The 144,179-nt window shown below is 41.2% G+C and overlaps 1 protein-coding gene and 1 long non-coding RNA gene across 3 annotated transcripts; one reads left to right on the plus strand and one right to left on the minus strand.

The window, feature by feature from the left end:
- Nucleotides 1-26,648: 26,648 nt before the first annotated feature.
- LOC146064778 (uncharacterized) lies at nt 26,649-72,532 on the minus strand. 2 transcript variants are annotated; one of them, XR_014471849.1, is made up of 2 exons: nt 72,316-72,532; nt 26,649-27,323 (listed from the first exon to the last, which is right to left on the minus strand). It is a non-coding gene; the product is annotated as an uncharacterized LOC146064778 (long non-coding RNA). The 2 variants fall into 2 exon arrangements; XR_014471850.1 differs by lacking the exon at nt 72,316-72,532 and adding an exon at nt 71,986-72,050.
- Nucleotides 26,879-116,194, plus strand: DKK2 (dickkopf Wnt signaling pathway inhibitor 2). Its single transcript, XM_083178626.1, has 4 exons — nt 26,879-28,133; nt 106,462-106,612; nt 111,822-111,968; nt 114,903-116,194. Exons 1-4 carry the CDS (start codon nt 27,909-27,911, stop codon nt 115,151-115,153), a joined length of 774 nt encoding a protein of 257 aa, XP_083034752.1. The 5' UTR covers nt 26,879-27,908; the 3' UTR covers nt 115,154-116,194.
- Nucleotides 116,195-144,179: the final 27,985 nt, after the last annotated feature.

Below are 144,179 nucleotides of genomic sequence, written 5' to 3' on the forward strand. Positions count from 1 at the left end.
ACCCCTACTATCCAAGTGGGCATGGAGTTGGATATAAACCTGTGGCGAGCGTAGCGAGCCACCGAGCCCGAAGCGTGGCGAGCGAAGCGAGCCCCGCGAGGGGACGGTATTCGTCCCCTCGCGGGGCTCGCTTCGCTCGCCACGCTTCGGGCTCGGTGGCTCGCTACGCTCGCCACAGGTTTATATCCAACTCCATGCCCACTTGGATAGTAGGGGTATGAAAAGGACCCATTTTTCCCATTGAATTCCATGTTAAAATGGACTCAGTCCATTTTAACATTGATTCCTATGGAAAAATCGGGTCATCGCATCGCATCGCATTGCATCGAATCGCATGGTCGCATGCGATGCGATGCGATCTCCCGATCCGACCCGATTTAGAAATCGGCAGCCCAGATACTACATAAGTACCTTAAGATCTTTTAGTCTTTCCTGGTACGTTTTGTGATGTAGGCCATGCACCATTTTAGTTGCCCTTCTTTGTACAGTCTCTAATGTATTTATATCCTTCTGGAGATATGGCCTCCAGAACTGAACACAGTACTCTAGATGAGTTGGTACCAATGACCTATACAGTGGCATTATTACTTCTTTCTTTCTACTGCTGATACCTCTCCCTATGCAACCAAGCATCTGACTTGCCTTCTTCATTGCTTTGTTACATTACCTACCTGCCTGTAAGTCCCCTGAAATAGTGACACCTAGATCCCTCTCTTCCTCAGTTGTTTCCATTATAGTGCCATTTATACTATATTTAGTCTTTGGATTTTTGAGACCCAAGTGCATGATTTTGCATTTTTTGGCAATAAACTGTAGTTGCCATGCTCTTGACCATTCCTCTAATCTACCTAGATCATCAATCATTTGTTTTACCCCTCCTGGTGTGTCTACCCTGTTGCATACGTTTGTGTCATCTGCAAAAAGGCACATTTTACCCTCAATTCCATTTGCAATATCACCAAAAAAGATATTAAAAAGCACTGGTCCAAGTACAGATCCCTGGGGTACCCCACTTGTAACCTTTCCCTCCTTTCACTGTACTCCGTTAACTACGACTCTCTGTTTTCTGTCCTGCAACCACACTCTTATCTATTCAACTATCTTAAAATCCAATCACAAGCTTTCAAGTTTATTTAACAGTCTGCGATGTGGGACAGTGTCAAAAGCCTTACTAAAGTCTAGATAAGCTACATCTACAGCCCTGCCTTGATCTATTACTTTAGTCACCCAGTCAAAAAAGTCAATAAGATTTGTTTGACATGATCTTCAACCAGTAAACCCATGCTTTTTCAGATCCTGTAAATTGCTGGTTTTGAGATATTCTACAACTCTTTGTTTTAAGAGTGTTTCCATCAATTTCCCTACTACTGATGTAAGGCTCACTGGTCGATAGTTGCTTACCTCTTTCTTTCTTCCACTTTTGTGCAGTGGGACTACATTCACTGTTTTCCAATCCTCTGGGATTACTCCAGTAGCTAGTGACTGGTTAAATAATTCTGTTATTGGTTTTACCAGCTCCCCTTTAAGCTCTTTTAGTATCCTTGAATGTGTACCATCTAGCCCCACTGATTTATCCACTTTCAGTTTTGAGAGTTCTGTGAGGAATTTCTCCTCTGTAAATGTACTTATTGCAGCCTCAGTTTTCTGATTATACTTGCAACTTAACTGTGGCCTCTCCCCCTCTCTTTCAGCAGTGAATACTGAGCAGAAATAATTATTAATATGATCTGCTATTACATTGTCCCCCCTCAAGAAGTCTTCCACTCTCTGTCTTTAGTCTTATTATTCCACTTTTTGTTTTTCTCCTTTCACTTATATACCTAAAAAAAAGTTTTCCCCCCTTTACCCACTGACTGGGCCATTTTCTGATTACCTTCTTAGCCTCCTTCTGTCTAACAATATGTCCTCATTATTCTGAGTCAGCTTAAATTTCTTAAAGGCCAACTTTTTTGCTTTCACAATACTTGCTACATCTTTCGCAAACCACAATGGCTTCCTTTTCCTTGTGTTTTTCCTAACTCTTTTGACACAAAGTTCTGTTGGTTTCAGTATTGCACTTTTTAATTTTTCCCACTTCTCCTGCACTCCTTCCAAGGTCCTCCACTCTGCCAAAGAATCCCTTACAGAGTTTCCCATCTCTACTAAAATCTAACACCTTTGTTTTTGTGTGCGATGAGTCGGTCTCTGTCTTTATTTTGAACCATACTGCTTGATGGTCACTGGATCCCAGGTTTTCACTCACATTTACATCAGATATTCTGTCACAATTTGTAATTATTAAGTCTAATATTGCGTCCCTACAAGTGGGCTCTCTCACCAATTGCTGGAGGAATGCTCCTTGCAAGGAATTCAGAATGTCCCTACTTCTGGTGGAACTTGCAACAGGCAGCTCCCAGTTTACATCAGGTAGATTAAAGTCTCCCATGATTATCACCTCTCCTTTTAATGCCATTTTATTGATGTCCTGCAATAGGCTCTTGTCAAGTTTCTCTTCCTGACCTGGTGGTCTGTAGATCACCCCTATATGAAGAATCGCCTTCTCCCCTGTTTCTATGGTCACCCAAAGGGCCTTAGTTTTTTCTTCAATACTTTGTATTAAGGTAGTCTTTATGCTTTTTTACACATATATTGCAACCCCTCCTCCGATTCTTCCCATTCTGTCCTTCCTAAATAAAGTATGTCCTGGTATAGCTATGTCCCAGTCATGATTTTCATTGCACCATGTCTCTGTAATAGCCACAATATCCAGTTCGAGAAATTCACAGGTCCTCATTTCCTTTATGGACAGACGAATTGAAGTTTGAGGTGTTTGGATCCCACAGAAAAACATTTGTTAGATGCAGAACAAGTGAAAAGATGCAATCTGTCAAGCATGGTGTAGGTAATTTGATGGTCTGGGGCTGCTTTGGTGCTGGTAAAGTGAGAGATGTGCACAAGTTAAAATGAATTTTAAATAAGGAAGGCTATCACTCCATTTTGCAATGCCATGCCACACCCTGTGGACAGTGCTTGACTGGAGCCAATTTCCTCCTACAACAGGACAATGACTTCCTACAACATGACATCTCCAAATTATGAAATAACTATTTAGGGAAGAAGCAGGCAGCTGGTATTATGTCTGTAATGGGGTGGCCAGCGCAGTCACTAGATCTGATTCCCATTGAACTGTTGTGGGAGCAGCTTGACCATATGGTACACAAGAAGTGCCCATCAAACCAATCCAACTTGTGGGAGGTGCTCCAGCAAACATGGGGTACATTTTTTTCAGATTACCTAAGCAAATTAACAGCTAGAATGCCAAAGGTCTGCAATGCTGTAATTGCTGCAAAAGGAGCATTCTTTGACAAAAGCAAAATTTAAAGGACACAATTATTATTTCAAATAAAAATCATTATTTCTAACTTTGCCAATGTCTTTACTATATGTTCTATTCATTTAGCAACTCATTTGATAAATAAAAATCAGTTTTCATATAAAACACAAAATTGTCTGGGTGACCCTAAACATTTGAACGGTAGTTTAAAAGGAATGTGAGCAAATATAGTGCTATGACCATAAAAACATGTCATTACATAAGTAGGAATCTAGCTGTGGCAAGAAGTGGACCATGAACACCTCGGCAAAAGGGGTTAGGGTTGATAGGTTGACAGTAATTAGGTAGGCAGTCAAAAGGTTGACCACTATTGGGCAACAGGTAAAAGGTCGACATTTTCAAAAGGTCAGCACAAGATATGGTCAACATGGCAATGGTCGACACATAAAAAGGTAGACATGCATTTTAATTAAATTACGCAGTTTCAATTCAATAATTACGTGAACCCATAGCGTCTCTATTCCCAGATTGTAATTCCACGCGCTTCCCTTTGTGGGAGATGTTTGGCATGAACAATAGATATAATAGATTGAAGTAGCTAGATACCTAGATACACAGATACTGTAGATGATAGATAAATACATAGGGCCTTATTTTGGTTCATTCTTTCTGACAAAATCCTTCTTAGATGGGCAAGACCATGTGCACTGCAGGTGGGGCAGATGTTACTTGTGCAGAGAGAATTAGATTTGGGTGGGGTTTTACTTCAAAGTGAGATCTATATTGATCTTGTCAGGATCAATATAGGATTTTGTCAGAAAGAATGAACCAAAATAAGGCCCCTAGTTATTGTGGCCTCAGTTGCACCAAATAGCCCCTCTTAGCAAGCCAGGTACTGGGCAATTTAGATGCACTGAACATTTTTCTCCCTCAAAATGCACAATCAATTGGGAGTACAAAACTATTACTTAGCTAAATTGCACTGATCAGTCTGATGTGATACATTTGTCCATCTGTGTGCAAATGAGTCTGAAAGTGGGGTTCCTCCTGTGATCAGGTCTGAATTAGACCCATCAACTCCAGGATTTGCTGTGAGAAATACTCTAACAGCTTTATTAGGCAAAAACATAAACTTTCTCCATACACATATGGTATGTGTGCATCTAATTATTTGATTGAGCTTACTGTGGAAGTCTGTATTTACAGCACTTGGAAGCCCTTTTATCTGTCACTATTATTTTCAGATTTATAGCCCTTGTGAATCACTGTATTTATTTATAACCATTTATTTACATGACCTCAGTGCTGTGAGGCGGTAATGCTAACCATTACACCATCCGTGACTATTATGCTGCCACTGAATATAATGGGGAGTGTTCTACCTAAAAAGGATGATTTTCTAAAATGACCTTTTTTCTTTTGCCTTTTTGGTTTATTATTTAAATATATATACATATGATTTATTTTATTTTTTTTAACACTGACCACCGGCATTATGGGGGACTATGTCATTCTTGACATGGCTCATATATTTGTAGTCAGGGCCGGCTCTACCACTAGGCAGCTTTAGGCATCTAGGATCTAGGGGGGCGCCACCAAGTCTGCCTATCAAAAAAATCAAGGATATCTGTGAGGATCCTTGTTGTACTTAATGCTGTGGAACCTCTACAAACTCACCTCCATAATTTATCTTGAGGCATACTTCCCTATTTTGCTGCTCTCTTTTCCTGCCCTCTCTTACTGTTGCGGGTGGCAAAGGGGAGGGTTCTAGGGCCTCCAGGCAAATCAGGGGTCTTTTCCACCTATTATTATTATTATTATTATTATACACAGTATTTTCCAAGAAAGTTAACTATTTTTATGTATTTATCCTGGTGATTTGGGCATTACTTTGGCATCCTATTCACCATTCAGCTTGGCCAAAGTTAGCAGAAATCTAATATTTCAATTGTCAATTGTTAGGGTATACAGGAAATTATAACAACTTTCTATGCAGCATTTATCTCTTTTTATATATCCTCAAAAATTAATTATCCCTCATTCTAAAGTTGAATCTCATTTCAATTCTGCTGATCATTACATATTGCCAAAGTACTATAATATCAAAATGATGTTTGTTGGAAAATCAATATAACTGTTTTGATAAATTGTCCTGGCCAAAGGAAAGATTCATAATAAAAATAAAACTTATGCTTTCTTTGAGATAAACAACTTTGATCAGAGACTCCCTCCTGCAGTAAATCTCTGTGTAAGTCTTGGAGTTTGCAAGAAATACATAATTTCAGTTATCATAAAACAGCTATATTTTAGGAAGGATTTATAATGACTTATTATTTATCCTCATACAATGATACTACTCCAGCTGAACCACATGCCACTATTCCCTGTAAGTTTCTTGCTCTTAAAAGCTTAGCCTTGTGAACTCAAGAAGATCAACATTTCAGTTTAGTACCTCTTTGATAGTCTTTGGCAAAATCTATTAAATAAGGGTGTTTAGAATATAATGTTTGTTTTAGCGCATTTTGGCATCACAATTTTTCTTTATTATGGCACAATTAAAGAAGGCCTGGGAACAAATGTGTAGATGGAACATGACTGGATGAAACATGACTGAGCAATATAATAAATAGTAAATTCATGCCATTTTGTATGGTTAGAGGGATTTAATGTACATTCACACCTTAAACATAAACTAGCCAATGAATGCCACAAGGGCATCCCAGATCTTCACCTCCCAGTGATGCCTTTTGAAGCCCTCTGGGATGCAGTGGCAGTGTAGAGCATGGGATGTATAACAGATCCAAGAAGAACCCAGTCAACTGGAAACAGCAAGAAGTTCTAGGATTACCTTAATCGGGGGTTCAAGAGAGGATGGTCAGAAGAAATTCAGGAAGAAGGGGGGAAAGGAGTATCGGTAGCATGCACTAGCCAAAATAACAGTCTCATTGAAAGGACCAGCGGCTGCAGATGGTTGTTGCATGGCTCGTCTAGTCCTACAAATGGCCCTAAATATACATAATCTTGATTATTAACATGCAGTTGATAGTATTGATTCAATACATCCATAATGAGTAGACTAAATATACAGATTCTGGGAACGAATACCAGTACTACGAATACAGTTCACATCCCATGGCCAACCTACCTGATTTAATATCAGAGATGTCAGGGTGGTGTTGAATATTAGCAGCAAATCATTCTATGAATCTAGCAAATATGAGAGGTGAAAGAGGGCAATCTCATTTGAGATATTTTAAAGAGGGAATAGGTGATGTCACTGCCTGGCATAAACACTGGTGACAGTGATATAAAGCCAAGAACCCCATGAGGCATTTCCCAATATAAATCAGTTGAGATTTTTGATATACACATTTAAAAGGGAGATCAGCCTGTGATTAGTACAGGAGCTATGCCCAACTTGGGAATAATCTTTTTTTGACCTATGTCATTGCTCACTCAAAGAGGATCTCATCCAACAAATGTTAACAAAAAATCATCAGGAATGGGGGGCAGAAAATCAGAGTATTTTTTATAAACATGGTAATAAATGTTCACATTCTTAATCGCTGTCAAGAGATATCAGTGTTTAATTGTTCTCTATGTATATCACATAGTGTAGGATTTAGGCTTGGGGAAAGATAAGTTTTGGCTAATAGAGCAAGGTGCCTAATAAGGGAAAATAGGTACTTGTTTCCTAGCACGGCGCCCACTAAGCAAATAGCTTAGTGGGCTATTCTGCGTAGGAAAATCACATCGCATCGCGATGCAATGCAATGTCCATATTACGTGCATAGGATTGCTTATACAATTAAATATCCCATGGGATTGCATGGCACCAAATGCGATATTTCATTGTACAAGCACCCATGCCACGAGATGTTATGGGTGCTTACAATTAGATGTGATGGTATGAGATGTGATGTGTGCATAGTATGAGATGTGATGGGTGCTTACAATTGTAAGCACCTGCACCTATGCCATTGTTTACCGTCAACTCCAGTATCAATGCCACCCCGAAGCGTGGCGAGTGCAGAGAGCCCCGCGAGGGGAGGCGGAATGCTTCCTCCGACCTTTTGATACCCCCACTATCCACGTCGACGTGTAGTTGATTTTATATAGTGTGGCGAGCCCAGCAAGTCACCGAGCCCGAAGCATAGCGAGCGTAGCGAGCCCCGCGAGTGGCCGCGGATTACTCTACATGTATTCCGCGTCCCCTCGTGGGGCTCACTGCGCTCGCCACGCTTCGGGCTCGGTGGCTCGTTGCGCTCGACACACTATATAAAATCAACTCCACGCCAATGTGGATAGTGGGGGTATGAAAAGGTCGGAGGACACGTTCCGACGCCGCTCGCCACGCTTCGGGGTGCTGTGGATAGTGGAGGTGTTTTAGGAACACTTACACACCTGCATTATCATATATCTGACAAAGTAATGACAACATGTGTTAACGTTAAACTAATATTTACTTAAAGAATCTCATTAAATAATCATAAATAATTAATAACATCGATTACAAGAATGATTGGTCATTGATTAGAACAAGAAAAGATAACATTAAGAAAACATTAACTATTAAAAAGACAATATTAATGGACACTTTCACACACAGTTAATCGTCCTTTGGGAGCAGTTTAAGTGCTTCCAGAATCCTTTTGAAAGGATCCTTAGCTCCCAGTGTCTTTTGCCACATGCATTCTGTGAGGTAAGCTTTGAGCTCATGCCTGACTGTTCCTCTTTGGCGCTTGTTGCGCCATTTGCATTGGCCCCACAACCTCTTGATATTTTGTGTGTGAACACCTGTTGCGGGATCAAAGAAGTTATATCTGTGATTTACAGTTAAATAGTGGTAGCCAGTCTGTTCTAATTGTTGAATGCTATATGCCCTCCAGCAGTCGGTATACGCATTTGTGCCTGCCTCTACACTCTGGATGATGCAGTTCATCAATGTGGCCGCATGCCGGGTGGCCACCTTCTCCAAGAAACATTGTCCAGTTTCCTGGCATATTCCGCCAAAGATCCACTGTTGTGGCAAAATGCATCCTGCATTATTTTTTCTTTTCACAAACAATGTCTCATCGCATTCCACGATCATTCCTGGCCCACTGATGTGGCTGCGCCATTAAATCTAGGGCACATGCCTCCCTGACCCAGCAGTTGTACAGCACTGTGGTCTTCTTTGAGATGTGAAGCTGCTGCGCACAATACTCCAGAGACGTCATCTCCTGTGCCCACGAGTACAGGAACCGTACCAATGTGAGAAATGGTAAGCGGCAGCCAGGAAACCATTGCGCCGCTCGCAAACTGACCTTCAGTCGGCACCCCTTCACGTGGCACCAGCACATCGCCTCCTTAACTGCAAGGCGTGTGACCATTTGCACAATTCTGCATGACTGGGAGAAGTCCACGGTCCTGAAATCATTAGGCTTGTTTTTTTTAAAATGTGACCTTCAGACAGTCAGATTGACTCTTTCAAAGGCCAGCTCTCGTGTAAGGCTGCTAATTTGTTTCTGTGATACATCAGATAAAGCTGACTCCATGCTGACAAAAACGAGCTCTTAATATGATCGTTTTCCTCAAATGTTTCTGCTCTGACAGCTCACATTTGTTTACTGACAAAATGACATGTAAGTTTCACTATAGGTCTTTATATATTTTCCGGTACTTGTTTCCTAGCACGACGCCCACATTTTCTATGTACGGTACCGTACAGATATCGCATTGCACGCATCGCATGTCACTATAACGCGGCATGCAATGCGATATCTGTATGGTACCGTACGTAGAAAATGTGGGTGTCGTGCTAGTAAACAAGTAAACAATAAAGGTTACTTCACTTCACTGATCACACATGTTGCGGCCATTCTGTGGTAACTTGCTGGGGTCCTGTAATAATTTTTATTGTCTAACGGGGTCCCAGAGCAAAATAGTTTGAGAACCCCTGCCATAGGGTGAACTGATAAATACAATACAATTTTTAACCAAAATATTTCTTGACTTAGATAGATAGATAGATAGATAGATAGCTAAGAATGGTAGTGCTATAGATGGTAAACCTTAAACAATTATATTGTGTACTGTACTGAACACTTACTGGGCAGTTCTCATTACTGTGGCAACATTGTGGATCTTCTTTTGCATTTCGAATCAGTAAACTGCATTGATTGTTTTTGCATTTAGTTAGACAAACTACTCTAGAGCTTTTGTCGTTAATGCTAAACATTTAACTAATTATCCAGAGGGACTGGTTTCTATGTTATTGCTGCAGTACCCCTCTATTTTGAGCTGTTGTAATGGTGAAGAATAGTGTGCAATTACTAAAGGTCCCAATGTAAGCAGGATTAGCAAATCATTGTCAACCAATATTCGAATACAACATTTATATTAATTTGTGAAGTACTGAAGAAATAAGAGTGTTTTTCTTATATTTGTTAAGTATTTAGTTATATCCATTCCTGGGGTCCAGGCTTTACTGTTTTATACAGATGATTCTAACATTGTGTAGTCTCTGTTTTACAGGGCTGGACTGGCCATCTGGCCCTTCTGGCAAATGCCAGAAGGGTCGATGGCCTTGTGGGCTGATTCTGTGCAGCCAGTTCAGCCAGGGTAGCAGCGGCTGCTCCTGGTGCGGTCTATTGCTCACCTATGTGTGCACGGACCAGAGCCAGCCTTAGCCTAAATGACGCCCTAGGCAATATTTTGGCTGGTGCCCCCTATCACTGCCACTAGTTCTGCCTCTGACCCTGCTCCCCTTTCCCAGCACCATCAACCCTCATCATAGCAGTCATCATTTTTGGTGCTCCTACCCGCAATATTTTAAATAGAAACAGTGTACACATTCGGTGCGGAGCCCAAACAGGGGTGTGTTCTTATACACCCACAAAAAGAAGTATCTTATTGGGTGCACTGAGAATCAAATATTTATTATAAAATGTAACTTTTAATAGTTCCTATAAAAAGGTCTCTTAATCAGACGGAGACCACATGACCTTGTCTCAGAGTGAAATATTAAAAGATAGAACAATGTGATAAAGATTGAAAAATGTGTAAGAATTAAAAAATGAGAAGAAAAGGATGAACGTGTGTGTGTCAGTTACTTATATATTTCTTGGCTTAGATTGCCTTTATAATAAGTTGCTGCTCGCTGCTGCTATTATGTTGCAGCTAAGCAAACAGTAGTGTTGCCACCAGGGTTTATAGAGTTATATATTTAATGAGGGGGCACTGTATTATATTGCAATGTCAATTTTTCCTCATACGAGTAACATTTTATGCTGTTCAGTAATATGTGATTTTTCTCCCAACTGAGTAGTGATTTTATACACGTCTGCACTGTAGAGGTGCGGGGGGGGGGGGGGGGGGGGGGGGGAACCTTTGTAGATCAGGTTGATAATGACATGTCCCTTCAATATTTATTGTCCAATTCTGCATATCCCTGTATCCGTATTTGAGCGGACTAACCGCCAGATCGGGTGCAGTCGGACCGTATAGTTTTATTGTCACACCTCTCCTTAAGATGGAGTTGGCTAATATAATACAGCCTATATGTATCAATATGATCTCTATTACCCGAAATTAAGCGATGTCCTCGCTGGGTTTAGGATAGCTGTATAAGTATGTGACAGTCGTGGACAGTCTGATAGTTAAGTAATCCTTCTTGGTCCTAGGGTGGTTTATACTAGCACCCATTATGATACTCCCCACCTCTTCTCAATCCCGGTACTAAGCGGTTTACCGCCGGGAAGTGCAGTGACAAGTCTGTTTAATTAAATGTTTAACATGTACTCAGTTTAAAACTGAGTACATGTTAAACATTTAATTAAACAGACTTGTCACTGCACTTCCCCGGGGGTAAACCGCTTAGTACCGGGATTGAGAAGAGGTGGGGAGTATCATAAGGGGTGCTAGTATAAACACCCTAGGACCAAGAAGGATTACTTAGCTATCAGACTGTCCACGACTGTCACATACTTATACAGCCATCCTAAACCCAGCGAGGACATCGCTTAATTTCGGGTAATAGAGATCATATTGATACATATAGGCTGTATTATATTAGCCAACTCCATCTTAAGGTTGTGACAATAAAACTATACGGTCCGACTGCACCCGATCTGGCGGTTAGTCCGCTCAAATACGGATACAGGGATATGCAGATTGGACAATAAATATTGAAGGGACATGTCATTATCAACCTGATCTACAAAGGTTCCCCCCCCCCCCCCCCCCCCCCCGCACCTCTACAGTGCAGACGTGTATAAAATCACTACTCAGTTGGGAGAAAAATCACATATTACTGAACAGCATAAAATGTTACTCGTATGAGGAAAAATTGACATTGCAATATAATACAGTGCCCCCTCATTAAATATATAACTCTATAAACCCTGGTGGCAACACTACTGTTTGCTTAGCTGCAACATAATAGCAGCAGCGAGCAGCAACTTATTATAAAGGCAATCTAAGCCAAGAAATATATAAGTAACTGACACACACACGTTCATCCTTTTCTTCTCATTTTTTAATTCTTACACATTTTTTCAATCTTTATCACATTGTTCTATCTTTTAATATTTCACTCTGAGACAAGGTCATGTGGTCTCCGTCTGATTAAGAGACCTTTTTATAGGAACTATTAAAAGTTACATTTTATAATAAATATTTGATTCTCAGTGCACCCAATAAGATACTTCTTTTTTTGTGGGTGTATAGGTTTAACTTTAAGTAGTGGGCAGCACCCCCCGGACATTTTTAGAGGAAGATTTAATCTCCACTAAATCTTGAGAATAACTGGGGAGGAGAATCCAAACAAAAGATACTGGTGCGGGAATTCCTTCTTTTTTTAGGGGTGTGTTCTTGCTGGGAAGGGGCATGGCCACCCAATAGTACCCCCAATTCAAATTATGCCACACAGTAGTGCCACTTTATTCACATTATATCATGTGATGGTGTCCCTTATTCACGTTACATCACACAGTAGTACCACTTTACCTTATGTACATTACTCCTCAAATTATTCACATTATACCTTAGAAAAAAATCCTGAGAAAATATTGTATTTTAAGCAACTCCATGGCCACACTGCAACCCAGCACAAAGCAGTGTGTGCTAAGCAGAGGAGAAGAGCTGCAGCTGCTGCTGTCACTTAAGGGGAGGGGGTCCAGGGCCCCCACTGGGCCCTTCCATCAGACTTTGGCCTGGGTAATTTGTACCACTACCCCTTTCTCTCGGCACCCCTGATAATACCACACAGTAATGCCCTTTACACATGACACACATTATTAATGTCCTTATAACCATAATGCCCCTTACACATTATGCCAACCTTTATTAATGCCCTTCATACACATAATGACACACATAATGCCCCTTACACATATGTTGCACATTATTAATGCCCTTATACACATGACGCACATAATGCCCATTACACATTTGTTGCACATTATTAATGCCCTTATACACATGACACACATAATGCCTGTTACACATATGTCGCACATTATTAATGCATTTATACATGACACACATAATGCCCCTTACACATATGCCGAACACTATTGCACAACCAACCCTCCCACAGACAGAACTCGCACAGCCGCTAAGAGTGACCTCTGCCTCTGCTTGGATACAGATGTTTCCTCATACATCTTGACTCAATAGGCCATGCAGCTCCTGGCCAGTTCTGCTAACGTTGGGTGCATTTTTTGCTGAAAATTCATCTTATTTGCATTGTTATGACCAGCACACACAAGGAGCTTCTGATTATTAAAATGATATGCGGCATGCCTATATTCTGTGTGGGACTGTGGCTGTACCTGCATACGGAATGCTGTGTTACAGTGATTTCCATAATTACACTATTTCATATGCAGATCCAGCCTCACACACACAGAATATAGGCATGCTGCATATCATTTTAATCAGCAGAAGCTGCTTGTGCCCCTAGGCATTCCAAATGCCCTAGGCAATTGCCTAGTTTGCCTATGCCTAAGGCCGGCTCTGGGATGGACGACTGCGGTCCACCCCCTTCCCCTCTTCTCCCCATCCGGAGACCCGGTGCAGTGACCCCTGAAGTCCCGGCGATGTGTCCCCGAGACCAGGCCCTGAGGCCACCGATATCCGGCGCTGTTTTGCGGGAGACACGTCTGAGTGCGTAAAAGTGCAAAGACCTGGTGCTGTGTGCAGGAGATGCGCAACCACTCAAGGTAGTTGTGCTGAATGGGAATCTGGGAGTAGAGCAAGGTTATTTAGTGCTACCTCTACTGGGACAAGGGGTATGGGCTTATCAAGCACAAAATGATGCCTGTCAGGCTGTCACAGTCCTTTTAAACCCCTTGATCCCCCTCCACCCTCTCTCACTCCCTCCACTCTCTCATTCCCTCTATATTTCCCCTTCCCTCCTGTGATGCCTGTCATGCTGTCACATCCGAAAAACCCTTCAAACCCTTTCCCCCTCCCTCCCTAATCATACACATCCCCTAGCATGCAAATATGGGGATCCACGTAGTGGGGGGTGGGGGGTAATTCTGTCTGGGGGGGTTGAACCTATTTGCTAGGCTGCAAACATATGCAGCCTAGCGAACAGGTCTGAATCAGGCCCTTGATTTCAACATAAAAGTGAACCTGATTATTGTCACATAATAGAAACCTCTGGATCTCGATTTCACCCACAATTGCAACAGATAATTTGGCTATAGGTTCTCATTAAATTATCTTCTTTGAAAACTTAGCCAAAAATTCAAATTAAAATAAATGTATACTTAAAGGAGCACAGTCCTTTATAATAAAAGGCTAACGCTGCTCCTCACCTCTACGGAGGGGGGGGGATATAACTAGTACTGTTCTAAAATACAAATAAGTTAATTTCTCACTCACAGCTAACATACTGGATTATATACAGTTCTCATACAACCAAACATATTCATTTCCAGTACTGTGGTTTCAATAATGAAAAGTATTCTTAAATTGAAAACTGATATGAGTACTTCGTACCTGTACAGTGTTTCCTGCTGAACTGGTAAAAACAGTTGCTGAACTGAGCTTTGAAGACAGAATAAGAACATATAATGAATCCTATATATACATTGTACAGTTCTTTCAGAATCGTATAGAGTATATTATTAGCTTAGAAATTGTGTAAGAATAACATCCCATATGTTTGCAATACTTTAGTGGGCATTTCAAATATATTTAGCATATGGTTCTTTCTTTTGGTACTCTGTGACTAATACATATTACTCAATAGTTAGAGGAAATATATTTACAGTAAGAAACCCTTGATCTGTATAGACATAACATAATTAGATATACAGCAGAATTAGGTTACCATAATGCTACATCCTATATCTGATGAAGATTTACAGTTTTGAAACAGGAAAAAGTACAGCAAATAAATGCATTTTAATGTAAATGGATAGAAAATATGTATATATCTAATTTAAATTAGTTTAGTGATCAATTTATGAAATGAAAGTGCCTTTAGGCAGTAATCTTTAAGCAACTGTGGAGTTGGATGCTCTTCATGTAGGTTAAATGTATTAGATGTTGATAAAACAACTGCAAATTTCCTCCTACATGTTAAACATACTGGGGGAACTGTGTACATTGCCAGACAGCCCAGTTCTCTGTTATCGGCACTCGACACCCGGGTGGGCGCTGCAAAATGCCGGCACAGCGTGTGGTCCAATTCACCCTCTACTCTCCAGCCTCCCCGCGGCAATACGGCCAAGTGGATGATGTGGCGCCGCACACAAATTCGGAGGACTCCCTCTCCTGCCCCAGGAAACCAAGCTCCAGCAGCTACAGGTTCGATCTTGCGTCAGTGCCTAGACAGGCAGTGTGGGTTCTGATTTTGCCGTAGTGATATGCCTCACTTTGATTGTGTGTGGGCGTATGGGTGCTGATGCGGCAGTCGTGTCCTGGGCTGGGGGCATATGCCCTTAGATGGAAGATAGATGATTTGAATTTGCCGGCAATGGCAGATGGTGTCACAGTTTCAGGTTCTCCTCAAAGCTTCCTAGCTGCCTAGGCACTGACGCAAGATCGTACCTGGGCCCTTATTCTGATCGGTGCGGATATTCCCGAATTCTTACGGTGCGGTCCGCACGCCACGGTGTGCTGCCGCGTGCGGCCATCGTCCGTAGAAACGCCCACGTGTCCTCCGCATTCGGACGGACTCACTCTTTAAGAACAGGGCGTGTTTACGGACGACATACAAACCATACGTGTGCGGGGGAAACACTCCGATTCTGCACGGTATTACAGAGTATGCACGGGAATCCCGCATCCAAACGGGTGGCAAGCGGTGCTTCCGCACGGAAGCGGTGTATTTACGCCAAACTACCAACTATTATGTCTATTCTGCAATACATCACATGACCCACTTATTCAATTACCTATCCTCATACAAAAATGCTTATTTGGAATTGGAATCAATTAGATGCCAATATATCCTTACAACCATGCCTAACACATGCATTGCACACATTAACCCTTACAGCAATTGAAGTGCAATGGTTTCAATTAAAGCACTGACAAGCGTCCTATTAGTTAGTAATGAGTAAAGGAGTCGATTGTATTGGGTTCAGGTGTTAATGCTTGTAGTCATTAGGCGGCCCGTTCGCCTACCGCAGGAACGAGTGGTGTCCGCTAAGCAATACTAGCCTTTTGGACACCGCACATTTCTTCCCTTTTTGTTCGCGTGCATTCGGAGTGGTATCCGAATGCACGCCCCCCAACATAAGTGTACTCCCCCGTGTCCGCCCATGTTTCCTCCCAGTTTTGCCCACTTTGAAACTACGCCCATGTGTCATTCCGCATGACGCCCATAATACGCCCATATTTGCCGACTGATTGCGGTGAACAGTTTTGTACGGGATTTGCCCGAACAGGTACGGAGTCAAGGCGTGGCACATGCGCGTTGCGTTCTCCACGCATGCGCAGACGCCGTAAAGACGCGATCCGAAAGTATTCGGAAAAGTACGCGTCAATCAGAATAAGGGCCCTGGAGCTGCTGGACACCTGTCGGCTGTGTCCCGCTTGGTTGCCTGGGGCAGGAGAGGGAGTCCTCCGAATTTGTGTGCGGCATCGCAGGATCCACTGGCCCGTATCGCCGCGGGGAGGCTGGAGAGTAGAGGGTGAATTGGACCACATGCTGTGCCGGCATTTTGCAGCGCCCGCCCGGCTGTCGAGTGCCGATAACGGAGAACTGGGCTGTCTGGCAATGTACACAGTTCCCCCAGCTTAATTGGGAAGACCGGGTCAGATGAGCTCACCTTAAAACATACACACTATTCTTATTCCCTGCTCCTTCATCAATTCTTCTGTGAGACTAGGGACGCCAAGTTAAGCAGAAACTTAAACCAAGAAGAAGCACTGACTTGAATAGGGAATCTTCAATTAACTAGCATAAAAGCATTTTTTTATATAATGGTCCAATATATCATACTTGTATAAATACATGTATGTAATTTTTTTTTAATCATGATTCAACAAGTAAAAACCTTTTTATTTTGTATATATATATGTATTCATTTCATCAATTATATCTTACCAGCATAGGCGAATCTAGAAATATGGTAATGGGTGGTCCCAGATCGAAATACTGAAGCAAGCCGGACTTTTGCACGGCAAAGCCGCGCAGCAAAAAAAATGGGCGTGGTCTCATGGAAAGGAGGCGTGTCATCATGAACAGCGGGCGTCGTATTACACATTAGACCACACACCATAATGCCCAGGGGCTGGCTGGCAACTTTTAGCCTAGGGGGCAAGTCCAGAGCACTGGCCCATAATCAGCCAACTCACTGGTAGAAGGAATGCTTTTGCGCGCCGAAGGCGCGCCAAAAAATTAGGGGCGTGGCCTATCATAAGGGGCGTTGCCTGTACCATGATTGTATTGTGTACCTGCAGATTGCACATTTTTGCGAACCTTGTAATACCCATTACACATAAAGCCACATGCCGTAATGCCAATTACACATTATGCTGAACACCATGATGCCAGTTACACATTACGCCCAACACTGCGATGCTAATTACTCAATACACCGCACACTGTGATGCTAATTACACATTATGCCGCACACCTTGATGCCCATTACACCCCATACTGTAATGGCAATTACCCAATGCTCCCCACACCGTAATGTCCATTACGCCCCATACCATGATGCCCATTACACCGCACAATGTGATGTCCACAGTGCCAGATATGACCCCACAGTGCAAGATATTCCGCCACAGTGCCAAATACACATATGCCCCCACAGTGCCAACAACAAATGCCGCCACAGTGCCAGATATTCTGCCACAGTGCCAAATACGCATATTCCTCCACAGTGCCAGATATGCCCCCACAGTGCCAGAGACACATATGCCCCCACAGTGCCAGAGACACATATTCCCCCACAGTGCCAAAGACACATATGCCCCCACAGTGCCAGATATGCCCCCACAGTGCCAGAGACACATATGCCCCCACAGTGCCAGAGACACATATGCCCCCACAGTGCCAGAGACACATATGCCTCCACAGTGCCAGAGACACATATGCCCCCACAGTGCCAGAGACACATATGCCCCCCAAGTGCCAGAGACACATATGCCCCCCACAGTGTCAGAGACACATATGCCCCCACAGTGCCAGAGCCACATATGCCCCCACAGTGCCAGAGACACATATGCCCCCACAGTGCCAGAGACACATATGCCCCCACAGTGCCAAATACACATATGCCCCCACAGTGCCAGAGACACATATGCCCCCACAGTGCCAAATACACATATGCCCCCACAGTGCCAAATACACATATGCCCCCACAGTGCCAAATACACATATGCCCCCAGAGTGCCAAATACACATATGCCCCCAGAGTGCCAAATACACATATGCCCCCACAGTGCCAAATACACATATGCCCCCACAGTGCCAGACACATATGCCCCCACAGTGCCAGATATGCCCCCACAGTGCCAGATACACATGCCCCCACAGTGCCAAATACACATACTGTATGCCCCACAGTGCCAGATACACATATGCCCCCACAGTGCCAAATACACATATGCCCCACTGTGCCAGATACACATATGCCCCCACAGTGCCAAATACATATATGCCCCCACAGTGCCAGATATGCCCCCCACAGTGCCAGATACACATATGCCCCCACACAGTGCCAGATATGCCCCCACAGTGACAGAAACACATATGCTGGGGGGAGGGAGGGGGGGAGAGCGCTTACCCACTCACTAGCTGCGGGCCGTGCTGCGGCTGGATCAGCTTCTCCACTCTCCAGCCATCCTGCGCTGGCCGCGGCTTCCAGAACATGCCCGCGGCTACAGGAAAATGGCCGCCGGCCTCCTGCACTGAGAACATGTCCTCAGTGCAGGGGGCCGGCGGCCATTTTCCTGTAGCCGCGGCCGTGTTCTGGAAGCCGCGGCTAGTGCAGGAGGGCTGGAGAAGCTGATCCAGCCGCAGCACGGCCCGCAGCCAGTGAGTGGGTAAGCGGCCCGGGGGGCATATGGCACTCTGCCCCCCGGCCCAGCCCGCCCCTGATAATGCCCATTACACATTTTAGCAAACTCCGTAATACCCATTACAAATAAATCCACACGCGGTAATGCCAATTACACATAAGGCCACACACCATAATGCCCATTACATACTATATAACAAACCATAATGCTCATTACACATTTGACACATAAGTGCTGCTTACCTACATGCTCAATGCTAGGGGTTTCTTGCTTGATGCCAGGGACTTCATGCTTGATGACAGGGGCTTCATGCTCGATGCCAAGATGGCTTCATGCTCCTTGCCAAGGGGGAATACTTGCTCGTTGCCAAGAGGGAGTTGTTAAATGCTCATTGCAAAGGGGGAGTGAAATTACTCGTTGTCAAGGGGGGGGATTACTCGTTGCTAAGGGGAATAACATGCTTGTTGCCAAGAGGGAGTGAATTGTTCGTAGCCATGGGGGAGGTAAATGGTCAATACAAAGGGGGAGTGAATTTGCTCATCGTGGGGGGGGGGAATTGCTCGTTGCCAGAGGGGAGTGAAATTGCCAGTTGCCAAGGGGGGGGGGGAATGGCTCGTTGCCAAGGGAGAGGGAATTGCTCGTTGCTAAGGGGGAGTGACCCTGACACCGGGCGCACACAATTTAAATAAATGACAGCCGGGCAGAAAGAGCTGGTGTGGCTGGGGTTATAAAGCACATAGGGTATAAGTAGGGTATAAGTAGCAGTAAATTGTGTACGTGGTGCCAAGTATGTGGCTGCATGCAGCTATGTGTGGGCACTGGGCACCTACCTACTGCAATGGGTGCGCCCGTCTGTGCTGGCCAGACTCTGTTGCTAAGGGATTTCTGAAAACGGGGGGGGGGGGGGGGGGGGTGGAACAGAAGGGCTCCATGGAGTGACGGGCAGCGCTGGACACTCTGCCGCTGCTCAGGAGTGGGAGAGGAGATGGGGCAGCCACTGTAGCCCTGCTCATGAGAAGGATTGGGGGTCGGGCAGTGCTGCCGCTGGTCTGGAGAGGGAGACGCGGAGTCACTGGCCGGGGGGGATCACATTTGCGGGTGGGCATGGCTGCTGCTCTTGAGGGGGGAAACCAGGAGTCAGGCAGCGCTGCCGGTGGTCTTGTCGAGCCCCTAAGCAAAGCAGCAGTGCTGCTCCATCGATACCTTCAATGCTTGCGCTGCTCGCGGGGCAGCCAATCAGGAGCAGCATTGCTAGTATTGGTGGCCGCTCCTGATTGACTGCTGCGGTCCAGTGGGCAGTGACTATACAGCCGGGCAGCACACAGCTCTTGGCCCACAATCTGATTTGTTTCTATGGGCAAAATCTCATCTTTAATAGAACTCCCAAAGTAACCAATCAGATTCTGTCTATCAATTTCTAGGATGCAATAGATAAATGATAGCTAAAATCTGATTGAGGGTCCCATGGGGCAACATCCCCAATTTTAATATTTAGAAGCTGTAGTAGATTTAACGTATATACTTGAGTATAAGTCGACCCGAATATAAGCCGACGCACCTAATTTTACATTAAAAAAACTGGGAAAACTTATTGACTCAAGTGGAACCCTCACTCGAGTATAAGCCGAGGGGGCTTTTTCAGCATAAAAAATGTTCTGAAAAAGTATGCTTATACTCAAGTATATATGGTACTCCTAACACCACTACTTTTTAAATACTATCAAATATAAATAGAGCTTTCAATTGATGCCTTTTTCCCGCAGCTTTTGAATGACACCAAAATCGCAGCTAAGAAAATTTTGCCCTCTGTGTTTAAGAATGCTTCCTTGAGCTGTGGTTTTATACTGTAGGTTCCCGTGACAAGATGGTGTGCACAGCATCTATGTAAATGATTACACATATGTTCACTTGCTTATAAGCACTCATCTATCTTGCAGCTGAGTGATCATAGGGGGTACTTAATCTAAAAATATTTAAAATGCAGAGTTTCATTTTATATGAAGGAAATCTATATTATTATATTATAAAAGTCAAGTTTTATTTTACTAGAACACTGGAAAAAATTATGTTGCAGACTATCAGATGTGAAGTTAAAGAACATGTGCTTTTAGTTCCTAAGCGTCAAGCAGTGTAAACCTAAACAATGATTACACGACAACTTTCCACATATGATTTTAAATTGGCTTGTATCTTAAATCACAGACATATTGGGCGAGATGTAATAGGGTGTGATTATTTGATGTGCGATTTTCCGGTAAACAAACGGGCAGAATCACACAATTTCCAAATTGCATTAAAATTTTCACATTTTGACCAGTCTAAAAAAATCACACTTTTTAAACCGAATCCAGATGTTTTCTAATAGAAAACATCAAAATCGCAAATGTGATAGAGTGAATTTTCAATTCACATCTTTAAAATAACTAAAAATCGAAAAACAAATAGACCAGGTCCAGCCTGGTTAGTTTGACAGAACCATGCACTGATTAGTGTATGGTCCAAGAGCCGAGTGCTGGTTTCTGAAATATGGGGGAGCCCCACAATTTTTTTCCTCGTATTTGGAGACCCAGGACCAGCTCAATGAGCCTGGGGCTGGTTATGCTCAGATAGGGGACCCCGCGCCATTTTTTTTTTTTTCATTTTTACAGAATTCCTCACCCTCCCATAACTACAAAATCACACATACACGTTACTAAAAAACGCACTTTGGGCCAGATTCTCTAAACTTCAAAAGTGATAAAATGGAGAGTGATAAACAGCCAGCCAATCAGCTCCTGTCTGAAATTTTTCAAACACAGCCTGTGACATGGCAGGTAAGAGCTGATTGGCTAGCTGTTTATCACTCTCCATTTTATCACTTTTGAAGCTTAGAGAATCTGGCCCACAGTCTTAAAAAAAAACGCACATTTCCTTTACTAAAAAATCACCAGAAGTCACAAGTGAACTCTGTCTTTGTCTAAGAAATCGCACCCTATTACATTTACATCGGCCGAAAAATACCAAATCTGCCATGTGCAATATGGTGCGATTTTTTAGCTGTCTAAAATATCGCACCCTACTACATCTCCCCGATAATGGGCCTTATTCTAGTTCACTCTTTCTGACAAAATCCTTCTTAGATGGACAAAACCATGGGCCTTATTCTGATCGGTGCGGCCCGATCAGAATATGCGGCCGCAACCGTGCAGGCGAATCCCCGCCTTCCATATGGATCGCCACCTGCCGTCCGTACGCGGATATGTGGCGATCCGCATGAAATTGGACGGGGATACGCCTCCTCCGTCTTGGGAGCAGCCCCTGCATTCGATGGTCGCCGAACATCTAATGCAGGGCCGCACGCTCCACCAGGTCCCGCAACACAAGACCACACGGACACTTGTCCGTGTGAAATCATGTATGGGGGCGGGCAGCTGACATCCGGCGATGTCAGATGCCCGCCCCGTACCCACGCGTCACGGCCTCATTACCATGCATACGCCCCGCATTTGCATGGGAACGCCCATGAAACGCGGGGCGTATGCATAGGGTAATGAGGCTAAGTAGCCCCTCACGCCCCTCTACACCCCCTGTGCGGCGTATAAAGAATCCGTGCGGCGAAATCGCCTGCACATGCGCAGAGTGACCTCTGCACATGCGCAGACGATCAACATCGGCGGTCCGTCCGCATGCGGGAATATCCGCACCGATCAGAATAAGGCCCCATGTGCACTGCAGGTGGGGCAGATGTTACTTGTGTACAGAGAATTAGATTTGGGTGGGGTTTTACTTCAAAGTGAGATCTATATTGCAGTGTAAAAATAAAGCAGCCAGTATTTACCCTGCACAAAAACAAAATAACTCACCCAAATCTAATTCTCTCTGCACATTTTACATCTGCCCCCCTGCAGTGCACATGATTTTGTCCATCTAAGAAGGATTTTGTCAGAAAGGGTTAAATAGAATAAGGCCCAATATGTTTAGCCATAGAAAATGGGAGTATTTATTAAGCCAAACATTATATACTATATCATCTGAAGTAGGTGCAAAAATCTTTAACTCTTTTTTTTTTTTAATTATATAATACATGAAAGATATAATATTTAATTGTTTGTACCATACTATAAATCCACAGAACTTGGAAATTAATCAACTACATCACTAAACTATTTCTTGATTATACGTCAGAGCCTGACTAAAGAATACACAGCCCAAAAGACAAATCCCACAAGTGTCTGTTATTGAGGTTTGAAGTTTATAAATGCAGTATTTTTTTTGAACTCTTATTCATTGTGTAGCTTGTTTGTTTCCTTGGAAAATGCAGAAAGATATACAACAGAATTGTGTCATTTCATAGATTTGCCAACATTTTAGGGCTGATTCAGAGTTGGGAGAAGAGCAAAAAAAAAAAAAAATAGTAGCTCCTGCTCCACATGCAGATTCTGGATTACACTGAATCTGCAGCTGTGCAGGTTCCATTCTGGCTTTGTGATCGCACCGTTGAGGGGGTGGGGAGAGAGCAGGTGGAAGACCTGCATTCTCAGGGTTCTGCATGCCACCATGAAGATTTTCTAGCCTAGGCAGCCCCCGCTTCCATTGGTTTGAGCTTGAGGAAAAATCTGTGTTAAATGCAGATCTTTTCCTGTAAAATAAAAACTGGGGGTAATTTAATCTGAATTTTACAGTTCAATCTCAAAATCTTATACATTTTATATGTACCCTACCTGCAGTGCAACATGCTTTGACAAGAAGCAAATTTTCTTCCTTTTTTGCATTGGTCCCAAATCTGACAGATTTTTATCGACCAGTTGAAAATTTTTAAATTGCTGCCGGTTTTTAGGTCAAATTGGATTCACCCATGGTCTAAAAACATGCAAATCCGTAAGTTTTCAAGCATTATTGGTAGAAATGTGCTGGTGGTTTAACAACTTTTGGGTCCGTTTTTGCCCATGCAGATTTGCCCCCCCCCCCTCAAAAAATAAAATGAAAAAGCATGGGCGAAAATGTACAGCAATTGAATACTGAGTGGCCAAATTAGTGAAGTTTGTGTGGCTAGCCAGAAAAACAGAGTAATTGAATACCCCAATTGTGTAACGGCTGTGCATATAGATGAATATATGAAGCATCCCCAACTAAAATGAAGTGCCACACAATTGAACCCTAGGTAATACCTCAGCTGACTGCCTCACCACCACCAATGCTCACTTCTCATCTCCTCAGGTGAAAGCATGAAGGTGGCATAATAAATTCCACAGCTGCCATATACAGTACTGTACATTAATACAAGGTTGTTTCTTACAGACCCCATAATCCCAGCACTCTAGGCAGCTACATATAGCTGATGGTAGAGTCAGCCATGATGGATGCAAGATACATTCCTAACTCCCAGGGAATAACTAGACGTGAGTTCCATAGAAACATTGTACGAGACAGACAATTTCTAACATCCTAAATCCTACTGATGCACCCTCTACTTGTCAGTCTATGGCTGCTTGTGTTGGATCCAACAGGAATTGTTAACCAATCACTGACTTCCTTTTAGTAACTGCTGCTTTAGAGAGAAGAATGCATTTATGACTAGAGCTCTCTCTTCTTCGGAAGCAAGTACTGTATTTATGCCTTCTCTTGTGATTTATTTATTTTTCACTTAAATAATTCCCTGTCATTTGCATTGCAAATATATTTTAAGAACTTGTGCAGAGTTCACTGGTGGATAAACATTTTGACAAAGCTGTACCTGGCTACAGCGAAACATTAAGCACAGAGTCTCTGAACATGTGCCCAGCACCTTCTGCACCTTATCCAGATCCAAACCAGCCGCTCACCCAAAGACACCATCATCAATACTCCATTCCATCTTTACCACCTTCAAACATCACATAGAGGATACGGCTGCAATGCTTTCCAAACTGGAATAATTCCTCAAGTGGTCAAATTGTGGTATACAGTATACCAACTTTCTACATTGAGAGACTATCTTTTGGAGTCAACTAAACGGGGACTTTATTGGCGGCAATATAGGAACGGATCCCAAGCAAATATTTATTTGGTCAGAGGTGCTCATTGTTTTTAAGTTTGATTTCATGTTCTTGTTTATTAATATTAAATGTATTCCTACATTACTCATTGGTGTACAGCGCTATTTTCCCCCCTTTTTTGTGTTTCTACAGAGCGAGTACTGTGCCCTCCCCAGTAGCTGCTCTTGCACCACATCCCACGTCAGCGCTTGGTTAGTTGCCCTGACAACTAACCCCATCTTGGTGGATAAACATTGTAGGTGTTCTGCTACAACCACTTCAAATAATATAAACAAATACGTGAAAAACGTGATGTAATCTGGGAGTAAGTCAGTGGTTCACAAACTTGGTCCTCAAGGTACCCTAACAGTCCAGGCTTTAAGGATATCCATGCTTAAGTGAGGTGACTCAATTAGTACCTCAGTCAATTTGATTGTGCAGTACCATATGTGCACAAACATGGATATCCTTAAAACCTAGACTGAGGACCGTTTAGGAAACTAATGGGTCAGAACGACCATGTTTTCTAGCTTATAGCCACCAATTACATTTTACTGCTAAATCTATAGAAGCAGCTGTTCCCAATGCGGTTTATCTCTTTGTGTTGTGACACAGTAGTGATCTGTCTGTTTTGTTTATGTACAGTTCGTAGTTTACATTTAATTAAGTTCTGTAGTGAAATGAATTGTGAATTGCGAGTTACCTGCAGTAGAGAGGCTCCTGCAATCTGCGAATTGCTTATATAGAGCCCTAAGGGGGTAATTCAGACTCAGTATTCAGTGATCACATGACCGCAAATTCACATAGCCAGCATTCACTTAAGCCATCGCCCCACCAGTGTGAAATCCCACCTTGCGAATCACTGTGATCGCTGTGTGAATGGATCAGGGCCAGTGCAAGGCACCGGAGCGCCCCAGGCGAGGGGGGGTGGGGCGCCCCGGTGCCTGCGGCGCTGTGTGATCTGGCGGCGGGGTCCCTGCAGTGATGCGCGCTATCCGGCAGCCAGGTGGCGGCGCGGGAAGCACTGATGGGTTTGAAAACTCGCCGCACACTGATTGGCTGAATCGCAGCCAATCAGCATGCGGAATGTTTTCAAACCCAGCAGCGCTTCCCGCGCCACTGACTGGCTGACGGATAGCGCGCATTACTGCAGGGACCCCGCCGCCAGATCACACAGTGCCGCAGGTAACCGGCACGGACACCCCTGCAGCCTCCATGCCAGAGGCGAGGGGCGAAGTGCCGCCCTCCAGTGGCTGGCGCCCTAGGCAAATGCCTAGATTTGCCTAGTGGTGGCGCCGGCCCTGGAATGGATGTGTATGGAACCACATCCATTCACAGCCGAGCACATATGTCCAAAACCAATTGTAACAGGCTCACCATCTAATGCTTCTCACAGAAGTCACAAGTCATCGCGGGCTCAGAGTAGCCAGAGACTTACTCGGCGGTGTGATGGAAAAAGGAATATCCAGGCTGTAGCTGATGTCACCCAACATCCCTAAAAAACACTCACACCGGTTTCCCGGATATTCCCAGAGTTTTTCCTGGCACGCCTGCATTTTTCTTAGCACCCCCCTAGACATCCGATTTCCACCTCCAGACGCCTACTTCCTGTCAGTCACCTTGCGAATGGCGTATGAATAGAAAAAATAGAAGGTTTTCATTGAAGGATGGTCTCACGTATGTGTGCTACGGGACGTACGCATGAGCAGTGTATCAATATTCAGCCACTGTGAATTGTCAGCCGTGCAATCAGGTCTGAATTACCCCTCAGTTTGTACATACTGTAGCTGTGACATCCTGCAGTTGCTGTACAGTCCTGGTGTTCAGCAACTTCTGGAAGTGAAAAAATGTAGCACAGAGGAAACTGATCTGATTAACATTTATCACTTACTCATGTAGAACAGACGTACATTATTTACCAGGAATTCCAAAATCAGAGGGAGCATATAAAATGCCTGTGTACCTGCACCCAATTACCCATCTGTGGGGAGCTGGGATCCCGTCCAAGTGTATTGGAGCCTGCATATTTAGTGGATAACCATATGGTGAAGTATATTTGCCATAACATTATTAGACATCATTCTGTATTAGAAACATACTGCATGGGCTGCTCTGGGCATCTCATGCTGAATGTATGTCTGAACATCGGAAGGAGAGAAAAGGCTTCCTGCTGAACATCTGCACAGTGCTGGCTGTAGTTGTTTGTAGTGCAGGAAAAAGAGAACAACAGGACATGTCTGAGTATTACTGTATATGTGTCTGCTAATCCCATGCAGAGCTGCCTACCAGGCAAGTCATCAGAGGAGTCCTGATGTAGTACTGTGCTAGGTGAGAGGGGTCCATTGTTCCAATCCCCCATACGCAGACAGTAGAAAGATGCAGTAGCTGCTTGTCAGGACAGCAAGTGGATACAGTTCTCAGTAGGGCATCTCTCTCCCTCTCTTGTCTTCTTCAGTCCAACTGCTGGAAGTAGCTGGGGATCAGTTTCATGCTTTGTCACTCCTGGATGTGGGCGGGGGAAATAAACCCATTGTGGAAACCTATAAAAAGAAAGAAGCTGAGGTCATTAAAGACCAAAGAGAAAGGGGAAGCCAGGGAGACTGAGAACACATGAATTGTTCCTATGTGTGTTACTGCACAGTGAGCTCTGAGCTGCAAGCATCCTGTCCATGATCTGCGCTGGCTCTGTGCTGCCTCTCACACTGATAGGGACAGGGGGATCTGCTTCCCACTCTCCAGCATCTTATCACACATCTGCTCACCTGGCTGCCTGGCTCAGCACACGCTGGATGCTGCTGGAATCCCACTCACAGCACAAGCAGCCTATTATCCGGATTCCCTTTATGGACTCTAAAAACAAACACCCATCTGATACACCTGGTTGTGCTGCAGAACTGCTCTGACTGCTGGCGCTACTGTAAAGTTTTACATCAGAGTTACATCTTCCTGGAAGTTTCATACACTTTTGCATGTATCACATCCATGCATGCAAACATCCCTGCATCCTGCTTCCCCAGTCACTGCCTGCCATAAGTTCTTGTGTTTGGCTCTCCGCTAGACAGGACAGACCCCACAGATCACCCTGTCTGTGACATCTGGAGAACTGGGTCACTAAGTGGAGAAGGATGAGCATGTATCTGCCCGGTGGGAATGGAGAGTGCTACTGCCTGCTACCCCTGCTGGCTACAGTGCTGCTGATGGTGGTGGAGGGCACCCAGATAGACATCTCCAGGTCCAAGGCTAACTCTATCAAATCCATTCTGGTGGTTCAGGCTCCAACCCTGGCGACCAACAGGTCTCTGAGTGTCCAGTATGGAGTGTCGCACAAGAAAGGAAAAAGCCTTGGACAGGTAAGAGGCACAATTGCTGCTGGGTGATTTTATGACATTATTGATTACTTTGATGTACAGTAAGGGGAACAATCTATTATTGTATAGTTTAATGACATTGCTATATACAACGATAATCGGTGGACAAGTTCTGTAGACTGCACTAATAGGTGCAGCGGCGTGACTCGCAACTGGTCCTCACCTGAGAATGAGGAACTCTCAGTACTGGGCTTATACTGTAGTTATACATCGCCGCATCACTAGGTGACACTGGTGACACTCAAACCTCATGGGAAACTATAGCTTAACATATGCGCTCATTTATCAATATGTCATGTTAATATTATTACAAGAAGGTCCTATTGCAACATTGTATTTTACATCTTCAGATACAGATTATTTATAGACTGTTTATTTTCTTTATGTCCTGATGCCCTACTAATATATCACAGTCATTAGGAAACTAGAACTATGAACTGAAATTCTTACTATTGTTTCTGTCTAGTATTAGAATCTAACAAGAACTAATCCATAAACCTTATACACACAGTTATGGGTCTGGGAACTTTGCAGTAGTGAAGCTACAAGTCCCAGCATGCCCTGCCACCAGGAGAGTAAAAGAGCATCCTGGTACCTGTAGTTCCACAACTAATGGAATGTTACATGGGGACTATGTGTTTGATGTATAGATGTCAGTAGCTTGTGACCTTCCAGGGTTACCCTCAATTTGTTAAATCCATTTCTAGTTTTCTGGCTATAATGTAAAGGAGCAGATTGTGCCAGGTGCGGTGTTATGTAATATCCCGCTGCTGAGATACATGGAGAACCCTGCACTGTATTATCTTGTGGTTGCAGTGTGATCTCTGTGGGTATATACAGTACTGGCGTCTGTCTATGGTGACTACTGTAATACACAAGAGTGCTAGGTAATGATACCATAGGAAATAGTATTTGATATTGGTAGAAGTAATCAGGTGTCAGTAAAATGAGCACCATTGCTGGAATAGTATGTTGAGTGCATTGTGCAGGGTATGGTTTGTCCAATATTTGGTCAACATACATTGAGTCGATCACTGAAGCTTGATATGGCTTATGTCGACGTGTGAAATAGTTGGACATACGCTAAGGTCGACACGGTTGTAATGTTGACACAAGCATTAGGATGACAATGGCTAGGTCGTCAGTCAAAAGGTCTTTTATTTCCCCAGAATGCCGACATGGTCAACATGGACACCATCAAAGTGTACCGCGTCCCCTCGCATGGCTTGCTCTGCTCGCAATGCTTCGGGCACGGTGCCTTGCTGCGCTCTGCACACTCTATTCTCCCTCCATGCCCTAGTGGATGGTAGGGCGTGAAATACAGCCTGTCGGCACATGTCATCTCAAAATAACTGAAAATCCCATGTTGACTTTTTGACTGTCGACCTACCCATTGTCGACCTAATGCTTGTGTCAACCTTCCAACCATGTCGACCTTAGCCATGTCGACCTATTTCATGTGTCGAACTAAGCCATGGTGACCTTCAGTGGAAAACCCAATGCATGTAGACCATACATGTGTTGACCTAACGACCGTATACCAATGTGCAGTAATGCTATTCTCACAATTACCGATTCTATTAAAGTTGAAATAACTCTGTTATCCTATATGTAATATAAAAGAGTGCATTGGTGGGTAGACTGGACTTGATTGATGTCCTGTTTAAATAGAATGTTCTTTAAACTTCAGGTAAAGAGAATGAACCCAAAGAGATGGAGTGTGTTGGTTAGATACAAGCATTAAGATTAATATAAGTTTACTCCAATCAATTTACCAAAGTGTGATAACAAGTTGTCATGTTCCAGCAGTGGCGCTATAGTAGCTTAAAACAATAGTAAGCATGCTGCACATGTTCATTGGCATCTGGATGATGCTGCACAAGCTTAGTGACTTACTGTATTATATAGCAGGGCATTCAAAGAGCCATATGGGCAGCATGGATGGTGTAATGGTTAGCATCACTGCCTCACAGCACTGAGGTCATGGGTTCCCACCATAGCCCTAACTGTGTGGAGTTTGTACATTCTCAAGGTGCTTGCGTGGGTTTCCTCCAGGTACTCCAGTTTCCTCCCACATTCCAAAAATATACTGGTAGGTCTGTGTGTGCATGTACATGTGGTAGGGAATATAGATTGTAAGCTCTACTGGGGCAGGGACTGATGTGAGTGTTTAACTATTCTCTGTACAGCGCTGTGGAGTATGTTTGCACTATATATATATATAACTGGTTATAAATAAATATACAGTAATGCAACGCTTACACCAGTCCTGTGTGGTTCTCAAGTACTCTTGGCATGATGGTATGTAGACTTAATTGTTACTTAATCATTATGTAAAATAAATTCTCTTACAATGCTAGGGACAAGTATTAAAAAGGCAGAACATGCTTTGAAAATTGTATCAATTCCCTCACAACAATGTTGCTTTATTTTGTTATACATAGCTAATTGCTGTACGCTATTAAATGCATGTTCCAGCTGTGCTGTAATATGGTCATACAGTACTGACCCCAAATGTGTTTGGTTTTGCTACATGTCCTTATTCCCTGTGTGCAGCCTTCTGTTCCTCTGCAGACAGGGAATCCATCCCTTCAGCCCTGGACGTTCAAGACAGATATTCCCAGCACCCCATCTTATCACACTGGCCATCTGGCTTCTATTAGTTTGCTTCCAGCACATATTTCCCCTCAAAATGAGCTAACATGAGCTACACATCATAAGATAAGTGACATGTAATATCTCCGAGAAAAGAGAACATTATAATTTTAACTGAAATTACACATTGGACAGGTTACCTGATATGGCAGCTCAAGATAAACATTTGTTATTTACCTAAATAAATCAACACTAATGAGATACATGTGTTTGAAGAATGGGGAAGAGAAAGAACCTACAAGATGGTCCCAGTCTTCCCTTCATTCTGTATGCACATTACAGAGACATACGGATGTATACAATTTGTCCTGTGCATCATTACATTTGTAATTTGTAACTTTCATTGCTTCTGCCACCAGTATTAGGTCACACAATGTCTCCTCTCCAACCCTAAGGCAAGAATTCCATTTATTATACTTGATGAAATAAGAGCAAAGAATCTGTAAATCTGTAATAGAGTCTATATTGTGTAATGGCTTCATGTCATACAGTCCCTCTTTGTTGAAGAAGTTCTAGTTAAATGATCACAAGCACTAAATGTAGTATTCTATCTGAACACTCGAACGTTTCTATATGCTTAACCCTTTCAGTGCCAACATCTCTGTGAGAGAGGTTTAAATTATCCGCAAAAAATGCCAGCGTCGGTTAACATTTGTTATACAAATTCAAATTAAAAAAATGTGTAAAAAAAAAAAAGATTATATTTCCTATATAAGGTAAACATTACTGGTCATTATGATGAATAAAAATGTTTGCTTGGCAATTTTCAGACCTATATTGACATATTCACATTTTTATTCTGCATGCATGAAGTTTCCTGTACTGTTTTTTAGTAAGGTACAGTTCAAAATACAACTTTATGTGATTTATACTAACAAGAATTGTTATCAAATAACTCAGTGATTTATACGAATCATTAGAGTTTTGAGGATGCTAATGTATTGTATTATAGTTTTTTTTTATGTTTACTTTTACTAACTTGGTTATTTATTTAAAGTGCAGTCTCAGCCTTAATTGTGTAAAACAGATTTAGGAAATCTGAAGCATAACTTAATCCAAAAATGTCTCACAGATGGGGATAGTTACATATAAAAAAACATCCTGTGTTAATCAGGATTTTGTAAGATGTTAAGTTCTGTATTTTGATTTATTTATCTTAAATGTACAACTTCTTGTTGTCCAAGTTCAAAATAAATATTTTCCAGATATTTTAATGCTTTTTTTTTTATGATGCTATTTAAGAATTTATGTATGTTGGTAAATGTAAGGCCATGCAAGAACTGTCAGGAAGCCTTCATTATTAGTTTATTTGCGTGATTAACACAGTGAGAGGATATGCAGAGATTTTTTTATGACATATGTTAAATCATACAACAAGGTGTATTACTAAAACTAGTTGTGAGAGATTTATTTCCCTTAATAATGGCAATACTTACACAGGGTGCATGGAAAACGTTTCTTTTTTTATGCAATTCTACTGATTCAAAGTAATCAAAGGGAGAACTTAACAGTAGAAAATGGGCAAAGGATTTCAGTGGACCAACATTTTTTATCATGACACATGACTACCATAGGACAATGGTTTGGTTCTCCTGGGGGTACACTACAGTATTTACAAATGTAAGACATTTTGCCCATTTGTTTTCAGCAGCTCATATATACTGTAGCACAGTTTTCCTGTGCACATGTTTTTAGAAATGTAACCCATCATGTCTGCTAGAAAAGTATTTTGGACTGGGTCCAACTTTATGGTACTCCAACTCATTTGTGTAATACATTAAAGGGAATCTGTCAGTGTAATTGTGCGTGCTCATATGTCTGTTTAAAAAGAGCTCTCAGAAATGTACACTACTTATCCGTTTTGCGCACTGTGAATGTTCATTTACATAATCAGATTGGGCAAGGAAAGAGTAAAGAAAGTTCATGCTGTGTTTCAGGCACTCAGGAAGGACCCATTTAATGTTGCAAAAAGGATTTTTAAGCATTTCTTGACAATTCACATTCACAGGTCCTGACAGTCAAATACGCTGATGTATTTTTTTTGCTATGCATATGCTACTTTAATTAATGTTCACCAATGAGCAGAGTTCAAACTACTGCATGTACTATAGATCAGGGGTTCTCAAACTATTTTGCTCTGGGACACCGTCAGAAAATAAAAATTATTACAGGACCCCAGCGAGTTACTTCTGAATGGCCGCCACATGTGTGGTCAGTGAAGTTAAGTGACCGCTTTTGTGACAGGGAGGCAGTGGGTGGATGGAAAAGGGTGACAGGAGGATGGAAGAAGGAAGCAGTGGGTGTTTACTTAAAAAATTATACCCTGTCCCCCTTCCACAGACACATTAGCTTGATATTCAGCAACATAGAGTCATGACCCCAGGCTGAGGTGGTCGGGACCCACTTTGGGGCCAGGACCCACAGTTTGAGAACCGCTGCTATAGATTGTAAGCTTGCGAGCAGGGCCCTCCTATCTCTATGTCGGTTTGTATCTACCCAGTTTGTTTAATTACTGTTGTTTCCAATTGTAAAGCACAACAGAATATGCTGCACTATATAAGAAACTGTAAATAAATAAATGTATTCATTTATTTGTATAGATTGTACACAGACAAAACAAGATTGAGCACTTTACGGTACTGTTTCAAGACCATATACCCATTTTCTAAACTAGAAATCGTGGGTGTTGATTTTTTTTTGTATTAATATAAAATTAATGATTTTATATAACCTTTGTATCATCAATTGTATAAATGTGTTCATGCTGCAGAATAATGGAAAACAAATGAAGCTCATGTCTAGTGTAAGGATTTAAATAGAAAACATGAAAAATACACTTTAAAAAGTGATCGATCAACTTTACCTTAGTTTTTTTAGGTAAAATGATACTTTACAGCAGGGGTTCCCAATCTTTTTTTAATCAAGGCACCCTAGATTATCAGATTTTTTTCACGGCACCCCTAGGCCCAATTTTTTTTTTATTGGATTGGGTTTATATGCGATTCTTAGGGTCATTTATGTGGTAAATGGCAGGATTTGCTTCTGTTTGTACACATTTTATGATTGGCAGCCACCAGCACTGGTTTTTCTCATAAATAATGAACCATTAATAATTTTAGTTGGTCCTGGACCACCAACCTGCAATTGTCCTGAGGCACCCCAGGGAGCCACGCCACAGAGTTTGGGAACCACTGCTTTACAGTATTCCGTACCCATATCTCCTGACTTTGCAGAACATTTGACTTTAGTTTAGTCCCAAAATGTATGATCCTATTGAACCCAAATTAACAGTACATATTGGTTATTGTTCATTTGTTTGTTTAACCATGTAATGGACCTAATTATTTTTTTGTTTATGAACCGTTTCTTATATAGCGCACACATATTCCGCAGCGCTTTACAGAGTATAGTTGAACATTCACATCAGTCTCTGCCCCAGTGGAGCTTACAATCTATATTCCCTACCACATGTACACGCACACACTGACATTCTAGGGCTAATTTGTTAGGAGCCAACCAGTTTATTTTCGGATTGTGGGAGGAAACCGAAGTACCTGGAGGAAACCCACGCAAGTACGGGGAGAATCTACAAACTCTGCACAATTGGAGCGAACCCATGACCTCAGTACTGTGAGGCAATAATGCTAACCATTACACCATCCTTACTGCCAACAATCTGTAATTGTAAGTACATGTAGGTTCTTGGACCTCAAGGTCAGGCTCTCTCAGATTTGCTCAGTTGTCTCCGGGTCAGACTGCTGAGTTTAAACTGAACAGTTGCCCCTGCACATGTAGGTGTATTAGTGCATCTAATAAGTAGTTGAAGAGCATTTGATACAAGTGTAGTAGCGCAGTACAAGCCCAGTACAAGTGTAGTAGTGAATTGCAAGCATATTTTTTTCTGGGAATGGACACCAGATTATTTCTTATATTCCAAAATCCAGTGTTCAGTAATACCGATTTTTTTTGGAGCATGACTTATAGGCCCTTATTCTGATCGGTGCGGATTTTTCCGCATGCGGTCGTACCGCCGATGGTTTTCGACTGCGCATGTGCAGAGGTCACTCTGCGCATGTGGAAGCGGTTTCGCCGTACGTATTCTTTAGACGCCGCACAGGGGGCGGAGAGGGGCGTGAAGGGCTACTTAGCCTCATTACCCTATGCATACGCCCCGCGTTTCATGGGCGTTCCCATGCAAACGCAGGGCGTATGCATGGTAATGAAGCCGTGACGCATGTGTAGGGGGCGGGCATCTGACATCGCCGGATGTCAGCTGCCCGCCCCCATACATGATTTCATACGGACAAGTGTCCGTGTGGTCTAGGGTGGCGGGCGCTGGTGGAGCGTGCGGCCCTGCATTCGATGTTCGGCGACCATCGAATGCAGGGGCTGCTCCCAAGATGGAGGAGGCGTATCCCCGTTCACTTTCATGCGGACCGCCACATATCCGCGTACGGACGGAGGTGGCGATCCGTATGGAAGGCGGGGATTCGCTTGCACGGTCCTGGCCGCATATTTATGATCTGGCCGCACCGATCAGAATAAGGGCCATAGAGTGAAACCTATGTATTCTGATTACTTTTGTTTAATGCACAAAATTATTAACTATATTGTATAAAATTACCTTTAAACTATGTGTATGTGCTATGTGTATGTATGAAACATAAATGCATTCAGAATTACACTTGGGTCCAATCTATAAGATATCTCCTTATGGTATTCAAGGTATTCAAATATTTCTATACTATATATGGAATTCTGGTCCAAAGCATTTTGAATGTGGGAAACTCAACCTGCCCAATACACATGAAGGTGGTGGCTGAGTCTGGTGGTTTCATTCTATACAGTTCAGTACCATGATTCTGCATCTCACATGTGTGCACTGTCATCCTCTGTATGTTCCTCTTGCTCTCACTGAGCATAAGTGGCTTGTCTGGTATAACATGATATAGACTTTCTGGCTAGCAGATCCTTTATCAGGTTTCACTGGTTTCTGGAACCTCCCTACCAAGAGGTATATATTGCACTCCAAAGTATTATCTTAGTTCTTACAGACGGGATGCAGTCAAAATTTCGATGGTCAGAATACCGGCAGTCAAAATTCCGACAACCATTGCCCAACGGTCAAAATCCCGATAAGGTCAAAATACTGACATTTAAAATCCTGACATGGTCAAAATCCTGACAAGGTCAAAATACCAACATATAGAATGTAGACAGGTGAAAAATTCAACATGACTTTCGGTCACTGTTTTTTGACCCGACATGTGCCGACAGGCGATATTTCATGCTCTACCATCCACTAGGGCGTGGTGGGAGAATAAAATAGTGTGCCTAGCGCAGCGAGGCACCGCGCCCAAAGCATTGTGAGTGATGCAAGGGGCTGCGGTTGACTTCCAACTGTGTCCATGTCGACTGTGTCAACATTAGGGTAAAATAACTGTGAAAAAACCCATGTTGACCTCGCGACCTGTCGACCGAAAGTCAAGTTGACTTTTCACCTGTCTACATTCTATATGTCGGTATTTTGACCTTGTTGGGATTTTTTTTTTTTTTTATACCCTAAAGTTCTAACATGAAGAGGTAAATTTAAGTTTAAGATGGGAGTTTTAATGAAGATGGGTTGTTGCCCATAGCAACCAATAAGGTTCTATTTATTATCTTCAAGAAGGTGATAAATAAATTAAATGCAGGATTTGATTCGTTGCTATGGGCAACATGCCATCTTTATTAGAACTCTTAGTAAATGTACCCCTAAATGTCTGGAATTTCACAAGGTCTATATCTGAAATGACAGTAGATCCATTCCCTAATGCATTAAAGAGGTATGATATATGGGGATGATTGTACAGCCCAAGCAATTTCATCACATTGATTTTTTGTTTCAAAAATTTGAAAGGCCAAATATTGTCATAGATGGCTAATAGTCGCCTTCTGTATAACTCTCATCCAATTCACTGAAAATCACTGAACACTAAAAAATATTGCATTGGAAACATACTGACTGACAATATGTAGCAATTTAGCACATTAATCTGATATATACACAGTAATTTTATTCTCATTATTTTCCAAATCATAACACCTGGATGCATTGGATATAAAGCCAAAGTATGTTTGTACTTTAAAAAATATTTTGCCACTGGTTCAGAATATAATAGCCTCATGGACTACTATGGCTGTAATTACACTAATGAAGTCCTCCACTTCTGATAGTGTGACACATGCGACGCAAAAGAATCTCATGGTTGGTCAGTGCATCGTTCAATATACTGTAGTACCTTGGCTTTGGAACTAGGATAGAATAATGAAGTGCTAGTAGCCCCTTTCTGGCAAGACTTCCCAAGATGCCTCAGAAAAGGTCAAAGATGGGTCAAGACTTACCACCGGTCTCGGTAGATATCCATTTCGGGGCTACTTAGGCTTGGGAAAGAGTTTTTTCTCATACTGTAAGTACCAGTTTGGTACCAACTTTTTTTTTTTATTGTTCTTACAGATTAGATTAATATAATGAATTTATAACACTGAGGGTGCTGTCAGAGGAAAATAAAGACTTTAATTTAAAAAAAAGGATGGACTGGCCTTTTGTCTCAATATCTTACTGGAGCCATGTTTTATTACAGGTAATAACTTTGAAATAAATGTGTTCCAATTGAATTGGGGCAAAAATGTTTTCAATTTGTTTTTGATTTTCTTTCTGCTCAGCAATGAAGCCTGTGAACCATCTTAGTACGAACCTTTGTCATACTAAAATATTGATGCTAAATTTATAGTTTCTTTGTTGTTCTATTTCTGTTAACATTGGGATGCTGCGTTAATTGTCAAATCAAAAAATGTTCTCAATTTTTTCCACATTTGCTTTTAATGTTCAAGGGTTTCCAGTACTTTCATCATCTTAGCCACTCAAACACAAGTTTACATGACATACAATCTGCCCTGTAATCCTTGGTTAGCATAGGAAAATATTTGGTGGGAATTTTGTTCAGTATAACAAACACTTTGGGACTGATTCAGCATGGATGAAAAAAGTTAAATCTTTCTCTAATGGGCAAAACCATGTGCACTTCAGGTGTGAAAGGTAACATGTGCAGAGAGAGTTAGATTTGTGTGAGTTGTATTGTTTCTGCGCAGGGTAAATACTGGCTGCTTTATTTTTACACTGCAATTTAGATTTCCATATGAGCTCACTTCACCCAAATATAACTCTCTCTGCACATGTTACATTTGCCCCACCTGCAGTGCACATGGTTTTGCCCATGTGAGAAAGATTTTGCTTTTGAAAATCATTCTTAATCAGGAGCTTAACACAGTGTTCTACTTTTGAACTAACTATGTTTAAGACGCAGGGGAAAAAGCCATGCATTTTGACAGGAAACTATCTGTGCGAGAGGGGTGAAACTTACAAAACTGTTTTAAGATAGTTTGAGATCAATGTTCTCCTCACTCCCTTTAACTAACACAGTATGTTTTATTAAGTATGATCGTTAGTTTCTTAAACTTAATAATGTTTTATTTGCTAATACGGTACCAACAGTTATTTAAAAATTATTCTGCCACCACAATTACTAATGCAGCTCCCACCAAAGGAGGTGCATTTGAAACCTTTTCCACTTCTTCATTGTTAAAACATCCCAATGTTTTGTATGTTTCTTCTTTGAGGTATAGAACTAGTGTTTTTCAAGATTAGTAAACCTGTAGCTTTTTTCACCCATTACCATATACAGATGGAGCACTTACCATTCAGCGGGGTTATGGCAGTCGGATCGCCAACTGCCAGTCCGCGTTAGCTGCCGGAAGGGGACCCACGCGAACGAGTTGCGCACGCGTCCCCTTACAACGGAGCTCCCCACTGGTCCCTGCTGCCATCCTGCTGGTCTCCCCCACCTCTCCGGTTCCCCCTAACCTTGCCCATCTCCCTGAAGCGGAGACAGGCAGGGTTCGCGTCCCCTGCCGCCCAGGAACTGGAACGCGCATCCCAATGGGGGGCATTCTGGCAAGCCCCAGTGCTGGCTGAGAGGCGCTACATCTGTACATTGAATCTGAACCACAGAATCTACAAAAAGTCCTTTCATAAAATATTTAGCTTCTACAGAATTGGCATAGGCTTACTCTGTTAGGCTTAATGACAGCTTTATAGAAAATACCTTTTATGCTGAGAAATTCCTAAACTATTTAAATATATTTGATTATTCCTAGCAACTCTTTCATTAAATGCTTATTTAGAAGTGGAAAAATAGAACTCTGGTATTTGAACACTCCCAAAAACTGGAATTTAACGTTTAAATTCACTGGAGGAAAAAGAAGCCAACACTAACTGAGGCTTAATAGTGACACCCAGGAAAATGTCAAAGGGTGAAAAAGGAAATGCTTTGCCAAAAAATGTTGAACAATGCCTGGAAAGTTTTCAAAATATCTTCTTTAAGTAATAGAATGCACCAGTCAAAAACATGATATCTAACAGAATTGTAGGAGGTCTAGTCTCTCTCCTCAATGCGTGTGGGGTGGGGAATTCCAGCAAGAGGGTGGGGCTGGCAATGAAGGGGGCTGGGCCATGCTTATATAACCTCCATGGTTCATGTACAGTAACATGACTTCTCAGTTTTTAGGTTTATTGTCCTTTACTCTGAGACACAATTTTATGCTAATTCGACAGGGGTAGTACTAGCTGTGTAAACTATGGGCAAAATTACTGATATTTCATAACTGTTGCATCAACATGAATGGTTGTACTTTACTAACTGAATCTCATAATATATATATATATATATATATATATATATATATATATATATATATATATATATATAGTAGCTAAGGGGCTGAAGTGACTGAAGAGGACGTCATGTGAGTGGAGCTGATCATAAAATGCAATTCAGCTAGATGTGTCCTTGCTCTTTTTACACTTATATTATTTTACACTTGGGATATATATGCATATTATTATTTAATATGATATGCATATTAATACTGATTTTAAAATGGACCCCAGAACACAGTCCTGGCAATAAATGAAGCAGCATAGGCCAGATTCAGAGAAATATGCTAAATTCACAGCAGCTGCTGCTGCTGTGATAAAATATGTAAAGCAGCAGGAGGTGGCTGTAGAAGAAATACACCCATAGCGTTGTTGTGTAATCTGCTGCTGTGTCTGAAGATGCAGCATCAGATTATCTGCATAAACATCAGTTATCTCACTAATCCCCAGGTTAGTCAGACAGGAAGGTGGGGTGATTCACTCTTATAATGAATCTGCATCAAATGCCCATACTGCAGTGCTTGCTTCACCATATACCCTGCATTTTCCACTTATGGATAGATGTATGATTTTTTTTTAATGCAGCAACACTGTGTGTGCAGTCTATAGTAATAGTCACAACAAGCAAAAGTGATAATTTACTCAGAGAAAACAGGAAAACAAGCCGGATTGCCATACGCCAGTCTAATTAGTAAGCCTTAAAACTAATTAATGTCATTTATGTATATATATGTGCGTGTGTGTGGGTATATAAAAACACACAGTGTATATATATATATATATAGATCTATATATATATATATATATATATATATATATATATATATATATATATATATATATAAATATATATATATATCTGTTGTCCTATTATACGTGCATGTTTATTGTGTTTGGGAATGATAGGATTTCATATTCCATTGATGACAGAAAATGCATCCAGTGTGAAAAAAAAAGAAAGAAAAAAGTGAAAGTCAGATTACTGGCTCATTCTTGCTGCTCTCATTGCAGCTGCTGACTATTATTATGTGGGGAAGAAATAGTATATTAACTGTTTTACTTCTTCAAATGTCACAGCAGTTAAGGCACATTCCCACGAGAGACCTTTCTCCAGTACACAGTGCAGTGTCATTCTCCCTCATATAATAATCAGTGAGAACTAAATGGAGAAGTGACATTTAAAACGATCAAGATCAGGTATTTTCCTTCAGGGCTAACAGGAAAAAAATACGTCTTTTGGAAAAAAAGAGGAAATCTAAGAGGTGTTCAGGTCTAAAACATGATTTTGTAAATGATGAAAGGGCAAAGGGATAGATTACGTACAGGCAGACATTATTAGCACCTTCTATGCATTCTTCTCCTGAGAACTGCGAACACTGAGACACATTGCAAATGTTTCAATAGGAGACCTTGATTGGAATCCAGTAGGCACTGGTAAGCTCCCTGCGGCGGGAGACCATCAGATAATTTTAACTAATCCTCCACAATACAATTCTCATTTATTATAAAGAAAGGAATACTGTAGGTTGCTTTTTTTAAATGAAAAATATAATTCTGTATTTTTAAGTACTTTATATTACATACTTTAAAATTCATCTATTTTGAAAACTGGCTAATTGTTCTGAAAAGAAACTGTTCTCCACACTACATACATTTTATGTGTAGGAACACATACTGTTCTCTCAGTTTGAAGCTATAGCCCAAAGATCAGCAGATTGCTAAAGTTAGGAATTGTGTAGTTTAACAAAACTCTGGTTTAACAGAATTGTGAGAAAGTAATTCATGGGTTAAACAAATAGCCAGATTTTTTTATGATACAGTAGTGCAGGTTTCCAAAATTATCACAGTGTTTCTGTTTGGTAGCTGTAACAAAGGCCCTTATTCAGATCTGATAGCAGTACAAATTTGTTCTCAAAATGGGCGAAACCATGTGCAGGGCCGGTGCAAGGCTTCTCAGCACCCTAGGCAAAACTTCAACCTATTCCCCCCCCCCCCCCCCCCCCCCACAATTTTTGTTTAGATCATGTGGTCATCCAATCCCCGTCCCCCGTACTTTTCCTGGAGGTCCTCTGCACCCTCCCCTTTGCCACCCACAACAGAGTACAAGGAGGAGAGGGCAGCAATATAGGAAGTATGACTCAAGAGAAAGTATAAAGGTGAGGTCTTAGAAGTTCCACAGCCGCCATACAACAAGGATCCTCATAGACATCCTTGATTTTTTGATTTGCAGACTTGGTGGCGCCCCCCAGATCCAAGCGCCCTAGGCAGCTGCCTAAAGCTGCCTAGTGGTAGAGCCGGCCCTGACCATATGGACTGCAGGTGGGGCAGATGTAACATGTGCAGAGAGAGTTAAATTTGGGTGGCTTGTGTTGAAACTGAAATCTAAATTGCAGTGTAAAAATAAAACAGCCGGTAATTACCCTGCACAGAAACAAAATAACTCACCCAAATCTAACTCTCTCTGCACATGTTACAACTGCCCCACCTGCAGTGCACATGGTTTTGCCCATTTTGAGAACAAATTTGTACTGTGATCAGATCTGAATAAGGGCCAAAGTGACATGTTGCAAATAGTTAGTTATCATTATGATGATGATGATGATGATGATGATGATGATGGTAATGATAATGTTCAGTAGTAGTAGTAGAAGTAGAACAGCAGTAATACTATTAATATTATTATTATTAGTAGCAGTAGTAGCAGCAATAGTTGTTGAACAAGTACTGATAGGTTAATTGGCTCCCAACAAATTAACCCTAGAATGTCGGTGTGTGCGTGTACATGTAGTAGGGAATATAGATTGTAAGCTCCACTCCACTTCTCTGTAAAGCGCTGCGGAATATGTGTGTGCTATATAAGAATCTTAATAAATAATTAGCAGTAGTAATAGTATTGACCTAATGATTTTTTACCTCTTCAACTAAATAGATGGCAAATGAGACACCTGTTGTTGTTATCTGTCTATATGTATTATTTATCTATAAGACGTTTTAGATATTTTTAAAGCAGCTCATACGTAAAAAAAAAAAAAAAAGTATTAGCTACACATACGTTTATACAGTAGAAAGTATATATTTTATGGAAGCTTATTTACTTAAGAAAAACAAACAACCATGAATAGTAATTTCTAGTGGTTGCTGAATAGGCTGCTACTATAAGAGTTTTTACTTTTTTGAGACCATTTTTATTCATTTTTTTGTTGTTGATGAAACAGCTATCTGTAAAGATGCACATAAACAGTGCATGGCGTTCTCTAGTGAGCTGTGCTCTGTTTTAAAAACTGTAGGAGTCTGCTATTGTTGACATACAGATTTTGGGGAAACTATGAACACCTGTTTGACGTGTGCAGCTGAACTCATGTAAGATTTATTATCCCCTCAATTGCTCATAAGATCATAAAAATAAAATTGTGTAACAATCACACATCTGTGAGGAAGCAAAGGAGGGGACACAGCATAAGGGATTTTAGAGGCTACACTATAGTCACAGTTGATTCATTGCTTTAGAGAGTGGCTGAAGAAAGTATTTTAAGGTTCTGCGTAAAGACAATCGGTAAATTCCATAGTGTAAACTGAATATTCACTACCGCCAGATGACCCATAATTAAAGAGTGATGTATGCAACAGCACTTAGATGCAGGACACATTCCTGTTTGCAAACAACAGCAGGAGACTAGCGACTTTTCGTATTCATTGTATATGGTGCAAGTGCTCAGGAAGAGTCCTGCATATGGAACACATTACATGCATCATTATAACAATTATTTCATTTGGGGGGGGGGGGGGATTATTGGTGCCATATTGAATTTATAGTATATCAGGAAACTGACATTTTGGTAAGGTGCATATTTTTTAATCTCAATTTATAATATGCTCTAAAGGTTTTTGTGTAATTTTGGGAAAAAGCTATATTGCTATCATAAAAAGTCATATTTTTTCTGGATAACTTTAAGAACTGTGATAATTTAAAGGATGTATTGAGGTTATAGAGACAATTAGAGTATAAACATCATTTTAAAGTACAGTATGTTTTCCTCAATGTTCCATCAAAGATGTTGTATAGGAATTTTAAATGACTTCATCTCTGGTCAGGTTGTAGAACTCATCATGAATACAATATATTTGGCTTATGCTCAGTACAAAGTCTAGGTGTTTTTTTAATGCCTAACACAATTATATTTATAAGCTCAACTTAGATAGTGGAATTTTATGATTCTGCTAATTGTAGATAGTAGGTAACATAATCTAGATTAAGAAGACATGGTTTCCGCACTATGGGGGTTATTCTGGTTGATTGCTAATTCTTAGCCTTGCAAGTCCACCAAATGGTCGCCGACCATCGAAAGATGTGGAAGGTGCACACATATAAAAGTGACTCTCAAGTCACTTACATATGCGTACACACTGGGAAGGAAATGGGCGGGCAGTTGACATCCGGTGATGTCAGCTGCCCGCCCCATGCACCCATGTCATGGCCTTATTAGCATGAGAACACCCAGCATTCTCATGAAATTCCAGGTGTTCCCATATGTTAATGAGGCCGCCCGCCATCCCAGTCTGTTCACCGTGGGTACACGCACCCTGCGCATGCGCATTACAAAAACATCAGACCCTGTGCAAATGGACCAGAATAAGGGCCTATGTTCCTAAAGACCAAGTTTTAAGAATATCTGTGCTTGAGAACAGGTGACTAGTTAGTATATTTGAGTCCAGCCCTTGTGCTCAAACAAGTAATATCTTAAAACCTGAATACATGGGAGGGGGGTGGTGGGTCTATAAAGTTAAGATCTACTACATTACAGCCAAACAGATAGTCTGCCCATCAACTTTTGAATGACTAATCATCCTATCAATTTGAATTATGAATGAAAACGTTATACTTTGTAAATAAGATCCATATACATAGTTTAGTGTGATGCTGCGCAGGGGGATACATCACCTTTGAACCTGTTGTTTGCCAGGTACTAGCTATTGTGTTCTGTTTCTTTTTTTCTCTTCTCTTCCTACCAGTCTCTCTCTATGGTAAAATTAGTACTGAAAACAGTGATATTATTGTGTCCACCTGTGCACAGCATGTATTTCCATCATAATGCCAATGTCACACCCCCAGAGCACACATTGCCCTATTACAGGCCAGTTATGCCCCTCTAGTTGCGGTACAACTGAATTGTGTATAACTCTTCATGGCCCATACAGTGGTTACCTACTGTATGCCAGGTTCCTAAGCAGCGTAAAAACATGTAAGATATAGTCCATAAATGTTTCCAATGTCATTACATTTTAGCACATACTGTATTTCCCAAAGTAGTACAATTATAAATACAGGTTTTATTACTGTACTGTTCTGATCAAAGGCCACTGCTGATAAAAGCTTAGTGAAGTTATGACTGACAAATACAGATAATACAATGTATCTGTTCCAAAAGATTCTTACTGAAATACTGTATGCTAATGAATGGTGACTTGCATTATCTTTGTATTTCATCATAATGTACGATATAAGCTTTTCATTATATTACTATGAGTTCACATTTTTTTTACACAAGGTACAAAGTAGAGACCTGTAGTTATAAACCTTTACAGAACATTTATTCAGTGGTATCTTCCAATAAGCCACATCCTGGGGCCTGCTTTAGAGATGTGCGCAACCCCGATGGTTAGTGTTCATGTCAGATGGTAATTCATCTTTGCATGTGCAAATCAGTTGATGCGATTGACATGCTGTGGCCATTTGGGGTGGGTACAATAAGCCTTTTACAAAACATTGAGGAGCAGATTCTCTAAACTAGGAATGCGGTAAAAACCCAGTTATCTGGGTTTTTACCGCATTTTGGGATGCTCTAAGCATCCCGCGATGGGGGGCACCGCCTGAAAAGTCTGACGATGCCCCATAGAAGCCTATGGGCTTCTACCGCGACCCACCGCCGCCCCGCACCAACCACCGCCACCCTGCACCGACTCCCCCTCACCTGTGTTCGGGCAGCACAGAGCTGTGCTGCCCGGACCTGTGACCTCCTCCTCCATGCACTATGATCCTCCTCTGGGTGCAGGGAGGAGGAGAGCCCGGCGCAGCAGCACCGGGTAAGGGAGGGAGGGGAGAGCTGCCGTGTCCCGGTGGGACCCGCTGACTCTCACCGCAAAGGACAGCTCAACGCAACAGCTGTCCTTTGCCATAATTATCGCATCCCGCCCTAAATGATAGAGAACCCCATTGTGCAAGCATAAAAAGGCCAGGGTATGTTTCTTCCTATGATGTTCTCACAGATGGTCCGATGCTGCGTCTTTGGGAACAGCAGCTGATCAGAGTAGCCGGCAGTAAGCATCTCTTTACACACAGATGTTATAGGTGAGATGTACTAAAGTAGAAAATGTGTCCAACAATCCCAAAATGCACATTTTTTTCTCAAATGGACCACAACCATGTGCACTGCAGGTGGGGCAGATGTAACATGTGCAGAGAGAGAGTTAGATTTGTGTGGTTGTGTTCAAACTGAAATCTAAATTGCAGTGTAAAAATAAAGCAGCCTGTATTACCCTGCACAGAAAAAAGCCAGCCTGGTTTTGTCCATTCGAGAAAAAATGTGCTTTGTGATCAAGTCTGAATTAGGCCCCATAGCTGTGTCCAAAGATGCAGCTGTTGTGTGAGCTGCATCCATTATTGAAGCCCCTTGGTTCCTAGCAGACTAGTTATTTGTAGGCCCCATACAGTAGCAAAAGTTTGTAAGAGCCCGTCCCCTATATACCAAACAATGGTGTTAAATATATATAATACATGTAACTTACACAGAAAAAATGCCCCCCCTTCAGCTCGTGACCCCATAGCAGCTGCATCCCCTGCACCTATGGCAGTTACACCCTTGGTTCCTAGATTTTACTTTGTTAACAAAATAGTTTTAACCATTACGAACTGAATGATATTTCTCATAGCACCACAAGAGGGCGCACACTATATGACAGATTACTGGGAATATGTGTTTGCATTTTTATTTTACTGTTATACTGTAGTTAAGCAATGAATTGTAGTTTCATGATTAAATTAATTAAATTAAATTTAGGCTTCAGTAATGATGTTCCATATGTTCATTAAACAGATTTATAGAGTGATGCTCAAATAGACATCCCTATAGAGATACTGCATCAGCATAGAAAAAGGTGAATCATATCATTTTGTGTGTATACAGTATGTATGTGTGTATTTAGATTTGTTATAATTAGTATTTTATACAGTTTAATAACATATTAAATCACCATTAGGTTAATGATTAAAGCAAATATGTTTTTTGTTTTGTTTTTTCATGTCTAACATTTTTGGATTAATATGGTTGAAAAAAAAAATCCAAGTAAAATTTTGCAGCAAACATTTATTTTAATTGGAACATAACTTGACATTTCAATTGTATGTGATTATATGGAAGTGCACAAAGGGCCTTATTCTAGTTCACTCTTTCTGACAAAATCCTTCTTAGATGGACAAAACCATGTGCACTGCAGGTGGGGCAGATGTTACTTGTGCAGAGAGAATTAGATTTGGGTGGGGTTTTACTTCAAAGTGAGATCTATACTGCAGTGTGAAAATAAAGCAGACAGTATTTACCCTGCACAGAAACAAAATAACTCACCCAAATCTAATTCTCTCTGCACATGTTTCATCTGCCCCCCTGCAGTGCACATGGTTTTGTCCACCTAAGAAAGATTTTGTCAGAAAGAGTGAACTAGAATAAGGCCCAAAATGCAGAACAGACGCAGCCACAATAGCTGCCAAAGGCTGGAACCTGGTCACGTATAAGCTGAGTCAATTGGGTTTATTCTATTCTGGGTAAAGTTGTATTTTTAATAAAAACGCATACACGTGCATTCAAAGGTATCTAACAACAATATTAACACCACTAGTTTCACACTATCCCAATAAGATAAATACACTCTAGATCTTCCATGGCCAGTGTAAGGCTTCTCAGAACCCTAGGCAAAACTTCAACATACAGTATTGCTACCCTTAGCCTCCCACCCCCCAAACCCACACTGTCACAATAACCGGGTCCCTGCCCCTCATGTGAAAGTGTGGATGCGGCGTCTTAGATTGGAAGACTTCGGGATGCCCACCCAGATCCGGGTGCCTTAGGCAGCTACCTAAAGCTGCCTAATGCCAGCCCTGGGTCTTTTTACATAGATACATGTTATTCAAACACTAAACAAATATATTGCATATTAAGTTGACATTTCAGTGTTTTTAACAACATCATGAAGACAAGCATTATGCATTACAACACCTACATTTGTTGTTAGAAATGTTGCGTTAGTATGTAATACTTTTACTTGGCGTCTGAACATCACATATTTTTGCGAAAGACCCTGAGTACCATCTACAATATTTGGAACAACTTTAAAGGTGTGGTTCAATAGATCTACATTAAAATATAGCCAAATGGTCGACATGCAAAATGTCAGTGGGAACATGGAATAAGTAGAAAAGGTTGACAGATACAAAAGGTCGTCAGGGTCGGTACCCTTTTTTGGTATTGTTTTCACTACAGTATATCTATTCCAAATGAGTGAGAAAGTGTACCTCTGTGGGCTAGATCTTCTAACCACGCTTCACATTATTTCCAATCAAAGTTCACGTGAATGGTAACTAGCGATTGTACCTAGTGACCTTTTCAATGTTGACCATTTGGGATTGGCCTATTGGCTGCTTGCTGTAGATCTATCAGCTGGATATCTCATATACCATGGAGTTATTGCCTATGTAAGGATTGTTCACCTGAGCATTTGTAGACCATATATCAATAGCGGACTCACTCTATATAGTACAGTAGGAACATGAACGTGAACATTTTATTTTAAATAGCTTGATTTTTCAATGGTTACTTAACCCTTTGAGTGCCAACGTTGCTGTGAGAGATCCTCAAAATATCCACTAAAAATGCCAGTGCCGCTCACAGCGACTGTTTTTTTTTTTTAAAGGGTGCAATATTTAACTAAACTTCAATTCATTGACTTGTCTGTATTTGCATTTATTTATAGTACAAGAACAGTCGCTGTGAGCGACGCTGGCATTTTTAGTGGATATTTTGAGGATCTCTCACAGCAACATTGGCACTCAAAGCGTTAATTATGGATCCTCAACTTTGAGGTCCACTTTCTCAAAATGTACTAAACCCTCCATATACATTATGGACCTTATTCTGGTTGACTCACAGGGCCGCAATCTGATGTCAGCTGTCCGCCCCCGCGTCACCTGGTCATTACCATGGGAACGCCCAGCGTTTTCATGGGAACGGCTCCCGCCCCCTGCCCGCACTGCCAGCTGTGTCCGCTCGCACTAAGCATCTGTGCATGGGCAGATACTAAAAATTGGTTCTCTATGCAAACGTGCGGTCGACCAATTTAGTTAGAATAACCCCATATATGCACGCATGAGTCTAGCACAGTGGTTCCCAACCACAGCCCTCAAGTATCCCCAACAGTTCACATTTTCTAGGTCACCTGGCAGGTGCACAGGTGCACTCATTATTCACTCACACAGTTAAAGAGATTCACAGGTGAAGCTAATTATTTCACTTGTGATTCTGTGTGGAGACTTGGAAAACATAACCTGTTCGGGGTACTTAGGGACCGAGGTTGGGAACCACTGGTCTAGCAGGTCAGCTTGTCAGCCACATGCCAGTCATTGCTCATTTGCTATATAGTTTTTCCCTCATTTTCCTCTGAATGTAGAATTCTAGAGATTGTCTCTTGTACCATCTATGGAAATGAATATGTACAGTACAGTATTATATCTCTTGTTTTACTATTTCAGTGAAATATATGAAATCATAGAAAACATGTTTTACCCTTGTACTGTTCATGAAATTGTGCTTTCAAATATGGCTTACTGTAGGTCAGATGTTGCAGCCAAGGACTCTATGTCATCAGCAAAAAGCTTACAGGAATTATAGTCCCTGGAATGAGAAAATCCTTTTTAAGCAATTTTTTGTCCTGCTTATCACAAGTAAATGTACAGTACTCTGTGGTCATAAACTCAGCTATCATCGGTCTACTAGATTGCAGTTACGTTTGCAGTGAATGCACCACCTGCATAAGGGTGATAGATCTGTTCTGTAGTATACTGTACTGTGTAATGTAAAAGCCAGCTTTGCAATTATGTGATATTCCTGTTTTTAATCCACGCTGAAGCCTGTTAATGATTTTGAGTAAAAAAATGTGCAAACTTGCATAATATATATATACTAAAACAGGTGCAGGAATTCTGCTGCCAATCACATGACAACTGCTGAAATTAGCACTAGAGGTGTTTGAATTATTTGATCTGGTTCATTTGGCCTTATATTTTTACAGTCGGATGTCTGAGTTACTGTATTTCAATTTGGGTTGAACTGCTGTGGCCGGATTCACAGTAGGAAGTTTGAGTTAAAAGTTCAAATTCGCTGTTAAAACAAAATGTTGTTTAAATAACATGTGACTATTCAAGTTTAAATGGCTACATCAGTGGTTCCCAAACTGGGTGCTCTTGGACCCTAGCATAGCTCAGTACACTTGCAGGGGTAACCCAGGTTGTAATGATTTATGGTCAGTGTGATAGGCAGAACCAGTGCTTGTGGCTTTGAATCATAAAATATGTGGATAAACAGAGGCAAATCCTGTGGATGTGGAAAAGGTTGATTACCATCTCAGCCAGAGGTGGAACATCCGTTGGTGCAGCAGGTGCATTGTGGGTATCGTGGCTAAGAGGCTGGTGGCCGGTTTCCATATTCACTAGGACATACAGTAGTGATGGAAGTTGATAAGTAATCTGCACCATGTTTTTTTCTCTCAATATGTTGCCATGTGCTTGTTGTTACATTTCAGCCTTTTTTTTTAATGCAGATTTGATAAAATATTCTGAATTCAGTATTGGTGTGCGAATTACTTTCTACTTCAGAGTGGATGATGTTTATATGATATATATATATATATATATATATATATATATATATATATATATATATATATATAACGTGGAGAATAAGCGGCACTCGGAGGCTGTGCAAACGGTGAAACCAGGTGGAATATTTATTCCATGTGCAGTGACCATACGTTTCGGAGCTCGCAGGCTCCGTCGTCAGTGGAGTGTAAGCACACTCCACTGACGACGGAGCCTGCGAGCTCCGAAACGTATGGTCACTGCACATGGAATAAATATTCCACCTGGTTTCACCGTTTGCACAGCCTCCGAGTGCCGCTTATTCTCCACGTTATATTTCTTGAGGATTCATACCCTCTTGCTAAGAGGGCACCTGAGCAAGTCATCTGGGCTCCACCTGCAGACCTGAGTGCCGGTCTCCCTGCTCTATATATATATATATATATATATATATATATATATATATATAGACAAGGAATAGATCCGGCACTGCAGGACTTAGGTGTAGCCAAGGAGCGGTTGAAGCGCCCTGGTGCCAACAATTGGGACCTTGCAGCCCCTAGTATATACAGAAACGAACAAAGGGCACTCAGGGTCTTTGTGAGGGTGAAAAAAAAGACTGTTTATTCAGTCATGAAGCAGGTCCGTCTACGTTTCGGGGTCTCCCCCTTCGTCAGGACCACTTATCTGTCCTGACGAAGGGGGAGACCCCGAAACGTAGACGGACCTGCTTCATGACTGAATAAACAGTCTTTTTTTTCACCCTCACAAAGACCCTGAGTGCCCTTTGTTCGTTTCTGTATATATATATATATATATATATATATATATATAATATATATATATATCTAGAAGAGTTTTGAGAACAGGCGCTTCATAGTGCAGTAAGCGTTTATAAAAATTATATTTATTCAGGTGAATTGAACAATAAAACAGGGATAGGGTATACGTACCAGAGTGAGCGGTATTGACAACCGCAGTACATACAGCATAAACGTGGTGCAGGGCACCAGAGATACGGAGCCGGTGAACACACCTTGAGATTTCACTTAGTGAGTGCCGCCTTACAGAGAAATATATGTATATATATATACTGTGTATATATATATATATATATATATATATATATATATATATATATATGTATATTGCTAATTGCTAATGCTGCTCCTCACATCTGTGGTGCCATGGTGGCACACACACACACATACACACACCTGCTCAATATGACCGAGCCAAGGCTCCCAGCAGCAACAGACCTGGCAGCTCCTGTGTGAGTAGCGACAGACCGCCCTATAAACCAGCCCCAGTGTCCATCACTTTGACAGGTTTTTAGCTAGTTTCACATATTTTATAAAACCAAAGACCAAACAATATTAAGAAATTTGTAATTCACATACTATTAAACCATTAACATAGCATTCACTTTAACCATTAAACCTTCAATGAGTTTTAGCTATTTAACCCTTTGAGTGCCAAGTGAATTTGTCAAATCAGGTGTGAAAATTGCCAAGCAAACATTGTCATTCATCATAATGACCTGTAATGTTTACCTTAATTAGGAATATAATATTTTTTAAGCAATATTTTTTATATAACAAATGTGAGTGACGCTTGCATTTTTAGTGGAGTTTTTGCACATGTCTCACAGAGATGTTGACACTCAAAGGGTTAAAACTTGTTGCATGTGAGAAATGGTGCTCCAGCCAATCAGCTCCTAGATGTCATTTTGCAAACACATGATAGGAACAGATTGGGTGGGGCACCATTTATCATATGCAACAAGTTTTAAATAGCTAAAACTTGCTGATGCATTAAATGGACTCTTAAGTATAAACGTGTTGTCCTTGTTTACATTTTTATTTTAATGCCTGAGACTGTATCACATTTGTTTTACTCTAGGGCTGCTTCAAAGAACCACTCGAAGAACCACTTTAAAAGTAATTTGAACTTTTCTGATGAGCAGCAATATATTAAAAAGACCAAAGCAGCATTAGACAGACAGATCCTGAGTATGCAAAAATGACATTAAATAGCATTCTAGCATATCACAGAGTTTAAATCCACAAGGGATTGTACATTAATGACCCCCATGCATGCCTTTCAGTGGGATTGCTAGCTAAACACATGCTGCATAAAAACACACATAAAATCACAATATAGGGTGTTTAACTGCAGGAGATATTTTATTTTCAGACTAACCTATTATGTTGTCGCCCCCCCCCCCCCCCCCCCCAAAAATAAAAATTCTCCCGAAAACACACAGGATCAGTGAAACCTGTATGTTTTCTTGAAAAACAGCCCTGTTGACCCTGGGGCTCTTTTGGGGGATTTGATTTGCCTGACAGAGGCAGAAGAAACATAATCCCCATTAAGATGTGGTTCTCGCCAGCTCATCGGAAATAATTGGATAGCCATCACTGAAGCAATTACCCGGGATCAATTCACTCCCGATGTTTCTTCTCCTGTAGTGTGGATTTTGTTTTTACATATTGTAGGAAAATGAGAGGATATTAATTTTAAAAAGTTACCTACTTTGTGTATGCTAACTAAAACATAAAACAACTACATAGAGTAAAAAGTATGTAACAAATAAAGCATAAACAGCGGTCAAGAAAGTGTAACTGTTCAGGACTTTCTTAAATTTTATTTTATTTTTTCATTTTATGTGAGGAAGTATTTCTATTAATGGTCAACCACACATGAGTAGTATTTTAAATCATGTATCATTTTGGTTTTAAGCCAAAAGTTAAAAGTTGTTGAAAAAAAAGAAGGTTGATGAATCCAACACCTGCTTCTTCCTGAATTCCACTCTGAAAATATCAACGTCTCCCACAACACTGGAAACTAATAAAAATCATCTGGAAGACTAATGTATTCTTGGGATACCATCTCACACAGTCCACCTGCTCGTAGCTGTGATAACATACACATTGAAGGAAGCTATTTAGTAACCGGACAAGGGAATATCCTGGGCGTGGGACCATATTGACTTGTCCACATTATTTGGTTAGAAACATTCTGGACATGGTACGTGGTTTGAGAGGCCGGCATGACATAATAGGAACAAAAAATATTAGTATCTAAGTTTAGCTGATTGGTCTGCAGGTTTTCCCACAAGACAATAGGGCTCCAGGGACCCGAATCTTGCTTTCCGAATGGAAAACAAAAAGTTAACTTAGAAATATTTAAAACACCTGCTGTACCCATCTCTACTTGTAAAGCTATTTTGGAAGGGGGATGATAAACTAGAAGATGATTTGACATTTCTTACGCAAACAACCTAATTCAGCATTCTGCTGATTGACATATGCAGAGTTTAGGGGAATTCACGCCAGTGATGGATTTAAGGGTCAGCCAGCTTGCAGGCACAACACACAAACACACACAACTACACTGGTGCTGTTATTGCTATGAATACAACAATATCCGTAGCTGCTCTGAAGCTTAGGCAGCCACTTCTGTCTCTCCAGCCCATTGTGTATCTTCATTCTCCTTTCGTCTCACCCTTGTATAACATCTGCCCCCTTTATCTCTCCAGCCCTCTTCATCTCCAGCTACATCAGCTCTAGCCCAAGTCCCTGTCCTTCTTGTGTGACTTCTATGGTTGCGCTTCCTTGTAGCCCTTTGGCCTTTCAGCACCACAGTGCAGTATGGCGTGATTGTCATGCTGCAATAAACATAATTGTTTAGAGGTGCGGGCAGCAGATAAAGAAGGATTTATCTGTGTGTGTGTATGGGGGGGGGGCACTTTTCTGTGGCACCATTATGTATGTGTTTATCGTATTTAGTGTGATATCTGACGCTGGTTTAACAGGAGCATAAATCTGACAGAAATGTCAATTGGGTTACAAGGACTTTATTGCAGTTGCAGAGTGTATGAACATTTACACTGACCATCTGCAGTGGCATCACCGGTTCCAACTGAGGTCTGGAAACAGCATAAATAATGCTTATTTGTGGTCTTACTGTATATTGCTACAAACTATTATTGTAACAAAGAGTAACATAGAAATTCATTTTGAACCACAATTGTATGTGTGTGTTTTTATGCAGCATGTGTTTAGCTAGCAATCCCACTGAAAGGCATGCATAGGGGTCATTACTGTACAAATGTCGGGGCTGCTGTGCTGTTGGATTTACTAAGCTCGAGATGGTGTTAGCCTATAGTAACATGTGGGCTACTTTTTTACACATACTTTCAAAAATGGATCCTTCACCATCTGGCCAGGATGATGCATGTACAGGATGACAGCCATGCATGTGCATTGTGATCAGTAGGGCCTATTGTTTTAATGTTAGAAGTGAAAGCAACTACCGAAAGGAGAAAGGTGGAGACAGATTCCAATTAACTCATCAACATAAATCATCATTCCCTCCCAATAAATATACACATAGCAGGATACATGCAAGTAACATGTTCCTCTTTTATTCATGCATCCTGGTGCATTTTAATTGTGTAATTGAGCATTCATTATGGATGGATATTCTTGATCTTTAAAGGTTCTTAGTAAGCCGACATGTCAACAACCCAACACATATCTTTTAGAACACATGTTCTCAAAGTCGCTCCTCAGGACCCCACAGGGTGCATGTTTTGCAGGTCTCCTCACAGAATCAAGTGAAATAATTAGCTCCACCTGTGGATCTTTTAAAATGTGTCAGTGAGTAATGAGTGCACCTGTCAGGTGACCTGGAAAATGTGAACTGTGTGGTGTCTTGAGGACCGAATTTGAGAACCACTATTATAGAAATGCCATTAATGGACAGCTTTTAAAAATATGTGATACTGGGTGTTACCCTTTGACAATAGGCATACTCAACAGTTATGCACTTTTAATAATATTTAAGATTTTAAAGCAACACAAAAGCCAACTGCATTGTATTGGAATAAAAAAAAGAGAGAGAAAAATCTAAAAATATCACAACTACTGTACATCAGGTTTGAATATGATATAGATCACTTCAAGTAAATCTTTTACGTGAACCATCAATTTTTCCATCACATTAAAACACATTATGTGATTATCTGCCAACATCCCTTTACAATGAAGGCGCAGTGAGGAAATGAGAAATGTTCATTTCCTTCAGAAATCACAAATTATACAATTTATATGGGAGGGGCAGGAACACACAAACTCGGTAAGCATACCTCATAGGAGAGATTCATTAGCTTATAACTGCTTTTCCATCATGTATGCTTAATTTCAAATATTACTTCATGCTAACAGGTTTTAAATATAGACCACCACACCCTTAAAGACTTTGGTGCACGTTGGTAAAGTGAGGAAGGAAAGTAACCTTTCAAATGTTAAATTATTCATGGCCACTGTAGCATCTGCAATTGTTTTTGTTTTGTGTTCTAAGACACGTTAGGCATGTGTGTAGTACAGATGGACACTTTTTCCATGGGTATCTCAATCTGTGTCATAGCTTTAAAAATTGAGACAACAGTTTCTGTTTGTCTCATCTAACATTTACCTGAGAAATGAAACCACAGCTAGGTCTCTGCATGACGTAACCGGTACTTTCTAAAAACATTTAAAAAAATTGTATTCTTTACTGACCCAGAGTGCTCAATGCTTGCGTCTATAAGCATGCCCTAACTAGGGATAAATGACTAATTACCTGTATTTATTTTTTATCATGTTATCTGTGTGAGACTGATTAGAGGCACATTTAATTAATTTGTGGCATTGCAAATAAGGTGTCTTAGCCTTGGAGAGTTATACAGAGGAGAGAAAGAAAGTTCCAGCCAATCAATTCCAATCATTTTTCAAATACAGGCTATAACATGCAAGTTAGGGGCTGATTGGCTGGTGCATTATCTCTCCCCATGTTGCCAACTTTTTGGCAATGTCAACCTTTTTCCAAAGTCGACCTTTTTCATGTCAACCTTTTAGTGTCAGCCTATTGACTGTCGAACTAGGCACTATAGATCTTTCCATCCACAGCCATAATAACAGGAGCTCTTACAGTGTCTTCAGTGTGGTTGATACAGCTTAGGGTGGCCAATTTTGGGATCAGCAGGATCCCGTAATTTGGCCCCAAAAATGCAGAGATTAGAACACTGGTATTTGAGGTTTCATTCCCGGGATTTCAGGATTAGACTGTGCTCGCCACTCCCGGACGCTCTGCTGCTTCCACCTGACATGCACCCAGCCGCAAACACATGTATGTAAGTGTGCGGAAAAGAGGCATTTTTTTAATTAGGGAGGGGAAAACCGGGATTGAGCATTTTTCAATCCTGAATCCTGTGATTGAAAAAAAAAAATGATTGGCATCCCTAATGCAGCTGTATGGGCTGCAGGTAAAACAACACTGCTCTAAGAGTAACATGATCCCTTAGAAAGTATATTGTAATTCACACTCATCCAATATTCATAATTCATATACCAATTCAGTAGCGCACGCAGGGGGGGTTTCTGAGTACCCAGAACCCCCCCAGGAGTCTAATGGTCCTAGGCTGATAGCTGAGGGTCCCCTTTTTCCAGGGGTACACGAATTTTGAAAATCGGCCCTTGGGAACCGGAGATATCTGACTTCAAAGCACTGGTCCCCATCCAAGCCTGTTGATTGCTATTCCCAGTCAGATATTTCAGGTTCTGTCTGACTTAGAGTTTTTCTGAGGGTAGATTCCAAAAGCTGGGACTCTTCCTCTTTGATGGACACTAGAAGCTTGTCTCTACTTTTCCCAGAACCAGAGATATCAGCCTTCCAGCAGATGGTTACTGCTCCAGCTCCACACACCTGGTATGTAGTATTATATTCTCATTGACAGATTGCACTGCCTCCTGAACTCTGATCCCCTAGTCCCCAGTACCATTTGGTAGGTGGGATTCTCTACTTTTAATGCCATTAAAATCTAAGAAATCTATTTCTGGGAACTGGAGATATCTGCAGTCAAGCAAGCTGTTCTCCCACCAGAAAATTGTGAATAATAAGCCCACTCCAGTATACATTCCTCCTCTGCGTATTAAACATCCTCTACCACCCTGGAAGTTATGCATCAGGCCCCCTTCATTCAGCCCAATGCCCCCTTCTCCCATCCCATCTCCCACCATCTGTGCAGTAAAGGGGTAATTAGTGGAAATTACTGATCCAGGCCCTACATGCTGAGCGGTTGATATAATACCCCCTACCACCCGTGGGACATCAAAGCTTCCCCCACCCCTACCACTGGAGGATCGGTAGGTGCCCCAATACATTGCTATGCCCAGGGGTCTACACTGCTGTTGACGCCCCTGTGTGTGTGTATATATATATATATATATATATATATGTATGTATGTATGTATGTATGTATGTGTGTGTGTGTGTGTGTGTGTGTGTGTGTGTGTGTGTGTGTATATATATATATATATATATATATATTATTATTATTATTATTATTTATATACATTTGGTCTATCTATAATACTTTAACTGACCGGCATATACTGGGTCACCTAAGTGTCCATCTCCGTGCTATGCTCCGCCCCTCTGGAAACCCCCTTCTGAAAATCCTGCGTTTGCCACTGCAATTACAATACAAATTAAAATAAATTTACGAATTACAACAAATGAAAAGAACTATAACATATAACACCCATTAGGTTAACTTTCAATTTCCCTATCCCAGTCAATATTAGTTAGACTACATATTGGTCTAGGTCAGGCATGTCCAAACTACTGTATGGCCCTCCAGCTGTTGTGAAACTACACACCCCAGCATGCTTTGCTATAGCTTTAACATTCCCTAATAGCAAAACTGTGGGCAGGCATGATGGGACTTGTAGTTTCACAACAGCTGGAGGGCCATAGTTTGGACATACCTGGTCTAGGTAGTCAAGGTGTAGGAATGTTTAACCATCAATGATTGACCACCGATGGTACTGTATATGGTTTTCCCATCTGAATCCAATATACTATAATGTATGATATATATATAATTCATACTTCATATATGTCTCAGTACATTGATTTGCAGACCCCAATGAGGGCATAGCCTTAAGGTGATGAGCAGATAATAGGACAGACTTATGTCTGTGCTTTTTTTATATTAATTTTTAAATATGAGTTATAGTATCTATTAGCTTCAGAAATAACTTGTTACAGTACCTTGCATGTTTCTATAATTCCTTGGTAGTGTTTAAAATGTGAATAGGGGTCAGCTCACCAAGAATTGTGATGTATCCTAAAGACAATGGATTTCTGTATGACTAATAAAGCAGTGGGGATTCCAGCTGTTTAATAACGCCAAGGGAAAAATATCCAAATATATCAGCACAGCAGAGACAATAAATTAGTCTTTATATGGAAAATATTCTATATACAAAGCTGAAACACCAAATATGACTTTGCACTTTAGGAAGAGGGCCATTATAAAGCATGGGTGTTAGAAGTTTGTGCGAGCGTCTGTGTGTGTGGGGGGTTGTTACTTACAACAATGTAATTACTTTCCCATTAGTCACAAATCAACCCCACATAACTCCAGTACCAGTATTATAAATATAATCTAGCAATGATACAGAATTCCTTTACTTATATTGCGTATGTTACTGATGTAGTAGGACTTATGGGCCTAATACAGAGATGTACATAAATCCATCTTTTATGTACATCTTTAATGCTTTTGAATATGTGCTAGATCCACAATGCACATGTACAGATTCAGCGCTTCAATGTTGCTGCATGAATGACATGCTGCCAGCATTTGTGGAAAGTGATAAGCAGTGTTGAAGAAAAAGGGAGTGTCAGACCCTTTTTTAGGGCATGCTGAATCCAGTGGCTTCCGGTGATTGTGGTACGTGGCTCAGCTTTTTCCACGTGGGGGAAGAAGCTGAGCCACGCACCGCAATCACCGAAAGCACGGACCCGAATTCCAGTCACAGACAGAGGGACACGTGCAATCGGGAGAAGACACCGCTTAAACTGCATGCTGACCACAAGATCAAACAGGAGGTAAGATTAGGGACAGATAGCCAAGCGCCGCTGGTGCCTACTCCCTCCTGAGAATTCCATCTTCAGCAACAGTGCACACACCATCCCCGCACCGGTACCACGTGTTGCCAGCCACCACCCAGCAGAACGGAGATACTTTTCCATGCTTCAAATGGAGCTGTAAACATTATCCCCAAGGGGATACCTTTTATCATTTTTTTATTATTAATGCGGCATGCACTTTTCTTCATACATTTTAATTTAATTTAATATATTTTAATATTAAAAACACTAAAATCATATAGACACACAATCCAAGCACTTGAACCACACTATTTTAAGATTGCCTAATTACTACCTGAAGCTGCTATTACGAGCGCAGAATTATTCTTCCTTTCTCTCCTGGCACTATATATGTGCTCGAAAATTATTGCTTAGCATTTAAATTCAGTACCTGAGATAGTACACAAACTTTGTTTCAAGTTTTGAAACCTTGTTATATGCACAAATAAAATATATTTGTGTGTATTTCATGTGTTTGATGTGTTTGTACAACATAAGAGCAAGATACCTCAAGATACATCATTGAATTATAAAAATATTCTGAAATAATCCATTATCCAAAATTCTTCTGGTCCCGAGCATTTTGGATAAGAGATACTCAACCTGTACTTGTTTTCTGTAAATTGTCATATACTGAACACAGAGCTGTGTTAGAGACAAATTCATCAGCATATAGGTAGATTTGGATAACAGCAGGGGTTAAAGTGAGGGGGAACTGGGTGGAACTGAGTTCCACCACCTCTAATGGTGAGGTAGAACATTTTAACCTCCACATTGGCCCTGCACAGTAATTCTCACAGAAAAGCATTCTAGTTGTAGGGGGATGCCAAAAAACGCTACCACTGGCCCGATCTCTGCCAAATGGGGGTAAGGGAGGGGAGTAATTGGGTGGCGTAGATAAATGAGTTCCCCCACCTCTGCATGACCAGTTTAAGCCCTGGATAACAGTCATATTTCCTATCTACTAATTAGTCAGTAGACAGAAGACTCTCCACATATTGGGAGGATTGACATGCAGAGATAAGAGGAGAACATACAAAGAAACTATGAAAAGGGAAACACATTTGTATGCATTTGGGAACAACATAAGTGAATTCAATTATAAAGACATTTATCTACTCTTTTGTGAACTGTCAGCAGTGTCTTCATCCAAGACATGTTGCAAATGCATTACTCTTCGTGGGTGTTAATATTTTCTTGTACAAGTTTTCATCGCTGACATTGATCCTCTGAGATGAGCATTGTGCTTTGTAAACATGTATATTCCAGGTGTTTTCTGATGAGTAGCACATCTCATCTTCAACACTAATTCCTTAACGGTGAAAGTTGCGGGATAAAAAGTTTTGTGTTACCATTAACGATAGGTCTCCTGGTTCTAATTCCAAGCATACTAACATAAATTAGCTGCGCTTTTCCAAGAGGAGTTCAGCAGTCATTGCCTTTTGACACTCAGTAATATAAAATAGTATTACGTAAAGAGTGGAGCGAACAGTAAGTGGGAAATTATAGAGGATTTTAAAGTGAAACATCTGTTTTTATTATTCCTTTTTGTCTGAAGCTAACTCTAAGTTCAACTGACAAAGAATGAACAAAGCTATAAATTTGAGTGGGGTATGTATTGCCATTAGGATAAGGAATGTTATTTTCTTCTGTAAGTTCTCATAGGATTGTTACAGGGGGGGAAAGGTTTGATTATGAAATAATATGTTATGCAAGGGTCAGGATTGCATTAGTCACTGATCACTTTTTTTATTATTATTACAGATAAGGGTTGCTAATAATACCAAAATCCATTTAAATCATGTGTACTCACCTGGTCCTATTACCATAATTTGTCATTTCAAAAATAGTATTGTTTACAAATGCATTAACTGATTTTTACATTTGTTTTATTATTTCTGTTGGTTTGAATTAGAAGGGCATAATTGTTTGCCTTAAGAAGAAGAATGGCTAGGCACACCCTTTACAGTCAATTATTATTATTATTATAATTCACTATCATTTTAAAATCTATAAAACATTTTATAGTTTCTTACCACATCATATTTATAGTATTGCTATTTGTTTTTCCATTCTGCTCAGTAGTGACTTGCTATTTATATCTTTGTTATATAAGAACCATATTGAAGCTATAAAAGCAATACAAAAGCTATAATAATACAATTATCACAACAGATTTCTGCAAGAGCAAATAAATATTTAGTTATAATTTGACAAAGGAAAGTCATATTATAAACACTAAGAGACTTAATATTTAAAGGGGATAAATCTTTAAAGCTGCTACTTTTGCTGAATATTTATAGTATTTTTCCTATTTAGTATTGTGCTGACCATCTCCAGATGTAGCCAGTGGTGGCAATTGCAATAGCTTCCTCATTCAAAATATGTGCAAGTTTCACTTTTTGGTAGACAGCAGTGGTACCTGCTACTGTCCTCTTGTGCTATCACCATCGCAGGATGGTTATAGTAAATGTGGTACAGTGAATATACCTTTATTATTCATATAAAGATTTTATTTCTAGTAACATTATTTTTATTTTATTTTTCCTATTTTCTGCACCTGGAAACACGAGACCGGGCTCCAGTTGCAATGGGATTGTGTGATTTGGCCCATGGATGCTCTGAAAGGTCCTCAACCATCAGACGGCTGCCTCAACATTTTTATTTTATTTTTATAAATAACCGGAAAATATTTTCTATCAGAGCAACAGAAAGAATAACTTTTCTGTGCTCTTAAGAGCAGAAATATGGCCAAGTGTTTCCAGTCACTTTTAGATAACTAAAATAAATAATAAAAAGACCTCCGTGTACAATCATTGTACATAAATTTATGGGTCATAAATGATGAATAAACTAGGTAAAATAAAACTTATTAAATAGTATTTATATGTGAATAATACATTAGATAAAACATAGTTATTATGCCCATTATCCAAAAATGATTATAAAATTATTAGTCATTTTACATTTTGGGTAATACTGTACATACAAAGATGTTAGTGAAGACTGCGAGAATCGCCCACTCTACAAAAGGATCACCTTTTTTGTTACACATATCTTACTATCTTGCCATATACTGTACTATGTATATAGCAAATCTATTGTGAACCTATAGTCTGAGATATATATATATATATATATATATATATATATATATATATACATACACACACACACACACACACACACACACATATATATATATATATATTTCAAAGAGCAATCGCACCCACTGACAATATGTTTATAGAGACCATGCTGGGTAAAGAAAATGTAGAGGTAGATTCCTTAATGTAATCCAGAAGGACTCCAGAAGGACCCGCACCAATCAAATGGAGATACTCAATTCAATTCAAAAGCATGTAGCATATTTATTCAGCCCAGCTCGCATCAAAGGTAGAGCACATAGGGCACAGCATTATACACCCAACAGGCAGATACATGAAAGATACATTACTGGCTCCTCGACGGCCGTTTCGGTGCTAGAGAGCACCTTTTTCAAGAGGGGGCATCCGATATATATATATATATATATATATATATATATATATATACTGTATATATATGTATAGATACACTTCTCAAATGTGGTTCAGCCCCTTTTAATAGTCCATACGATTTTTCTCCAACTCCTTAATACTCCTTAAGTCACTTCCCAAGTAGAATTTTTATTAAAATCTTCAATGTACAGATGACCTTCTGGCCGTACAACAAAACCCAATGCGTTTCATTCTTAGACTTCCTGAGGGGATTGAATACAGTCTACAATAAAAAATATTTTTAAAACATAAATATGACGTATGGAAATCCATTCTAGTCTTATTAAAAAATTGAGGAAGAGAGAACAGAAAAAATGAAAGAAGTGGTAGTGGTGATATACTGAAAGTGAAGAAAGTGAGTTTTTACCCATATTGGGTTGTGCCTAATTCTTGTGAAAAAAAAAATATTCATTAACTGAAGGGATGGTAGACATACCCAAAAATTAGGTTTCTTATTGAAACAATTAAAAAGTGAACGGTTGTTATACCTATACAAAAACATATAGACATTATTCTCCATCTTATGTGTAACTTATTGAGTTGAGAAAGACCCACCAATGGATTGTACATACCAAACAAATTGTGATATGCCTCTTATCCTTCTCTTATAAGTCCTATGAGGTTAACCTATAAATGTGAAGGTGAATTTATAGTGAGATAATTTAATATAATCAATTAAGTGAAGACAATTTATATATCCATTATAGTAAAATTCTTGAGAATCGCTGGGTACCAATGGGGTCATCGCATGGTACGTGCAACCTGAGAGCATGATATGCAAAATAAGATTATTTTAAAATAATGTCTCAGTGGTTAGCAGGTTAGCATTGTTATTTTGTAAAGCTTGTTTTGGTACTATCCAAGATCCTATTCATGTGTTGTTTGTATATCATTTCCATGCTTGCATTGGGTTGCCTCCCCCACTTCTCTGGTGCTTCAAACACCCCTATTATAATTTGTCACTGGGAGCAGGCTGGCCTATGAAGCCCAGTCTTTCCTCCATGAACTGTATATTTGCAAATACACCAGCAATACCACAAGAGTGTGCACTAATTACATTTCCAAGGGCAGTTCCAAAACTAGGAAGTAGCCATGCATGTATGCATGTGCTAGCCAGATAATGATATATAGTTTAGCATATAAAAATACTGTGGGCCTGGATATTTTATACTTTCCTAACATCTTTAATTTATTCCAGATTTTTCTGTTTCTTTTTCTTTATTCCCATAAAATAAAAAATATATAAATTAAGCCTTAAAAAGAGATAAACCTGAGGGTGAAAGAGTGATAAACATCCAATCAACTCCTAACTGTCATTTTTTAGCGACAGACTATAACAGGACAGTTACAGGACAGAGCTGATTGGCTGGACATTTATTACTCTTTATCACCCTCGCGAGTATGTCTTTTTAAGGCATAATACATCTACCCCACTGGTACAGTTTTCTCAGAGTTAAGTGTTAACCCTTTAAGTGCCAATGGAATTTGTCGAAATAGGTGTGAAAATTGGCAAGCAAACCTTTTTATTAACCCTTTCAGTGCCAATGTTGCTGTGAGAGATCCTCAAAATATCCATTAACAATGTCAGCACCGCTCACAGCGACTGTTATTTTTTCAGCGCAATATTTAACTAATTAATTGACTTGGCTGTATTTGTATTTATGGCATTTTTAGCGGATATTTGGGGGATTGCTTACAGCAACATTGCAACTCAAAGGGTTAATCTTTTAGTGTAATTTGGGGGAAAAGGCATCAAGCCTTGGAGAGCGTTACAGTACCAACCAATTGAGCTTTATGCTGTAATTTTTTTTAGTATAAACGACAGATGAAATTTAGTTGGTATTTTGTCTCTTACCCTAGTCTTTGGCCAGTATTCAATGCTGTGGTTCACGCCCGGCAGGATTCGCCATGCATTCACCAACATTCTCTGGGCTGTACGATTCGCAGCCAGCCGTCCCTTCGCCCTATTCAATGCGTCAGGGGCTAGCTGTCCGAATTTGTACCCCCCCCTTCGGTGAAGGCCGCACAGAGCCGGGAGGATGGCGGAAGGCAGGGAGATGGCAGCCTCCCTGCCTGCGCTGCACACTGCACACAGCAGCAGGAGGGAGAAGGAGGTCTGGCAGCGACACAGGCAGCAGAAGCTGTGGCCCTGAGGAGACAGGGCAGGCAGGGAGGTGCAGGGAGCACTGCACTGGTCCCGTTTGTGCATATGTAAATTAAAAATATATTAATGTGCTGCAAGTTTATAAATACAAATAGCAAGACCCTTAAAATAATAAAATAACTGATTTTTTTACACCCAAAAAAATTAAAGAAAACCTTTATTTTAAAAGAACACATTCCACTTCACCTAAAAAAAGATGACAAATGTAAAACAGTGAAACTCGGTGAAAATCACGGAGAAATGGCGAATTGGAGTAAAAACCCCATTGAAAACCACCAGCGAATTGTGGCGACTATGAAACGGCGAATTGGCAGACATTGCCTGTTCGCTTTCAGCAAACAGTCATCATTGAATACAGCGAATCGCAATTTTAGTGAAAACATTCTCCGTTTCGCCGGAGAACTGGCAGAGTCACTGAAAACTGCGGCGAATCAGAGGCACTCACCCATAATAGTAGCTCATGCAGAAGAAACACATATTGGGAAGTACAGTTGGCATAATGGTTTACTTACCTCCTTGTATGTTCTTACAGGGTGAATTGCCAAATATTCTTATAAAGCGCTATAGACTAGGGGCTGATTCAGCTTGGATTGCTACTGAAAAGTTGCATTTGACTGTGAATAGTTGGCCACTGCCCAGACAGAAAGAAAACCTGCTCTGTGTAAATTAGCGAATATAAATCTTTGGTACTTGTGTATTTTGGCGGCGCCCGTCGTGGGCATCGTGTGCCTTAACTTTAAGGCACAGGACGCGACGCGATGGACGCGATTTCTCCATAGGCTTCAATGTTAAAATATTTTTAACATTGAACCCGATGGAGAAATCGGGTCCATCGCGTCGCGTCGTGTGCCTTAAAGTTAAGGCACACGACGCGACCGACACGATTTCTCCATAGGCTTCAATGTTAAAATATTTTTAACATTGAAATACTGTCGGTCGCGTCGGACTTGTGCCATTATAATGGCACAAGATCAAATGTAGTTGATAAAGTCCATCTAACATAAAAAACAATGGGAAATGGGCCAATATGGCCCATTTCTCATTGTATATGGCCCCGTCATGTCCAAATATAAATGCCCCCCATTGTCAGCGGCACCCCAGTATTGACGCCAACCCGAAGCGTGGCGAGCGTAGCGAGCCCGCGAGGGGCGGCGGTACGCGTCCTACGACCTTTTCATACCCCTACTATCCACGTCGGCGTGGAGTTGAGAATAGAATAGTGTGGCGAGCGCAGCGAGCCACCGAGCCCGAAGCGTGACGAGCGCACGCGGATACCTTCACAGGTCCCCACGCGGGCTTCACAGGTGTCCGCATCCCCTCGCGGGGCTCGCTGCGCTCGCCACGCTTCGGGCTCGGTGGCTCGCTGCGCTCGCCACACTATTCTATTCTCAACTCCACGCCGACGTGGATAGTAGGGGTATGAAAAGGTCGGAGGACGCGCACCGCCGCCCCTCGCGGGCTCGCTGCGCTCGCCACGCTTCGGGTTGACGTCAATACTGGGGTGCCGCTCACAATGGGGGGTCAGTTATATTTGGACATGACGGGGACATATACAATGAAAAATGGGTCATATTGGCCCATTGCCCATTTTATTACATGTAAAATGGACTTTATCAAGTCCATCTTATCTTGTGCCATTATAATGGCACAAGACCGACGCGACCGACACGATTTCAATGTTAAAATATTTTAACATTGAAGCCTATGGAGAAATCGCGTCCATCGCGTCGGTCGCGTCGTGTGCCATGTTAATGCACACGACGCGATGGACCCGATTTTTCACACATGATGGACGCGATCCTCATCGTGGGCGCCGCCAAAATACACAAGTACCAAATCTTTAATAGAAATGCAAATGGTTCTAATCGCGATCTATTTGCAAATCCTTAAGCAATTCCCAAACATTTGAAAAGTTTGTGCAATTGTGGTCTGAGGTTTCTCTGCAACTGAAACAGACTAGAAGTGGTCATTGCTGACATCACAGACTCTTCTCAAAAGCTTCTGGGTGGCACACATGTGGTTTTTCCACCACATAGAAAATGTCAGGTAACCACCCCCAAATGCTGCTTCCTGTCAGTCAAAGTCCAGCCACATTGCGTTTACAATCCATATGCACTAATATCCTTCGTGCATGGGCAAAGAGTATGGTACACATGCGCAGTCTTCGATAATCACTCATTTGGGATTTCTCTAATTAGCGATCCAAGCTGAATTTGGCACTATGTGTCATCAAGATAGATAGATAGATAGATAGATAGACAGACAGACAGACAGACAGATAGATAGATAGATATACTTTACATTATAAATTTTTAAATAAAACATGAAACCTGTATATGCTGAAATGTATGGTCCTCCCCTGTGTTAATGAATATAATACAGTACTTACAGTATATTCCTTATGTCAAAGCTAGAAGAGTAATAACAAACATGAAGCTAGAACTTTAAACATATTTCCCTATAGGCGCGATGTACTAAGCTTGAAAAGTGATAAAAAGGAGAGTGATAAATCACCATCCAATCAGCTCCTACCTGTCATTTTTCAAACACAGCCTGTGACATGGCAGGTAAGAGCCGATTGGCTGTTGGTTTATCACTCTCCTTTTTATCACTTTTCATGCTTAGTACATCTGGCCCTATATCTGAGATTATAAAGTTATTTTGGATATATGAATAAACTTATTTGTTTCAGCAACACAACTGAATTTTTATTTAGTCTATCTAAAACATGGGATTAAAAATCAGACATTCCTGTTCTTTGAAGAAACATGGGAAAGTCATTAAACTGGGTGATGAAAAAAAAACTGTGCACGCATTTATCTGAAATCAGGCAGAGTTTCCGAAATCTATAAAACTGCTGCTGCTCGCACTGTGTTACATCTCACATGGTAAGCTTTCTAGTGAGTTATTTATTCCCTACTTTTCATCAGAATTTCCAGAATGAATTGTTCTCTAAAAATAAAATGGACTTTTTCCTGGTTTTATGTTGTTATGCCAACAAATGATTTCCTTCCTTGAGTACAGTACGTTATATATCCTGTGAAAATAAGCCTGTGTTATATACTTACTAGAGAACATGATGAATTCAATTAAATGTTATATTTTTGGTGCCCAATAACTTGGCAGTTTACTGTTAGGAGATTTTAATATAAAAGTGTCATTCCATGCAAAATCATCAGAAAAAAAACAACCCGACGTCTCAGATTTTCATGAAATTTGGTAGGATGATAGACGACATAAAGTTATACTTTCAGATCTAAAATGTTAGCCCTGGGTGGCACACCGTGTTCATGCAACAGGGTTGCAAACATGACAAAAAAATGTAAAAGTTATGCTTGCAAAGTCAATTGAATAAAATTATAACGTTGCTTCTAATTGCAGGGTTAGCTACCCCTCAGGAATGGCTGGGAGGGTCCCAGAAATCGTGTCCCCATCCAGACCCCCGAAAAGGGGGGCAAGCCTACGCCTACCAGAATGATTTTGATTTGAATGTTTCAGCTGTTATATTTCTAAAATGCTCAAGAAACCCCCCCCCCCCCCTCGTCTCCATAAATTGTGTCACTGTAGACCCTCCCCTACTGTGCAATGCCTAAAATACTGGCATTACATGATGGAGCGCTTGGCCACGAGGCCATGCTTGTGCTGGCCATGCCCCATGCCTCGCTCAACTGGCAGCTCAACTGGCAGCCAGAAAGTAGGCAACTATGTCTAATTGTGGTAGAACATTCATGTTGGTCTTGTTTTGAAGCTAATGGACCACTGTTTTCATAAAAATAGTTTTCGATTTAAATATTAACTTCTACATTTCAAGGTCACATGATTTGACCTTTGACCTTGAATATCTAAAGCAGTTGAACCATTCATGCCCTAACCATGCAGCTGGCAAAGACTTGTCTTGTACTGGTGATAAATAAATAATAGTTTCTCTGTATTCAGCTGAGACTGGCTGCAGCTTCTGCATTGAAAACTCATTAATATTTACGATTCACCTAGCAACTAACATGAAAAAGGTACCAATTGTGGTCTGAGTTTGTAAAAAAACCTTGGACCGCCTAAAACTTAAACTTCTACTAACTTGCAGGCATAATCATACTATGCTTAATGTTAGGAAGGCCAATCAGCCATTTGTTTTGGCAAAAATAATTAAGGGCAGTTAAATTATGGAATACTCATTGGATACATTTAAAAAAGGGTAAGACAAATTTATAGCAGGAAAAAAACATACAGGGTTAACTTATAACCATAATTCATAAGGTATTATAGTGAACTCTGCAACAAATAGGAAAACCATTTCAGGTCAGATGTGGTTGATGCATATAATAGAGGGACAGTAGCCTTATCAGGGTCATTTATTCCACAGGAGTTCTTTATAGGTTGAACTTGATGGACCTATAGGGGTTATTCTAATTCAATCGGTCCCTAATTGGGGACCAATTGTTCATGACTGTGCAGCCGCTGTGTGCAAGAACCCACAGTGCTTGCACACAGAAGTCTGGGAAAGGGGTGTGGAGGGCATAGTGAGGCGGGCTGGGGAATTTGCCTGTGGGAATGCCTACCGTTTCATGGGCATTCCCATGAGAATGCTGGCCAGCTGATGTCAGCGGATGTCCGCTGCATTCCCTGTCCTTGCACAGGGCATCCGCAGATCAGAGATTCCATAGAGGTGTCTCAGATCTGCAAGGCTGCGAAATTCGCATCCTTGCGAGTCAACCAGAATAAGGACCTGTCTTTTTTCATCCTCAACAACTATGTTAATATAACGTCATTTTCTCTGATGCAGCTCCAGAGGAGGGGCTGCAGCACAGTTCAAAATTTAAATAAGGGAGCCACGCCAATTGCCATTTCAAACTGACTCACTGGCAGTTGGTTTGACTCCCTCATTTTAATTTTAAACTGTGCTGTCGCCCCTCCTCTGCAGCCACCACGGCATTTCATACATTTTAGAAATATAACAGTGCTGAAACATTCGAACCAAAATTATTTTTCCAAAATTGTCCGCAAAATATTCAATAAGAAAGTTGAAAATTGTGATGTGTATATTTAGGAATAAAATGAAATAAAATAGAGAATGAATGCTATAATTCTGATTACATTCAATTACATTTGTGTGCAAAAAGATGGCAGGTTTGATTTAGGTTTTGTTCATTTTTAGAATATTTCAAATCATGAGAGAAATAAAAAAAGACAAATGGAAGCTACTGTTGCAAATAATGGCAATCAATAATTTAGTAAAGGCACATTATTTGCCTTGGAAGACATATTTTCTGTGAGCAATCCAAGTAGGATGCTTTGAAGTGGTTTGATAGTTGCAGTCTTTTGTGATGATGGGTTAAAGAGCAGTGAGATGTGAAGTAGACCATTTCCTGTAAAAGCCGAGCACAATCCTTGTTCCTAGTCTGCTTCAATGGAAAGGCTTAACTTTGATATAATGTTTATTAGGAAATATCACACCGCTTGGTCACAGCCATTACTATCACCTACTCACATGTGTTTTATTTGATTTCCCTTTAATAGATTTTGAATGTTGTATATCACACATAATCTTTCCCTCTTCTGACATTCTAAATAAATTATTATTTGCACTTTTTCTACTGTTTTCCAGATGACTAATAGATTATCAGATTGCTAGCAACACACCTGGTCCCTGTTATCAGGCTATATTGTTAACCCAAAGCAGCAAGATTTAGGGGTAGGTTTACTAAATCTCCTAAAACAGACTAGGGACAAGCTTCCCTACTATTCAGACAATGTTACACTCTTGGGCAGCAGTGTCCCGCAGGCAATGTTGAAGGTTGGGGGAGCATTTTATCATCACTGCTCTGCACAGCGAAGTAGCAAGTATAGTAAATCTGCCCTCTGGGGCCTGATACTGTTGGCCACATGTCACTCATGTGTTGCACATGTGCTAAATAGAATACATACGCATACACAGTGGTGCCACAAGCCAGGTGTCACCCTCAGATGTTCCGGCTCTTCTGCAGTGACAGGAGCTGAGTGATTCAGGAGCAGATGCTTAGCATCTGTATTAACATCTTGTTTGCCGAAGCGGGGAGTGCAAACCCCCCCCCCCCTCTAATGATGTCCCCTCATGGAGACAGCGCATCAGTTCAACCTGGTGCGCTGTCTCTGCCTGCACAGCTGGCTCACTGGGCATGTGCTGGCTCACGCTATTACCGCGAGATCTCGAGCGCAGCCTGGAACCAGCAGCAGGGCTACCATTGTCTCTGCAGTGGGAATAGGACAACTCTAGCCTTTGGCTGGCGAAGCGGCTGGGGCAGTTCAACGCCTAGGTGGCTTTTAATACAGTGGTTCCCAACCCTGGTCCTCAATTACCCCCAACAGTGCATGTTTTGCAGGTCTCCACACAGAATCACAAGTGACATAATTAGCTCCACCTGTGGATCTTTTCAAAGGTGCCTGAATAATGAGTGCACCTGCCAGGTGACCTGGAAAGCGTGCACTGTTGGGGGTCCTTGAGGACCAGGGTTGCGAACCACTGTTTTAATACATCACCCCGCACTGCTAATTGCTAGGGGAATTATAGGGGACAGCAGCGTTGAGTGTTAATCGGCAGTCCCTAGTGCACGTTAGAGTAGGTGCGCAGATAACACATTTAAAAAAAACTTTATCCCCCCCCCGTTGACTAGCGTTAAGTACAGCATATGCACTTAATAATACATCTACCCAACTGTACCAAGCAACCAGTCCATACCTGTCATTTTTTAAACCCAGTCTGTAACATGGCAGTCAGGATTTTTCTGGCTGCTACTTTATCGCTCTACAATTTATCTCTCTATGAAGCTTAGTGCATCTACCCCAGTCTTTTACTCACTCACTTGCTAGGAACTTCATCTGTACTTAGTGATGGCAGTTTGTACCTGTGGCAAGCAACTGGCCCTCCACCTTGTGCTGAGATGCAAAAAGCATTTTCTAATGGGTTACACCTCCTCATACATCAGTAGCAGGTGTTCTTGCCAGGTGCATTATTACTGCTGGGAATTATATTATTACGGTTAAGAACTAAATGCAGCATTTGTGACAATAGCTGAAATAACATCGTTGTCCTCAGCCTGGCAAGACCATGTTAAACTGCTAAATTTGTGCAGAATTGTCACAAGCAAAGTGCTGTCACTCTGGATATGAAGAGGTTATAAGTAGTCACTTACCGCTGAGACCACATAATCCTCAGATTTCATAGAAATAGATGTTCCATGTTCAATAAACAGTGTCATATTTCTGTCCTTGGCTAAAATATATTGTCAGAAAAAGTAAGAATACCAGCTGGGCCACCCACTATCACGTGTGGTGACCATTAAGAGAAAACCATAGCTTTCATGTGTTAAATATTTACTCCAAAGGCTACAGGGAAAGTGTACCCAGACTGATGTGGTGCCAAACATGCAGGATTAAGATTTGGGGAAGGTTGCTAAACATATCAAGACTATTGCTTTCAGCTGAGGGGGATCCTGCTGTTGATCAAAAGAAAACTTAATAAGCAAGGGGACAGTGGTTAAGTTGAACAAAAACGACAATGTAAATTGTATTTATTCATTAGAAAGATATTTTATTGACATAATTTGTGGAATTTCAAAGGCTTTGACAAGGTGCAGTTCATATAGGCCACCTTTCTATAATGCAACTACAGGAAACAAATAATGTGTTCATTTGGAGAATCAGATGAAATCTCTATTTAAAATAAAAAGGCTAATTATGAAAAATACTGTATGTCTGCAAAATGTTTTCTTTTCCATCCTAATAACTTGGGTGGCACACGGCGTATAACACTGTGTAGTGAGAAGCGAAGGGATGAATTTTAATTTTCTTTGCCTTTTATTTAAAATAAAAATATAATTAGTAAGATAGTTTGAGGCTATTTTAAACCTAGTAACCAGCATAGGTGAGTGGACTTATAATTGCAATCATAGAGCCAGATTCAGTATAATAGGAACTAACTATTTGGGTGCTTCTGGTTGTAAAAGCAAACTCCTTCTTTAATGGACAAAACTATGTGCACTGCAGGTGGGGCTGATGTAACAGGTGCAGAGAGCTAGATTTGGGTGAGTTTTTGCGTTTCTCTGCAGAGTAAATTAGGGTTGACCCTCTCCTTCAGGGAGAAAATACTCTGTTCCTGGGTTCCCTGGTAATGTATGATTGCCATCACCTGTGGTGAAACACCTTTCTTAAGGTGCCCATAGACTGTCCGTTCATTGGATCCGTTCGGCACTTATATAGTACACATCACATCGCATTGCATGCCTTGTGCATGTATTGTGCATGCAATGCAATGCGATGCGTTGAACAGCTAGTACAAAAAGTATGTGCAGCACATACTTTTTGTACCGTACGATGAGATGCGCGGGAGCGCGCATCGCATAGCACAGAACGGACGGTCCGGGAACGGACAGTCTATGGGCAGCTTTATCAATTACCTAGCTCCCCACAGGTGATGGCAATCATACATTACCAGGGAAGTCCAGGAACAGAGCATTTTCTCCCTGAAGGAGAGGGTCAGGTAGGCAACCCTGGAGTAAATACTGGCTGCTTTATTTTTAAACTGCAATTTGGATTTCAATTTGAACACACCCCACCCAAGTCTGTCTCTCTCTGCACAGATTACATCTGTCCCACTTGCAATGCAACATGGTTTTGCCCAAGATTATCCCCAATAGAACATGGATAACTCTAGAGAGGACGTAAATATTTTTAACATATGCATTTGTAAAATTAACAATTTATTATGCTATGAATGTAAATGATTGTCATGACCACAGAGTATACACAGCCTGGCAAAAAAAGTTACTGTATTGAGCACTTTTTTGATGACCACAGTGTTGTGCAGACCTCAGAGTCATGTTACCACAGTAAAGCACAGAGCACATTTCTGGTGACCACAGTAAAAATATACAGCCCATTTCTGGTGACCACAGTCCCAGGCAGAGCCCATATCATGTGGTCATAATCGGACTTGTTACTACAATTTGGTATTGGTCTTTTGTTGCTGACCTCCTTAACTTTTTGAATGTTTATCTCAAAACACAATGCCAAGCACATAAACAACCTTCAAGGGGCAATTGTGGAAATAGTCTTCAAAATTAGGTATTGATTGTTACGTCAGGCACTGCTCCATCCTATCACTGTTATGAGCAGTACAAACTTTTGCTGCCAAAAACTGTCTATTCGAAAACAGATCCTTCCTTGGGCCGAGTTTTGCCACATCATTGAGGGGCAGGTTGTGACAGTTATAAAAGCTGTGCCCTCACACCAGTGACACTGCTGCAGAGCTGACTGTGGAGTCCAACAGATTATCCGGACTTGCACCATGCAGCTTGTGAAGCTGTCCGTAAGGTCCTTAGTACTCTTCAGGTAATGCTCTACTACCCAGAGCTGGTGGCCTCCCCAAATTGCCTGATTTCTTAATGTTGCAGGTTTATGGGTCTGTCATGTGGCAGCATAGGCCTGTGTCTTACACAAAACTCCTGCTCCCTTTAAAAGGATTTATTGCCAATTTTTCAGAGGAAATATTGCTTGAAATTCTCTCTGAGGACCAGTTTCAAAGTTCAATGTACTGTACAAGTGATAGAGAGTCCTACATATTTCAATAACTTCTGCACTTACAACTGAAGACACATTACTGTACTATAATGGGACATTGCATAGAAGTGCTATACTAATGCTGCTTTCACATTGCCTAAACGTTTAAGACCCAGTATTTCGAAATGGTATTTAAAATTTAAAATAGAATTTAAGTACCATTAACACGTTCAACCCGTTTAACCTCCAAAGAACACGTTTCCAGCCATAGAAATAGAGCCATCCACACTGCATAAAAAACAGCTCTGAAACGGGTAGGACCCTGATTTTTAACCATTTAACAAATACCGGTATTTCTTAAACGATTAAAGCACCCTGGATCTTTCAAACTGCAGCTCTACCCATTTTAAAAGGCAAAAAAACCCAGCAATTTACCATTTAAGAACTGCAGTGTGAAAGGGGAATTAGGTGATCACAATATACTGTATATGTCCTGTAAAAGGGCAGCATTGATCACCCTGTTTCTTCTGCTTGGAGCATCTTACAGACATCTTACAGACATGAATCAGAGGAAGAGGGGCAAGCAGTAGAGGGCAGGTACAGCTATCTCTAGGCTGTCCCACCCAGTGTGACCACACTGCCTGTACACCCCTCCTTACAGTCCTGATTCAATTTATAACAGTGCACCTATTCTGGTGATTTCAGTACAATAAAGCCCATATGCTAGGAAATATAATGCACAGGTAACTCTGTTCCAGTGACCACAATTCAATGTAAATCCCTATTCTGATACCAAAATACAACAATGAGCTTTGTGGTGGTCCAGCTCTGCTAAGGTAGTGTATGTACCAGTGTTACTTCAGTACAAATTATATGTACCATGAGGATGCCAGGAGAAAAAATGAATTTGTTTACTCAAGGAGATAATTTTACATGCTAAAGATATCATACCAAATTTATAAGCAATAATAGTACCCCATGAAGATTACCAGTGCCTGCAGGCTTTTACATTTACATATTATTCTTACTAGGGATACCAATCCCAGGACATTTTTCCAATCCTGGGATACAGGATTGAAAAATGTTCAATGCCGAGATTCCCAGTATCCCTGGTATGCCATCCCTAGTAAGCAGGTGTCCTCACGACCCGTCCATTTACTTACATGGACAGTCGTGCGACCGGGAGCAGGGCAGAGAGCAGTGGGTGTGGGGGTGGATGGCACTGGCAGCAACAGAAAAAAGGCAGGCACTGGATGGCAGCAGAGTGGGCGTTGCGGCCTGCGTAGCGTGACCTCTTAATGCTTCTGCTCAGAGGCTGCCCGCCATTAGACTGCGCATGTGCAGTCTAATCCCGAAATTTGAGGGACATTTCCTGTGATCCCGCCAATCCTGATCCCAGGATTGGTCACCCTAATTCTTACGATGTCTATGTTGGTAAAATAACATTGCAATATGTCTTATAAAAAGTCATTTCAAATTCAGAATTAATTGTTTAGGAACATCATTAAAATTGGACCTCCCAGCAAGTTACCATTCCCATTAGATGTCCACGTGGATAGTGAAACTATTAGCCAGGGGTTCTTTGCTCTGAAATTGAGCCTAAACAGTCTTTACATAGAATGTAAAATCATCTTTTTTTTAATCTTTTTTCAGAACCTAAATTGTTTTCAACTATTGAAGGCAAGTGAAGGCTTCTATTTTCCCCCATTTTTAAAGACAGTCCCACAATCTGTGAATTTATTTAACGGTAATGTGAAGGGCTCGTTCTTATGTGATCAGCTGGGGGATGTCACACAAGAGATAGAGAGACAGAAAGACAAATATATAGATAGGTAGATAGATAGATAGATAGATAGATAGATAGATAGATAGATAGATAGATAGATAGATAGATAGATAGATAGATATAAAAAACGCAGCACTCAACTAAATGCTAGTTGCTTATAACACTTATCACATTAGTGGAAGCGTAACGGAAAATCAACCGTAATAGATTTACTGCATCTCTGTAATATAATAATTTTTCCTAAGACAAGGGGAATTATTATATTAAAAGGTTAGATTTCAAAAACATAATTTTTATTTGTAGAACAACATAAAAGAGTCTAAAAGGCAGTAGTGACAATATATCAAACTTAGACTTTGCATTATGTTACATAATCCTACTGATTTACAGCATATACAGTATTAAACAAATCTGTTTTTAGCTTTTATCTCAGTGGTTATGACTCATCTTCAGATTTTTTTAATATCATTTGAACATTTTGACAGTGTACTTTAAATAAAAATATCTACTTCGGAATGCTTACTTTATGTGCGCAGATGCACCATGTTTTGGTTTTTGGTTCTAAGTCATTGTTGTGTTTTGTTTTTGTGTTCAGTTTCCTGTGTTTCTACTAATAATCAATAAAAACTAAAATGGCAAGGGAGGGACTAAGCTAAAAATGCTGTAAACCCCCCTGTATACCTCCCTAATGTATGAATCGCTGGCCGCTGCATCACCGCATAGCAGGGTATCGCCACCCAAAGACTGTGGGCTTCTTTTCGCCGCCTCCATCGCAAACCCGCCGCCTCCATTGACCCCCATCTCCCCCTCCCTCCGGCTTACCTTGCTGCAGGTCCTCCTGGACCCGGAAGGTAAACCCCTCCTCCCCCTAGCAAGGCAGTCGGATGTCGTTCTGGGCTGCAGGGGGAGGAGGAGGCACCGGGGACAGCCACGCTGAGCTGTCCTGGCATGAGGGAAGCAGGAGGCGGCAGGGAGGTGATAGAGATTACATTACAGGTATCGTAGGGGGCCTCACCACGATGCCAGCCGCATATGTTAGTACATATGCGCTCGCATCGTGGTGGCCAAGCGGCGATGGGCGGCGATGTATATTAATACATACCGTCTTAAAGTAGTATACACACGGTGCAATGTACTTTCTTTTCAATCCCGGGATCAAATCGCACAACACCATGTACACATTTGACTTAGACTATATAATAAAGATCTGTAATATATAGTCTTGCCTGCACAGTCTATTTTTCTATTTGATTTTGCAATCCAAAATCAGAGATTCCATTTTTAAATCATCGGGTGTCATTTTTAGTGGTATACGACGCGACCGACGCGATGCCCCCGATCTTCCCATTGAAATGCATTGAAAAAAAGTCAATATTGCGTCGGTCGCGTCGTATGCGGCTAAAAAAGGCTTAAATGGTCCAGACGCGATGCCCCCAATTTCCCCATAGGGAACAATGTTAAATGCCTCAATTTAACCGCGATGCCCCCGATTTCCCATAGGAATCAATGTTAAATGGCTCAATTGACCCAAATCATCATAGGGAACAATGGTAAATGGGCCAGAAAACCCAAAAAACAGCCCCTGAACAGTGAAATGTGCCCCCAAAAGTAGTTGATGCCACCCCACGATCAACGCAAACCCAAAGTGTGGCGAGCGCAGCGGTACGTGTCCTCCGACCTTTTCATACCCCCACTATCCACGTCGGCGTGGAGTTGAGAATAGAATAGTGTGGCGAGCGCAGCGAGCCACCGAGCCCGAAGCGTGGCGAGCGCAGCGAGCCCCGCGAGAGGACGCAGATACATGTGAAGCCCGCGAAGGGACGCGTTTACCTGTGAAGGTATCCGCGTCCCCTCGCGGGGCGCGCTGCGCTCGCCACGCTTCGGGCTCGGTGGCTCGCTGTGCTCGCCACACTATTCTATTCTCAACTCCACGCCGACGTGGATAGTGGGGGTATGAAAAGGTCGGAGGACGTGTACCGCCGCCCCCCGCGGGCTCGCTGCGCTCGCCACGCTTCGGGTTCGCGGTGGCGTCAACTACTTTTGGGGGGACATTTCACTGTTCAGCTGTGTTTTTTGGGTTTCTGGCCCATTTACCAGTGTTCCCTATGATGAATTGGGTCAATTGAGCCATTTAACATTGATTCCTATGGAAAATCGGGGGCATCGCGGGTAAATTGATGCATTTAACATTGTTCCCTATGGGGAAATCGCGGGCCGTGATGCCCCCGATTTTTCCTCACGATGCCCACGATCATGATCGTTGTGGCCGTACTAGGAAACAAGTACCAAATTTGCACATTCCCTTATTAAAAAATTGCCAGAAATTACAAATGATTGCACCCTATTACATTTCACCCCTAGCGTCTATACACCATTCAATATTGCCTGTTATGCGCATTACAGATGCAGCAAAACACCACTCAAAGCATACTCTTCTAAAGACTTTGGTATGTAACTTTATAAACACAAAAATAACACATACAAAGTTACAGATGGGCCTTTATTCAGATCTGATCGCAGTACAAATTTGCGTGCACTGCAGGTGGGGCAGATGTAACATGTGCAGAGAGAATTAGATTTGTGTGAGTTATTTTGTTTCTGTGCAGAGTAAATACCAGTTGCATTATTTTTACACTGCAATTTAGATTTCAGTTTCAACACACCCCACCCAAATTTAACTCTTTCTGCACATTTTACATCTGCACCACCTGCAGTGCACATGGTTTTGCCCATTTTCCAAACAAATTTGTACTGCGATCAGATCTGAATAAGGGCCATGGAGTCCACAGGTTCTGGCATGAGAAAGGGTTGCAACTAAGCAAGTAAATGAGAAGTTCAAACTGTATAATTACAGTTCAAGCCATAGTTGCCTACCCCCCTGCATTCTGCAGGAGACTCCCTGAAATAACAGCAATCTCCCTCTCTCCCTCATTAGTCGAGCAATCTCCCTCATTTCACCTAACCCACATTACATTAAATTTTTTTGGGAAAAAGGAACTGTCACGCACCCTCTTTTCTACTAGAAAGGAATCTAGGACGCGAGGGCATGAGTATAGATTAGAAGAAAAAAGATTTCATTCAGCTAGTAGAAAGAATTTCTTTACGGTCAGAACAGTCAAACTCTGGAACTCTCTTCCCAGAGAGGTGGTAACGGCTGGCTCATTAAATGCGTTCAAGGCAAAGTTGGACAAACATTTACTGGAGAAAAACATCCATGTGTACAAATAAGAAATATAATTTGTCTGTAAAATACCAGAACCTTCCAAATCAGCAATGGATATCTATACCAGGTTGAACTAGATGGACGCAAGTCTTTTTTCAGCCTTACCTACTATGTAACTATGTAACTATGAATGAGAGACATATACATTTACATTGAATCATTTGCACCATTTCCCAGCACTTCACTAAGTATAGTATCTCTTACTAACTGCTTTGGGGTACATCTACATTTGGAAATAAGTCATTTTAAAAGATTCCTATCAGATGTATCAGTACACACCCACGCTTCTAGGTGCCACCATAGGCGCCGATTCTGTGGGTGCTCAAGAGCTTGAGCACCCACGGAAATTGATAAGCACCCACGGGCAGGGCATGATTTGCCACTAGGTCCCCTAGCGGTGGCACATTTTACGGGCGGCAGCCAGGCTGTCTAGTTCGGACTGATGGCGTTTAATAGTCAGGGAACATCGGGCAGTTACACAGACCGGCAGCCCACAGCCCGCAGCCCCATCACCCGATTCTCCGCCGGCGCTCACATTGAACATGATGTGGGGTTCAGCGCTGCTGCTGAGACACGGCAGCCTCGGCAGAGGGCTGTGTGCGTGCGCACCCTGGAGCCGTAAATCAGCCTGTGCTTTTAAGCACAGGCTGGCGGCGCCGCATGCACAGAAGGACATCACACCGGACGCTGGGGCTGCACACAGCGCTGCACTACTGCCGGAGAATCGGGTGATTGGGCTGCGGGCTGCCAGTCAGCGTGACTGCCCGATGTTCCCTGACTATTGAATGCCACCCCTCCGGACAAGTCCATAATCATGTACTGTAAGTGCCATTGGTAATTTGTGGCACATAAACTTGTGTGTGGGGCCCAAATAAACTTGTGTGTGGCCCTGGTAGGCGGGACGTACTAAAAGGAATGACAGTCTGCATTCCTTTTCAGCAGACCAGACTGTCATTCCACTGTCATTCCTTTTAGTACCTCCCCTGGTAGGCTTTGAGGAGCCCTTGCCTCCCTGGCTCCTGCTTCTGCCAAGGGCTCAGGCTGCCCTAGCAAAGCCCGGCAAGGCTGCAGCCCTCTTGAGTACTGTGGCAGCCACTGTGTGGCTGTCTCTGAGAAGCCCTAAAATGCCCCCCTGGCCCCTGCTGCTCTAGCAGGGCCCTCCTACTTGGCCTGTTGCCCACAGGGAAGGCTAAGTGACACTGACACCACACAGTTGTCACTGGCTGCCTGTCAGAGACCCCAGACAAAACATGAAACCCCTGTCATCAAGCATGAAACCCTATAGCATGCAGGTAAGTGGCACTTATGTGGCATAATATGTAATTGCATTACAGTGTATAACATGTAATGGGCATTATGGTGTTTGGTATAACATGTAATGGGCATTATGGTGTTTGGTATAGAGTGTAATGGGCATTACGGGGTTTGGTATAGAGTGTAATGGGCATTACGGGGTTTGGTATAGAGTGTAATGGGCATTACGGGGTTTGGTATAACGTGTAATGGGCATTATGGGGTTTGGTATAGAGTGTAATGGGCATTACGGGGTTTGGTATAACGTGTAATGGGCATTATGGGGTTTGGTATACAGTGTAATGGGCATTACGGGGTTTGGTATAAAGTGTAATGGGCATTATGGGGTTTGGTATAACGTGTAATGGGCATTACGGTGTTTGGTATAACGTGTAATGGGCATTACAGGGTTTGGTACAGAGTGTAATGGGCATTACGGGGTTTGGTATAACGTGTAATGGGCATTATGGGGTTTGGTATAACGTGTTATGGGCATTATGGTGTTTGGTATAACGTGTAATGGGCATTACGGGGTTTGGTATAGAGTGTAGTGGGCATTACGGGGTTTGGTATAACGTGTATTGGGCATTACGGTGTTTGGTATAACATGTAATGGGCATTATGGTGTTTGGTATAGCGTGTAATGGGCATTACGACATGTGGTGTAATATGTATTATGGTGTGTCTACTGGACCCAAAATAAGAGCTTGCCATTTATAAAACCAGAGCTTTTATTACAGCAGCCAAGGAATAAATGCATTTATGTACTGTATTTGGCACTGTGGGGGAATTTATGTACTGTATTTGGCACTGTGGGGGCATTTATGTACCTGCACTGTGGGGGCATTTATGTATTTGGCATTCTGCTGCTGTCATTTAAATATTGGAGACAACTGTGCTGCGTAATATGAATTGGTATTATTTTGTTGCCACGCCTCTTCCCCATGAAGCCACTCCCCTATATTTTTGGCTTGAGCACCCACCAGCAAAAACATAAATCGGCACCTATGGGTGCCACGTTCACAATCTCTCCATATATGGAACTAGCCACGCGCCCATTGGGTAGAGCATGACAGGCGCCCTCAATGGGGCACTGTGTAAAATTCTACTAACTATAATCTCCCTGATTTTAGTTCTAAAAAGTAGGCAAGTATGGTTCAAGCTTGTACAGTGCTACAAAACACCAAAGTGATAACAACACCTCATCCTGCATTCACAGTTGAAATGTTTGAAGAAACAGAAACATTGTAATATGCTATTTAAATATTTGCTATTTCTGGTTATCAGGTAGAAAGGTTCCATTTTAACTTGATCTCATTTGGTTCATACTATTTTATGCTATAGAAGCTAGCTCAACTGCATTAGGTAGGGGTATAGACCAGTGTGATGTAGGTTTTAGATAAGCACAGTCTGTTCAGTCAAACACTGTATGTGCTTGTATAGTGGTTGTGCTCTGAACTAGCTTCACCAGCTGAACCCAATTGCCTGTTTACTATATTTAAAAAACTGAACAAACCACTCTTGTGGTTAAACATGTTTATAGGTTGTAATTGTGGGTATAGAGCATTGAGCAAGTTACCACACCACAATTTTCACATGAAAGATTGGCCTGTTAGTGGTTTAAGTTAGCGAACAGCAGTATCTGATATAAAATCATTTCTACTGTATCTCTTCTCTTTATTTGGGAAATATTTGGCATTTAAGAATAGTATACTTCACCTATTTAGGGTAGCATGGATGGTGTAATGGTTTGAATTACTCCTGACAGAACTGAGGTTATAGGCTCAATTACCACCATGACTACTCTAGGTACTCCGGTTTTCTCACACAATCCAAAGATATACTGCTAGGTTATAAGCAATATGTGTGTATGTACATGTGGTAGGGAATACACAGTATTAGCTCCACTGGGGCAGGGACTGATGTGAATGGCCAAATATTCTATGCCAAGCGCTGTTGAATATGTGTGCGCTATATATAACTGGTTATAATAATTTTAACCTGTTTAGCCACTGCCTTTTTATACTATGGCACAGTGCAGCCATATGGAGTGGGCAGAGCGTGTTATGAAAGAGGTATATTAGCACATTTATTTACAATCCGCTGTACAGTATGTTTCATGTTGATTGCTGTGAGTATCAGTATGATGGAACTTGCTGCTTGTTTATGTTACCTTCAGGGCTATTTTTGTGCCAAAATGGCCCGGAATGCCGTTTCTGAAGCTACTTTGCAAAATTACGTCATCAGGATCGGCCTTCTGGGACCTCTGTGGCCTGCCCTGCTGTTTGTCTCCTACGCCGCCGCTGACCCTGCCTCGGCTTTCCTTCATAGGGAAGGAGAGCGCATCACACTTCTTTCCTTCCCCTCACTGTGTCCCTGTGACTGGGCCGTCAGCCAATCAGTGCACGTGGGACGGTTCCTGATTGGTTGCCTGCCCATTAGCCAATCAGAACTTGGGGGCCGGCAGCCACTCAGGAGCCAGCCTGCGAGGTATGATTGGCTGACGGTTCATTCACAGGGGCACAGTGAGGGGAAGGAGAGATGCGCGATGCACTCTCCTCCCCTCTGAAGAAAAGTGGCAGTGGCGGAGGAGGAGGAGACAGACAGCAGGGGGACACCGGACTGGGGTGAGCGCAGGAAAGGCGCGGCCTGTGCTCCCCTCCGCCAACAGCAGCAGTGGCAGATGGTGGTAGCAGCAGCAACAATGGTGAGTTGCACTGCTGGTGGGAAATTCTGGAACTGTGGGGGCATATGTGTTTCTGGCACTGTAGGGGCATATCTGTCACTGTGAGAGAGGATTTTACCTTCAGGTAAAACAAATGAAATCCGCACACCAGCTGAGTAAATTTTAAAATGGTATATTCAGCATCAAATGTAAGTGAAAAAATGTCACTGTGAGAGCATATGTGTATGTGCCATTGTGAGAGCAAATGTGTATATGGCACTGTGGGGGCATATGTGTATCTGGCACTAATGGAGGCATATGTGTATCACGCCCCCATTTTCATTGGCCATGCCCCATGTGGCCACACCCATTTTTTAGCGAGCACCTTCGGCGCGTGTACACAGTACCTTGCTCCTGAGTATTTATTGGGACTTGCCCAACTGGCTGGGGGCACTGTTTATCTGGCACCGCTGGGAGGCATTGTGTATCTGTCATTACTGAGGGTATTGAGGGCATTGTGTAACTGGCACTGCTGGCGGCATTGTGTATATATAGCACATTATGTGAGTGAATTATGTGTTAAAAAAAGTGTATGCAACAATTGATGCCCCTTTGTTAGGTCCACCCACATCACCGCCCACTTCTGTCCCACCCACAGTGGAACCTATTTTCCTATAAAAATAGTACAATTGTATTGTAAGTTTTGCTTAGATTAATTGTACAGTTGTTGACAATAAACACAGCATTTTCAAGTGACGTACTATTCCGAACTATGACAACAGAACTGGTAAAAGTCAAAGCGATTTATTTATGGATAGAACAATACTTTGGGTCGTATCCATATAATAATTTCTTAAGTCTGTCCTGTCTGCTGGTAGGTATCTTGTCAGTTAGTAAATAGTGGTAGGTATGTGCAGATATAAGTAGGTGTCACAAGATCCTTCTACAGCAGGGCTGTGGAATAATTGAGGAACGCCTTTTACTGTACCTATTCATACAAAATCTGCAAAACTTCTCTTTGTAGATCTTCTAAAATACCATCACCATGGAAAACTGTTGGTGATTTTAAGTTGGGAGTTGAGCAGCACCTCTCAGTAGGTCAACTATTGTACCTCAGAGTAGAGCTTCTGTGACTTGAGATGTCCATACCCTAAGACAGATTGTCACTCTGACCATGTTTTCATATTCTGATGGTGGAAAGTCTGCTTGTATTTAAAACATGATATAACTTAAACATTGATTAATTTAACAAGTAAACAATGAAATAATAAAAACAGACTTTCTACCATAAGACTATTGGATGAAAAGTATCTGATTAGTGCTTGTGATGTCCTTTATAAATGCTGAAAACTATGCAATAAGTCATGATTTAGCATTGGCCAATGGTTGGAGTTACTAGAATCAAGATATTCATAGATTACATGCAAGAACTGCCCGCATAGAAGTTTGATTTGTGGTGAAGTTTGACCGGACAAATCAGTACAGCGCCCACATGCAATACAATAGGCATCTTCTAAGAAAACGTTTCCTCCTTAAATTGTTTTTTTTTTTTGTTGCCTAATTTCCTCTCTCTTTAAATTTCACAGCTTGAGGAATATTGGTTTTCTTATTTCATTTCCTTAGAGGTTAAAGCCCGTGCCTTGTTTTAACTTTGAAGATTGCCCTTTACCAATGCCATTTTATGTAGCTGGAGCAATGACGTTTGGTTGGTCTGGAATTGTCATAAATAATTCTACAAGGGGATGGCAGAGGGAAAATACTGATATCTCCTCCACATGTGCAGCACTACATAAAATAGGACTTTAACATGTTTCCGTTTCCTGTATCTTGGAAAAACATGTTTCAGAGTTAGAACAATGACCGTAACTTTTAAATATTTGTAGTCAATTAAAAATTAACTGTTGATAAAATATATGTGAAAAGAAAACTACAGTATACCTACAGAATTATTATGATCTATACACTTGCCAAATAATGAAAAATAGTGAATGTTTGGAGAATTTAAATGGTTTTATAAACTTTGGGACAGTAAAAAAAAGGGGGGGTTTACATAAAAAAAAAACATTCTATGCTTCTTTATACAAATTTAATTCTTTTTCAAAGCTTGGAGAGAGAAAAAGCCGTGAGAGCTAAAGTATCATCTTCTACCTTGCATTCTACAGGCTTTGGGCGGTATTTAATCCCAGGCGCTATTTCCGACTGTGGAAATAATGGCCGTTGCCTATTCAATGCTGCCGTTACCGATAGCACTAAAGTCAGTATCTCACAAAACAGATCTGACTTTTAAACAAGTCGGATCTATTTTGTTGGAAACTGAAGCAGATTGTCGTCTTCACTGGTGTGTCTTGACAATCCACGTCCGTTTTCATCAATCCCCCAAGTTTCAAGCTGGTGAGTTAAAGTCATGCTGAGCAAAAACTGCCCAAGATTCCGACTGTCATGACAGTCGGAATTCCGGATTGAATGTTTGAAAAATGACAGATGTTGATTGATTGGTACTTTATCTCTCACAATTTTATTTCTCTCCAATTGTTAATAAATACCTCACTAAGGGGCAGATGTATTAAGCCTGGTGAAGAGATAAACTGGAGATAAAGTGGAAGGAGATAACGCACCAGCCAATCAGATCCCAACTGTCATATTTCAAACACACCTGATTGGCTGGTGCGTTAACTCTTCCAAGTTATCTCCACTTTATCTCCAGTTTATCTCTTCTCCAGGCTTAATACATCTGCCCCTTAGACTTAAATTAGGAATTTGGCTCAAAGGTATTTTAATAAATCTTTTAGATAAATGAATATTTAGGAACCATCTGGAGTGATAGTTAAACATAAGACATACATATTAACTTAAAGTTGAGATTTGTATTTAGATTTAATATGTATTAATTTTATTTTTGTATTTTAGTTTGTACTAAAAGACCTTATGTTTCAAGTGAGTAGCTTGAACAGTATGATGCATAAATGGAAAACAATTATTTGTATATTAGATACCAGAAGTCTAGAACAGTAGCTGTTTTCATGTTTTGCCAATGCAGATGTCTTAACTAAGAAGACAAATGTCTGTGGTGGGAATCGGTATCCGGACTGATCATAGACTGACTCATTATAGACAGTCATATGGTCGACCACTAATGGTCGACAGTCAAAAGGTCAACAGGTTCAAAAAGTAGACAGTCAAAAGGTCCACGGGATTTAAAGGTCGACACACAATAGGTTGACATGGTCAAAAGGTTGACATGCAATTTTTGACAACATTTTCAGACGGCATGTGCCGACAGGTGGTATTTTATGCCCTACCATCCACTAGGGCATGAAGGGAGGCACCAAGCCAAAGCATGGCGAGCGCAGCGAACCATGCGAGGGGATGCGGTACACTTAGACAGTGTACATGTCGACCTATGTCAACATAGACACCCCCAAAAATGTTGAAACTCATGTCGACCTTTCCCCACGTCGACCTGTTGTATGTCAACCTTTTGACCATGTCGGCCTTTTAACCATGTTGACCTTTTACCTGTCTACCATTAGTGGTCGACCATATGTCTATCATGAGTCAGTCTATGTTTTATAGCATAACCAGTTGCCTGTGTATTCCTCTGTAATGTTAGGGCAGTACTGTGTATTGGCGCAGATTGTAACATTTCTGCCACACAGGCTACTACAGGTTGAGTATCCCGTATCCAAAATGCTCGGGACCAGGAGAATTTTGTATAACGGATTTTTCCGTATTTCTGAATATTTTAATATTTCCATGATGTATTTTGAAGTATCCTGCATTTATGCTGTATAAACAAATGAAATGTACACAAATATATTTTATTTGTTCAAAAAACAAGGTTTCAAAACATGAAACAAAATTTGTGTATGATCTCAGATATTGAATTTGAAGGCCAAGCAATCATTTTCTTGTACATATATAGTGCCGGTTACATATCATGTCCTCAGTAGTGCTGTTACAAATGTCCACAGTGAGTTTTTTTTTTCAAAAAAAATAAAAAAAAATTTTTCACTTTCTGGAATGTATGGTTTTCGGAATAATTTGGATAACGAATATTCGGATACGGGATACTCAACCTGTATATGTGTGAATGTGCATATTCTCCCATGCTAGCCTGAGTTTCCTAAAAATATCTGGTTTTCTCCCAAAAAGTAAAAAAATATACTGGTGGGGGCTGCCTCTCCTTGTGTAAAATATGCAAATTGCTGTAAATAATACTGGGAGAAAGGCACTAAACATATATTCCGCTTGCAAAAGTTTTTAACTCAGTGTGCTTCAGATTATGCACCTACAGTGAGAGCACTTTCCCTCAGATGAACAACACAACAAGCTCTATGGGTAAATTTGATATAGCATCACCTTTAAAAAAATACAAAGCCAATTGTTTTGTATTGAATACAAATGACTCTGGTTTTGAAAAACATTCCTTTAAACACTTAGGGGGGTATTGAATCCTGACTTCCTGAATTCACTCACAGGTGTCTATGCCCATTTATGAGTCCATAGATGCAGTTTCTCTTTTTTTGGGGGGGGGGGGGGGGGGATCGAGATGGGTGAAATCAGCCACAAAAACAATTGAATACGGCCATGAATTTGCCAAAATATGTGAATATGCAATATCACCGATACACGTGGTTTTCGTCTAGGCTTAATTTTTTCACCCAGGGGAAAAATCAGCATTGGGATTGAATTACTCCCCAAGTCTCCCATTATGGGGACTAGGTTTTTCATCCTTAAACCTGCCCATTACTAATGTAGTAGAATATGAGGAGTAGGGTTATTGTGGTGTAATCTGACAAACGAACAGTGCATGGCAGCCATGTGCGATATCTGGAAATAAATTGTGCTCTGTAAATGACATCTTCGAAAATGATGTTTATTTGATGTCTCATGTGTCTCATTGGTATCACAGTTTCCTGTCTCTTTGGAACATGAAGGACAGAGGGATTTTTTTGAAACTATTCCAATGTGCCAACCAAAGTATTTTCTTAGTGTTCAGCCTCATTACTGCCCTCTGAACAGATGCACTAGCCAGCTGGGATGTATCCCAGGAGTGCGGTTGTTCCTGAATTGAGTGGGTTACGTGGCAAAAGAATTGTGCCGAAAAGGTCAACACTTTTTCACTTGGAAAACTTAGTTAAATGTTTTTGTTTCTGTTGGAGGATTTAGCTTCTTGGAATTTGCTGTCACACCCAGCACCAGTTTATACAAGTGTAAGATTATTTTGGGAACCCTTACTTTCACACTATGTGAAGTAAGAAGATAACTCTTGGTTTATACAAAACTACTGTGTATAGTTTGGGGATTTATTTTCAGATTGTGTTTCTCATAGTTTGTGTTCCAACTCACAGCATTCATATTTTTAATGAATTGGCTTTCACTTTTGGTGATCAAATTTGTCTAGGACACCTGGCACAATGTGGATTCGGTCCTACACAGAACAGGTGGGTGGGCAGAGCCAATACTTTGTGCCTCGTTCTATCTGTACCACAAATGATGTCATATTTTCATTTAGTCAAAGTAATTTTCTTATTTTATTCCAGACTATGCTAACACCCAATGTTATAGTAATAAGAAAAGTCATCACCACTATATTTCCCATTAATACAATTTCCATGAGCAGTATTTATCAAAAGCCCCAAAAATTACTTTTTGTATTGCTGCACATCATGGTAATAGAGTTATTGAGATGTAATATCTGGTCGCTGTCCATCTCCATGGTTTTACGGGCTGACAACAGTATGCAGTTACATACTTGATCCCTCTCACTCATGCATGAACCAATAGGCTTCCTGGTGTGGATATTTAGCATTTTTTTTACATAATTGCACCAGCTGTATCAATGCAATCTTTACATAATTTGTATTGGTAAGTAACTTCTCCAGGCATAGAAAGTTTATTTCAAAAATATCCTAATGTATCCACTGATACATGGCAATGGTTACTGCAACCTGTTGGGGATGATGAGTATTAGATCCGGAATACCCATCATGCAATGGGATGGTGCTGTCAGTATGTAAGTCATATTAAGGCGATGATGCCCAATTTTGTGCCTCCTCTGAACCATGAGGCATTTCTGTACTGCAAGGTCCGGGATGGGTGTACCCATTGTATCCCCTGTCGCCGGGCCTTGAATGGAATGGGGTATGTTCAAATTAAAAACGAAATTGCAGTGTACAACTTAAGTAGTCTAAAGGTGCCCATACATGGTACGACAGGGCAGTGCGATGAGATGTGCGCTCATGTGCACATCACATTGCACATCACATAAAGTATGTGCTGCCTGTGCTTTTAGTACTAGATTGCATTGCATCGTATCTAGTATAAAAAGCATGGTGCTGTAGCACATTGTATGTTTTTTGTACTAGATACAATACAATCTAGTACTAAAAGCACAGAGTCCATCGCACCGTGCATGGGCACCTCAACATTTGTGGCTACATGTAAAAGCAGCCAGTGTTTACAATGCACAGAAAAAAAAATATGTATTTGCTTTCCTTGCAGGGCAACATGGTTTGTCCAGACACAAAGATACATACTTTTTTGTTTTTCTTACAAACATGAATCAGGCTCTAAGTGTCTATTCTAGATAAAGCGGTATTATACCGCCACTGGAAGGATTTTAATTATCTTTGTTCTGAAATTTTATTATAAAAAATGTGTTGATTTATCACTTATTTAAGAAGGACAATAACTCTTAAGCCACCCTACCAGCTGCTACTGTACCTAACAAATAAAGAGCCAGATGCACTAAGCTTTAATAAGCTTCTACCTGCCATGTCACAGACTGTGTCAGGCAGGAGCTGATTGGTTGGTTGTTTATCACTCTCTATTTTATCACTTTTGAAGCTCAGTGCATCTGGCCCAAAGTGTTTTCTTTTTATTACATTTCATTTTATGCTAAATTATTGTGGATTTGTAGTTTATTTTGGGGGGTATTTCTTTGCTGCAAAAAGAAATAAACAATTCTTGGAGAGACACATGGTCATGGGGCAGAGGAAGAAAAAGAAACCTGAAATCTTATCTCAACAGAGTTCAAATCTCAGTGCACTGAATGGTTTGGAGGTTATGGCCCAGGCCCAAGTATGTGAAACCACATTCTAGATCACTGGTGAAGGAGACATACATACTTACAGTCACATTCATTGGTAATGAAATCCTCTCATCTTAATGAGAACCTGCTTATCATCCTTAATCCTCTGCTTTTGTGGTTTGCAGCTAAAATAAACAGATAAGATTCCAAATAATTCATTGTTACTTTCCTAATGTAATAGCTAACAAATTTCCATACACACTTTCTATTCTTCTTTCTTATAGATTCATAGTTGGAATTTCTTTCTCGTCTCATCTGCTGCGAATGGTGCATGTGGTTTACCATTTCTCACCCACTTGTGCCATAAATCTCGTTAGCAACAGAAGTACCACTTAAGGCACCTGCAATAACAGAAAGAGCTTGCACTTCTTCCAGATACATTGTATTAATGAACACAATCTAGACCTCACACATAGTGGAACTGCACTACAGCAGCATATATGAATATCATATACTACTGTAGTTCTATTTTATTTATCTGTACTGTATGCAATACCAGTTACAGCAGGGCCAGATGCACTAAGCTTCAAAAGAGATAAAATGTAGAGAGATAAACAGCCAGCCAATCAGCTCCTACCGGCCATGTCACAGACTGTGTCAGGCAGGAGCTGATTGGCTGGCTGTTTATAACTCTCCATTTTATCACTTTTGAAGCTTAGTGCATCTGGCCTGAAGTCTTCAAGTCTCCATATCACCTGGTCCCAATCAGCCTGTGAAATTCATGTCCATTCTTAAACATACAATGGCTGTAAATTGGCAGTAACTTTGCCTTTCATAATAATTATACACCAAACAAACAAAACTCTTCTTTTCATTTCATTTTTTGCTTCATATATTATGACTTCCAGATAGCTTGCTATCAGTCTATGCCAAGACCCCAGGCAACTCTGTTCTGATTAGGTCAGCCAAATTGTGCAATTTATTAAAACATTAATAGAATAGAGAAACAATGCTTTATTTTAGAGATGGATTATGGATTCAACATGTGATGCAACATGCAAGTTTTTTTTGTTTTTTTACAGCAGATGAAAAAATTGGGTTTAGAAGGTATATTATACTAAATATTAAAAAAAAAAATCATATGTGTAGAATTATTACAGTACTAGTTACCCACCCATCAACCTGGTGGATCATCACAACAGTAATGACCGCTGTTAAATCTGCCCCACCTGCATTGTAGAATAGTTTTGCCCAGTTGCCTGCTTTTTTTACTTTACTAACAAACATGACTCAGGCCCACAGTGTACATAGCACACTTGATTAGAAATGTTGTCACAAGGTAATTGGTATAAAGTCACAGATTAAGCATAATGCACAGTGAGGTATACTGTAGCATAGTTGCCCATATCAGACTCTGGGCCAGATGCACTAAGCTGATAACATGGAGAGTGATAAATCACCAGCCAATCAGATCCTGCCTAACATTTTTCAAAAACAGTCTGTGACATGGCAGGTACGAGCTGATTGGCTGCCTGTTTATCACTCTTTATGCTATCACTTTTTGAAGCTTAGTACATCTGGCCCTCTATCTTTTGAATTTAATACCAGATGATCGTACTGCTGGTATCAAGGTTTTTCCCTTGCAATTCTAAGTAACTCTAAGAAACCACAAAGAAAAAATGATTGTCACCTTAACAACTCTATTGTAATGCTACAGCAAAGTTTTTGCAATTTACAAATAAAATAGTTTTTCTATAGAAGATGTAAAGCTCATTGCACAGTATGACTGGTACAAACCTCTATTTATATTTATGGACATTTAAGTGACTGTCAAGGGAGAAAGAATATAAACACTGCAGTGCTGATAGTCGAGATTATTATTAGTTCATTGGAGAAAGGTAAGTTTAAAAAGTTATTGGAATGCACAGAAATAATAATGGTACTGTTTACCTAGAACGGCGCCCACGATCTATATCGCAGGTATCTTGCCGCAAATCGCAGGCATCGCATGCATCTTATGTGTTTGTAATGTTAAATTACCTTCCAATCAACCAGATCAACCCAACATAGGGAACAATGTTAAATAGCCCCCAAACCACAAATTGAATTGAATAACCACCCTGAAGTGTGAAATGCCCCCCCCCTTGTTAACGTCATCCCGAAGCGTGGTGAGCGCAGCGACCCCGCGAGGGGCGGCGGTACGCGTCCTCCGACCTTTTCATACCCCCACTATCCACGTCGGTGTGGAGTTGAGAATAGAAAGTGTGGCGAGCGCAGCGAGCCACCAAGCCCGAAGCGTGGCGAGCGTAGCGAGCCCCGCGAGGGGCCGCGGATACCTGTGAAGCCCGCGAGGGGACGCGGATACCTTGACAGGTATCCGCGTCAGCTCGCCACGCTTCGGGCTCGGTGGCTCGCTGCGCTCGCCACACTTTCTATTCTTAACTCCACTCCGACGTGGATAGTGGGGGTATGAAAAGGTCAGAGAACGCGTACCACCGCCCCTCGCGGGCTCGCTGCGCTCGACACGCTTCGGGATGACGTTAACAATGGGGGGGGGGGGCATTTCACACTTCAGGGTGCTTATTCTATTCAATTTGTGGTCTGGGGGCTATTTAACATTGTTTCCTATGTAAAATCGTGTCCATTGGGTTGATCTGGTTGATTGGAAGGGAATTTAACATTGTTCCCTATGTAAAATCGGAGCCATTGGGTTGATCTGTTTGATTGGAAGGGAATTTAACATTGTTCCCTATGTAAAATCGGGTCCATTGGGTTGATCTGGTTGATTGGAAGGTAATTTAACATTGTTCCCTATGTAAAATCGCTACAATTGCACCCATCGCATCGCAGGCATCGCATGCCACTATAATGGCATGCGATGTACATGCGATCAACGCGATGGGCGCCGTGCTAGGTAAACAGTACTATAATAATTCTCCAGAGTCCCAAGATGCACTGCTCTCTTCTCTTATCACTTCACTTGTTTGTGAATGCATACTTCCAAACTATCCTGATTTATGCTGGACAGCCTTACTTTGAGACTTGGATTTGTAAAGAGTGAAGAAGTGGATGAGTAAAGAAGTTGGCCTTAGCAACCAACCAATTCCCACTCACATGCAAATCCTAATCTTTGCAGGCGAGTGGATGTTTATGCTTACACATCCACTCGCATTCGGTCGAACAAAGGAAAAATCACTATTTGAATGATTTTTCTAAAGTGTAAGCCAGGACTTAGTTTTTATTTGAACTCTGCCCTCCGAATTCGGGGCGGGCACTGACATCACCACCCCCCCAAGTAAGCATCGACTGTGTACGCCAGCAATTTCGTGGGCATGCTCAAAAAATGCTGGGCGTTCCCCTGCTGAAGGCGTGCAGGCCAAAAAGAGAGCATATTCCTGCTGGGAATGGGTGTGGTCACATGATACTTATTATGACATAGACTTGGGATGTCCCTAGGCTTTTGCCTAGTTTGCCTGTGCCTAGGGACAGCTCTGGTCATAATATCACCTATTCCACAGGTCCGTCTGGCGGTTGCTTCGTGTGACATTAAGACTACATTTGCATTCTCTTTGTGATCTGATTCTTGGGCCAGAAACCATGAAATGAGCACATATTTTTGTCACACTGTTTTTTTTTAATATTTGAATCAGCAGTATACCCTTTCCTCTCTTATAACTTTTCACCCAGAAAATAAACATACAGTAGCTATATACAGTATATGCAGTATAGTGTCTTTGTAAGATCAATATAATAATTGTGACCATGTACATCAGGGGTGGGGAACCTCAGGCACGGGGGCCGTATGCGGCCCCCGTAGCCGGTCTGAGTGGCCCTCCCAGCCGCCAGGCAGCTTTGCCGGGAGTCAAGTACAGGGGAATTCTCGCGAGAAGTTGGTAGTTCTCGCGAGATTCCTCTTAATCAACAGCAGCCTGAGTCCTAGTCCTAGTCAGCGTCAGCTGCCGGAGCATGGGATGGCTGCAGCAGGACAATTTGTAAGAGAAATTTTTAAATATGGCCCCCAAAAGATTTTTTCCCATACAAACGGCCCTTGGCACAAAAAAGGTTCCCCACCCCTGATGTACATGTATCTCACAGAGAACAATACCAGAAAACAATTACGAACAATTACTCACTTTAATACAATAAGAAGTAACTTTTGTAGAAGTGTGTAGACCCAGTAGCCCTGTGTGTGTCTCCTGAAATGTATATTAACACATAATTATGGTTTATTTCTATAAACACAAACTATAAACAGAACATTTTGTTCCAGTTATGTGAATTGCTTCAAACCATGAAAGGGAAAAACTGAAATGGTTTATGTGACACTCTTTTTATATTATTTGGCATAGGTTTTAGGATAATGCAACATTTCTGTATTTTGCTCTGCAAAAAATATTTAGTTTTATGGTTCTATGATTTTCATTCTGGCCAATGTTAATGTAGTAAGTTTTTTTGTACAATGCAATAGCAAGTAATCATTATGTATCTCATGCACACCTGTGCCTGGACGGCAGTAGGGTAGCTTTGACGTTGGGGGAGAGATCTGTAGATTGTGGGACAAAATATTTCCGGAGATGAGCTACCTTATCCACTAATTAAATTTTTTTAGCAGGGTCTAGAACAGGCATTCCCAACCACGGTCCTCAAGGCACACCAACAGTGCATGTTTTGTAGATATCCAGGCTCGAGCACAGGTGACTTAATTAGTATCTGAGGGATTCTGATTAAACCATCTGTGCTGAAGCCTGGATATCACTAAAACCTGCACTGTTGGTGTGCCTTGAGGATCGAGGTTGGGATTGCCTGGTCTAGAATGTCATTTGAGAATGCATGAGAACTCCAAGTTCCATGCACACCATGATTTAATAGAAAATGTATGATTTATTTTAATGCACTGGTTGGAATCAGTGAATTGTAATTTGCCTCACCCAATTTCCATTCCATGTCTATTACATTTTCTCTACAAAAATAACTAGGTCATTTGAGATTCTCGCCTCCAATAGATTTGGTCTGGCACTTTTTATACTACGGTCTGGACCACCCTGGTCTTTGGAATTGTAGAAATGTGGAAAGGTTTGCAAACAGGTGGAAAGATCTTAAAATGCAAACGATCCAAAAGTGTACATGATACATTAAAATATACCACTATAAACTCTTATTTCAGTAAACGTAATTTTAGTTTTTTTAAGTTTAAAATATCCTTTAACTTTATTAATGACTTAAAACATTGCAGCATGATTTGTACAGGGCAAGTACAAATTTACGGCCATTAGCAGAATTTGCTCTTAATTGTAAATGAGGCAATTAAGGGATGATTCAGCATTGCATGCTGCTGCTACAATCACTTAATCATCTTTTGCTGTAGTCACCTCTGCAAATTTATGCCAATGCTAACAGCAGTAACTGTGATGATTCTGTATTATATGTCAGTCACTGCAATATCTTTGCATTAAATGGTGTACACTGCAATGTTCCCTGCATTTTATTTTAGTCACTGTACTGTCTCTGCATTATATGGTGGTCACTCCATTGTCTTTGTATTATATAGTATGCATGGAGATGCTGTCTTCATTATATTATATATTATATGATGAGCACCGCAAAGCTTCATACATTATATGGGGGTCACTGGGGGGCGTTTACACAATACAGTGTACAATATATACTGCATTGAGTATTATCTGTCTCTGTATTATATTAAGGTTACTACATTGCTTTCTGTATTATGTGGTGGTCACTGACCAGTCTCTGTATTACATGGAAGTCAGCATTAGAAATTGAAGAACAGCAAGATCATGTTCCTCATTGATAAGCCATAAATGACTAATACTCAACCATTGAAGTTTGTAAGGAAAGATAGTCATGTGATTCATAAAAGAACAATACACATAGGCCCTTATTCTGGTTGACTCGCTCACTTTCGCGTGCAGGGTTCATTCCCCAGGCATGTGAATGGATGTTTTGCACAAACATCCATTTGCATGCCAGTGGGAACCTCCCCCATCTCTTAATGGTTGTCAACCATCGAATGATGGTGAAGGCGCACGCATATGTAAGGGCGGTGGAAACCACTCGTACATATGCGTGAAGAATTCCAGGGAATTTTTGGCGGACTGCTGACATCCGCATTTGCATCACGAATGCATTAGTATGTGTACCCCCAGAATTTTCATGGGAACGCACATGAAATGCTGGGCAATCACATATGCTAATGGCCCAGGCCGGCACCCCATGCCCCTTTCCACCCCCCACCCAAAAGGCAGGAAGCGTGTACTCGTCGAACAAGCATATACACATGCACATAAATGCTGCTACGCATGTGCATATGCAAAACATTAGTCCCCCATGCAAATTCACACCTGACCGAATCAACCTGAAGAAGGGCCATACTGTATTCTGCATACTTTGTCTCCCTGCTTTCGGTGTGATCACATTGAGTGATATGCTACAACAATTCATCAAGTTATCACATTCCATAATATTAGTAGGCAAACTGTGGACAATCATTACCCAAATAGACCACCATGCCCACTGAGGGAGTACATGATGAGGGCAAGATTATGTAGATAGTGTAGTACAAAAGTGTCCTGTAAATCATCAGGGGTTACCTACTGTATTTGTCATTAAAATCAATCTGGCTTTCAATTTTCTTTAAATAGGTGAACTAGGCACCCAGGAGAATGGATGTTGCCATTCAACTTTTTGTTGTGGCTCCACTGTTTCATGTACTCTGTAAGATGACAATTATTTCATGTGCCTGTTTAGTATCTTCTACAACATATTAGGGATGTGCACCAGCCACTTTTTAGTGTTTTGTGAAATTATTTTGGGGATCTGTATCTCCGGCAGAGTTTTGGATCTTGATTTGTTCCAAAACACCACCCTTCAGTGATCTGTGTTCTGTGTTTCGTGTTTTTAATCTGTATTTAAAAATCGCAGATTTTTTTTTTTGTGTCTACGCTATTTTTAACCTCAATAATATTAATTTCTAGTCTATCCTGAATACCTCACACTTCACAATGTTGTTTCTAAGCTAAAAGGTTGCACCTAGGTAGCTTGATGACTATGCTAAGAAACACAAGTGGATGGCACAAACGCGTGGCCCATCTAGGAGTGACACTGCAGTGGCAGACAAGATGACAGTTGGAAAAACTAGGCCCCAAAGAGCACAAAATGCCCAAAACAAAAGGCACAAGATTGAATTGTCCATGGGTCCTCCCATATGTTGCATAAATAGGTCATGCACACTACCTTTAACAAACAAATCATTTTAGAGACAGGGTCTGCTACATGACTGTGGCTGAAATTCTAGGTTTGTTTGGGCCCCCCAAAAAATTAAGCAAATCATCTCTCCCTGTACAAACCAGCTCTACAGAGGCAAGATGTTGTCCTCATTCTCAACCTCCAATTCCTCACACCCTTCGTTACGTACAATCTCATCCTCACAGATTATCAATTCGTGCCCACTGGAATCCACCATTACAGGTCCCTATTTACTCTCTGGAGGTAATTGCTGGTCTTTGTAGAAGAATTGATAATTCATTTTGATGAACATCATCTTCTCCATATTTTGTAGAAGCAACCACCCATGACGCTCGCTGACCAAGTTCCCGGCTGCACTAAAAACTCTTTCAGAGTACACACTGGAGGTGGGACAACTCAAGTAAAATAGAGACAGTTTGTACAGGGGCCTCCAAACTGCCTTTTTTTCCTGCCAGTACAGGAATGGCATGTCTACTTGGATGCAAACACACACAGGAAAACCTGGAAAAAAATAAACGGATTCAAATAATCCTTTTATGTTGGGGTTATTTATTATATGCAGCACAGGAGAATGTACTACACACACACGGCAAAGCCTGAAAATATTAGACAGATTAAAATAACTTAATGGCAGAACCACTGGACCTAACAGCAGCACTGGACTTAATGACAATACCACAGGACTTAGCGGCAGTACAACTGGACTTAACGGCAGTACAACTGGACTTAACGGCAGTGCCAATGGACTTAACGGCAGAGCCACTGGACTTAAGGGCAGGACCACTGGACTTAACGGCAGAACCACTGGACTGTCACTGGACTTATACATCTATTGGCTGTTCCATTGGATTTAACGGCAGTACCACTGGATTTAGTGGCAGTACCATTGGACTTAGCAGCAGTACCACTGGACTTAGCGGTAGTACCACTGGACTTAGCGGCAATAGACATAACAGCAGTACCACTCGACTTAACGGCAGCACTAGACAGTACAGCAACACTGGATTGGACTTTTACAGCAGCACAGGACACCAGCACTAGCAGCAGATAGCACAGTACCACAGGGCTGAACTGCACAGGACACCACATGACACCACCACTGTGACCAGGTTGCCACCCCACGCTAGCTTCCCAGAGAGACATAGGGATACAACCTCCCTCAACCCTCTCCAATGCTGGCGTGAAGATGGCGGCGGGTAGTGGGGGACTTATATCGAGTTCAACTCTCGTGAGAATACGACGCCGGGATGATGACGTTTTGCCTCGATCTGCAATCCGAGCTTGGCAAATAATACCAAACGGCGCTCGGATTGCAGTTCGGATCCCTGCCATTCTGTAGCATCCGTATTTCACAAATCTGGACGTGCTCATTACTACAACATATGTGCAGTCCATAATGTAGCCTTTTGTTTACACAGAACTGTGTTAAACTCTAGGCATATTATGTGTATGGAAAATGGAGGATTTTTGCTGTTGTTAATTGGACACAGGTCAAGGCTTGCTTTTCTTTATGTAGTCCTTCCATCAGTAAAACTGAAGCATCGGTGCTTCAGTGCTTATTTAAGGTATTAGTTCATGTATTGTTATAGATTACCATCTTATACTTTCCACATGTTGCAGACATATGTTCCCTTAGCTAAAAACCTATCTCTTAGCAATATTTTGACAGTCTGACATCATTCCTCTCGCATTACGTGCATCTTCTCACTGTGCTAGTCAATAATATACAGCAAATGAGATGAATACAAGACGACATGAAAAGTCTAAGATCTTCCTTAACACATTATTAAGGCTTCTTGACACTAACACCCTTTGCTACATCACCACATTCATAACCACTTCCAGCTGCAAAGTGCAGAATCCTTATCCAGCTGCAAGTAATGTGTGAAAAAATAGGTGTATTGTTTAAGAACCAATCGTTAAATAGTAAAATCATGGTTTTAAAAATACAGACACAACTACAAAGTTCTGAGCAGTTAAATAAATTATTTATTTATTTATTAATATTGCTGACATATTACACAGAGATCTGACACAGGTAAACTACTACTACTAGTGTCATGGTGGGACAAGAAAGGCTTATCAGCATACTTGCCGACTTTGGCATACTCCTTTCCGGGAGAAGCCCGGAGAGGAGTGAAAGGGGGCGGGTAGAGGCTTCGTTTTGGGGCGGGGCACGGGTGATATCATCAAGCCCCGCACCCATGACAGGCTGAAGCCTCAATTTGCGGGTCCGTTGGTGGGGGGAGGGGCTAAAAATGACGCGAAATGCAGCGAATTGCGTCATTTAGCCCCGCCCCCTCCCCGCGGACCCGCGAAAGTCATAGTTTTTAGACCGCGGTGAGAGGGGGAGCCGGGGCTGTAGGGAAATGCGGGAGACTTGCCCCCCTTCCCGGGGGACCGGGAGGGGGACCCGATTTGCGGGACCCTCCCGGCCATTCCGGGAGGGTAGGCAAGTATGCTTGTCAGGAAGTGCAATGGTAAAATCCACCACTGGACTGTGAGACTGCACTGGCTTCACTGTGACTGTCCGATGCAGCCCATAGAAGCTGGCGGAAGCGCATGCGCAGTACCTACGCCAATACTGCGCATGCGCTGGTCCTGACACCAACATCTGCTCTGTAAAGGCACTGGGACCACAAACAGCAGTGGATGCTGGTAGTGCGGCCAGTGGTATCCACCCTCCTTCAATTGGGTAGGAGCTGCCTCTGACTGTGGCCTGTAAGATACATCTGAAGATGGAATTAGGTAACAGGACCAAGCTTTAAAAAGCTCAAAACAGTAAACTTTTCAAAGACTTATAAATTGGGCTAGACCACAGTCCCCAATGCCATCTCCCTAGCTGGAAACTCTGTGGCTGCTACATACAGGGCCTTTGTGACACTACAAATACTTGTTTTCTATTTTTTCCTAAGGAGGCATGGCCATGGTCAATTAGGCCACGCCCTGAGAAGTTCCCCATCCCCAGCTCAAAAATACCTAATGTACAGTAAGCAGGGAAAGGAACTAAGGGGGTGATTCTGGTTGGTTTGCAAAAGCAAACTCCTTCTTTAGTGGACAAACCATGTGCGCTGCAGGTGGGGCAGATGTAACATGTGCAGAGAGAGTTACATTTGGGTGAGTAATTGTGTTTCTGTGCAGGTTATATACTGGCTGATTTATTCTTACACTGCAATTTAGATTTCAGTTTGAACACACCTTACTAAAATGTAAAGGCCCATACATACTGGGCGACTTTCACGTGAAAGCCGCTCAGTTTTCTTGTTTGAGCGGCTTTCAGCATGAAAGCCGCCCAGTGTGTACGGCCCAGCGATGAGTGGTGATGCGCGCTTCCGCATCATCACCAGGAATGCCGTTGATCTGCTGGTTTTACCAGCAGATGAGCGGCTTTGTGGAAGGCTTTCCATAGCGCTGTGCTATGGATAGCCATCCTCCCCTGCTGACGGTGCTGGGGAGGGGGAAAGTTGCTCAGTGTGTATGCACTGAGTGGCTTTCCCCTCAGCGATGATAGCGATCATCGCTGTCCATACACGCTCCCAGTGTGTATGGACCTTAACTCTTTCTGCACATTACATCTGCCCCACTATTCAGTGCACATGGTTTTGTCTATTAAAGGAGTTTGCTTTTGCAAACCAACCAGAATTAGGCCCTAAATAAAGTGTAAGCAGCTGCAGTACTTCTGTTCAGCCCAGTTTGCACTTCTCTGATCTTTATATTGCAATATTGAGCATAGTCAGTCCAAGTACATTATTGCAAAACTGGCTTTTAAGTTGAGTATTTTGGCAGGTGTAGACATTTTTAATGTTGTATTGTACAATCTGTGGAAGCCAACAATAACTAACAAATTATTCTGCTGTTAAATGTAAGAGAAACTTGAGTGGAAAGCTCAACAGCCATCGACTTAGGCCATTTGTTCACCATTGTAGCAATAACTACCTGCTGTTACTGTTAGTTCAGAGAAGTCGCCTTGGAAATTCAGGAAACTACATAGAGCACTTTAAAATGTACACTATGTATAAAGTATGTAAGGTTACGTATAGCATGTTTTGCAATATGTTTTATCATGTTAAGACTTATAAATTGTTGATATGCTCCAAATAATGACAAACCAGTGAGCGATCACTTAACTTCATTCCCTGGCAGTTTAGTGCAGTTGTCTGTTCTGTGCCTGGCAATATCTAACCATTATACCCATCCCCCTGCAGTTTATTATCGTTATTTTACAGAATGTAAGCGTTTAATCCATTGAGTGCCAAGTAAATTTGTCGAAATAGGTATTGAAATTGCCAAGCAAACATTTTCAATCATCATAATGACTTGTAATGTTTACCTTATATAGGAAATATAATCTTTTTTAACACAACATTTTTTATTTGAATTTGTATAACAAATGTGAGCGACGCTTGAATTTTTACAGGATATTGTGCACATCTCTCAAAGAGATGTTGGCACTCAAAGGGTTAAAGGACATTATTAGGAACGTGTCAATATTATGCATATATTATATATATATAACAAAACAAATAAAGTTTTGATATAAAATAAAGTTTTGATATAAAGCTCTTTTATTCAGGCTCATAAAATACGGTAAAAATGGAAAATTAGCTCCGGCAGCCCTCTGACGAAGTCTGATGACGAAACGCGTTGGTTGTGGCCTAGCGTCTGTCAAACAGGAGTCTTTGTGAAGTGAGCTGTAACCTGCTCCTACTTGCCGAGCGGGGTGTGCCGGCCGTTTATGCCTTTAAACCTGTGGTGTGGAGCCGCCAACCTCGGTAATGCGATCCATTTTTACCATATTTTTTAGAACAATAAGTTTTGTTGAAAACATTTCCTTTAATAGCATCAAAAAAATAAACCAAAATTCTCCTCTAATTATTTTAATTTGTTAGATATACTCTCTGGAGACATGTATCTAACTTGACTGTGAAAATCAGAGTGCTTTATTTCCCTGGGTAGGCTTAGGTGGAAGATTTGACCTAGGGACTGCAGGGCTGGAGTCCCCTCAGTGTAATCACCATCCGCAGAGACTGCCTAGTTGTGGGATTGACCTCCTATTGGAAGTGCTTCCAGCTAATAACAGCCGGACAGGCAACCTCTGGGGGAGGTGTCTTCACTCCCCAGGATTTCCAGTCTGAACTGCGATAGCAAGGGTAATTCCCGCAGGCAGTAGTGACTCCTTTGCTCTCACTGAAGAATGATCAACTACTATGGACTGCAGTCAGTTTAATACCTAGTAGCCGGCCAGCATGTTCTTTTTTGTGCATGTGATCTTACATATGTGAACAATTACAGACCTTGGGCCTCAAAATGCTTAGATGCATATAGTTGGCAAATTTTCCCCACAACTATATCTTTGCGACAAATCAATGGCTTTGAATTCCACATAGTGAAACGGTTTTAACACTGTATATTTTTAAATGACTGATCTCAGCAGATTACACAGATTCAGGGTACATACAGATGTAGTCTCAGCCAGCCCAGGGAATTGCCAGATTCCCTGAGCTGGCGATCTCTGGCGGAGACGTGCTGCATCTGACGTGGACAAGTGAGCTTCTCACACACACGCGCGTCCCCTTCACTTGGTGGCTTATGGTGGAAATCCTTCCCCGCTTCAGGGAGATAAGAAGGGTTGGGGGGTGCAGGCAGTGGCGGGGATCAGCGAGGAGGCGCCGGCGGGCTCTGTCAGAACGGGGAGTGCAAGCATCTGGTATGTGGACCCCGCTCTGGCTGTTAACGAGCAGAGGCGGAGGGTGATAGAATCGCCAGGAGCAGCTCTAATGAGAGCTACTCCATCTTTTGCTATGCCCTCTCCATAAAAAGAGAAGACACTTTAGTATTACTGGATGTTTTTCCTTATAGCTTCTGAAGCTGGGCTGCAGGACCTAATTGAACATGGTCGTATGATAAAAATTAGCCGCAGTGAATTGGATATGCCCCAAAGAGTTCTATTTATTATGATCCTCTTAAACCAGTGATATTTTTCTTTGGCAAGTGATTAGCTTTCTAGTGATCAGGATTCAAATGTTAACAATAGTCCTGATGCTCACAATGCAGACAAATCCCAATGACATCTTATAGGGTTAGGCTGTAGAAGTGGTGGTTTAGGGTTACAACTAGGGTTAACCCTTTGAGTGCCAAGTTCATTTGTCAAAATAGGTGTGAAAAAAAACATTTTTTATATAGGAAATATAGTCTTTTTTAACACAATATTTTTTATTTGAATTAATATAAAAATGTGAGAAGCGTTGGCATTTTTAGACAATATTTTAAACATTTCTCACAGAGATGTTGGCACTCAATAGGTTAAGATTATAATACTCATCGGGATCCAACTGTCAGGCTTCTATCAGGATCTCGCAGTCACCGCTCGCCCACGGCATTGAATATATGCCATTGTGTATTGCTGTTTATTGCAGTTATTCAGATGTAAATATTGCCAGTATCCTTCAATACATCTCTTCATGGTAATAAACAGAAGTATCTCCCTATATGGCTGTATTCTTTATTCATCACCAACATGCCACTACCATCAAAAGATCAACATGAAATGAACATACACATGTAGCTGTTTAACCAAGTGGTTATCCAGCAAAAGTCTTTTTAATCAGCTGATCCCCACGACTGGCATTTCATAATGCCATATGAAGTACCTAGATTACAGTATGATATACAATAATGCAGTGTAATGGAACAGAGCTAGCTAATATGTGTGCAGCATGCTAGAACATTATTTCTCCTGCATACCATGTTTGCATGTCTAGACATCACAAGGCATCATGGTCGGTGTAACGGTTAGCATTACTGCCTCACAGCGCTGAGGTCATGGGTTCAATTCCCAGGGCCCTAACTGTGCAGAGTTTGTATTTTCTCCCTGTGCTTGCTTGGGTTTACTCCGGGTACTCTGGTTTCCTCCCACAATCCAAAAACATACTGAAAGGTCAATTGGCTTCCAACAATATTAACCCTAGAATGTCTGTGTGTGCGTGTATATGTGGTATGGAATATAGATTGTAAGCTCCACTGGGGCAGGGACTGATGTGAATGTTCTACTATACTCTTTAAAGCGCTGCGGAATATGTGTGCGCTATATAAGAAACTGTTAATAAATAAATAATAAATCACACTGCAACATTGCATTAGATATATTACAATGCAAATCTGTTAGCTCCATAACCCTTGTTGCTTTACCTGATGTCTTATTTGCAACTTAGGGCATAATTACTGAATCATTGGCAGCTGTTGGGGTCCTGAAAAAATTGAAGATACAAACAGTAATGCTGGGTACACACCAGGACGATTTTCCCTCAATCCCATCAATCTAGATACAATACCGACTGATTGTACTTTTGGGCTTTTTTGTCATTTTGTTGATCCGATTAAGATCCAATGCGCTTAACCGCCACTTGTTTGGTCGCGTCGTGGGTCCTACGTGCTGCAGGTAGGATCCGTCAATACCAGTCCGACAGACTGTCTGTCGCGGACAGTCCAATACCTTTGCATCGGGATCAGATCAAGATCGTTTCGCAAAAAATAGACACCTTTTGCAAATCTTTAGCTGGGGACTGCCCAGGAGCTCCCGGGCAGTCCAAGGGAAATCGTTTCATGGTCGTCTATCGGTCGTGAATGATCGTGGTCGTTCTGGTGTGTACCCCACATAAGTGTCCTAGGACACTATTCCTCCTGGTGCTGTGTATTAAAAATTAAGAATAGAGCTCTTTCAATATGAAAATATTTTTCCCTGCTGCATGTGATCAAAGGGATTGGCAGTCCCCACCAATTAGGCAAGTAACAAATAAAAAAAGGAAGCTAGATCACAGCGCCTGTGAAGAAATGGATACTTATGTAACTTGTTAAAAACAAATATATATAATTTTGTAGCAATAGTAGTTGATAGTATCAATACTCATGGAGAATTGCTTGATTTCACAAAAATATGTGTGATATTCTAAAACATATATATTTGAATTAGGAAGATTTGTTGAATTAAGTACATTTTCCTTGCCTTTTATCCTTAGGTTCAGTTATGTGGTGTTTTGACAGGGTTACACTTATTTGTTTTTTTGGTATCTAATTATAGTGACCCCTCCAAAAAAAATCCATTTACTCCAGAAAACATAAGGTTCAGTGAAACATGCGTTTTAGGATGCTAGAGCGCCATTTTAACTAAAAAACATGGCTGCTTTTGAGGATTTAGTTTCGCCTGCCCTAGGCAGGTGAAACAAAATCTCAGATAAATCGCAGCACATATTGGCTTATCAGGGCTAATTGGATAGTACCTAGCTGAACAATTACAGAGTGAATTTCATTTGATAAATATGCCCCTTGAAGTCTTCTTTATCTAGTGATAAAATTATTATCTCTGAGAGTCCTACAATGATGATATAAGGTCATATAAAGCTGTATACGTGGTACAAAATGTTGGCCATGTTTAAACATAACATGTGTAGCCAAATACATACATGTGATGATAACTATAAGGCACTCCTGCTAAGAATTTTTGTTCTGTTACCTCTTTCAGGCATATCCATGTATTAGTGATAAAGAGTGTGAAGTTGGAAGATACTGCTACAGTCCTCACCAGGCTCCTTCTTCCTGTATGGTCTGCAGAAGAAAAAAGAAACGTTGCCATAGAGATGGCATGTGCTGTTCCGGGAATCGCTGCAACAATGGTAAGAAACAGGATGCATTGATAGACAACTTTCTGCTCAGAATCATGTTTTTTTTTAAGTTAGACATAATTGTCAAAAGAGTAGCCTACTTTCAGGACACTGCATATCAGCATTTATTAACACTGTATGAAAGAAGATTTTAACAAAGGACAGCTCTGTCCTTTGTAATGATAGCACTTCCAGGAGGCACAAGCACCATGGGGGTTGGCTCGGATGTATATGATTAATTCTACAGCTGTTGTTGCCCACCATACCCAAACTCTGAGTCTATCGCATTGCAGGGCTTGGTGAAAATGAGCAGGGCTGAATTAAGGCTTTGATTATGATTTGGCGATATAGTAGAGGCTGTGCTGCACAGTCTATTTTTACCTGTGATACCGACTGCGCTTCGGTATTGAAAGCCCCTTTAACGATGTGTGATTTTGGCTAACTTTCCTTACATTTTTGACTAAACTGTATGTAGGCAAAAATATAGGACATGGGGCAGGGGCGTTCCCTCATATTTTTACAAATTCATATTACACCACACATTGCACCAGGGCCATTATACATTGTCACACATGTCATGCCCATTACATATTATTCCACACACTGTAATGCCTATTACATATTATGCCATACAACGTAATGCCTATTACATAATATGACACACAATGTAATACCTATTACTTATTATATAATAAACCGTAATGCCTATTACATAGTATAAAACACAGCAAAATGCCTATTACAAATTATGCCACACACCATAATGCCTATTACTTATTATGCCACACACCGTGATGCCTAATACATATTCTACAACACCCTGTATGCCTATTACATATGATACCACACCCCATAATACATATGACATATTATGCCACATAACTGTTGTTACCTACATGTCCATTGCCATGAGTTAAATCTCTTTGCACTGGGGTACATGCTCCTTGCCATGGGTTTCATGCTCATTGCCATGGGGGATTATATGCTTGTTGCCAGAGGGAATTATATGCTTGTTCCCCAGGGGAGTTACCTGCTCGTTGCCTGGGGGGATAACATGCTGGTTGCCCTGGGGGAGTTACCTGTTCATTGTCAAGGCAGAGTTACATGCTCGTTTCCCAGTGGGAGTTACCTGCTCATTGCCCGGGGGTTTTACTTGCTCGTTGCCTAGGGGGTTAGTGCTCATTGCCCTGGGGGGGTGTCATACTGCTCATTTCCCAGGGGAATTACATGCACATTGTCTGGGAGGGGTTACCTGCTTGTTGCCCAGGAGGAGTGACATGCTTATTCCACAAGGGAAATTACATGCTTGTTGCCCAGAGGGATGTACCTGCTCATTGCTTAGGGGGAGTTACCTGCTCATTGCCAAGGGGTAATTACATGATCATTGCCCAGTGGAGGAACACATGGTAGTATGGTGAGTAGTCTCACAGTTCACAGTCTCCTTCACATCAGTCACAGCGAGCAGGCAGAAGACCAGAGTTATATCCCATAGAGAGTGACAGTAGCCATAATGTTACTTCCAAAACTGGAGCCCCCATCTGCTGCCCTGCCTTCACTCCTTGTGTCTGCAGTGCCTGCTTGCCCCGACCTGGGATCAGACACAAACATGTGATGCCATTAACTGGTCTGTAATGTATCGCAAGGTATGTCACTGGTGGGTACCGTAATGAAGAGTCAGTCATTAGTATTGTATGTAATGTACTGTAATGCAGGGTCAGGCACTGGTGTGTAGTGTACTGTAATGCAGTGTCAGTCACTGGTGTCAGGACAATCGTGCAGGTTGAGTACTGCCCCTCCACTCCAACTATACACCATGCAGGGTACTCATTGTAATTTCCTCCGCCACTATAGATTGTGCAGGGTAAGCACTACCCCCCTCCTTACAATGAACAGACCCTCACACCCTAATATGCACTCTGACCTCATATCCAATAAGTACATGGGAAGTACAGTAATTCCTCAATATTTGTTTACTGTGCAGACCTCCCCTACCCCAGACACACTTTGCAGTGCTTTGTACTGACCCTCTCAACATGTGCTCTGTATCCGCCCTAACATGCAAAACAAGAAAATACCCCGTGGTAACAAAACAGTTTACTATAATATACCGTACCACATATATTATATCACAGAATTGTATTATACACATATTAAATGTAGCTTTAGTTATAATAAAATTATATTTAAAAAAGATTGTATTTTGTAGTGTTTCCACTCAGGAACTCATTGCCAATGGATAATTATTGCTGAACGCTATAGTGCAATGAAAGCAGACACAGATACATTTAAGTGGGAATTGCAATGGTTTATGTTATGGCAATGTCAAAACTAATTTGTATGATCAAACTTTTTAACAACTTTTTAAACGTAATGGTTTATTTAAAAAAATAAAAGATATGGGTGTTTTTGTGGCTCAAACTAAATGTGCTGTTAATGAGTCCTCCAATTACGTCAAAGATGGTCAATTATGGTCAATTATGAACCTAGGGAAAAGCAAGAACCAAAAAGCTTATTGGTTTATACATGATCTCATGGGTCACTTTTACACAGCTAAAAGACATCTATTCAGATGTAACATGTAGAGATTTAGATTTGGGTGGGGTATATTTTTTCTGTGTAGGGAAAATGCTGCCCGCTTTTGAATGTAGCCCACAAATACTGGACAACTTTATTTTTACACAGCAATTTAGATTTCAGTTTGAACTCACCCCCACAGAAATCTATGAGGTGATGTGGCCCATAGCAATCAATCATATTGTATGGCCAGCATAACAAACATGAATCAGTCCCTTAGACCCCAGAGAAATGACAGAACACAACTACAGCTTGCATATGTGAAAGACGCTGTAAACACGCGCAATACAGACTAGTGATCAACTGAAAAGTGAAAGAAGACAATCCAAAACTGATGCAGTGTCTGAAAAATTCTAAAACAGTTCCGTATGTTTTTCCAAATTAAGGACCATTTCAAATAATATTCTAATGTTTCTTGCGGAGAATAAATGCCTTTAATATTAACTGTTTCCTTGGGTGGTCACCATGCTTTATTAGTCTGACATGGAACATGCTGCACTCTGGCTTTCCTTATGTCATTTGCAAATAACTAAGTACTGAAAATATAGATGATTGTTAAGAAAAGTAAATAAAAGTTTTGGTACTCTTTACCTAGCACGTCGCCCATCGCGGGCATCGCGGCCATCGCATGCACTAAAAAACGGGTGCGATGCGATGGCCGCGATGCCCGCGATTTCCCATAGGGAACAATGTTAAAAGTGTCAATGGACGCGATTTTAGTGTTCAATGCCTCAATGCCCGCGATTTTTCCATAGGAAACAATGTTAAATGGGCCACAGAGCCCAAATAGTCCCCCTGAAGTCTGAAATGGCCCCCACAATTGTTAACGCCACCCCACGATCAACGTGAACCCGAAGCGTGGCGAGCGCAGCGAGCCCGCGAGGGGCGGCGGTACGCGTCCTCCGACCTTTTCATACCCCCACTATCCACGTTGGCGTGGAGTTGAGAATAGAATAGTGTGGCGAGCGTAGCGAGCCACCGAGCCCGAAGCGTGGCGAGCGCAGCGAGCCCCGCGAGGGGACGCGGATACCTTCACAGGTAAACGCATCCCTTGGCGGGTTTCACAGGTGTCCGCGAGTCCCCTCGCGGGGCTCGCTGCGCTCGCCACGCTTTGGGTTCGGTGGCTCGCTGTGCTCGCCACACTATTCTATTCTCAACTCCACGCCGACGTGGATAGTGGGGGTATGAAAAGGTCAGAGGACGCGTACCGCCACCCTCGCGGGCTCGCTGCGCTCGCCACGCTTCGGGTTCACTTTGATCGTGGGGTGGCGTTAACAATTGTGGGGGCCATTTCAGACTTCAGGGGGACTATTAGGGCTCTGTGGCCCATTTAACATTGTTTCCTATGGACAAATCGCGGGCATTGAGGCATTGAACACAAAAATCGCGTCCATTGACACTTTTAACATTGATCCCTATGGGAAATCGCGGGCATCGCGTCGCACCCGTTTTTTTAGTGCATGCGATGCCAATCGCGGGCGCCGTGCTAGGTAAAGAGTACCAAAGTTTTTAATTTTCTTTCTTTTATTTGAATTAACTATATTAGCTGTAACATACAGTTACCTATTCTGTGTGGGATACGGTCATTGGGTCTACAGCAAGATGGTCGACAAGCGTTGGGTCGACACCGTTAGGTCGACATGGGGATATGTCGACATGGTTCTAGGTTGACATGGGTCAAGGTCGACATGGGTGTAGGTCGACAGGTCATTGGGTCGACGCAAGCATTAGGTCAACAGGGTCTAGGTCAACAGGTCGACATGGGGGTTTTCACTGTTTTTTGAGCTGACATGTGCTGACAGGCGGTATTTCATGCTCTACCATCCACTAGGGCATGGTGGGAGAATAAAATAGTGTGCCTAGCGCAGAGAGGCACTGTGCCCGAAGCATCGCAAGCAATGTTAGGTGATGCGGTGCATTGGAAACTGCATTGGAAACTGTGTCCATGTGGACTGTGTCGACATTCGGGTCAAAAAACAGTGAAAAACCCCATGTCGACCTTTTTCCTGCCGAGCTATTGCTTGTGACGACCTATTGACATGTTGACCTATATCCATGTCGACCTTGACCCATGTCGACATAGAACCATGTCAACCTTTCCCCATGTCGAACTAACGCTTGTCGACCAACTTGCTGTAGACCAAACGATCCCATCCCTTCTGTGTCATACCTCTTCTATCATCTCACATGAACATCTTTGCTATTTGGCCATGCAAAATCTGTTGCAGGGCATGCTGGGATGCAAAGTTCAACAAAAGTTGGAGGACCAAAGGTTCCCCATCCCTGATCTACAATAAAACTTGTCATGGTAGAAATGATAAATAATCAAATTAGTTTTAGTAAATGCTGAGAAGAATCCAGGGATAAATTAACTTACAGAAAAACTCAAGTGGACAGGGTAACTATATTCAAAATAACATGTTGTAGGGTTTAGTAGTTAAATAACATGCAAAATTGACTCAACTGTGTTGTTATGATCCCGGGATCCAGTTGGTCCCCACTGGTTCTCTTTAGATTTAAGGTATAAGATTTTAGATTTAAGGTAGCCCATTTAAAACACCCTTTTTGATTTGTATATGCCCCTAACACTGTACATACTGACAAGATGTTTAAATAAGAACTGAGAAAAAATGTGTCTATTTCACAGGCATTTGTATCCCAGTTGCTGAAACTATCTTGACTGCTCTTATACCAGAACTTGAAGGACGTCCAAAAAAAAACAGTCATATGTCCAATAAGGATCTAGGTTGGCAGAATCTTGGAAGACATCATTCTAAAATACCCCATATAAAAGGTAAGATAAGAAATGCAACAGAAAAATGTACTAATCTAGCACCCTCTCTATAAACAGATTTATTCTGATTAACCCTTTGAGTGCCAAGAGTATTTTTCAAAATACAGTATGTGTGAAAATTGCAAAGCAAACATTTTTAGCCATCATAATGACCTGTAATGTTTACATTATATATATATGAAATATAATCTTTTTTTTTTACACATTTGTTATTTGAATTTATATAACAAATGTGAGCAAAGTTGGCATTTTCAGTGGATATTTTGTGCATCTCTCATAGAGATGTTGGCACTTAAAGGGTTAACATTGAGCCTTGATCATTTTTTTAACTGAAACTTTAAAAAATATATATTATTATTTACATAATTAATTTGAAGACAGCATTAAAGTAACTAAAAGAAAGGTAATTGATACATAAAATAAACTTTATTCTCAAATCTTATTAATTCTTATACCAAAACCGATAATGCAAAAGGTTCATAAAATATAGAGTTGGGCACTTACTTTTAGCAAATTGTAGGATTTAATGTACTGTGGTATATGCATTGTAAGCCATCTAATTTACTGATAGACAAACCACACTCAAAATACATCCAATCTGAAAATGCAATGCCGATTTTCCCAAGATGCAATGTTTCAAGTGGAGGTTTGCCAAATCACAGCTTATTAAAAAAAAAAAAAGAATGAAAATTGAAAATAAAATTGTTCCTTAACTTTTCAAACAGAATCGCCTACTTAACAGTGAGACTGGTCCTTCATGTTTACTGGGGGTCTAAAAAAAATAAAGAATTGCTGAGATGCACTGACTCACCTGGTATGCCTGGCAGCAAAGGCAATTTAAGAAAGGATGCCCCAAATGACTTTTGTGTGTAAAGCTTACTTAGGACCCTCTCCCCTGATACATAATGCCGGAGCCTTTATTACATATGTAGCGTCGCTCATTTATTGGGGGTCTGGTGGTCAGATCGCCAACCACTAGCCCCCGCCAGCACGTGCGCATGAGATGCTCACTTGTCCCCTTCCGACGGAGCTCCCTGCCATTCCCTGAAACTTCCCTGCCAGTCCCCGTTGATCGCTGCCGCCTCCAAGCATTCCCCCCCCTCCCTCCAAACCCTGCCTGTCTCCCTAAAGCCCATCTCCCTAAAGGGCAGGGTTCGCGTCCCCCACCGCCTGGAAACTGGGACGTACGTGCATGAGAGACGCTTGCGTGTCCCAATTAGATGGAGCGCCTCTCCGCCAGCGATCGCCAGCAGGGGCATTCTGGCAAGCCCCGGCCCTGGCTGAGAGGTGCTCCATCTGTATCTATTGCTATTGCACTGGCTTCAGTGATGCCTTAAAAAAAATATAATGTTGGTTCAACGAGTCTAATTCAGACCTGATCTCTTGGCCTGCAAATTTGCAGCTGATAGACGCACGAGGGCCTGATTAAAGTTTCCCTAGACTAATGCACATGTAGTTGCCCTTGTAATGCAGCAAAACTCACTTAAATGGGTGCTGAGTGACTCGCTAGTCATATTGCCAATGTGCATGTTATGAAGTTTATACAAGTGTCATGTATGGTCTAATGCTTGTGGCGTATGAAGAAGACTTTGGCTTTAGGCTGCCCGGCTGGTGCTGATGCACAATGTGCATAAATGTATGGTCCCATCAGTAAGTTATATTGGCACAGCCATCTGGCAGTCACTTTAAGAACATTACCCCCCACAGTACATCGGGACGGGTGGTAGCGCTAACAAGCATGGAATTATTAAATCTTCATTTTATTTTATCTGCAAGTCCTGTCACCCTAGGCTGCAGCCTAATCAGCATATGGCACTGGACTGCAGATGCATTTGGCCCATAGTACACATGCTCGATGCCATCCTGTGATAAAATCCTCCTACTTTTTACCACTGGCCGTAAGGAAGGCAATTGACATGCAGCCAGCATTTGAGGGTGGTAACCAGACATTTTGTGGGAGTGTCAGAGAAAACGCAGGTGTGAACGGGGGTTTTATGTAGGGTAAGGCGTGTGACAGCTCCGGGTCCGATTTAGCCTGTTTCTACTGCAGCCGCTGAGTAAGTCATTGGCTACACACAGACTGCACACACTTGAAAAATCATTTGATGGTGAACGACTTGCTAATGGATTTGCAACTAATCGCAGGCCTGAAGCGGTCATCACAGAAATTGTCAATAGGCGTCTATATACACAAGACACCTCCTGCAGCATGTACAGCAGCAACATTCAAAGGGTGTGGATTAGCACATAGACAATGTCTAGGTGGTCACCAAAAGATCAACATACACTAGGTCAACAGTGACAAAAGGTCTACACAAGCAAATTGTCCACATGGAAAAGATTGACACATGAAAAGCTCGATATGAGCTTTTTGTTGTCAAAGTCAACACTTTGAGCACGTGAACCTTCAATTTGTGTAGTGCATGGCACAAATTATCTTTTGCTTGTGTCAACCTTTTGTAAATGCTGAACTTTTGGTGTCAACCTGTTGACTGTCTACCTGGACATTGTCTGTGAGCCTTCCAGATACCACGTCAAAAGACAGAGTTGCCTTACAATCTATGTCCATCTCTGAACAGGCCCATTGTACAGATGTAGTTCCTCTCATCTGAGCAGTTCCCATCTCCCAGTCTACCAACCCGCGCTATCACCAGCCACATTCTCAGCAACGGACGCCTGAGCGTATGAGGCGCTTGCACGTCCACATCCACCGGTCTACCAGCAGCCACCAGATACTGAAATTTGGCATGCTGGCAGCAAGGGAGAGAATGGCCCCATCTGTAATATAGAATACAGAAAGGTTCTATGTCACATTGAACCATTACTGTTAACTTACTATTTTGGTTTTTGCAAGTGCAATGACTAACTTTAATAAAATTAAGGAACATATTGTATATTACTTGCAATTTCATTTCAACCATATATTTATTGTAGGACATGAAGGAGATCCTTGCCTTCGGTCAACCGACTGCATTGAAGGCTTTTGCTGTGCTCGTCACTTCTGGACCAAAATTTGCAAACCCGTGTTACGCCAAGGAGAGGTTTGCACAAAACTGAGAAAAAAAGGATCTCATGGTCTCGAGATCTTTCAGAGATGCGATTGTGCAAAAGGCCTGTCTTGTAAAGTATGGAAAGATGCCACATATTCTTCAAAATCCAGACTACACATTTGCCAGAAACCCTAATCATTTCGAAAGCAGCCATTGTCACAACAGACTGTGAGTTTTCAGAATGGTACAAGATGGGCACATATATTAAGGACATCAGTACTGAGGAAAAAACACTGAACTGAAAGGGAATATATATATTTTGAACTGGAGCTATTGGAGCTTTACTGTGTAAATAAACATTTTTGCGACGGTGACATTTCTTAAAAATGACATATACAATTGTTACAGTGCATGCTCACTGATTTTACAAAATGTATGATCAATAGCTTTGTAGAAATAATCTGTTTGTGTATTCTGTCAGAATGTTTTAACAAAATCCAAACATATTTTTTGAGTTTCCTGTGCATTGGTATTGTGGTCCTTCACATACAAAATAGAGCAGATCTTGTCAAGGGAAAACATCTATAGCATTTTCTTATGATGATCAATCAGACCGGATCACAATTACATTATATCCTGTTCTTTGTCAAGAAAGTATTTTTCAGAACACAGAACACATATTTGGCCCAGCCAATTACTGGCAACTACCATATGCATTTCAGAGCTCAATTATGAATACCAGATCTATGGAAGTTAGATATTGCTCAATCTGTGCTGAGCAGATCATTATTATTAAATTACACTAATTAGGAGGAACGCATGCCTGGTTAACACAGAGTTCATTGTAACTTTTAGAAAAGGTTATTGCACATGTGTTTGCTGTCCATTTTAAAGTTCTACAGTGGTTCATTGTGGTTTAACATTATGAGAGTATGGTATTAAAAATTTCTACACGTATTATAATTTACAAGCAAAGTAATATCATTGTAGGGAGATTTTGCTAGAGTAAAATCCTAAGACTGTACACAGGAATACAGGAAATACTGAGGGCTGCTTTGCCTTTTGCACCAAACTTCTTATTGAATTATAATTGTTTTTCTTTTTTTTTTTTTTACTTTTCACAGTTATTTATGCTGTCAAATATAAAAGTACATATGTCTGCCCAGTTTTGATCATTGGCTTTTAAAAAAATAAAATATCTATATGTGGTTTGCTTTGCATTGTATATTATTGTGTCTCATAATACCAAACTGAGGGTAAAATTATAGTTATTTGTGGTACAAAATAACACATTAAAATAAAAAAAAATAAAAAACTTGAATGCAATTTTTAATGTCAAATGGAAGCATACGGCTTGCATACGGTTTGCTCATATGATTTTTTTTAACTGTATATGCGGTTTAGTGGAAAAACTATGTACATATAGAAGAAGGAGGGCAAGTGAATAGTTGTTAAACATGGTTATTATACATTTCTATATATAGCTACTATCAAACACCAGCAAAATTTGGGGAATGTATCTACTATGCAACACTTCCAAGCAGTACTGCCACCCTATTTAAAGGCATTAAACATGACCGGTTTTGTATTTTATTGCATTATCACTTTACAGTAAACCCATACACACTGGTCCTGATCCTGGTTGACACGCAAAGCTGCAAAATGTGCATCTTTGCGTGTCATCTATGCTCTGCCCGCACGAACGCCCATCCCCACTCGCACGCCGAATATCCCCAGTCATAAACATCCATTCACATACTAGCATGCGAGGACAAAGTCATTCAAAGGTGAATGACCATTGATTGATTTTGCAAGTGCTCGCAGATCTAAGACACCTCTCTGGTGCCTTAGATCTGCAGGCTCCCTGTACGGGAAGAGGGCTGCAGCTGACATCTGGTGACATCAGCTGACTACCTGCCACACGAATGGGCCGACAAATAAGCAATTTGTTGAGCCCGCTCACACCAAGCGGCTGCACATGCACATAAAAGTTTATGCGCATTCACGAAACATCGCTCCCCTGTGCAAATGCACAGGGGAGCGATGCAATCAGAATAACCCTCTCTAAGTGATATTACAAACAATATCGCTCATTTTGGCCCTTCTGAGCAATATCAATTGTAATATTATCTACTGTGTACAGCACTCTCAATATAATTTACAATGTGTGGACTCATCTGGCATCTATATATGCAGCTCAATTGGACTATAAAATCAACGACTGCATGTATGTTTGCCCAAGAGTTCAAGGGAAATCATTGACAATATTATTCATAGTTGACATCATTCATAGAAAATATTGTCTAGTGTGCAACTGGTTTAAGTCCAGTGGCTGAAACCATTGAAGATGCAGTAGCTTTGAAAAGGATCACAGAATCTTTATTGCATGGGCTTTTTGAGCACCAGTCAATCTCAACCTCAAAGGCAAGAGTGTGTGATAGCACACTCTACTACATGCATTATACTCTAGATGCCAAAACCCTGGCACACTTTTATTCAGATTGTGCATGGCTGGTCATGGCCATTTTGTAATTCTGGCAAATGCCAGAAGGATTAATGGCCTGATATAAAAGGGGGTGGCAGCAGAAGGTGCAGGTAATGAAGAAGTATGAAGGGCAGAAGGAAAATATGGTGGTGGCAAAAAATGACAGAAGATGGTGGCTGCGATTATAATAAGATGGGCAAAGGGAAACAGAAAAAAAAACACAAAAGATGGAGGGTTAAGAAAGACAAATGGTTTGAAATAACTGCACACAGTATACAAAACTGAGAAAAGACACAGGACTGGGTATACTTAGGCTAAAATGCAGTCAATACACTACAGAGGCCACTTGAGGGACCACATTACTCCTTAACAGAAAGTGAAACCAAAATGATATATTTCAAAGTTATTGGATATGGGCAAAGGGACCTGTGATGACATAAATTGGAGGTAGGAGCAGATAAGGACTAAGCCATCATTTTGATGGGCATTGAACTATAAAGATACAGGGTAAATGCAGTTTGCTGTGTAACTTTCTTTATGGCGTTGTAGTGGCAATTTGATCAGAGAGATACTAACTCAAAACTCAACTATGTATTATCTTAATATGTACACTTTGTGTCTTTTGTGTGGATTTTGTTTCACATACAGCAGAATTTTTCTGGCAGCACTAGGAATTAACTTTAGATGTTTATATATTAATGGGTTAGATACAAGACATGGCATGTTTCCATCACCTGGATCACAACATGACTGTGAGCAACTGATCCCATGCCATATAGATGAATGATATTTCAGCCATTCAGTATTGTGCAGCGATCCCCAAAATATTGACCACACCATCTGTATTGTACATCTCCCCAACAGGCACAAAACCCACAGAGTCTGCAGTCTGCAAAAATTTACTCTGCCTTTTTTTAAATATTTTACTTGTCTGATACAAGTTAATTTTACTCAATGAATAGCTTTAGATACTGTAGTTGTACATTCTATGCCACTTTTTAGTGTTGTGATTGTTTCATTGCAATAGTTTAGATTATAGACTATCCCCATTACATGTATTCCTTACATGTGAGGGAATCTTTTATTAGTTGATGAAAGAAGATTACATAATGTTGTCAGCTGCCTTCTAATGTAGACAGTCTACATAAAACTACTGATTCATTTACCGTTCCATTCAGTTGGAGGGGCTACCATCCGCTGGGGGAAACATCATTCTTTATGGCCTATTTTTATATCTTGGGCCTTTTCTCACTGCCAGTTGGACCCATTATATGTAGTTTTATTCTGGGAACTTTATTTCTCTAGGAATCAAGCCAAGACCACCAGATTCCTATTATTGTACTTATAACTTTTTAATATCACCTCATCAAAATTATTGTTAGTTTCTTAGGTTGTGACTGGCTTCAAAATCAAATCAGTTTGCTTCAGGTTAAATGTTGCCATAATTACAATGGATTTGACATCACATCATGTTGTTCGCTCAATTGATGATAACTAATTTGGACTAGGCCATCTAATATCTTTCATCATGTAACCTGTTTGAATTTAATGGTTTATCAATGTTAAGTACAGTATATATATATATATATATATATATATATATATATATATATATATATATATATATATATATATAGGTTGGAAGATGATCGCACTCGCACTATAGTAGGGGTATAGGTGGGGTGCACAAAGGGAGGTCCAAACAATGTCCGTAGCTCCAAATGTATCCAGGGTTCTCTTGTCAGAGAAATGCAAACTCTCCACAATAATCAAAGTCAGTGAACTTTTGATAAAATCCAATTTGGGATATTTATTTTTTATAAGTTCATCATAGTAGTGTATCAACAGAAAAAGCTCAGACGTTTCGGTCCAACAGCAGGACCTTTATCAAGGAGCGTATCTGAAGTAATGTCAGGTCAACAACAAGTACGGCTGGGTAACACGGATCAGCATGGTACCTGCTGCAGGATCAGCTGTGGAGCTTTCCTCCTGCCACCTGTACTGCTGCTGCTACAGAGCATCTGACTGTCAGGTTATTATACTCTCCTGATGAAGTCCAGCCGTTTTTACAGGCAGTAAGCGACGAAACGCGTTGAGAGCGGTCTGTGTTCTATTACAGCACCTTCATGTAAGCTATTTTTCCTGTTTTATGTTCACTTTGTTCACTTTTTAAAAAATAAACTCCTTTTAAATTATAATTGGAGTTTCTTCCTTATATTTATACCTATCACGTGGCACTGATGGTCTTGGACCCTGTATGAATCCATGGGACACTATTGCTGAAAGGCTGATTCGTTTTCCAGGCAATATCCTGGTAATCCTAAGGACAGGAGCTCCTAAACATCACATATTGATGAGCACTTTATGACTTTCCTCACGGTACGCATAATCATTTATTCACCAAAAATTTGGAGACCCAGATATCACACTAGAGAGCGCTGTTTCTCGCCCCCCTTCTTTTCCAATATATATATATATATATATATATATATATGAAAAAAATATGGAGACAGTGCACAATGAGCAAAGGTATCAACCACACTTTATTTAATTAAAAAGCTCACATACACGTAAAAAATAAGATATGAACAGCTTGCAAGCAGTATACACAGGGAGCACAGGTGATCATCTCTCAGATCAGACCGGAGCCACACAGCTTCCAGCGTGTTGCTGATCAGACCTCCTGGATCCACACACAGCAATCACGTCACTGTTGAAAACCACGACCTACGCGTTTTATCACTACTAGGACTTCGTCAGGGGGGGTGACTCTTACTGTCGGGCTTGTATCTTAAATACAGTGATTTGTATCTTAAATGGCTGAACTCATCAGATAGCTGCAATATCAGGTTTGAACCATAATGATTATTACTTTTGCTGTTGTTCATATACATAGTATTTCTCCGTAACTGCTATCTATACACTATAAATGCTATATACAGTATATAGACAAATCTATATATACAATATACCACATGATCATAAGAGATACAAAAACAAGAACAATACATACTAAATGAAAAAATACATATAAAAATATTTTTTTTTAAACTATACATCGCTATGCATATTGTTATATAGACATATATATCCAGGCAATAAACGAAGGGAAAAAAGGTAAGAAAAATGACAAAAATTACTATATATATATATATATATATATATATATATATATATATATATTTAAAATATATATGTTTGTTATTTTTCTTCTGGTCAGTACACCAATAACTGATGAATGAGAGAGTACTTTACATGAAGTGCTTTCAAAGTCTGCTGCCCATACACTTATGCGATGGGATTCGATGCGAAATCGAAGTACGATGTCCATCGAATCCGATCACATTTTTGGGTGCAAAAGTCAGATCTTCCGATGGCACATTGGGTGCTGGAAGGGCGCGGGCAGGGGGTGGCGGAGTAGTGTATGCTAGCAGTAGCACTTGCGGGCGGCGGGAGTCAGCGGTGGCAGAATATTTGTTGAAAACACTGGGCTGCCCTGTGATTGGCTGAGCTCTCTCAATCAATCACAGGGCAGCCCAGTATTTTAAACAATTCTCCCGCCACCACTGACTCCCGCCGCCCGCAAGCGCTACTGCTAGCGCTACACTACTCTGCCGCCCCTGATATGAGACACAGGTACACCGCCAGCGGTCCCTAGGGCCCCCGCTCACCAAACCCCACAACGCTGAATGTGTCCTCTCCACCCCCCACCCCCGGAATGTATTCGAGCAATCGCATGTGGTTAAAAACCACATGCGACTGCTCCTACTATTCGATAGATATTATGTGCAGCACATAATATCTGTCGACGCAACATTTGACGGCATGCCCGCGCATCACGTCGAAAAATCCCTTAAAAATGCATACAATCATTAGATTTATCGCCAAGAATTGGTCGAAATCGAATGATTGTATACAATATCTCACAAGTGTATGGGCAGCATATGATTAAACCAGATAATTAGTTACATTAAAGTTAGGGATATTTTAAGAGCACCTTCGGTCATGTATTATCAGCTGAATATATGTCCCATCTAAAGATTACGTTTTATGTGCAGTTTAATTTTCTTCAGATTCAATGGCGCCGTACAATATTGAACATCAAAAGTTGAGTTTAGGGGTCAGGTCGCACATAGGGACACTATTAATGGGCACCACAACAGCCAGCTCCAGTGCACTACCTTCACAACTACCCTCAGTCTCCACATTAACAGCATTTAAACACAAAAGCAGAGCCGCCCAGTATGATGCTTTTTTTCTGAGATAAACGCATTCAGTTGTAAATCTTAACATAATACAGGTTGAGTATCCCTTATCCAAAATGCTCGGGACGAGAAGAATTTTGGATAACGGATTATTCCGTATTTAAGAATATTGTTTATTTCAATGATATATGTTGAGGTATCTTGCACTTATGTTGTACAAACACACCAAACACATGAAATACACACAAATATATTTTATTTGTGCATGAAACAAGGTTTCAAAATATGAAACAAAGTTTGTGTACTATCGCAGATGCTGAATTTAGATGACAAGCAATTTCTTGCACATATTTAGTACCAGTTACATATCATGTCCCCAGTAGTGCTGGTGCAGATGTGCCCAGTAGTGCTTTTAGCAAAGAAAAAGAAATGTTTTTTCACTTGCTGGTTTTCAGAATTATTTGGATAAAGGATATTTGGATAAGGAATACGCAGCCTGCAGTTATACTTTACTGTCACCACTGTAACAGTCATTATAGTTTCTCTAATTGTCACATTTTAGTCTATATTTGTATGCATCATCTAAATTGCATTCATTTCTTTTAGAAGGAACATTTCACATAAAATGGAACCATTCACTAAATCAGGCATGTCAAACGTTGGCCCTCCAGGTGTTTTGAAACTACACATCCCAGCATGCTTTGCAATAGTTTTAGCATTCTCTAATAGCAAAACTGTGGCAAAGCATGCTGGGATGTGTAGTTTCACAACATCTGGAGGGCCAACGTTGGACATGCCTGCACTAAAGTGATATTAGGCATCCACTATTTTTAATTATGGTAATTTAGAAGTAAAATTAAGAGTTTATTATTATTTCCTCCTATTTAATTATTTATTAATTTATTATAGTATTAATAAATATAGTATACTTCATTTACTGTTTTTAACTTTACTATATATCAGCTTTAATACACATAAATGATAATACTATGTTGTATTTATATAGTGATTTAATATATTGCACCTAATTCATGTTTGTACACAAATGCAATGTTTCTAGACTGCTAATGCCAGCAAGGTAAGCAAGGGAAGGAGCTGCCCAGAAATGAAAAGAGACGACCAATGGAGCCATTGCAAACTGATTCACAATTGCATACGCATTTGCAATACTGCTCCTGATGAACGTATGAGTTAACATGCGGAAATGCAGGAGCAAATTGCTCTTTTCAGGGTATTGAAATTTTAACCTGTAAACAACGTCCAACGTTTCAATCCTGGTTGGTGACCTTTCTGAAGGAACAGGAATCAAAAATAATGCTGGTAAAGATATTCACAAGCCAATAGATTAAGCTGCCAAAGGGACTGGAGTCTCACATAAAGATTCCCAGTCCCGGTTTATATACCACTCATCTCAATTAATTTTTAGCGCCAATTGCATTGCGTTCCTGGCCGTGGAACACACGCCACAGCATGGCACATGTTAAATCTGCCCCACTTGCAGTGCACATGGTTTTATCAATTAAAGAAGGAGTTTGCTTTTGCAAACGAACCAGAATCACCCCCATAGTGTACGTAATGCTCGGCACTCAGTTTCCTTGTTCATACGATTTTAGTATGTGCCCAGTGCCATCCCCAGATATTTTCATATACATGGCTTGTTGGACGGCACTATACATATTAATCTGTATAAAGGTGCCTATACACGTTATAATTATTGTATACAATATCACATCTCATAGCATATCGGTTTTGCGATGAGATCAGATGAGATGAGATCTAGTACAAAAAGTATGTGCAGCACACTAGATCTCATCTCATCGCAAAACCGATATGCTATGAGATGCGATATTGTATACAATATTGTATACAATAATTGTAACGTGTATGGGCACCTTAATGGTGGAGCGAGGGACACCAATAATTATCTTGCCTCCGGACAATTGGGTCAAACTTACGCCAGTGATGACACGCTTGCATTTTTCCAACCAATCCTCGTTAGCACCTCCTCATGGTCATTCCATAATATCCTTATTGTAAGCGAAGGAGAAGTGGCACATTTAGAATGCTGCACATGTGCTGTCAGCTGATAATTTCTCTTTTGTGTGAATGTTACCCATTACATAGAAACATGAATTAGGCCGATTGTTCTTTTTTTAAGTAGATGAGAACTATTTCATTTCACAACTGATCAAAGAGATATAATTGCTAACATTATTTTTTTTTTACATTTAATTATTGTAATGTTTATTTTAAATATTTTTTTCTTTATATATTATCATTGTGCAATTTCAATTAGCCACAGGATTTACCATGTGGCTAATTTTATGCTAATTAGGGCACTGAACATGTAAAGTCTATTCAATTGAATAACCTTTTCATCATTCCAAAAATGAGTAATAAATAAGTCCCCCCCCCCCCCCCCCCCCCCCCGCGCATTGACCCTGATGGGCTTTTTTCTTGAAAAGTAATTAATCGCCCCTGATTGAATTTGGCCCGGCACAGAAACTGTGCCACCATATGTGGAATTTAAGTTTTTTTGCTAAAATACATTTTGATTGTTAAATAACACCAAACACAAGTCGAATACTGCAAATAGTTTGGTATAATTGTACAGAGAGATCAGTTAGTACTATTAGAAATTGTAAAATGATACAGGTTTACATCACAAATACATTTGCAGATGTTACTTTATGAATGGTGTCGGACACCCGTTACTTTGTGGCATGTTTTTTATGATTGAGTTTCATTTACTCTGAAACATGTCCTGAGAAGAAGAACATATGAGGTGTAAATCCCACAAATTCACCAAAATCAGAAGGCGAAAAGTGACTGAGCAACGTACTGCATTGACAGGATAATATATATTCACATTGTGACTGAAACAAATGCTAACAAACAGCAGCCAGATGATTTTCATGTGCATAGCAGGTGAAAGTGTAACTTCCAGTTCAGCCAGCAGACTATCTGCAGAAAGTACTCTTCCTTTGAAATTTCCTATGCAAATTACCAGTGGTGACACCACTAGGTGCCGAGGGAATGCATGAGATTTACCAGATTACATTACCTTCTGCTTTGAGTTATTGCATTCATTGGAAGTAACCCTAAGATTAAAACACTAGGGTGTCTCAGGCTGCAACACCTGGGTGACTTGGAAGCTGTTTTATAAATCACACTTTTCAGAATGAAGACTGCTTTGGTTCTAAAGGACACAATTAGTTATTTATTATGCAATGCTGACGAAGTAAGTAAAACATGTTAAAATGACTTTCAGAAGAGTGCTACACAGAACAAAACATACTGTAGGAAAGTTAAAGTGAAATTGTCCTCTAAAACTGGAAATGTAGTTTGAAATAGGTGACACATTATCAATGACAATTGTCCCACTAAGGAGTTAGAAATAAAGTTTCTTACCACTCTGGTGTCTGTACCGGTTGATGCCGAGGTCCGCTTACGCTGCTTCCACATATCATGATGGCTGGCGCTGAGGTCCGCTCTTTCCACAGTGCTTTCAGCAGCTTGTTGCTGACCTTGGATGTGGCTCTCCACATCCTCATAGCTCTCTGAATTCTCTGAGCTCCCACAGCATGCTGACATACTGTACAAAAAGAACAGTCGCTGTAAGTGATGCTGGCATTTTTAGTGGATATTGTGGGGATCTCTCTCAGCAAAGTTGGAACTTAAAGAGTTAACTAGCAATGTTTGATTTGATACATTTTAGATACAGGGACAGTTTAAGAGACTCCATTAGTGGCACAGTAGACTCTATGGCAGGTTGCAGGTCTCTGAAAACATGGCACATGCCAAGTTTCCAGGGACAAAACTCAATGGCGCATGCGTGTGTCTCTACAAACACCTAGTGGCATCAAAAGGAGGGGGTACATTTACTCCAGCCTGGGTTTGTTCGGGGGGCTGATCCCGCTCCCCCCTTATTGCATGGAGCCGCACAAATTACTTTTACTTTTTCCCCCATGAGGATGTGGCCATGCCATCTCCGGGGGGCCATGCCCCTATCCAGGGCCATGCCCATCCATTTCACTGGGGCCCAGCTGACCTGTCGGCGCTTCTCACGGCACCTGCCATGAACTCGTAGACTAAACTCTACTGAGCAGCAGATTTTTTTCCAGTGATTTCTTCTGCACCAGAAATTCCAATGGGAGAGGTAGCTAATTATGGGTGCAGGGTGTACGGTGTTGTTGTGTCCCCCCCCCCCCCCCACCTTGGCCTTTACAGATACATATATGATTAGGCAACTCTAAATCAGGACTGAAAAGCAGGGCATCCACTTTGAGTTAATGTTTATCGGCCAAACTTATGTTATACTGTAGTCTTTCTGCATTCCTGGATGGAATCCGAAAGCAATAAGAGATTATTAAGGGTTGGACTGTAGCTTGGGAAAATACATGGTTTACAAAAGATATGTCTCATTTAAAACAATCATTGAAATAATGTGTTATTATTTAAGTAAAATTTTACTATTTTCTGCACAGAAAAAAAACACATAAAATTTGTAGTCATATAAAAGAGTTTAAGAAAATAGGATGCATGTGTGCATTCCCAAGGTTAGGTAACTTGTGTTACACTGCAAACAGATGCTCCATACTCAGTGTTAATCAAGTAGATGTGCCAGACATGGCCTAGGACCAGGGAGAAAGGATAGGGTGGATACAAGTGATACATCAAGTTTTGAAATGGTATTTAATGGTCATTATTTAATAAATAAGGCTACTTAGGATAAAAAAAGTAAATCAAATGATATATGCAAAAGAATATTAAATAGTAATAATGTAAAGTTGAATGTTAGCATACTTTTTGTTGCTAATAAGCATTTTTGTATACTGTGCATCAGCACAAAAAGTTTTTCAATCATTCATTCATGCAGTATATATATATATATATATATATATATATATATATATATATATATATATATATATATATTAAAATACATCTTGCACTTATACAGTACCTCTTTTGCCTAAGAAGGCACAATAGGGGATGCTGAGATGGAAATGCATCAGTAGGCCCCTGGTGCAAAATATGCACAGATGATTGTTGACAACTGCAAACCGCTTCTAATTGGCTGAGTGCTTTTTTATCCCTCCCACTAATACTTAGTATTATTAGTATAATTAGTGGGGTTTTTTTCACTGACATCATGTGATGCCAGCTGCCTGCCCTGATCAGGCAATGCCACGTTCCGAGGGCAGGGATGGGGAACCTTTCGCGCTACAGATGTTGTTGAAATGCACATCCCAGGATGCCCTGCTCCCGTTTTGCTATTTGCCATGTAAAAACTGTTGCAGGAAATGCTGTGATATGTAGTTTAACAACAGATGGAGGGCTGAAGGTTCCCCATCCCTGTCCTAGGGGAACACCCAGCATTTTTATAGTGACACCCATAAAACACTGGGCGTTCTCCTTCTCCTGCTCCAGCTCCCTGTCCACCCCCCACCCCCATGGAGCGAACTATCGTTCGCTCCTGGGATATGCGCATAATCACACATACAAAAAACCAATGGACACGGGCCGAAGTCAGCCCACTATGAGCGGGTCTGAAACGGCCCCCAAGCGCATTGTTCTCCCAAAGGCTTAGTAAATTTACCCCAGTATGTCCAGCTCTGCAATCTATGACTCAATCTTATCTTGTCTATATCAAAGCATGTATCATATTCTTTAGAGCAAATTGAGGACCAATTAGAGGGTGTACAGATTTTCAGGGGTGATGTAATTGGGCTTTAGGGCATTTTCTTGGTATTTTCTCAGATACAGCTACTGTAGGTCTTCTCTTAAAGAGAGTAATACATTTTGCACATTACTTAATGATTTCCAAATGGTTGATGCTTGGCACCTCTTACACCCAGCAGAGAGGAACTGCACCTTTTATGGGCAGCACAGATGGTGTAATGGTTAGCATTACTGCCTCACAGCGCTGCGGTCATGGGTTTGATTCCCACCATGGCCCTAACTGTGTGGAGTTTGTATAATATCCCTGTGATTGTGTGGGTTTCCTCCGGGCGCTATGATTTCTTCCTACAACCCAAAAATATACTGGTATGTTATTTGGCTCCCAACAAAAGTAACCCTTGAATGTGTGTGTGTGTGTGTGCATACATGTGGTGAGAAATATCGATTGTAAGCTCCATTGGGGCAGGGACGAATATTAATGTTCTGTAAAGCGCTGAATTGTATGTGTCTGCTAAATAAATAACTGGTAATAAATAAATATTCACTTTATAATAATTCCTACTCCTGTATTGATTATTTATTTGTAGATTCAATTGGGCAAATTAGTCAATCCATGTCCCAATCTTTTTGATTTAATTTTTTTGTTATCACCGGGTATCACAAGAAAAAAAAAACAAGAATAAAAAAAAAACATTAATCATATCAAAATTTATAAATTAGCCGACAGCAATAAAATGGGTAGTTACTAATAACATACCCTCCAACATGACCCATTGCATTCGGAACAAAATGCTCTGTTCCTGGACTTCCCTGGAAATGTAGGATTGTCATCACCTGTGTTGAAACACCCTTCTCATCAATTACCTAGTTCCACACAGGTGCTGGCAATCCTATATTACCAGACAAGTCCAGGAGCAGAGCATTGTGTACCGAATGCAATGGGTCATGTTGGGAGGTATGTAATAAATGAATTGTGGATTATCAGTCTCCAGCAGTTACAGTATAATAATCCCGTCATCTCTCTTCCCGTTTTAGGAAATTCTGTGCTCTATAGTGAATGACGCACCAAGGGAAATTCTGTTAGGAGCCTATTGTGCAATAATCTACTGTACAGATTCTCAAACTCGATCCTCAGAACCCCACACAGTGCATGTTTTCCAGGTCTCGACACAGAATCAAATAAAATAAATAGTTCCACCTGTGATTATTTTAAATGTGTCAGTGAGTAATGAATACACACGTGCACCTGCTGTGTGACCTGGAAAACGTGAACTGAGGACCAAGTTTGAGAACCACTGACCTACTGTATTCATGTGTAATATTTCTTTTATGGAAGGCATTATTAAACAGACTAGGTAGGGCTGATTCTCACTTTGTGTTTGCATGTAGCCCACAAATGATTTATAGCTTTATAACATACCTCCCAACATGACCCTCCCCAGAAGGGGCACAATTCTCTGTTTCTGGACTTCCCTCTAGAAACATAGAATATGACGGCAGATAAGAACCACTTGGCCCATCTAGTCTGCCCCTCTTAATTTAGGATTACCACCTGTGGTGATGCACTTTGCTTGTCCATTATTAACCTGTTTGAAAAAGGTGATAACAATCATATATTAAGAGGGAAGTCCAGAAACAGAGCATTGTTCCCTTCTGGAATTGGACATGTTGGGAGGTATGTTATAATTACACAGACATTTAGTTTACTTTGTACACACCCCTCTGAAATATAAATCTCTCTGCACACTTTAAATCTTCCCCACCTACAGTGCAGCAAGGATTTACCCAGGTGTAAAGTTACTTGCTCTTTTTTGCTTGGCTTCCAAATTGGAATCAGCCCCATATGTACAATTTCTATTTTCATTTAAACTATTATTTCACCTGTCAAGTTAGGATTCAAAACGAAATGTTGTGCACATAAAAGCTGGGGTGGTGTCCGTCAGTACAAGCTATCACATTGCAATGAGGTGTCCCAATCTGTATACTAAGTTTAAGCATCTGTAACCAATATCTGTAATTAACTCCTGTGGGCAGCTCAAGTTTCTAGAAATGGTAAAGATAATTTATCACATATCCTGATATATAAACATATGCGGCATCTTCAAAGAACATATTTAGGATCATGGGGGTTATTCTGGTTCACTCCTTCTGCCAAATTCCTTCTTAGATGGACAAAACCATGTGCACTGCAGGTGGGGTAGATGTAACTTGTGCAGAAAGTTACATTTGGGTGGGGTTTTACTTCAAAGTGAGATCTATATTGCAGTGTAAAAATAAAGCAGCCAGTATTTTCCCTGCACAGAAACAAAATATCTCACCCAAATCTAAATCTCTCTGCACATGTTACATCTGTAATGTAGTGGTAGGTGGTACTAGTTCCATCTCCACCATGGTCCTGCACCAATATTCCAACAGAGCTGCGGTCAACCCCCCTTCCCCAGGTTCCAGCAGTCTCCTTTTGCAGCAAGGCATACGTGATTTAAGGGGAAATTAGTTCCACCACCACTCCAGGATCACTTTAAGCTCTGGCAGTAATGTTAGCATACCTTTGAATTGTCCTTATTTATGTAGGACAATCCTGCTGTCCCACCCGCAGGCAGCAGTGTCCCAAGGTGTGTGTGTGTGTGTGCCGGGTGGTAGTTGGAAGGCTCCCTGTCATTTGCCACTCTGCATAGCATGTGCAGAGCATCTATTCTCAGGAGACAAAAGGATGGGGCATGTCAGCAACTCATAGAGCATTGGAGATGCCCTAACAGTGATGAAAATGGGGGGCGTGTCTTCACAGCATAAGGGATCCCACCTTAATAAACCAGGATGTTGGGAGATATTCCTTAGAGCCATCTGGGGAATTCAAAATCTGGGGGAATGCCAGATCTCGGTTATATTTGTTATTTAAAAAAAAAAAAACATTTTTAGTTTGCGATAAAGGAACAAAACTGCCTTGACTAATCAAGGTACCTTTTTGGCAGTTGTAATTATTTTTCTATTACTTGTAGTTCTATTTTTAGTGGATACTCTACAGTATTTCTGTTCTGTAATAAACATTTTGCAGTCCCTGAAAAGTGATTGCTTTTAATGTTTGCTTTCATCACACAGAGAATTTTCATTTCACTTGTGGTGTCTATAAAATCTAGAAATAAAACAATACAAAGCCAAAATGATTTATTTTACCTTTTTATTGGTAGTTACAATTTCATGAATGTTAATGACTTCATTTCTGGCTACTTCCCTTGTCCTTAGAGCACCTGCAATTTTTATTGTGTGAAATTATGTATTTACTGCAATTAGATCATGTTGTACTGCAGGTGTGAGAATTTGGAAAAGCTTCATGTTTCGAGAACTCGAAGCATTAGAGTTTGTCTCCTCCAGGCCATTGTCCCACAATGCTTCTTGGTTTCCTGTGACAACAAAAGCAACATTATGTCTATTTCCATAGCAACATGAACTTCTAAATCATAATGCTAAATACATGACAATATGTCAGTATTACAAGACCAAACAATGTTTAAGAGATATTACATTACTGCTTGGCAGATGTCTTTCTGAATAGGCTGTGCTACATTTAACATACACAGTTTATTCAAGTGGAACTTGGTGGACTCCCAAGAGCTTAGCTGAGAATCAGTAGTAAAGGTTAATTGCTGTCATGTTCTTGGATGTCAGATTGCCAACAGCAATAGCCGCAGTGAATTACTAACATTTGGTGGGAACATTTATTTGCACAATATACGGAGCAAAACACTTTGTAATGCAGAAATAGGTCATTAATATTTAAGACCACTAAAAATCCTTATTTTAAAAGGTAAATCCAATTTTGGATAAATTCCCTCATTCTATTTCAGTGAGCTGGAAGCCAGAGCCAATATAGGCTTGTAGCAAGGGAGAACTTATTCAGTCCAAACGTCTCCCATGCAGCGGAATTAAAAGGGCTCAAATCACTTCCTTGGGAGAGGAAGGTGGCCATATACACTAGTGGGATTCGGGCCCTTTATACAAAATTTTGATGTATCGGGCTGATAAATCGTGTGTAAAAAAAATGTAAAATCGTACGTGTTATACTTCCGATCTGATGATCTGATCCAAAGATTGTCATGACCAACACAAAGATTTGTCATATTCTGTAGCGCTGAATGAGAAGGCATGGGATACATCATATGCGAAATAATTGCATATGAAGTATGGCATGTGATCCGGGGAGGGGGGGGGGCGGACATCAAAGCCATCAAAGCCATGGAGAAAGTTACATTGTAAAGAGTTAAATAACTAACAGTCAGCTTCTAACACTCATGTTACTGGCTATGGGGTCTATTTATTTAGCGGGAAAAGAGATACAGTGAAAAGAGATAAATCACCACCCAACCAGCTCTTAAAAGTAATTTTCTTCAAACTGAGGGCCACATGTAGTAAACCTTAACAAGTGATATAATGGAGGGTGATAACGCACCAGTCAATTGGTTCCTTACTGGTATTTTTCAAACCCACCCACTAACATGACAATTAGGAGCGCATTGGCTGGCACCTCGTTATCATGCTCCACTTTATCATTTGTTAAAGATTAATACATCTGGACCTCTGCCTATAACCTGGCAATTAGGAGCTGATTGCATCTCTCCACTTTATCTCTCTCCAATGCTTAATAAATAGACCAATATTTTAGAAGAATGACAGCTGGGAGCTGACTGGTTAGTGCTTTATCTGTTTCCACATTTTTTTCTCTACATGCTTTCATAAATATCCCCATAAGGAGAGTTTAGAATAGTGGAGAAGCTAATGAAAAATCGGTACAGTATATTAACAACTGTAATCCTTTCCATGAAACATTATTTATTTTTTTTGGTGAGCAGAAATGGTCACATCAACCAAATCTCCCCATGTCCCAATAGGTATTATTCAGGAAATGTTTAATTAACTGCTAATTGTCAGAAACCTGACTTATTTCATTCATGTTCAAGTAACCTGTCCTGTGTCTTTCCCCTGCCTCTTATCCCGCAGGCTAGATATCCTGCAGTATTCTGTGAAATTGTCTTTCATTCTATGATTTCAGTATATGCTGTGCAAACAAGTCCCTGTGTGGTACTACCTTTTGTGTAAGACTGTGTGACTTCCAGCTGCCATTTTATGCCAGAAGAGAATTTCATAGAAACCAGATCCATATTGCAAGTGAACCCCAAATAAGCTCCAGGCTGAGGAACTAGTAAAGTTTTATCAAATTTCAACTTGCTTGAACAGCTCAGCATCTCTGCAGTAATCAAAGTCCTACATTCTGCAAAGCTATGACAATATAAAAAATCAGGATATCATATACAGTAGGTTGATATTTATTTAACATAATTAGCTATATACAGTTGATTTATTTCTGCTAATTATCAGATGTCTACCAGAATATTACCTATAGACTGTAAGGTCCCTGGAGCAAGGCCCTCTTTGCCCCTGTTCTTCGAAACCTCTTCTCTCACACTTTCAGTTACAAAGAGCTCCAAGGGCAAATGCACCATGGCTCTTATTCAGATCTGATCGCAGTACAATTTTGATCTCAAAATGGGCAAAACCATGTGCACTGCAGGTGGGGCAGATGTAACATGTATAGAGTTAGATTTGGGTGAGTTATTTTATTTCTGTGCAGGGAAAATACTGGTTGCATTATTTTTACACTGCAATTTAGATTTCAGTTTCAACACACCCCACCCAAATCTAACTCTCTGCACATGTTACATCTGCCCCACCTGCAGTGCACATGGTTTTGCCAATTTTCAGAACAAATTTGTACTGCGATCAGATCTGAATAAGGGCCTATATGTATGCTGTCTACCTGACGATGGGGGTAGGCACCCCAAAACGTACATTAAAGCTGCTCTTCTAAAACAAATCCTGGAGTGCCATGTTATGGTCCACCTCACAGGGGTCTCCATACAAGCTGCTTATTGATTCTTACAAGGGCACCCAGGTTCTTCAACCAGCATCAAAGGAGTGCTGGCTCGCTGTATACCTATATACCTTCACATCTGCACACCTAATCATTCAACTGGTGGGTGTTGTTGCATAAAATGTAGTTTAGTAATTAGAGGTCAGCCCAACCAGAAATGCACATAAAAGTCTGTTATATAAACCGGCCAAAGAAGAAAAAATTCAAAGTTCATATTGCAGTGGAATTAGATACAACACGCTACTGATAATGATGAAGCACCCACCAAAACGGATGAAGAGCATGGCTGATTTGCAGTGGCACCATTCACTTGTGACTTTTTTGCCATATTGATAAGTATACAGGGCCCTCTTTTTGTATGGGCTTAATGGGCACTTGTCCAGGGGCCCCAGGTGTATAAGGGCCCTATTCTGATAGCTGAGGATCCCCTTTTTCCAGGGATACAAGAATTAAAAAAATCGGCCCTGGGGAACTGGAGATATCCAACTTCAAAGCAGCAGTCCACATCCGACCTGTTAATTGCAATTCCCAGTCATATTTCTCAGGTTCTCTCTGACTCTGTTCTTTTTGAGAGTATATTCCAAAAGCTGGGGCTCTCCCCTTTCTGTCGACACTAGCGGCTTGTCTCTATCATGCCCAGAACCAGAGCTATCAGCCTTCCAGCAGCCGGTCCCTGCTCCAACTCCAAACGTGTGGTGTACAGTTTTATATTTTTGTCAATGGATTGCTCTGGCTCCTGATCTCTGATCCACAAGTTCCCAGCACCTCCTGAAAGTTGGGACTCTAGGTTTTTATAGTATTGAAGGCTAAGAAATCTATTTCAAGATAATGGCGATATCTGCAGTCAAACAAGCTGCCCTTCCACCAGAAAATGCCGAATATTAAGCCCACTCCATTATCCAACCCTCCCCTGCGTATAAAACACCCCCTACCTCCCTGGAAGTCATTTACAAGGGAGCCTTCATTCAGCTCAGTGCCCCCTTCCACACATTAGTGTTCACCCTCCCACCACCTGTGCAGTAAAGGAGTAATTAGCATAAGTTACTGCTCCAGGTCCTACATGTTGAGTGGAAGATAAAGCACTCTGTGGGACATCAAAGCTGCTGCTGATAGCACCCCCCCACCTCTAGGAGGGGAGAATGGGTAAGGGCCCCAGTGCATTGCTTTGCCCAGGGGCCCACACTGCTGTTAAGACAGCCCTGTAAGTATATAGATCTCTAATGGATGTCTCTAATTCTTTGTATATACTGTACTTCCACTGCAGTGTGGACTTTTGCCAGTCTATTTAAAAGACTTTTATATGCATTTTGTTACAGCCAAATATTTATAATTTTTACTCATTAGGCCAGAGCACCTGCTGCCCTTTTCTGCACCATATTTCTGTGCATGGTTGAGTTGCTCGGCCTTATTTCCACGTCAGAGTTTTGACACTTCTGGCCGGACTTCTCTGAAAAGTAGATGGTTGTACCTGGATCCTACTGCTTTCTGCCATTTCTAAGCAGATGGTACTGTTGGATATCTTCCGATTTTCAAGAGAGCTCCATTTTTCCAGACATTCATGTCTTCTTAAAATGAACGAACCAACATCTGTATACATAGTTTTGTGAATTTCTTTTAAGAGGGAATTAAGTTTCCTTGTTAATTAACCTTTCATGGTTATTGAACTCCAACTACATTGAATATGATGTTATTATATTAAAAGGATCACAGTACTGATTTTAAGAGACTATTTGGATGGGACCTCGAATTGCTGGAACCTAGCCTCTTTTTGACTGTATATGGGGCATTTCTACAGCCTCTAAAAGGTAAAAAATAGATGTAACAACATTGTGACATGGACACTAAGGTTACTAAGATGGGAATTCTATTAAAGATGCATAAATAAGAAATGAACTGATTGGTTGCTATGGACAATATCCCATATTCAATAGAATGCCTATCTTAGTAAATTTACATTTACAGTAAGTGCCTGAGTCAGAAGTATATGTAAATGCATTTACAAGTTCAGCTGTGCTTGAGTGATTGGAGCATCCTTGGGGGCTTTGGGTAATTCTTCACTGGGCTAGTTGCCCTGCCTTTAAGAATTGCTTCATGATGTCACAGAATTAGGGGGCGGGGCAGTACTGGACATACTGATTCAGTGTTACGGCGCTGGTCTCAAAAGTTTTTTACAGACAGTTTTCTTGAAACATTTACCAAGCTTGAAAAGCCATGATGGGGGTGGGGCTTAATGATGCCACAGCTCCACCATGGAATCCCCCCAAATGTAAACAAAAGCTTTATAAAGGACGCTATGCACTATGCTGCTATAAGAATGCAAGTCGATACGCAGGGCAATGTATTAATGATCTGTGCAATAAGCAGATGGCTGCCGGATGCCCCAGATCTTCCTGCACTGCCTGGTTTATTTGCTAAACTGGCTTTTACAATGGAATATTTGCAGTCTGCTGCATTGCAGGAGACACATATGAAATTCCTTAACAGAGCTTATATTGCTCCTGTACAATGAGCTCATTTTGTCATTAGCAACACTGGTTGTTGCTACAAATGTCAAGTATCTAATGCCTCATACTATCATATCTACTGTGAGTGCAGCAGGATCAGATTATTCTCGGATAACCTGATTAGTTATGTTAATGCTGTGTTCATGCTTCATCTATAAAAACACCCAGTAACTTGTTTATTCCTATATGTTAATGTCTGGGATCTGGGTCTGAGAAAAACGCAGATTATTCCTGGCTTAATGATTATCCTATTTGTTGTGGGAATTTACTCAGGGTAGGAAATGTTGGGGAAGGAAAGGTGAATGGGAGGGGGGGGGTGGGGGCGTGATGTTAAATGAGGATCGAAACAAATGTGAATGAAAAATCAGGGTGCTTTATTTATTTATTCAGGTTTTATCAGACCAGACCTCCCATTCACCTTTCCCTCCCCAACATTTCCTACCCTGAGTGCGCAATTCCCACAACAAATACAATTTCAAGGGGCTCGCTGGACACGCCCCAGAATTAGCGCCAACAACAACCCACCCCCAACAAACAGGTAGAGCACAATACTAAATACGTTTTCACTTAATGACTATCCTGACTGTTGCTAAGAAACTGATTCTCACATATTGGATAAGTCAGCATTCTCCATCTATTGCTGATTTGAAAAAAAGTCGGTTCTTAATATCTTATTCTATGAAGACGGCTCTCCTAGCAGGTGTTGGGAAAGGTGCACCCCGTGTCTATAAAAAATGGGAATTTTACATACAGTACTGAGGTTAGATCAATCTACCCAAACCGGGATACAGAAATCTTTGAGACTACTACCTGGTTTTTACTACGACAAGTAAGTAGTTAGTACTCCCTGACATACAGTATAATCTATGTGTATAGCTGTTTTGTGCTTTGGCATACAATGTTGCCAATGCCCTATTGCTGATCCATTATACCAATGACCAATAATGTGTGCTGGTGACAGTCATACGTGTTGTATGACACATATGACTCCCCTCCCCCCCCCCCCCCTTGCTGTTTTACCTTACCCCCTCCTCCATTTATCTATGCTTCGATTAAACTATTGTATACAGTATATATGTTGTTTCTTTGTTGGACATGTCATTTCAAAATTACTGTACCTATCTAAACACCAAGTGATGCCACTCTCTTCTCACTTGAATACTGCATGTCCCCATGCTTCATCTTACCACAAAGATCATAGAACTTTACAATGCACCCATAATACTAGACTCTCTTGTGATTGATTCACTCATGTCATTGTTTATTTTATGCTAGATAATTGACAATCTTGTAATGACATTGTATTAGTCCTTGCACCGACTGTACACTCCTTTTCTCTTCCATGTGCTCCTTGACAGATCAGGGGTGACATTCTATGGAATGAGAGAAAAGCGCATATATTTTTCGCACTCCACATAGCCGCTCTTCGCACTTTCAGAAATCGCATTTTTTAGTCATAACTCGCATATTTAATGGAATGCGCATTAGAGGCTAAAAAGTGCGATGTAGTGCGATTTGCGGTGAATTGATGCAAAATTATGTCACTAAAAAGTGCGATTTCTTCCGCCGGTCATGTGCGAATTTTAGACCAACCGGTGTGCGATTTACAAGACTGTCTCCACATGCCAAATAACCCCCTAATCTATTGGCCCACCTAGGTCCCCTCCATTATGCATCACACCCCCATTATAAAGGGGCATTGGTGCCATTTCACTCTTTGATAGGAAGTAAGGAGCATGGAGAGGAGCAGTGGCAGTGTGAGAAGAGGAAGAGGTGTTGGTGGCAGAGTGAGGAGTGGCAGAGGGGCCAGTGGCAGAGGGAGCAGTGGCAGTGTGACCAGAGGAAGAGGGGCCAGTGGCAGAAGGAGGAGTGGCAGCAGCCAGGCAAGAGGAGCCAGTGGGAGAGGCAGCAGAGGACTGGTGAGGTCGACCTCCATTACAGGGAGTGGCAGCAGTGTGGCAGCCACCATGGCCACTGCAAGGGCAGCCCCAGACCAGGCCCTGGCAGACCAGGCCCAGCAGGAGGAGGTGGAGGATCCGCTGGCATCCCCATCCTGTAGCCAGGACCTTGCCCATACCCCACAGCAGCTGCAGGAGGGCCACATGTCCAAGATGGAGGAAGATGGAGGTGAGGAGGAGGAGGAAAAGGAGGAAGACACTGGCATGGAGGAGGATTTTGACATGCATGTGGAAGATATAGAGGATGAGGAGGAGGGTGAAGCTGGCCGCACCAAAAGTGGGAGAAAGGTCCGATTCAGTTATGAGGAGAATGTGGCGCTTGTCTGGGCCATCATACCCCTGTATGACCGCTTACTGGGGAAAAACCAGCACAAGACCACCTCACATCGTAAACGTGGTATGTGGAAGGACATCACCCAGGCGGTTAATGCTGTCAGTCACAGCAAGAGGCTAACCAAAAACATTAAAAAGCGGTTTAACGACATCAAGCGGCAGCTGAAAAAGAAAATGGCCATGGAGATGGAGGATGCCACCAAGACTGGCGGAGGAAGCCCCACCACAATAACCTACACATCATATGAGGTGAAGCTCCAAAGAATTATCCCCCCTGAGGTCCTGCCTGGGATGCACATTGCGGATACCGATAGGCCGGCAAGCCCGCCCCCCGAGCTGGTAAGTGTCACCACATGCAATGTGAAACATACATGCCAATGTATTTAAACTGCAATGTGTTTTTGTATTGTTTTACTAATTAATGTGGTGCTGTGGAACTACATAGCCCAGCAAGGTCTGTCAATGGCAATAGTTTACACCTACTTTAAAAATGATCAGAATGCTGGGCCTTGTAGTTCCACAACTGCACATCTATTGTTCCACACTGTAACATTTTTTCTAGCAGCTTCATATGTATGTGGCCCAAAAACATTGGTGTACTGGTGGTTTAGCAGTCACGCCTACATACCACAGATTTGCCAACAGTTGTAATGTGTCAAGCAGTGTTTTAATTTTTTTTGGCCTGCCTACAGGTGCAAAATTTCAATGTAAAAATATGAATAGTAAATAATATAGCCCTAAACCAAAGGTAAATTTGTCCATTATTGTAATTTATTTGATGATTTTGCACAAAAGCATCTCCCTTGCTCGGTACATAAAGTCTGCCGATCTTTCCTTTCAGAGATTGTCCGTCCCAAAGTGATCAAGCATCCAAGAGAAGAAGCTCCGATGGTGCTGCATCTGTGGAAGCAGGTAAATGTTCAAACCACAGGCCATTACACATACAGTACACACACCCATGTCACATCAAATAATAAATCATTTATCTCCAGCTGCTACATTGCAACGGACATGAATGTAATGTGGCCTAGCCATGTCAATGAAGATTATTGTCAATGTTTCATGCAGGATCGGGGTCCATTTGTAAGTACATAGCACCCCTAGGTATGGGCGTCTACCATCTCAGACCCTTTCCAAAACAGTACTGATGACAGAAAGGACAATATATGCATCTGTACTTACCTCTTCCTCTGTATCCACAGGTACTGTACAACTAGGACAACAATCCACAGAATCCTCTGATGTGCCGGAGGATGACCTAGAGATAATTCTGGAACCAGTGGACACGTTTGCGGCTGAGGAGGAAATAAACACATCATCACAGAGTGATCTTTCACCAAGTGGGGTGACTCCAAACCCACCCCCACCCAGAAATACTCCCCCTACAGCTGCTTCTGCTGCCCAAGTAGCTACCTGCTTGGTACATTTCAAGGACAAACAACTAGAATTTATGGCCTCCCAAAGTCTGGAAATGGGCAACATTAAGGGGTACATGCGTGACACCTTTCTACAGTTGAGAAAATTGTCTAGGAGTGTACGGGTTGGTGTAGGCACTCAGGTGCATATGGCAAATAGCATAGACACCCGTCTGGCTGAACTTAGTTCTGCTGTAAGGGAGCAGAATATCCATATTGGCAGCCTTGCACAAAGTATTCATTCAATTAGTCAATCGTGTACTGCGCAGACCAATGCGTTGATCGCTATGCAGGCACAAATCCGTCAAATGGAGGTGTCAGGTGTCATAGGTGCAACTACATCTACAATTAGTAGTGTATCTAGCACACCAGTAAGTGGCTCACCAACTTCCCCACCCCGTCAGAGTATTAGGACCCGGGGTAGCGTGTGCGCAGGGTCAAGAGGTGGTAGTGCGCGGCCTGATGGAGGGAAAAAATAATTATTTTACATAAAATAAATTGATAATGCATGTACTATGCTTGAATTTTTGTTACATTAATACACATTTCTATTGTTTGCGACTGACAAATGCAGGTTATGTATGACATAATATACTGTAGTAAAAATGTCACAACACATACCATTTTGTCTGTGTGTTATTCTTCAAACATTTGTTGTGTGATCTGTTCCATAATGTAATGATATATGGGCAAGGTATTAGTGGAAGATGCTGTTGTCTCAAATCTGGCCCATCCGAGGTTGTGGAACTACATATTTCAGCAAGCTGTGGCAGTCATGTTTTGAGCTGTCATGCTTACAGTGTGTCAGGGCATGCTGGCCCATGTAGTTCCACAACAACAGGTGAGCCATAGTTGATTACACAAAAATCACATACATGTTGTTAATATACTTACAAGGTTTTTTACAGCAAGGGATAGATCTAGATCTGCACCACCAACTGTACCCTTGGACTGTGTCTATTGGCCTAAATGTGGGGGCAAAAAGATGTTAGTGATAAATGTAATGTAGGTGAGTCCACTTCCAGCAAAGGTACATGTAGGAATAGAGGGCACATGTGCTTACCAGAAAAGTAGTGCCTGATGATGTCTGTACGCACCAGATTCCCTCTCTGCGTACCCCTCACTACCCGAGGTGTGGTAGGTTAGGCTTTCTGCACGACTGCTGCATGATCCTCCTCCACATAGGCTGGTTGGTATAGGGCTATGTTGTGTAACATGCAGCAAGCTAAGACGATCATCACTACTTTTGTAGGGTGGTAAAGCAGCAAACCAGATGACCGGTCCAAACACCGGAATCTACTTTTCAACACTCCAAACGTACGCTCCACCACATTGCGGGTTGCAATATGGGCTTCGTTATACCAGTGCTGTGCAGGGCCATCGGGGGTGCGCAAAGGTATCATGAGCCAGGAAAGACACCCATATCCTGAGTCACCTAAACCAAAGAAAGGAAGTTATTGCCTTATATGGTAAGGTATGTGCAGTGGGCAAATAGTATTTACTTGGACAAGAGTAGTAGGCTGGTGAAAATTGAAACACACACACACACACATTTCAGCAGGTACAAATACGAATAGAGAGGGTAATATGTAAAAATGTACTTACCAAGTAGCCAGCCCTCTGGCATTTGTTGTTGGGTAAATTGGTTCCAGAGGCCGGAGTGTCTCAGAATATAGGCGTCATGGCAGTTCCCAGGGAAGCCTGCAACCACACTTAGGATTTTGAGATGAGCATCACATACAACCTGCACGTTCAGGGAGTGCCGCCTACGCCTATTGACATAGACGTGGCCCCGCACGTGCGGTGCCCTAATCCCAATGTGTGTGCAGTCTACAGCTCCCAGCACGTGAGGGAATGCTGAGAGTCTATAGAAAGCAACCTTGTGGTCCTGCCACTCTGACTCTGAACTGGGGAATCTGATGTATGTCCGCCACAACTTCTTAAAAGCAAGTAACACTTGAGTAAAATGCTTTGAGAAAGTGGCTTGTGATACCCCCAAGGACCATGAGGTCACGGACTGAGTGGAGCCAGTGGCCAAATAGTAGAGGGTACACATTAATTTCTGCAGCCCAGACACTGCATAGTTGACCCCCCCCCCCAAAAGGGTCCAAATCATCTCTCACCTGCTCATATAAGTTCAACAAGTTATTGCGGTTTAGCCTAAACATCCCCACAACCTGTTGATCCGAGAGGGAGTCCAGGTACAGCCTAGCACGATACATACGTGGGGTACTCACTATTTGGGGTGGTACCTTGTTCTGGTGCGCAACTTCCTGCCTCCTGCCCAGCTCCTCCAAATGGGCCAAATCCAAAATGAGCAACTCAAATCCACTCTGCACAATCTCCATGTCTCAAACCCTCACAGGTGTCCTTAATGATGTGGGGGTATATGTAGGAGTGTTTGTGAGTGAAATTAAGGACACCTGTGATGACATTAACCATGTGTGCACTTGACCAAATTGAGTTCTGGGCCAAATCGCCCAACAGAACCTGGTCTAAAAAAATGGCGATTATTAGACACCTTAAAAGTGCGATTTGCGAAATCCCATTCCATTAAATAAGCGATTTGTATACTTTTCTATTGGAAAACATCTGGATGCGATAAAAGTGCGAATTTTTACCGCACTTTCAGTACGCATGACTTATCGCACAAAATATGCGATTTAGGGACCTTTTCGCATCAGATTAAATATGCGATTTCACGGAAAAATGCGAATTAGCCGTTTTTTTAAATAAAATTCGCCAAAAAACACAACTCTCATTCCATAGAATGTCACCCATGGTGTAATTTATTCTTTTCTACTGGAAAATGTCCATTGACGTTTAGAATGTCTTTTTGATACAATATAAAATAATAAAAAAACAAAAAAATCATCTGACACCTGTAAAACGGGGGCTTTATTTATATAACGCTGTAAATTGGCATCAGTTAAGTTTAACATGTTCATATTATTCTGATATTGCAATGAAAACATGTGCTAATTTGTTTCTACGTATTACTGCCCTATAATTACAGTCACCATGTTCTGTAACATAAAAATGAGTGTTCAGAAATGTTTAGCTTCTAAATCACTCTAAAATTCTGTGCATTATTTCTTCTACCCTTCAGTAAATAAACCCTTATGTGTAAGTGTGGCTAAGTGATTTTACACAGGACTGACTTCTCATAACCTTATATTTTATTAAAAAAAGGTAACATTTGATCCAAAAGACCTACAGTATAATACATAGGAATATGGCATTAAACTTTGGATAGTCTCTTAGAACAGATCTCCTGCCAAATCATTTTGCGCATCTCATATTAAAATATATCGCACCATATTTACCTCAAGATACCTTGAAAAATATTGAAGTCAACAGAGTAAATTTACTTTATGTATCTGATAAATCACAGAGGCGAAAATAATTATATCCAATTGTAGTCACAATTATTTAAATAGACAGTAAATCTGTCCTTTTGCAATCATATCAATTTGGGACTGGTCACTTCAGGTTGCCCCACACATAAATAGTATCACTCAAAAATGTTTGGTTTCTCAGAGCTATAACTATTGGTCAAATAGCTACCAATGAGATAGGCCTGTAACAACAAGTACAAACTCCAGGGAGAAGAGAGAAAAAGAGGAAAGAGACCCCTGCTCCTCCTAGGCATCTGCTGTTTAACCACCTTCACTGCTGTACCATGCCAGCTATTCACCAGGAGTCTCCTCTCTGATTACTGGCCTGGCCGCTCATCAGTTTAAGCCAAATTAAGCCTAAAGGTCTCTGAAAGGAATAGTACACACTGTTATAGGAAATGTTCAGCTTCTTGACAATTTCTTACATGGAATAGACTTTATTTTGAAGACCAAAAATAGACTGTTGAGTTTCAAATGAAAGTTCTCTCTTTTTGGCCAGTTTGAGAGTATAATCAAACCCATAAATGTGATGCTCCAGATACTCAACTAGCTCAAAGCAAAGCCAGTTTTATAGCTTCCCTAACGTGATTAGCAAACACAAAGTACCATTAGAACACTGGAGTGATGGTTGCTGGAAATGGGCTTCTATACACATACAGTATGTAGAAATTAATTTTAAAACCAGACCTTTTTCAGCTAGTATAGTCATTTACCACAATTACAATGTATAGAATGTATTTCTGATTAATTTAATGTTATCTTCATTCAAAAAAACAGTGCTTTCTAAGTGAAATTTCTAAGTGACCCCAAACTTTTGATAAGTAGTGTATGTACTTGTTACATCCTTGTGTTTGCACACTTCTGCACACTTTTTCTGTCTAACCCCTCACTGTCTGCTCGCCATATGCAATGTTCTGGGGAAATCCTCCACTGCATTTGTGGTGAACCTCGCCCAGGAACGGCGAGGTTCACCACAAATGCAGTGAGCTCGCTGCATATATTGGTGGCCTCAACATTTTGACAGCCGCACTCGCCGTTTTCACCTTGCTGAAAAGAACCAGTGAGGTGAAAATGGCAAGTGAATGGGAGGTCAGTTGAATACTTACCGTGAGCCAACATAGCTCACCTAAACAGCATTGAATATGCCCAATATGATGCATGCTGGTATGATATCCATTCACTGTCTGGAGTTGGGTGAATGATGGTCAGAGGATTGAACACGTTTTATAACTAAACCCGATGAATCAGACAGTTTGTAGCTGGTTTCAGGCTCTGAAGAATTATTGCTAAGGTTCATACACTGAATGTTCAGACC

This window comes from Crinia signifera, chromosome 1 (assembly GCF_055691185.1).
Source record: "Crinia signifera chromosome 1, ASM5569118v1, whole genome shotgun sequence".
NCBI classification, from domain to species: Eukaryota; Metazoa; Chordata; class Amphibia; order Anura; family Myobatrachidae; genus Crinia; species Crinia signifera.

What these genes read in the sequence shown, in the direction of transcription:
- DKK2 (XM_083178626.1), top strand. Translation starts at nt 27,909, where the DNA reads ATGAGCATGTATCTGCCCGGTGGGAATGGAGAGTGCTACTGCCTGCTA. An exon ending in AAGGAAAAAGCCTTGGACAG is followed by an intron (nt 28,134 to 106,461) that starts GTAAGAGGCACA and finishes TACCTCTTTCAG; the next exon opens with GCATATCCATGTATTAGTGA. An exon ending in CGGGAATCGCTGCAACAATG is followed by an intron (nt 106,613 to 111,821) that starts GTAAGAAACAGG and finishes TCTATTTCACAG; the next exon opens with GCATTTGTATCCCAGTTGCT.